This window comes from Rhinichthys klamathensis, unplaced genomic scaffold, assembly GCF_029890125.1.
Source record: "Rhinichthys klamathensis goyatoka isolate OS25496 unplaced genomic scaffold, OSU_Roscu_1.1 h1tg000281l_1, whole genome shotgun sequence".
NCBI lineage: Eukaryota > Metazoa > Chordata > Actinopteri > Cypriniformes > Leuciscidae > Rhinichthys > Rhinichthys klamathensis.
In genome coordinates this window covers 6,673,607-6,817,785 of record NW_026606800.1, presented here as the reverse complement: position 1 = coordinate 6,817,785, position 144,179 = coordinate 6,673,607, and the positions used below count along the sequence as shown (strand labels likewise).

The window sequence follows — 144,179 nt, the reverse complement described above, 5'->3', positions numbered from 1 at the left end:
CTCAGGGAAGATGATCCATGACCAACGCAACGTGCGTTTGTGCCGGATCACCTCCCTCAGATCCCTCTTCTTGCGGGAGTCGCGCCTCCTCTGCGACCTACTACTCCACGGAGGAGGCGCACGAGAGGTGACACTGGCTCTCTGGCCTTATCTAAGGTCCTCGGACCATGATAGGCCAGGCCCTCCCATCTGTCTGGGCGTGGACACGGATCTCAGCGGTATGTATGTCCTGGATACAGCTGAGCGCGCCTTCGCCTCTCTGAACTTTCCAACCACCGCCAACACGGAGGTGCCGAAAAGCTCAGAGGGCGAAACCAGCGAATCGAGGAGAAAGCCTTTCTCTTTCTTCCCGATTTCGGCCAGGTTCAACCACAAATGTCTCTCCGTGGCCAGTATCGTCGCCATCCCGGAGAGATATATATATATATATATATATATACACACATTTTTTCATTTGCGGCGCAGCTCAGTAACCGCCTCTGGGGCCCCACCCCCTGGTCGAGATCCCCCAGCAGATTGGCCTGGTGTACCTGCAACACCGCCATGATGTGCAGGCTAGCACCGGCCTGACCCGCTGACGTGTATGCTCTGCCATTCAACTGGCAGGGTTTGAGCTCTCAGTGTCGATTGTTTTCCCATCGACGCATACCCACGCTCTCCTATCCTCTCAACATCAGCGAGACTAGCCTGCTGATGTTGGTGGATACAGGCAGAGTACGGGTTCTTCCATGTCCTCTCGATCTCAGTATGAGATCGGGAAGAAATGAAAGGCTCACCTGAGCTGGTGGTTCTATGACCGGGGAAAAACCGCTCTCATCGCGAGCGATTTCTCCCCCAACGAGCAGCCACGGCAGCTGCAGCCTGTCCGCGGCGCGTTCTATAATACTACCAGCTCAGCATACACGGGGCAGGGTAGCTGAGAAGATACAGGAAAATATCTTATTATTACCACCCTCATCAGCCATCTCCTGTTTGTCCAGGAGAGCGCTTGCTGCCGGACTAAGTTTTCCTTTTTTTTTTTTTTTTTACTTCATCCAATTGCAGCTTATCGTCAGCCGCCGCATCGTCTGAGAGGATTACACCCCTCTCAAGGCGATCGGCGAGCTTCATCTGTGACATCCAGACGCTGAACCCTCTTCTCTCGAGAAGAGGGACCGGCGCGATCACAATTTGTACAGGCAGTTCCCTCGAGAACTGCCTGTGCGCGTCTTCCTTCCCAGACAGAAAAATGCACAGTTCGCGTGTGTCACCCGGCTTCAGATATCTTGAGCACGGGTCTGCACACTTCTGAAAGCATTTCATAATTACCTGATTTTCAAAGCAGTTACAGACAAAACAGTCCCTGAAGACGATGAGATGATTTGTCATGTTTGCAAGGCGCCCTTATATACTTCCAGGTCGCACGTTAATCATTCACGCTAATGATTCACGGGCTGTCGCCGGTCAATGTGATTGACGTGATTTGATAGTGATTTCAGACACCTGTCACGCCTGAGGCGTTCCCCATAACGTCGATGACGTATTGTTGAGTTCCCTTCGAAAGGGAACCTAGTTTCAACCTGAACTGCCTAAAATTCTTCTAGTTTTAGAGATTACACGTTTCGTGTTTTAGGGTAGAATATAGCATTATAGCATTTTTTCCATGTTCACCTGTGTTTGCATCCCTTCATTGATATCCAGATGTAAGTTGTAATATTATATATTATAGGCCTATATAATCATATAAAATATTTTATGATTACAATGTCTCCTCCTTCCGACTACGAAGTCTCCTTCAAGCAGTATAAGAGGCTTTCAGGATCTGTATTGTTTAAATTAAATGTTTCTGTATTAAAAAAAAGAAAAAAAAAAAAAGAACATATTTTAACGACAGCATATTTATTGAATAGTAAAACAAAGTTATTTTATTTATCAAAACCATGGTACCATGGAATATGGTACACACTTTGCTGAATTGTTTATTAAACAAGTATTAACTTAAATAGCCAAAAGCATATTACGTTAGCTAATAGCTATATTAATACTGGGGCCTTTTGTCCCTCTCGCCACCCCATATGATTCTTAAACGAGACAAACTACAAAATGTGTTGCTTCATCAATGTTCAGTAAAAAGATACCTATTTTTTTTTCTGCAATCTTACTATGGGAGTTAAAAATGGCACATTTTCTTTAAGATGTGCTTTTAGTCCCATTGTATCCTGTTTGTCATTAGTGCTGATCATGTTAATTGTGAAACACAGAGAAAATTATTTATTTTAACAAGATCATCTTCATTCATATTTTAAATTTCATTATCATTGACAAAAAAATAAAATGTTTTTGTATTTTGGTGACTAAATGACGCTGATGCAACAGAAGTGACGTGATCATGAACATAAGCAAAAAAAAAAATTGTTTCATACTGTTAAAAATTATATTTGAACGCATTGATTTTTAAATCTAAAGACGCTAATGTTCATATATATCAGGTTTGAAGAAGCAGACATTCACAGTAAGAGAAATTAAGGGAAAGTATAGCCTTATGAGCTAAAATCAATGATGCTTTCCTATTGTACTCTAAAAAAGACAGCAGATATATTTTTATATTTTTCTTTCTCTCCTGTGAACTTGAGCATAACCCGAGTCCTGCAAGTGGAAAATATATGCAAAATGCCTTTTCAGACTAAAGTAACTAAGAATGAGGAAAGACACTTTCTTGTGTAACTCTCTATTAGCAACATGTTTTGCATCTGTCAGTCAATATTATAAACCTGACAGACTTTATGAATTGACCCTATATGAATTCCTGAAAAATTGCTCTCAAGAGGGAGAATGCTTACAACAAAGTGCACATCTCCACAAACTTCATGACCAATTACGATATAATATTGAAGTTTGTGCACATCTCCACAAACTTCAAGATTATATCGTAATTGGTCATGAGCCACAAAATGAACTTAAAGTGATATATTGCCATTTTCATGGTGCAGCTCATGGACAAAGGAAAATTTAAGACTACTATTCATAAGAAACCCACATGAAAACAACCACAAATTATGACAAAAACTTTAATCTGTTGAATTCTCAGGTTACATGATAATTAACAATAATAATAAATGTCTTGGTTACATGTGTTACACTTTAAAACAGCCATAAGAATACATATCTTTCCGCTCCATGATTTTGTTTGTTTCTAAAAAGCTCATCCGACACTCCTTCTAAGATCCAGGAGAGTTACTAACTGCTATTTCGTCTTGACCTACATTTTTTTTGAAGTTCAGTGGCCAAACGACCTGAAACACCCTGTTATTAGGATAAAATCAACATCTATCCCATAGTTTGACATCTAGCACCAGAGTGACTTGATTTAACAGAGTTTAACAGAGACATTCTCTCTGTTCCACATATCTGCACAGTATGAATACTGAAATGCTACATCTAAATATTGTGAAATTAATTTTTGGTGGTACTCTAGCCTGTGTGAAATTACTTCGCAATCATACTTGTTTTTTGTCCTCTTTTATTGGAAAAGCACATGGGAAGGGAGTTTATTTTAAGAGTTGTATAGTGAATGCACATGATCCACAGTCATGATTTGTATCATAACCAGTAGGAATGATTTTCAATGCCCTTGAAATCACATAAAACACAAACAAAGTTGCAACAATTGATCTAAACAAGCTACAGTAGTAATACTTGTGAACAAAAAAAAAGGAACAAAAATACCTTGCTAATTAGGATGTGTTAATTTGAAAAGTAGCAATAATAAAATAAAATGAAAACAAGGTCAAGGGACTAAATGGTTGATTTAACAATTTACAAAACCGGTTTATAATTTACATCATATAGCTTTTGAGTTAGACATCATGCTGAGGTGTGTGCAAGAATATGCTGCATGTTAGAGAGGTTATAGCATTGACACCAGCTGTATCCAGAGAACGCTTCATTCACGCTATATGAATGCTAGCGCAAGGAGCAGCTTTTGGTGTGCAGATGAACTCCCGTCTGAGCATTCCAGAGGTTTTAAAATTGCGTGCACGTGACTGAAGCCCACAATGGAACGGAGTGAGTGCACATTTGTGTGTCCGTCACTTTGCTTCTGTAGCTGACATTAGCGAGATGTTGTAAAGGTCTAAAGGAGATCAGGCAAGTGACTATAGACCGAGTCGAGTAGCGTCTGGCTTGCTTCTTGACTCTTCACCCCGGCGATCTCGAACAAGCGGTCCAGCTTGTCCTCCGCCATCGGGATCTCCTCAATGACATGGAGCTCCTCGGGGTTGAGAATGTGCAGCATATCATCGAAGATGGGCTGCAGGTCACATGGGTCCAGACGCACCTGCCGCAGCACAGTGTCTTTTTTCTCTGAGGGACAGAAGAATCCAGCGTTGCCATTAACACAACAAATATGATCAATTAATTCAAGAAAAGTGCAAAAGATTTAATACAATATATGGTTGAACATAGAGCATCCACAAGGGGGCAATAATGTTACAATTACTACATTACCTTTCACACGTTTGGGGAAACCTGTTTAAACCTTTTCCTGAACACTTATCTAATAATTTAAACTTTAATTTAATTACTTACACTAATTTAAATGGTTAAATCACAAGAAGAATATTATATATATATATATATATATATATATTGAGAGAGAGAGAGAGAGAGGGAGAGCGAGATGAGAGATTTATCTATATAAAATAATATCTATAGAAATAATATAATCATAATAATAAAGAAATCTCTAAAACAATAAAATATTATGAATATAATATATTTGTGTTTTAGATATTTTTATGTCTGATTATATATATTATTTAAATAATATTCAATTCATTAATTTATTATGTCTTATTATTTTTAAATATATCTAATATAAAATAAAATAGCATTACATTTAATACATAATAAAAGTATCATAGCATATCAATAAAAACATTTCTTATGATTTAACCGTTTGCATATTTAAAGCGGTTAAACATATGATGCAGGAACGTAAAGCTTTCACAAGGAGGCCATTTTTACAAACTATAAGAAATTACTTTTCATCACAATAAAGATCATCAAACAACACTGAAGTATTTGAGGAAAACTGTTTACATCGTTGAGGAATTCAGGGCACTTAAATGATGTTACATTTTATTGAAATTGTATTATATTTTAATTTAAATTGTTAAATTACGAGAAACAAAATTAAATAATAATAATTCATAGAATATCAGCAGCGTTTAGCTCCAACTTGCCTCAACACACCTGCCTGAAAGTTTCTAGTATGGCTAGTAAGACCTTGAGTAGCTGGTTCAGGTGTGTTTAGTGTTTAGGGTCAGAGCTGAACTCTGCATGACAGTGGCCCTCCAGGAGCAGGATTGGACACCCCTGTTATAGATGTTTTTATACTGCCAACTCTTATTGGTGTGTTTTTCTAGCCGTGTTCCTGTTTATCCACGTGCACTTACCTTTGGTTATAAAAGAGCCCGTCCGGCTGAGGGCAGAGTCCTTGCTGGAAGTGGAGTCACAGCGCAGCAGTGGCTCGGATTCGTCGGGAAAGAATCCCTTGGTGCGCTCCATGGGGGACTGCTCCACCACCACACCGGGCGACTCTAAAGGCTTATGGCTGGGGCTCAGACAATGGCTTACATTCACAGCCGTCATTAGCTTGTTCAGGTCAACCTACGGCAAAAGAGGTGTCAGAGTACATGTTAATGACGGCGATGAGAAAATCATTCTGGCACACACATATTTGTTTAGAGATTCCTTTTCAAGCTGTTCTGAACTCACAAGTGTAGCCTGTCAGGACAAACAACGATTTCTTGGAACAACTATTATGTGAGTAATGGATTTGGAAGAATGAGGGTCTTTGCTGATAGACAGCGATGACTGTATTAATGTGTGGGCTCTACAAGTGTCTCACTATGTGCCCATGGCCGGGTCAGTACAAAGGGTTCGGCCTTCCAGACCTGGACCACCCACATGAGTCCTGTCCCTGCTGCCCTTTGCGTCATGGGAGGACAGATGAAAAAGATCAAGTACAGCCAGAAATTCACTGCCCACAAAGCACATGGCCTGTGTTACATTCACAAACCCCCCCCCCCCTGTATGAATAGTGCATTTCCTAGAATGAGTTCACAAGTCGGTACAATCCGGATTTTATTACCACAGTCTAGTACTGTTCTTTAGTCGGTATTGGATACTAAAGGCCAATATGGTCACCATTTTAGCAAACTATGAATATTGAGCTTATCCACAATTCTTTCTTTCTATCTATCTATCTATCTATCTATCTATCTATCTATCTATCTATCTATCTATCTATCTATCTATCTATCTATCTATCTATCTATCTATCTATCTATCTATCTATCTATCTATCAGCATCAAAGGCTATATTCATGGTAAAAAATAAATAAATAATAATAATACATAATAAAATTAAATAAAATATAATAAATTCACAGCATTACAATAACATTACAAAAAATACAGTAGCTTTCTTTTTAATGTTTGATAGAAATTGTAAAATTTCCATTAAAAAAACATTTAATAATGCAATTTATGCAACCATTGCCTGGTAAAGGTCAGTAAAAGATGATTAACGCTTAAAAAAACAAACTCTTTCCTTTATAACAGGGTTCTCTGGAAATCATTTGATTGTAATGTAGCAGCCGAAATCATAATCAAAAAGACTTGGCGGCCACTAAAAAAGCTGTGGTGATTTCCAGGTTGGGAAATCCTGACATAAGCTATTCAGGGAAGCGTATAATAGCCTGGGCAGGTATTCAAACTTTTGAAGTGGCAGATCCGAACTGTAGGAAAGATGGAAACCACTCCATTTCCGGGAAAGTTTCCCTTGGAATCAGCAGTGAATAATCAATGGCACGTAGAAAAGCAGACCATTACTCTGAGTGGCACACTGAGAGATCACATTTAGTCATTCATTAGTCACCCCACAGAGAGAAAAACAGCTCTGAACTCAAAGACACCACCACTAAAACCAGTAAAATGGCAACACAAGAGGCCAAGAAAGTTAAAGGGTTAGTTCACCCAAAAATGAAAATGATGTCATTAATGACTCACCCTCATGTTGTTCCAAGCCCGTCAGACCTCCGTTTATCTTCGGAACACAGTTTAAGATATTTTAGATTTAGTCCGAGAGTTTTCTGTCCCTCCATTGAAAATGTATGTACGGTATACTGTCCTTGTCCAGAAAGGAAATAAAGACATCATCAAAGTAGTCCATGTGACATCAGTGGGTTAGTTAGAATGTTTTGAAGCATCGAAAATACATTTTGGTCCAAACATAACAAAAACTATGACTTTATTAAACATTGTATTCTCTTCCGGTTCCGCGTTCACGAGTCCGCAGTGACGCTGGTGACGTGTTCTCTGGTTACTGGTTATCCGAGAACACGTCAGCAGCATCACTGCGGACAGAACCGGAAGACAATACAATGTTTAATAAAGTCATAGTTTTTGTTATTTTTGGACCAAAATGTATTTTCAATGCTTCAAAACATTCTAACTAACCCACTGATGTCACATGGACTACTTTGATGATGTCTTTATTTCCTTTCTGGACAAGGACAGGATACCGTACATACATTTTCAATGGAGGGACAGAAAACTCTCGGACTAAATCTAAAATATCTTAAACTGTGTTTCGAAGATGAACGGAGGTCTTACGGGCTTGGGACGACATGAGGGTGAGTCATTAATGACATAATTTTCATTTTTGGGTGAACTAACCGTTTAATAAATGAGTAATGCAGCATTACAGACAATTGGCATTTTCCCCCCTGTCTGATATTGTTCATGCTATTGCAAAAGTACATCAAATAATTGAGTTTTTCTGTGAAATTAGTTAAATATGACAAGTCACAGAGATGACTTCACAGGTTTTTTTTTTTGTTTTTTTGTTTTTTAGTCCATACAACTTGTATGGACTACTTTTATGATTTTTCTTCCATGGAAGAAAGAAACTCATATAATTTTGATACAACATGAGGGTGAATTTTCAAAGTGGGTGAAATATTCCTTGAGACAGTAAGAACTAAGCTGACAGATAAGTCTGCTCCACCCTGTCCCAGAAGTCATCTATTGGTGCTGAAAGGAAGGAAGTAAGTGTGCCGCAGCACATGCAAGATACAAAAATAGACATTTTTTACAAAGGAAACCAGAATGAATGTGGCAATTACAGATGCATCTCTCTGGTGTGCATTGCTGGCAAATGTTTACCCATCTACAGTATATCTAACTGCAAAAGCTTATCGCCCCCATAAACGTACAAAAAGAAAGATCAAATCTTTTTTCTTTCAAATTTGACATTTTCAATTAAACGTTTCCCCACAAAATTCTCATTACTGTAATGCAAAAGTCAAAAAGCACTACCATGATGTATACTTCACATTAATTGTAAAAATATCACAATACTGAGAATGAGCTTTTTACAGTAGTCTAGTGTGCTTGAAACTAATTACAATTAAAAATAACTTTTCTATTTTATTATATTTTAAAATGTAATTGATTGCTTGTCATGACAAAGCGACTTTTGCTCAAGAAACATTTCTTATTATTACTGATATTGAAAACAGTGGAGCCGCTTAAAGTTCCCCTATTATGCTATTTTAAAGTTTCCTAATGTTGTTGTGGAATCTCCTAGAACATGTTTACATGCATCAAAGGTAAAAAAAAACTGTTTAATTTTCTCATTAAATATTTGCACATCACCACATTTTCAATGATTCTCAAACGACTCGTCAGATGAATCAATCTCTCTAAATCCCTCCTTTCTGCGAGCTACTCTGCTCTGATTGGCCAGACAGCTCAGTCTGTTGTGATTGGCCTACTCTGCTCTGATTGGCCAGACAGCTCAGTCTGTTGTGATTGGCCTACTCTGCTCTGATTGGCCAGACAGCTCAGTCTGTTGTAATTGGTCTACCGCGTACAGCGCGCGTGCGAAAACAAAAAACGCGCATTGCCTTAACATCAGCTCTGCTTGTCCTGAGGCTTCCTACACTGTAAACTAAAAACAGTAACGAACAATGACTTCGATTTTACCATATCAATCCGAGAGCGAGTGCGATGATGAAACATTGGAAGAACTAGTCATTTAACCCGAACCTCCATCGCAATGACGACTCGAGCAGGACGTTTCTCAGTGATACGCTACTCAGTTTGAGGTACATTATGAGATGTTGAAATGGTAATTCCTCACCATCAGCATTAACAAGTGCATATCCATCAACAAACCGATTATTTTACTTGTACTTATTTATTTAAAGAGTATTTTTCTAATTTATTGCGGTGAACATGTAGGAACTGTATCAATAACCGTGCATACATTAGCCGAGCTCTACCGTGAATGACTGATGTAACATAAACGTTGGTAAAACAAATCTTGCTCCATGCTTAATCTTTCCTCAAAGTAGTGAGAACGACAGACAATCTGCATTAATAGACACAGTTTTAGGTAATAGTGTCCCACAGCTGATCAGCAGAAGTATTTCAGTAAGACGGTAATAATTAATGTGAGTTAACCAGTTAGCAGGAGACCTACACAATATAAAACTAAAAACTACGTTTTTTGAACACCATCTTTCAAGAGTAAGCGGTTTGCGAATCCTCCATTGAACTCCGAGATTTGAGAAGCAGTCGTCAGTAAAATAAAGGCAACAGCAAAAGTTTAGGATTACACTGCTGTGGTATCGTGGTAAAGATGCATTTTAACCACTGATTCTTCACATGCTCGTCCTTGGGCAGTGAAAAAAAAAACTGGTTTTACCTTCAGATTGTAGAGCACAGCTTCTTCTCGACATGATGCTATCCAGTATCCACAGGAATCAGCTGTCGGTTTGAGGTTCAAGTTTTCCCTGGTGTCTGCAAGTGCAATAAGTGGGCGGCCAATATACGAATGTTTCGTCTTGACGTCACGACGAAACGGCTTATGACTCATTTGAAAAACGATTCATTTCATTGACTCAGAGTCGACTCTTACTTTTGAAAGACAATAACTTTATATACGGTGCACTTTCAGATTTAAAACTTTGCAGGATGTTTTCATTCACTTAGAGCTATGTTACACACTACATGAAAGGTCATTTTCAAAAATCCATAATAGGGGCACATTAATATTTCTGTGGAAACCCTGATACTTTTCATATTTGATCAATTGAATGCTTCCTTGCTGAATAAAATGTATAATTTATTTAAAAATATATCCCAAACTTTTAAACAGTATATATGTACACATATCAGCATTATCTTATTGTAGAACCGACATTGTTTGTATTAGAACTGACTAGAATCTGCCCCGTTTCCATATTTAAGGTCTAGTGTCAACGACACCAACAAACGCATTATTCTGAGCATGCAGTCTACTGTTCAGACAAGTTTCATGTCGCAGGAAGAAGGATGGGCGTATACCCAAATATATTTTCTATTCACATCCAGCAGAAAAGCTGTTGGCAAACGTCTGAAACCACAACATGGGAGCCGCCAAGAACGCTGTGCCATCCCATCACCCACCAGGACACAAGCCACAGATGTGGAAAGTGTGTCACTCCCACACTGATCTTATTAACCGCAGCTAACACTGCTCCAGACTCAACAAGACCACCTACAGAACAACAGCGCATGGTCCACATAGAAAGCTTGGTATTGGGACTTTTAACATTATATATTTCAAAAATAAACAAAACTTCTTTGTTCCTTCTTTATGGCTAGGAAAAACCTGTCAAAACTTTGTCTATAAATAGTAGCACAGGACAGACTGAGTGCTGGTGAAAGTGTCTAAAAGTTCTGGGGCTGTTTGGCTGGCGTCCACGTCAAGTGGAGCACTGGGTGTGTTTATCCTCTGAGGGCCCTTATCTGAGGTTTGCTTGCATGTTGAGTACAAGTGGTATGTCTTTGTATCCTTTGTAACTCATAAAAATGCACGTCTCTCAGTTTCGTTGGAAGTAAATAACTTAGAATTTCAGAGAAATTCAGAATGAATATGAAATTAAAAAGTATAAGAGACTAAACATTTGATTACATATCGCATATTCCTTCCTTACTTTCCGGACATTTCTGGGCATCAAAGTGACCAAAGACGAACATACCTCGATCTAAACGTCCTTAACACATTTAATCTGACACTGACATCTGCCTCTTTCTTACCATGTGCAGTTCATTCACCTGACGGGAGGTTATGCGTGCTGTGGCACTGTGGAGTATGGGATACAAGTGATTTGATCTGGAAACACGTGGCTCTGATTAATGCAGCTCTTTCTAATAATGAAGTTTCACCCCCCCATTGCTTTACCATTTTCATTCAGCATTGCTAATTCAATATCAGATCTTGTAAGCATCATGTTTTTGCTCAGAGAAACAGAAAATGCCCTCACCAGGCCCATGTAATTCTCACGTTCCGTAGTTCACATCTCTTAAAGAGATGGTTCACTCCAAAAATAAAAGCCCAATCAGCATTTACTCATCCTCATGTTTTTCTCAAACTTGTATGACTTTCATTCATTTGTGGAACATAAAAGAAGATACTTTGTAGAATGTTGGTAACCAAACTGTTTTGGTTACAATTGATTGACACATTTCTCAAATGATCTTCTTTTATGTTCCACAGAAGACAGAAAGTCATACAGGTTTGAAACGACATCAGAGTAAATGATGACAGAATTTAAAACTATCCCTTTAATCCCATTTAAAACCCATTAAAAAAAATATTTCATGCAATTATGTATGCATTCATGCCACATCTGAGCTGCAATAAATATATCTAAATACAAATTCAGATCCAGCTTCTGAAAAAATAAAATAAAAATCAAGGCCATTGTAGCCTAAAGGTTTTTGAGTAATAAATTATATGTTGAATAAAAAATAAATAAATAAAATATATATATAAAATGTGTAATGTCTATTTCATGCTTTTCTCATTTAACTAAATGATGACTTTAAATTATCTTCTGGGGGTAATTTCTCAGACAAATCTGATGCGCATTTAATTTGCAATTAATTAGACTAATTAATTGGCACATAATGTATTTAATTAGATTAAAATTTGTAATTGCTCGACAGCCCTATTTATAATATTCAATGATTCTCAAAAATCTTCTTTTTTGTGGCAGTTTGCAATTTTTCTAGCAGTAAACATATAAATGAAATAAAGTTTAATAAAAAAAAAAATAAACAGGGATCTAAACAACAAGTTTGCAAATTTTGGGTAAATGAAACTAAATTTGACTGGTGTAAGCCAGTTTGGGACCAAATTTTGCTTAGTAGTTACTGATGAAAAATAAAAATATTAATTTTCATAGTTTTATAATATTCAGTGATTCAAAAATCACTTTTAAATTTTAATTTAAAGGTGAGCTACTCCTTTCAACTTTAAAACATGAGGACGAGTGATGTGAATGAATGGAGAACTGCTTTTAAAAGGTGAACAAGATGTGCTCTAAGAATGCTCTACCTTAATAGACGCAAGTTCAGTGAAAGTCAACACCCGTACTGGCAATTAGGTGATTATGAGGCGGCGTTGACAGGCAGGCATATAAACATGTCTGAGAGTTTTATCTCAGTTTAAATCCTGGTTATATCAGTGGCATCAGAATTTGTCCAAAAGCCTTATCTTCACCATCTACAGTGACCTTGAGACAAGGACAGAGTAAATAAAGTGGCTTTTTATCAAATCTGCACACAGGAAAGGCTTGAAACACTAAAATGAATGTTGATGACTGATCCTCCATCTCCGGTAGCCTGTCAGGCCTTTGTCATTAGTAATACAGCTCAATGGGATGTAGCCAGGAGTCATGAGGCACTCATGTGGCTTGTTTACCCTTCTGCACACGTATTATCCAAATAGAGTGTTATTAGACCTGGGCGAGTGTTATATAAGACTATATACACATGACAACTTGATCAATTATCGTGGCCTGACTAATACAGCAGCTTGTGGCTTGACCATGACAGGAAAAAGTTTTTGCTAATACAAACATAAAATGTAAACCATTTAATCAACTTTTTCCCCCATATTTTTTATAATATGAATAAAATATGTTTCTATAATAATAATATATATTTATATAAAATATTCAATAAAACAATAGAAATATTAATAAAATAATAGTTACTTTATTTTTTTCTCGTAGCCTAATGCCTCAGAAGATCCTATTTGCCTGTTTACACCACAAACGCCTTGGCACATATCTGATTTATATCTGATTTATTTCCACATATGAACGAGGCCTGAAACCGATCTCGAAATATCCGAATGCATGCGTTTTTTTCCTGTTTACACGGTCATAGAACACATCCGATCTGTGTCACATATGAGCAAACAATCGGAATTGGGTCACATTTAACTGACAGTGTAAACGAGGCCTTGTTCATCCTGTAATCATGGCTGACTGTAAAAAGCTCACGTCTACAATGATGTCTGTGACTGAAAATGTTTTTGCAAAAAAAAAAACCACTTCATTGTCAACCGAAAACCTAGAGATGCTCACCTGAGGATTGTCTTCCATGACACTGCGTATCTTGTCCACCACGTCAATGCGGCGTTGGCGGTGAAGGGCATTGATCAGCTTAGCCAGGTTGGCGTCACTGTCACGTATGGTCCAGTGCTGCAGGGCAGCGTACGCCCTCTCGTGATCTGCCGAGTAGCCGTTGGAAAAGGCGGCCACCTCTCGCTCGTTGGCACTGGCCAGAGACTTGTACATGTCAATCCACTGACTGCCAATCTGGGCTGCCACCAGCTTCAAGATATCAACACCTAAAGAATGAGAGCAACGGTCAATCCTATGTTCATCTACTGTATAATCTAGTTTGAACCTTATTAAGAAGTATGGTATTTCCTTCGATATATTACAGTGCAGCACAGTCTAGTGATACAGTCCAGTTAAAAATATATGCATTAAGAAACTAATACTTTTATTCAGCAAGGTTGCATTGTATTGATAAAAAACGTTAGTAAAGACATTCTTGCAAGGTTACAAAAGTTAAATATTTGTTTTACTTTCTATTTGTCACCGAATCCTGACCGTATCCAATATAAAATATAGTTATATAAATAAATAATAATTATATATATTTAACTGATTTCAACATTGATAATAATAAGAAATGTTTCTTGAGAACCAAATCAGCACATTAGAATGATTTCTGAAGGATCACGTGACACTGAAGACGATAATGATAATGATGCTGAAAATTCAGCTTTGCCATTACAGGAATAAACTACTTTTTAAAATATATGTTCAATTAGAAACAGTTATTTTAAATTGTAAAAATATTTCACAATATTACTGTATTTTTAATCAAATAAATACAGCCTTGATTATCAATAAGAGACATCTGATCAAAAACCAACCCCAAACTTTTAAACGGTAATGTAAGCATTGACTTTTGTATCTGCTGTATCCAAAACCATGAATGTGTCTTGGAAATGTAATGCAGTCAGCATGATGTGCATTTGGCGCAGTATAGTGTAGACAGACACAGTTAGCGAAAGCGAATGGCATCATACAGTGTAGAAGGGCAGCACTCTTGGGTTACAGTACACCAGCGGCTTCTGTGGGACATGCTGTCCCATGGATAAGGTCATAAGAATGACCTAGATTGATGCCCGTGTTTATAAACTTGGTGTAGTGTGACAAACAGTTGCCTCCTAGGGAATCCTTCTAAGAGTGAACCTCAGAGAAATGTGAGCGCAATCTTAATGATTTAACTTGCACGTCATGCATATATGTTGCATATTTCCACTTGATACTTATTAGTGGTGTTTGCTAACGCTCATACTTAGGGTTAGGGATCTGAATGTTCCCCAAAGTATTAAACTCCAGCAAGTACTGTAACTCATCCAGCACCATTTGTGCTATAGACATGAATGATACATCATGAATATATCCTCCACCAATATATACCTCCCCCAAATTTTGTGGGAAAATCCCATAGATTGACAATAAAGAACACGAGCCATATCAATGATACTAAACAAATACTGCTATGGATCAGAATACAATGCGTTCCAAGCTAAGGCGATCTTTTTTATGACAAGCACCACTCTGTTTTTTTTCTCCAGAAAATGTAAAAATCTAGTTGTATTTCATTGTATCTACCCGCATGATAATTATTGTGTATAAGCAGACTATTAAAAAAGTGAAAAAAATACCCATTTAGTTGTAAACGGTAAACTGTTAAATGCTGTTAAACAGCTGTAAAAAAAACACAAAAAACTTTAAAGTAATAAATGTGTCAAACAAGACAAAATAATACTTTATTATCAATAACTACATTCTATAGTTTCTGAAAAACTCTTGTTTGTCAAAGAACAAATTATAAATCATGTAACCTTTCATGAAGAAAACCCAACATTAAACAACACAGATCAATCCATGTTGAATTCGTGACTACTGAAGATGAACGTGACAGAGTTCAGCTTAACAGGATGACTGTGGGGGACAACTGCTGCTGGAAGGTATTAACACATCTATCTGTAAGCCAGATCTGTCTTATTTGGGATCCATCTGTAGCAAATTGACTGAAGCTCTCTGAGGGTTAGCGTGCCACTGACTGTACTGCGGATCTAAAAATGCCAAGGCCTGCGGGCTGCCCATCCTCTCGCCTGTCGTTTCCAGAGGTCGCTCCGGCATGACAAAGTGCTCTGTCTGAGGGATCTAGGCCGAAGTCGATAGGTTGCGTGATACTTTCCCATGTCTATGACTGTACTGCGTTATGGACTAGGTTGCCCTAGTCCTGAAGGCAACTTTTATGGAATGCTGGGAAAACATGTGCCGCCACTATCTGAATGTACAGTGTGTTTACAAATGTTTCAAGGCTGAAGGTATGAGCTTCAGTCAGCAAGTATAATGCTATTCTTAAACTCTATGTGACTATCTATATGCGCTGTAAAAAAAGTAAATAAAACAAAAATTATTGGAATGTTTTACAAGAAAATAATATTTCAGTCATTCTCCTTCAGAATTTCACATTTAATTCAATGTTAAAGCTGCATTGTGTAATATTTAGGAGGATCTGTTGACAGAAATGCAATATCATATACATAACTGTTTTCAGTGGTGTATAAAGACCTTACCTACAGTAGCCCTACATGGACAAACTACTACAGAGCGCGTTTCGTCACTATGTTGTTCGTCTTGCAAAGAAGCTAGCTAAAGTCAGCAAATAAAACACTGACACAATGATGAACAAGTAACAACAATATTCGCAATAACATCTCGTTTTACTGAATAATTAAGTAAATTTAGTTTCTTAATTTATCTTTGTAAAGAAACCTCGTCGCTTAACTGGCTCCTCTCTGCTGTCTCAGACGACGACATATTTTCCTGTCGGCCACCGTAACTTCTGTTGGTTGCAATTCGCAACCTCACCCCTAGATGCTCAAATTTACACACTGTACCTTTAAATGTCTATATGCATGCAATAATATTTGAAAAAATATTTGAAAATACATGCAGTAAAACACTGACAAGTGATGCATGTAGTCACAAAATCACCCTTTTGTGTTTAAAGGAGACGTATTTGAGACATGCGTCACGTGTAAATGGCTGCCCACTTGTGATCGACCACCCTATATGCATCATAGTAACAGCTGTCAATACAAAAGGCATTATGTGAAAGTGAGGAAACACGTTATGGATCATTTGCATGTACAAGGACAATAGCTTATCAGCCACAGCCGTTTACAACAGAACAAAGCCTTAACGTCTTCATATGAGAAATCAAATGAGGTGGCAAACCGGCTGCAACAGGTCTAGGTTGGCTGGGAAACAAAGGGATCCTCAAAGGGAGTCAGGACTTCCCCTTTTTAGTGAGTCGCCGTGGTGGCTTTGCCGGAATGTCTCACAGCAACGCAGCCATCCCATAAATCCCTGACACCTCATACACGATACCAGCCGCAGTAATTACCCACTTCCCCATCAAAACAATGATGAAGACCAGGGGAGGCTCGCTAGCAAGGGGATCCTACAAGCTTCCCCCGAGTTCCCCTGACTCTTACACAAAATGCTGGCAGAGTTAGGCTCACCCATGAAGTTCCTAATCGTCTCTTATAAAAGCCCCAGCCCACCCTGATTCTGGGCAGTGGGCTTTTATAGATAACACCTATTGCAGAGGTTGTTAAATGGGGCGTACATGCGGGTGGTTCTACGTCTTTGATCTCCGCTATGCGTGCTTTGTTATACCTCCAATGAAAGAATTCATTATTTGTACGATCGCTCCATCTTTATATATGTTTCCCATGCGGCCCTTTATGGCCATTATTTCACTAATGTAGTAAACGGACACACATGCACATGCACTTCAGGCCGCCCAATTACACACCTTGAATGCATTAGGGAAATGTTTTGTGTTGTGTTTGTGGAGGCAACCGGCTGTGTAAAGGTTACCTGTGCTTTCTAACATGATTCGAGGAGGCTCTACTATCTTTGTTTAGCGTGTAATAAATTATTTGCTCGCAGAAGTCAATAAACAACGCAATTGTTCACGTTTAAGAGTGCATGGGAGAAAAACACCACAGTAAAAATAGCGCAAATGTTGTTGTTTTTTTGTACCTGGTGGAAGTGTTTAACTTTTTCTTTTTATTTACGGTTTATCCTCATGAGCAGGTCATTGGTTTTCCCTTTCCTTGATATTCCACTGTTTTCAAGGCCAATTAACTTTTTGAATCTTGTGTTAAGGTGTGGACACATTTATAATTTTTTGGCAAATTTTAATGGGTGAAATCCAGACATTCCACGTGATTGGGAATTTCGCATATGGGCGAATGATTTCCCCATGCACATTTTGTATCAGTTTTAGTTGGTCATCCTCTGTTTTGATCAACACAAAACTGCTTGGTTTGACTTCTGTGTGAGTTGTGCTTTATACATCACTACACTATTGACGATAGACAATGGACATTTTTTGCAATGAATCATTACTACATGGTTCCTTACTGGCCTAAATTTAAAATAGCCCAGGTAAAAGTGTCTATATGATATTTCATTCCTAAGATTTTTTCAATGTTTTTTTTTTTTTTACTCATTGTATTGTTCGATCTTATCATAAATTATAACTGTGAATGCTTTAAAAGTAATAGCACACCTCTCAGCAAACCACACAATTTAAAGGGATAGTTTACCCAAAAATTGTGTCATAATTTACTCATTCACCCTCATGTTGTTCCAAACCTGTATGAGTTCCTTTCTTCTGTTGAACACAGAAGAAGATATTTTAAAGAATGTTGGTAACCAGACCGTTAACAATAGCCATTGACTTCAATAGTATTTTTTCCTACTATGGAAGTCAATGGCTACCATCGACTGTTTGATTGCCAACATTCTTTAAAATATCTATTTTTGTGTGTTCAACAGATGAAAGAAACTCAAAGGTTTGGAACAACTTGAGGCTGAGTAAGTGATGACAAAATGTTCATTTTTTGGTGTACTATCCTTTTAAAGTATCAGTCACATCTGTAGCACAAATGTGTGGAACGAGTACAGTATGAGTTACATACCCAGTACTTATGGTTAGGGGTTTGCTCAAGCATGAGTCCCTAACAGAATATACCCTGAATTCAGACACCTCTCCAGACACATAATTCAGTCCATCTTCTCATCTCCCACAAGGGCATGACCGCTGATAAACTCCTCTAACGCTAAACCACAAAGAACTGGAATAATCTGGTTCCAACTGCTCATGTTTGAAGCAGTCACACACACACAGGCAGATATCTGAGGCCAATATAAACCATTACCCATCACAACAGTCCAAGCTAACCTAGCAGCCTCTGATGCATTGTAACAACCAGGTTATGGGGCACAGAGTGTGAAATAAATAATAAAAGAGAAACCCCAGAGAAGTAAAGCAAAGGCTATCCAAGGAGCAGAACGAGAAACAGAAGGAGATCAGGTTATGATCATGTGACTGACAGAAAACGAGAGAGGTGATCTTGACATTGGCCTTGTTTGCGTAACTTTTGAAGTTCTCAATACAATATTGTGTTTTCTAGAGCAGAATAAATGGCATTAACAGCACTGGTGTGATGACAGATCCACAGATACTCTAGTGTATTGGAAATTCATTGTGGCACTTTTCATATTGCAAAGTGAGTGTCTGGCATCTGCCAAAGCATATAGATATAAACACTATTTCAAAAATCTATTTATGCCATTCAACAATCTAGTTCTAATTAAAGGTTAAATGTGTAAAGCCACTGGTCAGCCAAACAAATAGCCATGCCTCAAAATCATGCCATTGGTTGAATCATTGTTGCTATGCTGGACTGGTTGGGATTCTCAAACAAACAGAGCAATGTTTTGAAACCACAACAGTGTTTACACTTTTCTGGGAAAATCAACCTATGAATGATTAATTTATAGATTACCTGGGATAGGAGAAAGTATTTTAACATAGAAAAAATAAACACTTCACCTTTAAGTTATTTGGTTAAATAACTTTAGTATAAAGTTGAATTTAAATGAAGCAATTCAATTTTCAGATTTTAATTTTTTTTTAAAAACAAAAAAAAATCTCTACGTCTACGAACTTCTTCACACCTAGTTTGAAACAAACATACTTTGGGAAAAAAAATGTTACCTCCCATCTATTTTCTTTCTTTTTTTTTTACAATTCACCATGTCCATTAAGGGCTCTTTAATTGTATGCTTTCATGTTGTTTAGCCACACCAGACTTGGTGCGTGGTTTTAACTCACCCTGTCCATTTGAGTAGTAGATCCACCTCTCCTTGGTCTGCGCTGGAGAGCTAGGCTTCTTGTGGATGGCTTTCTCCATGATGCTACTGGGATCCTGTCTTGGACCCTTCTTCAGCACCCGCGAACTGCGCTTTACGCTGCATACCACGATCACTACCAGCACCAGCAGAAGCAGCAGGACTATCATCCAAGGCAGGTGCTCATTGATGTCAAAGTGCTTGTGCGTGCTAGGCCTCGGCGAACCCCTGCGGATAGGCCGGTAACCCAAACCTTGGGCCTTGCCCTCAGACAGAGTCTCCACAGCCTGTTGGTTGTCAAGCTGTGGGTCTCGTGATACAGAGAGCTTGTGTTGCGATTTAGGAAGGTCCTGAGTTGCAGCGATTAAGAGTCCTCCATCCTCCTCACTAGCCTTGGAGGAAGCTGTGGTTGTGGGAATGTCTTCGGTGCCGAGGGCCGTTTCTGTGCTACTTAGGGCTGGCTCGGCTACATCCTGAGTCTCTGCAGCTGGTAAAACTGCAGTACTTGCTGTGTGCAGAGTGGATCATTTAATAGCAGGCAAAAACAGAGACAGAGAGAGAATTAAATACAGACCTAAAGATGAGCTTAACCTAGACAACAAATCAGAAGGGAGAGTATCTAACACTTTAATCCAGCATCAAGCTTGCATGTGTAGAGAGCAAAGTGGAGATATGCTGCTCAAGCCAACATAATCTCACATGGATTTCTCATCTTAACTGCTCATATCTGACCCAAAAACTAGTCAATGCAAACTGAAGAATCAGAAATTGTTATCTTATGGAAATGTAAGATAAAACAGGGGGACAATACTACTGTCAATACTTCTATTTCAGTGAAACATTGTTTTTACAATTTCACATTTTTTAGTATATATTTTTACATATTATATATCGACACATTTTACACGCTACTGTTCAAAAGTTTGGGGTCAGTATACTTTCTTTTAAAATAAATAAATACTTTTATTTAGCAAGAATGCATTAAATTGATCAAAAGTGACAGTAAAGACATTTATTATGGTGCAAAAGATTCTATTTTAAAATAAATGCTGTTCTTTTGAACTTTCTATAGCTATATCAAAGGATCCTGAAACAAAGTATCATGGTTTGTATAAAAATATTAAGCAGCACAACTGTTTAAACATTGATCATAAGAAGAAATGTTTCTTGCCCTCCAAATCAGCATATTAGAATGATTTGGGAAGGATCATGTGACAAAAATAAATGCAGCAATGATAAGAATAAAGAGACCCCTTTCAAAACCATTAACAACTCTTATCAACCCTAAAACTTCTAAACAGTAGTGTCAGTGTGGGTGTAAATTAAGAGATGATAAATGATTTTGGTGCATGTATTATTAAAATAACAATATTCAGACAGTAGGCTATAGAATTAGGGCTTCAAATGCCTAGCAGACACTGAGTGGAGGATTTGATCTCAAACAGCTCAACCATACAGGTCTAAAAAAAAGTCTTCTAAAGAAACCCTGCTGATGTGGACACCATATATTCACATCACATACAACCACTGCTGTTTTTAAACACCAATTTAGGGAAGTTGATGAAGGGGTTGAGCAATCATGTTGAACAGAGGGAGCTGTTAGTAACCACCAAACCAGTGGATGAAAGCACTAGTACAACAAACACTGTCTATCTATCTAGATTTATCTAGATCTATCTATCTATCTATCTATCTATCTATCTATCTATCTATCTATCTATCTATCTATCTATCTATCTATCTATCTATCTCTCTATCTCTCTATCTCTATCTATCTCTCTATCTATCTATCTATCTATCTATCTATCTATCACTAAACACACTCTAATCAGTAAGGAATAGCTCTACATTGAGCTTTTTAACTCTCACCTCTATATGCTGACTCAGTGCTGGAAACCGTGGAAATGGAGGCCTCTCCAAGTTGGACATAGACTGAACTCACTGGGCCACACACACTATCTGTCTTCTCTGTGCCTTTAATCAGCAGCGTTAAGCCCAAAGACGCGCAATCTGAGTGAGCTTGGCACCTCAGAGCATCTGATGCCACGTCGGAGAAGGTGCCACGCTGACATGGCCGGCAGCGCACATCCTCTGTTTCACTTCCTCGCTTTCGGACGCCCCACCCCGGTGGACATAATGAGTGGTGCTGACACTTTCCACCCTGGGAGAAGCTACCTGGCGGACACATGCACAACCGATCAGTGGTGGACGTGCAGGGAGTTTTCTCAACAAAAGGGGCTTGGCAGCTTCTCTGACAGCGGTGACACTGCTGAACTCCGTTCTCACCCCGGGTGAAGGTGCCGTCCGGGCAGGGGCTGCATTCCCGTATGCTGGCCTCTGTGCAGTGGGAGGACACGTAGGTGCCTGCCGGACACTTGTCGCAAACCAGCTTGTTACCAGTGGCGGGGTCGATGTGTTGGTAGTGCCGAGGAGACAAGGGCTTCTCTGTGGTCGGGCTGGGGGTCAGTGTGTGGGTTAAGACGTCACCGACCAGCAGAAGCTAACAACAATGAAAGAACAAGAAGAAGACTGTTATGCAATGACTATACAAGCAATCGAAACACACAATATTGTCCTTTTAGCATGAATGACCATTGTGTCATCGGTTTGTATTGTAAGAAGAGTCAACAATATAATAATAAAGACCACTGGTAGTTTTTTTTCCCTCTGATGTCTGCATATTTATGTCTTTTTAACAACTACATGACAAATTTGACATTTCGGAAGAGTCGCTAATTTAAGAAAATGTGAAATGGATTATCTGACAAAATGTTTTGAGTGCACAGTTGAGTGCACGAGCCTTTTTAAGTATATTACTTTGGCCGTGAGTGCGGAAAAACGTGTTCGGTGCATGCACACTATCTAGTGGACTTTGTTTCTCAAGCGCTCAAGTCACTCGCACATGCGCATGCAAAAATTGGGCTGGATGTCCGAGGACCCTCCTGATGGCGAAAATTAAGTCACGCGGAACGCGGACGGCCGAAGTATACTTTGGGCTTAATGCATTTTTCTTTGGACCAATGATAAACTCCTTTAAATTCACTTGTGATATGGGAAGATTTTCAAAATACTTCATCCAAAGGGAATGTAGACATATTTGTTCTCCTTTTTTTAAATTTCATCGGGCCTTAACTGTAAAGTTTAGCCACTCCATGCAATGAAAAACACTAATGTGCACTGTCCCGGATGGTTGGGGAGCTTTGCTTTTGTTAATCTTTTTTTTCTTCAACTGAAGTCTTAATGTGTATTTACTTTTAACCAATAAAAATGGTAATTATTAGTACCATTGGGCTAATAATAAAGATCTGATTGACTGATTGTATCAAAATAGGGAAAAATCACCATGACAATTAACTATACCTTTTAGGTAAAGAGCATTATGAAATGTCTTAATTGATGTCATACTACAAGGTCCAGATGACCTTAAGAACTTGTGACATCAAAATGCAGTGGAATTGGATCACCATGCATGTTATCCTTAGTCTGCTATGTGAGCAGCCAGAAATGTGAGCAAGTCATAAATTCTTCTCTAAACACTGACAATAAAAGTCTGCATAACATTTACGCAGTCTGCAGCAAATCACCCATGCAAAAACATTTCAACAACATTGAACCCTGGAATGTGTTGACAGCACTCTTAACAGCCTGGTGACCTTCAAAAAATAACTTTTAATGACAAGAAGCCTGTAAACGCGGCCGCTCTTAAGTTACTTCAGCTTGAACGTGCCCCATTGAAAGCCAAATTCCGATCATAACGGTGCCCCTCTTTCCTCTGGCACATCCAGCAAAGCTGACTGCACAGCATGTGAACGGCACCTAATATTCTTTATGATGCTAGCCCACATTTTTAATTCCGCACATAAATGGGGCTTTGGCCACGACAGGCATCTTGGGCTCAGTACAAAAGTCGTCACCCAAAAATATGATGCTGGAAAGCGTGAACATCCAACACACAAGGGCCTCGCTGCATCATCAGTTTCTAAACACAAAGTTCTATTAACTGCTGATCGTGAATCCCCTGGAGTTTTATTACAGTTCCTCAACAACAGACCGCACAGAAGAAGTATAAAAGCGCAGAAGACTAATTTCCTTGCTAATACGGGGAGGGCTGAATCAAAACAAACGTGACATTAATATTCTCAAGCCAACACATACTGACATCGCTGGGAACCGCAGGACGATGCCAGACCGATTGGGCTCGGATACACGTGTTGCTCTTCGTGAGGTGATGGGGATTGTTTCAGGAGGACACACTGAACATGAATAGCGATTAAGCAAAGCTGTCCTTTCGCAGCGGCCTTAGCTCTAGAAGAGGACCAGAACAGACGAGGGTTTGAAGTAGGCCAGCGAGGGGGACAACTTCACTGATGACAGGACAATGTCTGTTCGCTTAGTGTGCTACTAAAGCAAAGAATGAGTACACTGTTGCCTCAAGTTCACAAGTTGTCTTTCAACCGGCTTGGAAAAAAGAGGAACGTACAACCTAAGATAAGAGGAACACTTTTCACGCACTCTTGCTTTCGATAGACATGATGTACAAAACAGTAAGACATGTTACAACTCCACCTTCTCATCCCACCCAAAAACAGTGTCTGGGTTAAAATGGCACTTGCATGAAACCTAATATACAGTCTTGAGCATTTTTTTGAAAGCTTATATAGATATGACTTATTATGTGAGAGTGTATTCGCATTTTCGACCGTCCATGTCTGTGTAATGTCTCAACATGTCTCGAGTACTGGCACTAGCTAGCTGTGACTTTCAAAGTGCAACTTTTAAAGACACCAGAATATCTCTTCATGCACTCATAAATTAACTTAAGAAAGAGTAATACTTAGCCTACTTTTCTCTTCTGCTGATCAGGAAACCAAATGATCAAAAGATATTAACTGCTGATCAAAGATATTGACCATGAAGCCTACTGTATCATATTTGATACATGGCCTCTGAATTATTAAGATGATTAAACTGTGCTGAAAAAACTGTAATATACACAATCTAAATGAATACATATGCCTTCTGATCATAAGCTCTAATAAAAAAACTAAGCATTTAAATATAATCTGAACAAGACATATTATTGAGAGATATAGAATGACAAGTGATAGTTATAGAGTTTAAAAAAAAACTCATTGACTTCAAAGCTATCAGAATTTCATCTCATATTACAAATAAATAAGCAACTGCAGCAAATTACATAAGTTTGCTCAGTTTGGGCCTCTGAATAATATTGAGTGTTTTTTTCCCCTCCTCAAGTGTGACTCCATATTCTCATTATATAATACTATATTACGCATAAAAGCCAGATATATTAAATATGATACGAAACAACGATTACATGTATGCAAATATTTTTTTTGTTAAAAAGTTCAATAAACTTAAATTCAAACATTTTTTTTTTCTAAATATCATTTAATACAAGGTTAAATGATTTAAAGCAGTAATTTACAGTTTACAATGCTTGATTGTTGACTCAATCTATCTATGATGCTTCTGAATGACTCATGGGGTTTCCTGACTAACCTATGAGTAAATGGACTTGGAGTTTCACTGATTACATGAGCTTGCAATCTGGGTGAATAGACTTTACATAACTGTACAATTATTTTAATTATTGAGTAATCAATGATAAACTAAATACTAAAGATATGTGGAGAGACCAAATGTAAAAGTGTCATAAAAAACACTAATCTGGGGTTACCATGGTTTTTCAGTTAATTTATCTATGGATGGACTTCAGGATAGGGTTTTTGAATGTGAATATTTGTTGATTCTCAAGACAACATAGGGTGTAAATCTACAAGAACAGGCACAGATGTGAAATCATGGGACTCCATGTGCCAGACTCTGCTCGACAAAAACAGGGCACCTGTTACACCTCCGACACATCATAACTGAAGACTGCAGAGCAAGAAAAAACACTCCCTGTCTGGAGCCATTCATGCCCATTTTATAATCGACAACAGCCAATGAGTCTGCTGGCGGCATGAATGAGCAAGGAATATTCCTGCAAATGTCAGGCCACCTGCCAAAAACATTGCATCATTTGCGTCAATGCCAATAAATACATTTTCAAAGGTGCATGGATGAACTGACAGAGAAAACTGCTAATCCTTCTGGCGTTGTGAGGCTAATAAAGTATATCAGCCCACACTGATATCAAACAACTAAATCCAGTTTTTGAAAACTGAGCTCCATTAGGGGATTTATGGTCCCCTGATAAAGACTTGCTAATGGATGAGCCAGTCTGATGTGATATACCAAATTAACCTCAACTGACTTCATACTACATGGGAATATTAAGTCATGTAAATGTTTACAATACATTAGGCATATTAAGTCATGTTAGGGTATCTTCAAAACAATAAAGCCATTGCCTATGATACAATGACATAAGTCATGCCAATGTCTTTAAAATGATAAATGGTATTCATAAAATATACAATACTAAATAAATGACATTCAAATCATGACTATATGATGTTAAGTCATGTTAAAAAAACAACTGTCACACAAATAATAGGCTACAATGACAATATTTGCCATCCAGGCTCTATTTATCTAAGCTGCATTAAACCTATGTGCGCCACAGTAACAACATCTCTAAAATAAAATTAATTAATTTATTATTTCTGTCTTCATCTTTTGTTTGGACTCCATCCTCCCTACTGTAGTATACACCAAGTGCGACACCAGGTAGGCTACATCTACTGTCCCTTTAAATAGAACAAAAGACAGAATATTCGAGAGGACAAGAGATGCATAATGCGAAAACAAAAGTATCCTTGACTTACCATCAGCGAACAAGTCATAGACATTTTCCCAGGCATCGTCCCAATGGAATCACTCTTGTTTAAATATGCCCAGGTCCACATCTGTTACTTTTCGGCTTCATAGGTGGAGCATCAGCATCTCCGCATCAACAGGACACCCACATTGTTGTGAGGTATTGTCCCTTTGCTGGCTTATTCCCTCAGTGCACAAATTTCGTCCACTGACGCCTTTTTATAGTCTGTTGCCCGGGGTGGACGGGTTTCAAGTAGTAGGGGATAAGCGCTTCGTTTTGGAAGAAGAACGCTATAATTCCCATAGCGATGATGGATGGATCTGTGGACTGAAGTCTGGCTGCTGTTTGTCCAGGTTACGGATTCTCTTCCCTGTGCCGCAAAGACGAGCTGCGGATGATGGGCGGGAACTGGCGACACACGTCACGAGCGAAACTCGCCACTGGCTCATATTCGCCGTATCACAGGCCTGATCCGAGACGGTTTCCGGGAAGATACTGGGGCTGCTGTAGTGTAAAGTGTGCAGTAGTGGACCCTACAGGGCTTTTTAGACTAAAAAGTTGTTGCACAGGTGTACCGGGCGTACCGGGTGTACCACACAAAATTAATTATTAACATTTTGGCACACATTGTGGCAAATCATTACAGTAAACTGGACAATGTGACTTTATAACTTATCCTTACTCCATTGGTCAAAATGAAATAATGTTTTGTTTTTTTTAAATGTTTTTGTTTGAAGTCGCTTATGCTCACCAAAGCTGCATTTATTTATTTGATAAAAAATAGTAGGCTACAGTAAAAACAGTTAGCCTATGTTGTGAAATATTATTAAAATTTTAATATAGCCTATTTTAAAATTAATTTTATTCCTGTGATGCAAAGCTGCATTGTCTGCATCCATTATTATTATTATTATTATTGTATTATTATTATGGCAAATTTTAACAAACATAAGATACAAAGACAGACAAACTTTCAAACAATAAACAAGTTGGTCATTCTATGGTTTGGTGCACAGTGTACATTTTGAAAACAGTTAATGAAACTGCTTAATATTTTTCTGGAAACTGTGATACATTTTTTTTTTTATTCTTTGATTAATATAAAGTTCAAGAGAACAGCATTTATTTTAAATATAAATATTTTGTAACAATATAAATGTCAACTGTCACTTTTGAGCAATTTATATGGTCCTTGCTGAATAAAAGTATTAATCTCTCCTTTTTTAAACTTTTGAAAAGTGTATCACGGTTTCCACAAAAATATGAAGCAGCACAACTGTTTTCAACAATATTATTAAATGTTTTTTGAGCAGCAAATCAGCATATCAGAATGATTTCTGAAGGATCACACACTGAAGACTGGAGTTATGATGCTGAAAATTCAGCATTGCATCACAGGAATAAATTACATTTTAATTCAAACACAATATATATATTAAAGAATAAATAAAATAATCATAATAAATTACAAGTTAAAATATAACTAAACTATATACATGCGTCCATGAATACGTATTATATAGGAATGTTTGTATGCATGGCTACACTGTCCAGTCTCATTTGCATTCTTGTTTGAAAGAAAGTGCCGCATTCAAACACTCATTGTAAAGCCTCAGACATATGCAAACAGAATGCTCTTCTGTGTCACTGGCACAAGGACAGGAGATCATTTCCAGTGTGTCTCCGTCTCAGACAGGCAGAGCTCAGAGGCCACTGGCAGATGAAGAGAGCACCATCTGGACAGGCCGACACGTGCAACTGAGTGCTAAAAGGATGAAACGGGGAAATGCTCTCACGTGCCACACAGTTTCTGCCCCGGGAAATCACTAAGTGGGTTGACTTAGATGATAGGGTAAGAGAAATGCCTCGGTCTGACTAACATTAGTGCATCCATGCTGAAATGTACAACAATATGGCTATTTGTACCACACACCACCTAGTGCTATAAACAAACAATATTCTACCAGCACTGGATTTCTTTTCCATTTTACTAGATATATTTATGTGGGCTGACACTAGATTATTTGTTACTCAGCATTTTCTGCAGAATGTAAAGGGATAAAGAGAGCATCTGTATCTCAAGTGTTCACAAAATATATCTGAAGCAACCTAATGTTTACATGCCAGTCATTAATAATTAGAACTGTAATACTCAAAATAGCTTAAATGTTATTTGTAAATATTTTATTATATTATATTATATTACTAACCTGATGGTTTGCCCTTTTCCTATCATATGCAAATGTGTAAAGTTTTTAGCATAAAACAAATCTGTTGAAGTCAATTTGAGGCTTTGTGGTGCACAAACATGAACTGTACTGTACATTCAGCAATCAATGAAGATTAATAAAGAGTTTGCTTTATATTTTTGACACATATGTACATTTCTATGTACATTTCTGAAATGCACTTTCTGTAAAGCTGCTTTGAAATATGTATTGTGAAAAGCGCTATACAAATCAATTTGAATTGAATTGAATTGAATTGAACATAGCACCATTTGATTTCATGTGAACAAATAGACATTTAAAGTCATTTGGAGAACCGAAAGTAAATAAAAGAAGAAATAAGAAGAAATACCGTTAAAATAAAAGAAAATACAGTGTCATTCCACCCTGTCTTGGTTTTGTCGATTGTTCATATTCTGCCCTCTGCTGGCAAAAAAAAAAAGGCAGTTTTGAGGACACGAGGAGAATTTCATTAACCTTATTTGATCTAATATAAAAAGTAGTTTCTACAACTGATGTTGGATTTAAGGGAGTTCTAAGACCAGGACTAGTTTTTTTTCAGTTGATATTAAGGCAGTTTAAAATTAATCTAAGTTTATAGTTAGGATAGATTGGAGATGGTTAGGAGGCAACTTCTGTTTGTGCAGGTCTACACAATTGCATGGAGTGCCCAGCAGGGAGAGACAAAAACCACAAGAATATATTCAAAGAATTGCTACCACAGAAGGTAAAATAACTAAATAAAATAATATATTACGGTTATTAAGGCCATTTGCCCTTCAGTCCTGGAATGCTGATTGTAGGTCTGAACTGTGTTTATGAGAGGATCAAATAGACACTTATAAATCTACAATTTGTGCTTTGGAACAACCCATAACGGTTTCAGTGATGTTTATGTGGGATTAGGGAAGACATGGAAAGCATGACTTCATTCTGGAGCTCCATTTCTAGTGGGAACCATTGGACCTTATGACCCCACTAAATAGATGTTTATGTGGATGGATGTAAATTGTGGGTTGACCGTTGACGCCATCTTTTGACTTTTTCTGAACATTATATTATAATATTCTGAATATTATTATTATTTTAATTCTCTACAAATGTCATTTGTATGCTTTTTTGTCATTAACCAATATTTGTGTGTGAATAATAATAATAATAATAGCAGTTCACAGAAATTCATAATTTACTGAAATGTCATATAGGCTAATATAAAAGTTTTAACAGTTCTTGATGACAGATTGCAAAGAAGGAAGCCTCTAAAAGCCCAGCACAAAATGATGGATTATTTTTCTCTTAAGTTTTTGGTTAGTTTTCTCATAAATAGCCAATTCGAACATGAAAACATAATCTGACTATTTTGCTTTATTATTTTTCTTCTTCGTTATTTTCTTTTGTTATTTAACAGTGCCAAAGCACAATGTGATCCAAACTACCATGGTTCTTTTTCCCTTCTCAATAGAAATTTAGTCTTATTTTGATGCAACTAGGCTAATCTTTCACAGTAAATGTAATTGCTTGTGGTTGGTGTGTAATCATTGAAACAAACAGAGAAGATATCATTTCAAACAAGTCATAAAAACTTAGGGAAGTACATGCTTATGGAAATTGGCTTTGATTGAGGCAATTTCAGTTTACAGTTGACAGCTTAATAGCCAAATTTAATGCAAATAATTCAGCCACAGAGAGACATTCAGCTGAGCGAAGATGAGATTTCACAGCTACTTTAAACCTACATAGGCCTACTACTCTGATAACAAAAATATAATAAGTGACAAATTGATATTCCCACTCCCAATGTAAATGTAGTGCTGATTTTTTTATTAAAATATTTCAGACATAATAAACAAATAAAATGTTTATTTTCATTGCTAATAGCCTATATTTTATGTAAAATTATTTTTCATATAGCCTACAATAAAATATTTTCCAGTTGGTTTACAAAGCTCTACATAATCGCAGAGTAGCTACATAGGCTTGTTGTACATATAAAGATATATCAATTTAATTTATATGTTGTTAAATCACTGCAAGATTTGCGTGGATATGAACATTTATGCATGAATACTCAATTTACACTGAAATGTCACACTTCAGCCTCTTGTATTCCAGCGAGGAAACCTGACTTCTCGCGGGATCCTCCCGTTGAAATATCGCGGAGGCAAATCTAAGAAAGGTGGAGACTTCGGGATAACTTCCTGCACAGTACTCTTAAGAATCATACCTCACAGTTTAACACCAGGCCGACATTTAAACCAAGTCGAATGGATTAATAGCGCAAATAAACTCGCTAACAAGCACTTCACCAACACGATTCCACGCACAAGGATTTACTGCTAGCATTCAGTCTGCTAGCTAACATCAGCTAGGACGGCAGATTGTACACATCAGATCAAGACGGTCTCGTATCGAAGGACAGTATGGGTGAGTTCAACTCGCTTCTTTTGGATCAGCTACAGTGTCACTTCGCGTTTCAGCTTCCAAGGAAACAGCGCGGACGAGTCACTTCAGCGTCATTTACAAAAATGAAACTGTATCCAAGTTGAATAAAGGAGAAATAAAAACTTATGATCAAATGAAAATTTGACTAGGCGCCAGTGTCGCAAACTGGCTAGGCTTGTCTAAACCAGTAAATTCCATTCGTTTTGCGTCATCATTAATGATCCCTGCCCTTCCACTACACTATTATTGTTTACCTTTCGGATGTAAGTAGCGTTGACTTTGTTTGATTGGTTTTAAAGCAGTTTGTAGTTGCTGTGGCTCTGTTCCAAAGAAGCCCCCTTAAAGGTGTACATAGTAATTTTTTTCAATTGATGAATACAATTTTACGTTTAGATAAATACACTGTACTTTTGACAGGTCCATTACAAAGATGTACACTCACATAAGATAAAAAAAATCCAGACCATGTCAGTTTTCAAGAAAAAGCTATTTTATTTAAGAAGAAGCGGGTCGCCCCCTTAAGGGCGCCGTCATGTTTACATCACATGACCTCCTGTGCCATTAATAGAGTAGAGTTATATACTATTATTAATAACAACAATAACTGGTGTCATTATCAAATCCAAAACCACTGGTACGATTAATAAGAATCCGCTAAATGGTAGCAGCTAACAAAAACTAATAAGAAGCACCTCCCTCTAGCAGTTAGGTAGGTATTAGGTAAACAAATATTATAGTGGAAAACGTCAGGTTACAGTACCTGTTCTGCACTGTCATGCTCTTTTGCACGACTCCGCTGGTTTGAATAAAGTGCAAATGTTATGAGTTGTCTACAAATCCTCTTTTGAGTTAGGTTCATTTCCATTTTTACTCCTCTCGATTTCAGGTTGTTGACTCCAATTAAACTTACTGTATTCTCATTAGCAGTTACTTTTATTGTACTTCTAGATTTAGTGAGGGAGTCCGTGGTGTGTTTGTTTTATTGGCTATGTTCTCCGTGAGGTGACCAAGACTTTGGCTCATGCTAGTATTGTTAGTAGCCAGAAGCGATTTGCACATTCAAAAGTACATTTTTATGACTGGTAAAAATGGCTGTTGGTCAACTTTCTTAGATCTTTCTTCATTACCCATGTTATAGTCTGAATTATGGGTTTTATGTGAAGTCAGCTCCTGGTATAACACCCTAGGGCAGAGTTTTTGATCTCGAACACACAACCTACTTAAGATACTGTAGTGGAAGAGGTGTTTGAACATGTCCCTTTTACATTTTCTGTTAGTGTTTAGCCTAGTGTGTGGAAAAGCATTGACGTTTAAAGGAAAAAAGTTCTAAGGAAATGTTTGGGTTTTTAGATGTTACATGGGGCATAATGGTCATTTGTTTTCCCAGCTGTAGGTTAGAGTAAATGTCTGGCTGGCAGGCAGGTTGCTTTCGTGGCCTTGAGTGCCGCCCCCCCCCCCCCCTCTCGTCAGTAATTCATCATGTTGTCACAAAGTTATGTAAGCGCAGGACTGGAAACTGAACCCATCAGGAAGTATGGAAGTGTGTTAGAGTATACGTGTCGTGCACTTTGCACAGGTGCAAGTGGACATCGCTTGGTCATGTCAGGTCTTGACTGCAGACAGTGCAGGCGAAATGAAAATAGGTGAATGTTTCATACTGTGGTTTCAAATGGGATCTTTAAAACTGATCTATTCTTCTTACTCTCATGTGGGAATATTGTTCACAGGTCTTGTGATTTTGTTAACAGCTAAAGTGTGGACTAATAATTTTTAGTTGATTAGCAGTGGACTTTTACTTTGTCTGTACTAAAAGTCTGTTGTAGTTTGCATATTTCTAAATGCAATGATTTTAATTGATTGATCAACTACATTCTTTTTGCCAGCAGGACACTCGTGTAGCAATGCGAATTGTATAGAATTGACTTGAGCCATTCTTGTCCAAATTCCATCAACTAATCTTTTAGGACTAACTGCACTACCGTTCAAAAGTTTGGGGTTGGTAATATTTACTTTAATGTTTTTGAAATAAGTCTCTTTTGTTCACCAAGGTTACATTTATTTGATCAAAAATACAGTTTAACAGTAATATTGCAAAAATATTATTACAAATTTAAAGACCTATGTTGTCTAGGGGTGTTGCAATATCGTTTCACAATTGTCACACGTTGATACTAGTGACAATCTGTTTTGTGTAGTTCACCCAAAATGAAAATTACTGTACGAGAGGAAAAAAATCTTTACAGAGTTTGGTGTTTTTTTTGGTGTCAGTAGTATATTAAACTACTATATAATGTTAAATATAATGTATTAGAATGCAATGGGGGAATATTTGTGGGTCATCATTATAATGCCAAATGTCTTATGTTACCAGTAAAAAATGGCCTACATTATTTTAAATGTATATCTACTCAGAGTGGAAGCACATTCGTCTAAAATAATTATGTATTTTCAGCTTCAGAATCATCAATATTTTTATTCTGGTGTGACCATTGTCCTGTGCATTGGGTTACCAGCTGCACCAAGTCCAAGTCTATTCATTTCCACCCCCAATGTAATACCAAATGTAGCATTTTAATCAACAGTTATTTTTTTGTTAACCTTTTACCTTGGAGTATCGCAATAATATTGTATCGTCGTGATATGTATCGAATCGTGACATGAGGGTATCGTTACACCCTAATGTTGACTATAACTAACTGTCTAACTTAAAATGTATTAAAAAAATTATTTGAATAGAAAGAACAGCATTTGTTTGAAATAGCCTTGATTTTTTTTGTAAAAATGTAAACGTGTTTACTGTCACTTTTGATCATTTTAATACTTCCTGAATAAAAGTATTAATTTCTTAACAGAAATCTTACTGTTGTAGTTCAGTTAAGAACCATTATGATCGATTCAGTGAGAATGATTTGTCTGATTTGAACTGATAACATCACATAAAGTTCCTCATGCACTCATTTCTTTTGCCGTGCCACTATTCAGTAGTGGTGAAGGAGACACTATCAAGAGTGCTTCAGTATGGTGTTCCTTCCACATTAGTGGAATAATTCAGATGGTAATGAACTGTTAATAATAACCAATGCTTGAAAATAATTTTGTTTAAATATTTTTATAAAACAATATAGAACCAGTTCTCCATGTATGAGAATCACTGCTCTTGACATCATGCAAAAAAACAACAACCCCAAAGCTGAAAAATGTAAAGAATGTCAGCAGCCTCTCCCTGCATGCTGACTACTGCACTAGTTATTGTGCCAAGTGATTTTGAAGAAAGGAGTCTGAAGTATGTATAATAATCTTATATTTGATTTTGTGTTTGACTGACATGCTTGAGAATCTTGGACGTGGTCTCAGACTTTGGCCCCAGTGTATTATTTTCTGAACCAAAGAAATCAAAAAGGAAGCTTCATGTTTGACTTTGAGGAGTATCAGGCTAGCTTGCAAATTGAGCCGAAATAATTGTCCTTTCAACAAAAAATAATAACTTGTTGTTTAAGGTCTTGATGCTGGTAGTTGTTGCCATATTCCACGTTATAAAAGGCCTTTATAACTTGACCTTTTCATGATTGAATGTTGGAGAAAAAAACTCTTTCTTGGAGGGCTGTAGGAACTTCCCTTCTGGTTGGTCTAAATTCTGCTTCCTCCTGTGTAAATTTCAAATCTTTAAATGAGAACTAGTTTATTCACGGTGTGTGTGTGTCAGCCAGGGTCTTCTTGATTAGCTAAGTCCAAACTGCTTGAGGGGACTATGAGGTTGAATTGAAAAGAAGTGTCCCATTAGGTGCTCTATTTCTTCCAAGCTCCAGTCACATATTGATTGTATGTGTGTGTTTTTGTTTAATGTAGTAGTTTTATTTTATTAAACCACTGACCCATTTAACGTCTGACTTCCCACTCTGGTTCACAACACACACGACTCGTCTGGCGTGCACTTCTACAGTTACCATATGCTCTAAAAAATTAGTCTGTGGATGTTGGAGGTGGTCAGCACATGGTTTTTAAAAAATACAACCTATGCACATTTCATTTACGTTCAGTATCAAGGATGTTTTCAGCAGGAATTTAGATTTAGAGATGGGAAGTCATTATTCTAATACTAATTAGTCTTGCATAATCAGACTTTTGACTATAGGTGGAAAATCTGGACCAAGAGCTTCCTATTTGTACTGACATAAATGTTAAGAAACCAACCCCAGTTTTTATTTATTTATTGAACATAGGTCGGATGAGAGGTTCAACAGACAACATTGAAAACAATTGTTAAACTAAAAAAAAAAAACAGCATGCATGCCAGCCTAAGGCAAAGACTGACTTTTAAACGTTGTAGTCAACATTTTTCATAATATAGATAGCCTTCAGTGTTTCCTCTACATTCATTCTGCCGTGGCGGGCCGCCACACCTAAAATCATCCCGCCACGGCTGCAGCTTCTCAGTGAGGTCCGATATTGTGCATACTATTGTGTTATTGTCAAGCTAAAGGCATAAAAAACATTGTAAAGCACCATAAAGTTTTCGCACTATATTCCAAGACTTCTAAAGTCATTCAATAGCATAATGTGAGGTAAAAATGAATATTTAAGTCGTTAAGTTAAAGTTAAAGTTAGTGGCCAATGGGAATATCACTCATGGGCCACGCAAAAAATAATGGGGAATGGGCCTGCCACCACGGCTGGAAAAAATCCTAGAGGAAACACTGGCCTTGTATTGAACTTACTAGGGCTGCACGAATTCGGAAAAAAACCTGACAGTGATATTTTGTTTTCTGCAATATATATTATGATATGGAAAAAAATTAAATAAATCACCAGATGACTCGAATAGCTCTGTTTGGTAAAAAAAAAAAAAATCTAGAATGATTGGGGTGATTTTGTGGGAGTGAATCTGCATAGAAAATAGGCTAATAAACAAATTACAAGCACAGATAAATACAGTAGAACAAAGATAAAAGATTTTAAAAAATGAAATAAACAGTGCTTTATGTTTTTCAGGTAAGTCTAATAGTATTAAGGAACAGAAATTGAATAGTCAAGTGTAAAATAGCACTGCGTGGTCTTCACTGTATAAATTAAATAAAATTAATATTTGTTACAGTTACAAAAGTGATTTTCTCTTTGTATTTTGTTGTTTGATTAACATTGTCACAGACAGCATCAGGAATATTAGGCTGTTGTCACTTTAAGACCGAATGCACTGATCCAATATAATGATACGCATCTGTTTTCTTTCCCAGTTGTTTACGTTCACGTAAGCCATGAGCGACTGTGTTTTAGGGCTCCCCCCAACTAAAAATGTATCTAGTCAACTAGTTGTCGTTCATTTAAGCCATTAGTCGACTAATCACACGTTTATTAATTTATTTACTTAAATATATACTGGGGGGAATACTAAACCATAATGAGCTTTTAATATATAGGCCTAATTAGGGCTGAGCGGTATGACGGTATATATTGGGACCATGCTATAAAGCTATATAACCATGAGAACCAGACCAAAAAAGTTATGTGCACATCTGTTTTGTCATTAGTAGCAGAATTAGTAGTAGTATTATGATCTTTTCAGTTAATTGTTCATCCCCCCCCCCCAAAATGCAGAATGACCAATGTCTCAAGCATCACAACCCCTAAGTTCTGTTGAAATGACAAATGCATTTTCATTCGTAGATGGTTACCACGTTTTAGTTATAATTACCTGTTAAATTTTTTTTTTTTTTAAATGCTTGATTTGACTGATGTTAAAAGTGTAGTTGTTTTGCTTTCAGATCATATCACATGTGAATGTATCGAAATGTAAAAAAGATAAGCTGATTTGGTGGATGTGCCTTTAGAGAAAAATGCACCTTTCATACAGATCACATAATCAGAGAGTATTTGTTTTTCGATTTGAATTGGTTTGTTTAAAAGTAGCCTAGACATTTCAAGCTTTTTATACATTTCTCATATCTGCGAGGCAAGTAGTCTTGCCTATATGCTGAGTTTCGGTTCATTTTTGTGACATGCTCCTCTTCAGTGCCATATGATCCTTCAGAAATCATTCTAATATGCTGATTTGATGCTTAGGAAACATTTCTTATAATTATCAATGTTGAAAATGGCTAGTTGTCTGCTTAATATTTTTGTGGATATTTTTTGGTGAATAGACAGTTCAAAAGAACAGCATTTATTTGAAATAAATTTGTTTTTGTAAGAAGTCTTTACTGTCACTTTTGATTGATTTAATGGATCCTTGCTGAATAAAAGTATTAATTATTTAATTGTATACTGACCGAAAACTTTTAAATGTAGTGCAAGTGCACTATTCCTTTAGACATGCTTTCTCATTACCTGATTCTCCTTAATTTAATTTATTTATTTTTAATGGCAAAGTCATCATTACAATTTGTAAACATCTGACCCGTAATATAAAGGAAAAGTTCGGCCAGAATTTTTTTTTTGTCATTATATACTTATTCCAAACATTTTCATGGAACTCAAATACCTGAAGATTCTTTATTACAGATGATGATAACAATGACATTTCCATTAATTCCACTATTACTTTAAGATGGCAAGAACAGTGAAAGCATTATAGTGTGTGTGTGTGTGTGTGTTTCTCAGCTCTTTGCTCCATCTATGATCTGTAACGGTTCCCATAGTTTAGACTAAACAAGGGGCCGCTTACTTAAGCTCCACCTATGGAAATTAGTTTGAGAGATAATTTCAAAGATTGTATTACTTGTTGGATCAAACTTAAGTAATTATTAAGGCCTCATTTCTTAAGTTATTTTCCAAGTTAATTTCTAGTACAGTCTTTAGTTTTTTTGTATAATTTCACTGGCCCGGCTTATTCATGCAGTTATTCACAAACTGGCAACTGTTAATAGCATTTTGAGTAAAGCTTTAAAACATTTTGGCAATAAGAAAGCAGAGAAGTAGATGACCTAATCTGTTTTCCTTTCTGAATGGCTGCAGAGGGAATAAGAGCGAATGAAAGCAGTCGTACTCTGGATTTGTGCCTTGTCTTGTCATTATGACAATTTCTGCAAAGCTCTGCTCTAGATCAGGATGCTTCGGCGGGCGAAAACAGAGAGGCTAAGTCAGCAAACTATCATTACAACATGGGATACATGAGCTACTACACAAAGCAGCCATGCTGTTTTACTGACACTTTCAGTTGACCTCATAGTCTCTGCATTTCTGTTGTATTTGCACTGACCTGCATACAAAATAAAGGATGCATGTGTCTAGTAACACACCGATGAAGCCTTTGGAGTGAGTTAATTTGGAAGTTCTTCTTTCTATTTTTCTTTCCTTTTTTGGTTTGGAAACAGACTCAAGACTAAATTAGAAGCAAAGCCATCTAACCTACAATTTAATGTGGTTTGAGTGACATATGTAACTTTGTCTTCAAAATACACCAACAAGAAGAGGATGAGACAATGACTGTGAGACAGCCAGCCTTCACAAAGTGCTAAAAACAGAGCCATCTAAGAGGAAAGATAGCAGCACATGGATTGGCATTCACTCAAAAAGGCTTGGGTTGTGTGTACTTGGTTATCTATTGTTTAAACTGTAAGTGACCTTGTGTGACCTGCCTCTTATGAGATGGTCTATTCAAGTGTAGATGAAAAATGCAGGTGAAGTTAATGCAATTTTTGAGTGATTTCACTTTTATATAGCTTCTTCAACCGACTGTTCCAACATATTGGGATTTTATTAATTCACACATTGCGAGTACTTTCCCTATCCTGAAAATGTTACTAGGGTCTGATGCCGGGATCGCATTTTGGCAGTTTGGCCATAAAATCTCCAGAATCAAAGCCCTGTGTGGATGTCAGCTTTTGATTGATCTCTACTGCAATATAATAAATAAATAAAATTGTTTATCATCTTTTTATTTTATTTTATCATTATTTTACCATGAAATTCCCATTGAGAGAGACCTGGTCAAGGTAGCAGCAAACAACAAGATTAAAATGTCACGTCATCATGATGAATACATCATGATTAAGGTTGGGAGTCGAGAGAAATTCAGAAGTTTTGGTTCCCGAAAACGGTTCTGGAGTGATGAAGTGGGCGAAGCGCTGGGAGTGGAAGTGTATCCTTCAATAGCGACGTTTTACCTCATGAATATTAATTAAGTAGCCTGTCACTTAGGAGTTCAACCAACTAACGCAGTTCAGCACTGAAAAGTCCTCGTGCTAGCCCGAATGGCACCTTAAACGCTCGCGGTCTTCTTACGAGTTCGCAAGGCCGCTTTAACTGTCGGGAAGAAGTCTGCTGTGGAGCTCGCACCAGTGCGTGCTCGGCAAAAGTGCGCATAGAGTTCCCATATTGACAGCAAAAGGGGCGTTTGCGAGCACCCTTCTGAAACCTAAAATGACAAATGGGACACTCTACATTTTTGATGGTACATTACGTTTCAGATGGTAAACATGGTGCGGAAACCACGAAATGTGCCACACCCCCTCCTGGAACTTAAGAGACTTTTACTCTAGCAAGTAATGGGAAAATGACCAGAGTGTCACAGGGCTGTTACCAGATTTATTGTGAAAGGTGTACATCGTTTTTTCCACCGTTGAGTCCATGGTTTAGGTAGGTGTTTCGGTACATGCAGCTGGATTACTATTTAAAAGTAACTAGGCTTTATGCAGAGAGAGAGTTATGTGCCTCCTGGATCTTACATGTGTGTTCAGGCATTTTCTACCCCTTCTGAGAGGTATTCTCCACTGCTGGAGATACAAGAAACCAGGAGAGGTCCCGAATTCTCCCAGAGAAAGCACTGCAGACATGTTGATTTTCCTTCAGAAAAATTGCTAAGTAATATATGTTGAATTTGTTGACATTTACCAGTCTGTTAAATCCATTTGACAGTAACTAACTAATAAACATAACAAGGATTGTTTGAGTTGAGGATTGTCCTTTGTTTTTTGTTTTTTTGCTATACTATTTTTTATTTTTTTATTAGTTATTTAATCATTTTAATGGTACCGGAATCATTAGGCGGAAATGGAAAATTTCTTAAGATTCCCAATGCTAATCATGATATACAAAATTCACAAAAAACAATATGATGGAGGGTTATCAGTAACATTACATAGGTATTATTGACATAATATTAATCCAGCGCCAGGAACTGGTTGACATTTAAACAGTAGTTGGCTGTATTGCTCCTTAATGCTGGCTGCCACCCATCACAAAATTAAAAAGAGAAAACGCAAAATAAACAAATTTAAAGATTACATTTACTAGTAGCGATATTTTATTTATTATTTTTAAATTTCTGGACATAATCCTATTGTGATTCTTCGGGCCACAATAATTGTGTAGGGAAAATCTGATATTCTGACAGCCTTAATATGATGTATTGTTCACTGTTGCAATATGTTTTTGCCATTTTTGCAATATGCCATGTTTTTAGCAGCAAGAAAACTGCTTCCTTGTCAAAACCAGATCATCTTCTTATTATTTTTAACAGCAGGGCATCTCATTTGTGATCCAATTTTCAAAACTGTTGCCAGTTACACAGCTCAACGATAACATTGACATCCAGCATTTACTCCAATAAAATAATTGTGAACATGGCATATTTCACAGATTCTTCATCATCATGTTGGCTTTAACCGGTTTATTTTGCCTCTCTCAACAGATGCTCCAGAAAGAAAACCCTCAGAATATGTGGGCTGTACAGGGTATTTCATTTGATAATTACAGCTGTAACATATTGTTTGTAGAAATACTGTGCTCAGACATAACCAGCTGAGGTAGGGATGAGTTCCTCAGACACCCTGACCTCTTCCCTGTGTTTTCCATGAGAAGTCTCTGCTATCTCTGGCATCGCTGTGTAAATAACCTCTGTCAACAGAGGTACTGTGTGCGTATGCTGCCGATCACATTCTTCTCAGACTCATGCAACTCTCACAGTCAGATTTAGGGATTTTCTTAATGCATTGTCTAACTCTGTACACTTTTTAAAGACTCTGGAAATGGCTGGGAGATGTTTGTGTCTGGGTGTCCTGGTAATGATTAGGTAGCGGAGAAAAGCACATTGCTCTGACGTCATTTTTGTTTGTCACCAAAATTTGATGGACACCATACCGCTTTGCTTGGATACGGTCATTCCTGCTGTTAATTTGCTGTTCCATTGTCCCCATTAACATACCTAGTATATTTGAGTAAAACATTATTTATAGGCTGTGCTCTGCTGGCCCGTGACCCAGCCGTTTTGAAGTTTTTGCTAAAAAAAAGAGGTCAAACAATGGTGGCTGTAAAGTGCAAGGCCTAGATTTCCACACGGTTATTTGCTGGTCTTGGTGCGGAATGTGTTTATTCAGTCTTTAAAGGTCAGAACCAACTATATTAGGACAATCTTTGAATATTGGACTAGTCAAGTTCATGTTGAGCTTTAGATTGCGCTTTAACCCCTGTGTATGGGTTAAAAATCTTAGTACGATGGTTATGGTGAAGCACAAAATTTACCCTAATTGGATTTAATACAATTAACCAGAAATCTGTGGAAAAATAAAACAATCTTTCACATTAATTTTTCACACACATTACAAAAAATAACTTGAACATATTTTTTTATAAACTAAATATTTTTGCTGAATATCTAAATACCCTCATAGGGTAACATACTGAAACACTAACATAATGAAATGTGTTAAAAAAGGTTTTCATTTTGGGTTTGTGCAGCTGCCTGAAATTTAAGTTAACCTGCAAACATTATAGTCATAATTTAAAAAAAATGTTGTACACACATTTCACAAATCATCAGTGTTGACAATTTGCAGGCATATTCTTGATCCTAAATGCAAAAAAAGAGAGAAAAAAAATCACAAAATATCAAGAAAAACATATAGGTTAACTGGTATCTCTGACAACTCAAAATCAAAATGGGTCAAATAGAGTATCAGTTCATCCCCAAATGAATGGTTCATGTAGTTCAAATAACTTTTTGACTATGGTACATGTATGGCCACTGGCCAAGATGTTCTAGAGAAATTCAACTTATGCGTTTCACAGAAAATACCAGGTCACATGGGGGTAAATGAATACATCATTTTAATTTGTGGGTGAGCTGTTCCTTTAAGGACAATCAGTACATTTGAAATTGTAAATGTACAATATCAGTTTCAGTACCGGTATACGTGTCATAAAATGCAAATATACCATTTGTTGGTCAGATAAACTATTAATTTCTTCATTTGTTTTGCTTTATCAGCTTGTAGGCCTATTTGATGTCTTTGTGTTGTTCTGTACAAGTGCTTGTTAAGTACCTTTTATGTATCCGGGCTTCTCTGGCAGCATGTCACAGATATTTTTAATCAGATGCTTGATCACAGCATGAGTTTCACGCTGACTGAAGTGTGTTCCTTTCTATGCAGTTGAGGTGGTGGTGGAGTATGACTATGAAGCCCTCCAAGAGGATGAGTTGACCCTCAGGCTTGGAGACGTGATCAGAAATGTGCGACGAATCGATGAGGATGGATGGATGGAAGGAGACCTCAATGGGAAACGAGGCCTTTTCCCGGACAACTTTGTAAAGGTAATTTTAAGAATGTATAGTATATTGGCTTTAAGTGAGGTGATAAGGAAATAATGGAGGTTAAAAAGCTTTGTGGTTAGCACAAGGCCAAAAATAAAAGTTAATAGGAAGGAAATGTTTATCTTTAGGTATGGCATTAAAAGTTTTGAATTCCGTTTGAAATCTTAGCATGTGTCATTGCATGTACAATCTCATCTTCAATTTGTGCACCTCTTAGTCTTAAGTATTGTTTTGAGTTGTTTCTGAGGCAGCTTGAGGAAACCCACATTAAAGTTGGATGTAATGGCAAATCTTGTCAAAGACAGGAAATTATTGCTTTGGTTTCCTTGTGGAGATCCTTTAGGAGGGTGTGAGGTAATCTTTCGCTCCCTGAACTGAACTTTGATCCCGGAAAGATTTGATAGTCGGCACTCAGGTGGTTTTAGGAGAGGACCATGGAAAGCGAGCAGGTAGGAGCTCATTTTAGTTTGTCTGTCAGATCGTATCTTGGGCTCGTTGTGTCTGGAAGACGTGTTACTGGTAATGTTTTGTCTTAAGGTGGTTTTCAGTTCAGTCAGTTTCTCTTAACGTGGCACTTCATTTGATTGCTCGTTTCACTGAATCACCAGACAGATCACAGATAGCACAGGATTTAAAGGGCACTTACAGGAAAAAAATAACCTAAAGAGAATTAAATAAAGTTTTTACACAAACTGCACTATTTTATTGTGTGTTCAAAGTAAATTTGTTGGGTTTTTTGTTTTTCATTTGGAACATTTATATTTTGAGTAAAGATTTTATTTTTATATTTATTCAGCCAGAATTAGTTTCCAAAGCAAGTTAGCTAATTCTAACTCCCACTCCTAGCTTAGGACGATCTGTAATTTAATATACTTAACCAGACATGATTGATATATTTTTTTATCAATGATCTACAATAGGAGTTGTTTTCTGCATGAGGGTGTTACATCATGTGCTCTAGATGCATGCATCATAAACTCTATTGAAATAAACCTAGACATCAGTAAAATAATCTCTGTAGTAGTACTTATTATTTTATTTATTTATTCAAATGTATTTAATTATTTTTTATTATAAGAAAATCAAGAGCACTAAAAAGGTTGGGAAAGCTGACCTCAAATTAGTTGAGGAGAGGGGAGTAAGAAAAAGGAATTTGTTTGTCAGCATCTCAGAGAGGAAGTTTGGAGCGGATGCAGCCTGTGGCATTCTCCATTCTGCACCGGAGCTTACAGGAAAGCTCCACACGCCTGTCTCTCCGACCCAAACCGTGTCGGAGTCCATCTGAACCCAGCTGAAAAGGCCACTGGAGAGTTTCCGTGATACTACTGTGACAGTACTATAATGCTATAATACCTTGATGTTTATTACATAGTACTGAATGATTACCATAGTAGTAATAAATAATACTTCAGGGTACTTCAAAAAATGTCATGTCCAAAAACAACATGGTATCATACCCCAAACAACATGGTAGTTCTATATTAAGTGAGTTATTTAAAGACTAAATAAAGCAGGTACAAAATTATCTGAGATTTGCATATCAAATAGGTTTAAGCAATCTAACATTTAAAAAAAAAATCTGATTGTGATTATGCATACTGTGCCACTAGGGTCACCAAATGGATTTTTTTTTTACTTTAAATTAAAAATTCTCATTTAATTTTTTGGATTTTAATTTTACAGTAAAGCTCCACAAAACACTTACTACACTACAGATACATTTCAGATATTTTTTAAATCGATTTTTTAAGAGGTTGTGGTAAAACACATGTTTATAGGTAATTCGTACTGATGATGAAATATATTATTTAAAACAACACTAACACTTGAACATTCCATTTTAATTAGGGATGTCCCGGGCCGATTAAAGGGATAGTTCAGCCAAAAATGAAAATTAATCACAATTAGCCGCTGATTTACTCACCCTGGAGCCATCCTAGGTGTATATGACATTCTTCTTTCATACTAATACAATCGGAGTTATATAAAATGTCCTGGCTCTTCTAAGCTTTATAGTGAGAGTCAATGGGTATATTTTTTGGGAAGTCCATAAAATCGCATCCATCCATGATAAAAGTGCTCGAAACGGCTCCGAGGGTTAATAAAGGCCTTCTGAAGTGAAGCGATGCATTCGTGTAAGAAAAATATCAATTTTTAAAACTTAATCGACTAAAATAACTATCTTCCAGCAGACGGCCGTACGCAAGTCAACTTATGCCAAGAGTAACACTTGATTATGTATGATGTAGGATGTAGGAGTAGCGTAAGCTTTGATGCGTCTCGCGGTTCAAACCCAAACAAACAGGGCTGGTCAACCGTGTTCGTCATTATGTTGTGCGTCAAGTTCAAATGTTACTCTTTTGGCGTAAGTCGACTTGCGTAAGGCCATGCGTGCATGCGTGCGTGCAAACCTCTAGGAAAATACAAGTATTGGCATGGGATTTCTATCGGTAGATACTCAAAATTCAATGACTTGGATTGTGGGCATAAAAAACTTTATCGGGACAGCCGTACTTTGAATTTGATTTTATTACATTTTAATTGATTAATTCAATTCAAATTAAAAGGCATTTTCAATTCAGTGCTGAATTGAATCTTAAATACACTTAAAGGGGTCATATAATGCCATTTTTGTAGAAGTTAATATGAATCTTTAGGGTCTAAATGAAAACTTTGTAATATACTTTTATTAAAAATTCTCATTAGTATTGTAAGAAAACACAAATTTTACCTGGTCAAAAACAGCTCTGTTTTCAGCACGCCGTTTCAGTGCATATGCCTTTAAATGATAATGAGCTTTGCTCAACCCCGCCCCTCTGTTCTTTGGGGCGTTTTGACACAACGCACGTGGAGTGTTGCCTTGACAACAGTTGAGGGTATATTTTGGAGAAAGAATGGCAGCGGGAGTCTCTGAGGACACATCTGTGCAACCGTATCAGTTTGAACCGGAGTCGGACCCGGAACAAGATGACGGCCCGAAGAAGTTCGACAATTAAGGCTCGAACAGGACGTTTCTGAATGGTTGGTTAACGTAATGTCACTTTGATCTCATCTATCTTTGTATGTACTGGCAGGGTAGAGTAGTGAGATACGAACGCTATGTGTTTACTGATGTATACGTACACCGTTTGTAATAACACAATAACCATAACGCGTTGTTCATTATAAACGTGGGATTATGAATTATATTGAGAACGTTGTACATAGAAAACATGCCGTAATGTACCCTGACTGAGTGTAAACCTTAGACGCATTCATTGTGAAGCGTGCAAGCGATTTGCAAAGATTAATATAAAGGTTAATAAAATTTACACTCACTTCTTTTGGAGGTGCAGCTGGAACACGAATAGTTGGTACCGAATCTTTTTTCATGAGCAGCTTCTTAGCAAAACCAGCTTTATACTGACCCTCGTTTATAAAGCAGTCTGGTGAGAAATGATTCGCACAAACATGAAAGCATTGACGTTGCTCGTGGGGAATATTCCCTTCGAAAACAAAACTCAGCCACTGCGTCTTCAGCGGACATTTATTATGGGTTTATGTGAGGATTCAGCGGTTCGGATTTAGGAACATCAAAATGGCTGCTGTGTTCGTTATTACACCCAAGAACAGAACACAACAATCGCTTAGACGCCATTCTGCTCCAGCGTATCAACAATAGCGGACTATGATGACAGCTCGCTCAGGGCGGGTCTGTGTTGAAACGCTGCTGTCAATCAACAATCGTGGGAGGGGCGTCTGATCTAGTGACGTCACAGGCTCGAACGGCTCGATTTGAGGCAGGGGAAAACATATAAGGAGATTAAAACAAAAACACTGGATGGATTTTTGTCTTTATATGATGTTTGTGTACAGGCACTGCCAACACACATTTCAGTACAATCAACTTGTAAAAGTGCATGTACCATTATATGACCCCTTTAAAGACACGAGATCTACCAGGTCAGGGATTTTTTGTTCTTGTTCATAGTATTAAGTGTTAGCCTATACTTTAGAATCCTCCTATATTCATAAATGTTTTTAGAATGATCTTGCAGAAATACCATTCATTGAGAGAGAAACACAGAGCAAGTTTCAACTAGATGAGTTGAAAACTTAGGGTGAGAGAACATGTCTGTCTGTTTTGCTGGAGATCTTATCACTCCTTTGTTTCGCTCTCTCTCTCTCCAGCTTTTTTGTGGCTGTGCTGTTTGGGAATTTACATGTGTTTGAAAAAGGTGTATGTGTAGGTGCTAGTTGGTGGTTTCTGTGAAGTTATATATGACGTGGGTGTGACTTGTGTTAAAGTGGCAAATTTTAACCTAACAAAGAGTTCATGGTAAAATCAACAGAACTTACAGGTGCTGCTTTTCTTGTTTTATAGATGCTGCATTCATTCCAGTTCAGTTTGTTCGTTCGTTCATTCATTCATTCATTCATTTTTATATATGTACACACACACGTACATATATATATATATATATATATATATATATATATATATATGTATGTGTATATAAAAAAATTCATTCATTTATTTACATACAGTACTATATATATATATATATATATATATATATATATATATATAAAAATGAATGAATGACTGAACTGGAATGAATGACTGAACTGGAATGAATGCAGCATCTATAAAACAAAAAATGCACCTGTAAGTTCTGCCATGGTAGATATATTTGCACCTCTATGAGTGACAAATATGTGTAAATACAGAGACAAATAAATGGGCTTGTTTACACCTGGTCACTTCAAGCATTGTCTCTGATCGGAGAGCTATCTGATGGTGAAAACACCAGGTGTAAATGCTACCGAAACGCTTTTGAGACGGATTTATATCCGATCGCTTAAACCACTTCAGGAGGTGGTCTGAGACGCATTCCAAACGAAACTGAAAGTGTAAATGCATCTGGTTGTTGAAACCGCGTATGTAAATTTTACTCATCCCAAAATGTAAAAAGATAAACGTGTGAGAGCGTATAACATGTCCTAGCCAGATATGACAGCGCTACTGCAACATGCATCGCAGGTTAGTCGAGTATCTCTTCAGCAAGCCGAATCGCAAACTGACACAAATTAAACTAAAAGTCACAGACGTTCAACACACAGTCATCTTTATAATGAGAGTAAATGATCTTACCAGCCGCTCTCTCCCCCATTGCGGTCTTTGAGGATATCCATCCGATCAGTAAAAACACATGAAGTGACCAGGCCCAATACTCTATGAGAAATGACTTGTTAAGGGTACATCGTCCATCAGGTTCCAAATAAACAGAAAATTACCTTTTCCTTTGTGCAGTGTTTTATTCACTGGATTATAAAAAAATATTTAATATTATAAGTATTTTCATTTATTTTCCAGGATGTTTTGATGATATATTGTGATTGTGGAATGAAATTACTTATATCATGGTGTAAGATTTTGGTCATACTACCCACATTCATACATATCAACAAAAGATATTATATTTGATTTCTTTTTTCTTTTCTTTTTTTTTAATCAGGTGAAAAAAGATGAGCCAAAGTCCAAAGAGGAGCCAAAGGAGGCTAAAGACGTGAAGGAGGCAAAGGATGATACTCCATTACAGCGGCGACCATCAAAGAATGTAGCAAGCCTGGTGCAGAGGATCAGTACCTACGGCATCCCGACCGGAGGACTCGGCTTACAACCCCATTCTCAACCCCGTGCCTCAAAAAAGAGTGCGTTTCTATTTTTATTTCAAATTTCATTTACTTAAAGATGCTGTAAACTATTTTGTTCAGAATACCACACATAAAATGTTCATACTACCTGTTTCTGTGACTGCTCTAGACTATGTAAACAGCAACAAAAAAAAAAGCCCACGCTTCATAAGATGTATCCAATCAGAAACGCTCTGTACCTGTAAATCATTTTGCACGTATTTGAGTTTGCTGACGTCGGGTTGACTGACATGTCTATGGAGGAAGGCCACATGGTCAATGTATTGGGCTGGTCTAATTCAGTCTAGTGGAAATTAACGTCATGGCTTACAGCATTTTTAATGTTAATGAGCTATTGGTGTCATTGTTTAATAGATTTTTTATCATTAATTTGTCACCGTTGGCTGATATGATTTTTATATTGTTTGCCGCATATGGTAAATTATTTCGTTACTATATGTTTTTGGTCTTTGCTTGACTGGAAGTAGAGTTTAGCACAAAAAGAGTTTAGCAGATAACAGCTTTGGCCTGTAGTGGGCAGCAATAGCTTTCCTGTTGGCTCATGAAGCCTGTTTTCATTTCCTCTGTCTGAGACTTGAGTGTACGGCTGTCTCAGATTTTAGAGGAAGTCCACTTGATCCTCTCCAGCTGCATATGAACATTATCACCGAACACAGCGAGTGTGATGCCAGCCTACATTCAAGGCTTCTGCTGAACAAATCATCTAAAACTGTGATAACAGTGGAATGTAGTTGCGCTTCCTCTCTTCCTCTGTGCAGCCAGGTATATCCCATTGTACCCTTGAGGAATTATTGAATATTTTGTTTAGTTTTTGCCCAATGCAGCTTTCATTTCGAGCTAACCGTATAGAGATAGTGTTCAGACTCTTCTAAATGGTACTGTGGTGCATTAATAGAATTAGATAGTAATACCATGATACTGAATGATGACTATGTTCACAATTACTTCAGTATAATACTCCAAAGTACACTTCTGTTCAAAAGTTTGTGTTAGTAAAAATTTTTAAAGAAATTAATACTTTTATTCAGCAAGAATGCATTAAATAAATTGATCAAAAGTGACCGTAAAGACATTTGTAATGTTACAAAAAATAAATGTCAAATAACTTTCTTTTCATCAAATGTGTCACTTTCTTAAGACTAATTCAGCAAATTGTCATTCAGACATCACAGGAACCTTTTAAAGGTCAGTTTTAAAAATATGTAGTTTTACTTGTCAAAAGTTAGCAACATATACACTACTGTTCAATGGTTTGGAGTCGGTAAGATTTTTAAAAGAAGTATCTTGTGCTCAGCAAGGCTGCATTTATTTACAGTAAAAACTAATATTGTGAAATGTCATTGCAATTCAAAATTACAAATTTTTTTTTGAATATATTCTAAAACGTAATTTATTCCTGTGATGTCAAAGCTGAATTTTCAGCAGCCATTACTCCATTATTCAGTGTCACATGATCCTTCATAAATCATTCTAATATGCTGATTTGAAAAATGTCTTATTATTATAAATGTTGAAAACAGTTGTACTGCCTAATATTTTTCTGCAAACCATTATATTTTTTTTCAAGATGATGAAAAGAAAGTTGAAAAGAACAGCATTTATTAGAACCCCCCCGCACACACACGCATAAAATTTTTTCATTATAAATGTCTTTACTGTCTTTGCATCCTCGCTTAATAAATGCATACATTTAAAAAAAAAAAATCTTACTGACTCCAAACTTTTGATTGGTAGTATAATCGTTGAATAAGTGCTCCATTTTCACAGCTAGTGACCGTTAATGTTTTTTAATTTGGCATGGAATAGACCTTAGTCAGGTTAGACACCATGTTGACTTAGCAGCACTGATGAAACAGAGCTGTGAGGAACAGACTTACAGTCTTTACAATGGCAAGCACTGTATAAAGTTCTTAGATCTTGTAATTGTCACATCTCTAAACTTTCAAAACTGATTTGTAGAGTTTTGGTCTACTGAATTTTGTTTTCTGAAAGAGGTTTCGTCAGCCGAACAGTCGGTATGTTGTTAAACAACAGTACAATTCATTGTGCGCACTGTACTTCTCCCCCTTACAGCGTTTCTCTTTAAAGGGCACATGAATCATCTCAAGGAGAGGGTGTGGTGTTTGTGTGTGACAGTGTATGTGTGCGTTCAATTTGGTTGGTTGTCACTCGTTGAGCCCTCTTCAGGTAGCTAGGGGAAATGTATCCCTTGCATGTCTACTGTTATTGGCTGAGCATGTCAGGGCAGATCCAGAGTGACTTAATGTGTTTTCATTACAGAGGCCAAGAAGCGTCAGTGCAAAGCCCTGTTTGAGTATGTGCCTCTGAATGAAGACGAGCTGGAACTGAAGGTTGGAGATATCATTGACATCACTGAGGAGGTCAGCAGCTTCTGTCTTTTGTGTATATTCTCTCTTAGTAGAAAATCACACACTGCACATGCGGTGTGAGATATGATGATACTGAAAATGTTCCTTAATTTTAATTTCTCGCAAATTGAGCATCATTTGCTTGTAATTTCATTTGCCCATTTGCTCAGCTTTTTCTCATGGGATAATAATAAAATGTAGTATATTTATAGTTTTAATAAAAGTTTCTCCCCAAACATTCTTTTATTCATTCATATCAGTGGATCTCAACCAGTGGGTTGTGAAAAAGTCAAAGGTCTATTCTGATAGGCTGGCTGATGTCTAGAATTTATTTTATTAAATGTAAACAAAGCAACGCAGGTAACCATATCATTGTGCATAGTTGGTAAATGAATAAAATAAATGGGCTTACATAGGGTAAATGCTTCACTTTAGGGCTGCACGATTTGGGAAAAAAATCTAATTGTGATTTTTCTGGTTAAAATGGCAATTTACACATTTATTACTAATGAAAATATATAATATACTATAATAATAATATACATTACTCCAGTCTTCAGTGTAACATGATCCTTTAGAAATCATTCTAAAATGCTGATTTATTATCAATGTTGGAAACAGTTGTGCTGCGTAATATTTTCTTATAACGTGTGATACTTTTTTCAGGATTCTTTGATGAATAAAAAGAAAAAAAAAAGAACAGCATTTATTTAAAATAGAAATCTTTTGCAACAATATTCAAACGTTCAAAAGCTTGGGGTCAGTAAAACTATTTTCTTTCTTTTTTTGAAAGAATTTAATAATTTTATTCAGCAAGTATGTATTAAATTGATGAGAAGTGATAGTAAAGATTTATAATGTAGAAAATATTTCTATTTTGGATAAATACTGTTCTTTTTAACTTTTTATTCAATTAATCCTGAAACAAGTATCACACATTCCAAAAAATATGAAACAGCACAACAGTTTCCAACATTGATAATTACTAAATATCAAATCAGTATATTAGAATGATTTCTGAAGGATCATGTGAGACTGAAAATTCAGCATTGCATTACAGAAATAAATTATATTTTAAAGTATATTAAAATAGAAAATCATTGTTTTAAATTGTAATAATATTTCACAGTATTACTGGTTTTTACCCTGTATTTTTTTTATCAAAAAAGCAGGCTTGATGAGCATAAGAGACTTCTTTCAAAAACATAAAATATTAGTAATGTTTCCAAACTTTTGACCAACACAGTACGTGTGTGTGTATATATATAATATATATAAGAACACCCGATTTGTTGTGCTTGTTTGTAGGACTGCACAATTAGGCCCAACAGTTTGTGCTTTTATATTAAAATTACTAATAATTATTATTATGGTTATCATTGTTGCTAAATGGAAATATTAAACAAAATAATAAATATTACTATTGTAATAAATTGCCTTTTAATAATTATGCCTCACAGTAGTAATATAACTTATGACATTCCAGGAAACCCCTAATGTGGACAAAGGCATCCGGTTATCGCTGTAGATGAATAAAAAGAAGATAGAAAGCTTTGACTGATTAATAAAGTCAATTGATAATAAAGTTATCTTTGTTTTATTTTCAGTTTTTTTTTTTACATTGTACTTTAAGCCCGACTACATTTAATGTGGGCCCATTTGCAGCAAGGATTGTTGTTTTTTGTGGTGAATTATTGGCTGCTGAGTATGAAACCAGTTCAAGAGACTTCGTAATCATTTGATACATTTTTGGGACTTTGCAGGGTGATAATAATGAATTTCAATTGAGGAATTGAACAAATTGTGCTTTAAACAATTTTGCTGCTGTGTTGGTTTGTCACTTGATGTTCAATGTAAAATCTGGGTCCTAAAGTGAAACCAGTTGAAACTCACTGTTGAAAATGAGTGTTTGACAGTTCCTGTATTAGTGCTGACTGTGAGTGATTTTTAGGTTGAGGAGGGCTGGTGGAGCGGAAGCATGAATGGGAAGTCTGGACTTTTTCCTTCCAATTTTGTCAAAGAAGTTGACTCAACTGAAGACACCGAGACCAGCGACGTTACAGAGGAGCCAGGTACCGCTCAGCTAATCCTGTGATGCATTCTCTGGGAGGACATGTCCTTACAAGAAAACACTCAATAGAAACCTTTGTTGTGTGTGTGTGTGCGTGTAGTGTTTTTGAGGTGTTTAGACCTAGTCAAGGCATCTGCAGTCAGCATAACATTTTGTTCTTGATTTTTTTTTTTTTTTTTTTTTTGAGGCAGTAGGCCAACTGAAGCCGTCTGAATGTTAGACTGTTCAATGGGGTTAGTGAGAATTTTTTTTTGAAAGAGATTAAAAAGGGGGATTAAAAATATAAACTGGGTACTATTCGACTGGTCCTGTGATCTCAACATGACCCATATGAAGAATTTTTTTATTTACTTTGTGCACCTTTGGGCAGCTCGCCCAAAAATAAAAGTGACAGTAAAAATGTCATCATTTACTTACTCTTGTTGATACAAATCCGTGTGATTCTCTTCCTTCTGTGCAACCCAAAAGGAGAAATTCTAATTGTACGGGTTGTTCTTTACCACTCAATTACAATGAATGGACACTGAGGGATTCAAAATTAAAGTATGCTTAAGCATCATAATAAAAGTCCATATGACTTGTGTATTGTATTCCAAGTTTTCTGATTTAATACAAACAGTCCGTCTGAACAAATGATTCAGGTTAGTTTTACAGTCTTGAACAGATCAGTTCAATGAAAAAATCAGACTCGTAAGAACAACTAATTAATTTTCAGGTCTAATGTCAAATTTTTTGTGAACTCATCCTTTAAATAATATCAATTATTTTATCAATGTTTACTTCACAAGTGACATAAGAACTTTGTAATGCTTGTTGTGGCAGTACTACTACTCATACAGAGGTGTGTGTTCACAGATAACACAGATGGACTGTCTAGCCCCACTTCCCCTCACCCAGGCAATGGCGTCATGGCCCAACCGAAGAAGATTATAGGCATTGGCTTTGGCGACATATTCAAAGAGGGCTCTGTAAAACTGAGAGTCTCCCAAAGAGGACCTGTAAACGAGGAAAAGAAAGAAAAAGTAAGTGTTGTCATGCGCCTGGCAAAGTATTTCCTTCCTGTAATGTTCCGATCCCAATAATTGCAGCAAAGAAAACTTTTAGTATTGCGATTTTCACGATCAAAATGGATAAAGTAGAAATAAAGCAGTCAGTCAAGTGAACATTATTTAGTAAATGGGTTTTCACTCTAATCAAAAATTATACAACAAAGACGATAAATGTAACCATTTAAAAGAAAAGACTAATGTTATGTTCTAGCTTTTGTTACGTACCTACAACCTGTGACGTCACACGGTTGGTCGGCTCTGTTGGATTAATGAAGATTATTATAGTCTCGATTCTGGTCTTTTATTTTTCTGCTTGTTACTAGTTTTGGATTGTTCAACGTATGGAGTCCTGATTGTTAAACATGTCATGATAAGAAACATTTATTTTGCGGTTTGCACAAGCTTTGATCTATGTATGTTGTGGAATGACAGATGGGTGTTTATAATGGTTGTGGTTCATTTTAATTTTTGACAGTCATTTTGTCAACATATTGTAATCCAAGTATAAATCTTGAGGAGGTGGGACTTTGTGTTTGAATGTGTATCTGGAAGGATGTGTACTGTTGTCCGTTTCAGCCGCACTTGTTCCTTTGTAATTTTTAGTAACACTTTATTTTGATGGTCCCTTTAACATTCTGTAACTTTGCAACTACATGTCAACTAACTCTCATTAGTATTGAGTATTAGTAGACTGTATGCTTAATATCTGCTGACTCTTTATTGTGATGCTCCTCCAACAGATACTCTACTGACTATAAGTAATTTTGCAAGTACATGTCAACTTATTCCAACCCGGTCCCACTTTATATTAAGTGGCTTTAAGTACTATGTACTTACACCGAAAAATAAGTACAATGTACTTATTGTGTTCAGATTGTATTGTAAAATACTTTTGCTGCTATTTAGATGTGATACTGTTAAGGTTAGGGTCAGGTGGGTGGTATGGGTAGGTTTAAGGGTAGGTTGAGGTGTAAGAGAAGGGTCAACTGTGTAATTACAAATGTAATTACATAAATGAATTACATTCTCTAATTACATGCAGGTATTTTCAAAATATAAGTACAATGTAAAAACATTGTATGTACACAATAAGTCCATTGTATCAAATTAATTAATTTCAATGTAAGTACACAGTACTTAAAGCCACTTAATATAAAGTGGGACCTTTATTTATTGTGTTTGTTACATAATTTTCCATTGACTAAATAATGCTAACTTGATTTACTGCTTCATTTCCACAAAATAGTGCCATATAAAATTATATCATTATCTTGGCATGTATGAAAATGTGTTCTGCCCATTCCCAAAGCCATAAGCAATGGAGCGTTGAAGGGTAATTACATGTCTAACTGCTATACAAGTGTTTCCAGTGATTGCTCAAGACATTACATATAGGCAGACAGTCTCATGGGGAGAGACCATCCTTTTTAGGGAATATGCCTCTATTTTTGGTCTTCATTATTTAGGGTGGCTGATTTTTGAAGCATTCTGGCATGCACTAGTTCTCTTATTATCGTTTGTGCTCTGCACAGCTCAAACTGAGAGAGGAATATCCCTGTCTGGCCTTTTGTTACATCCGCAAATAGTGAAATGCAATACACTTTTTTTTTTTTTTTTAGTTTCTAGAAGTGAAAAGTGCAATTTGTTAAAGGAATACTTAACCCTAAAATGAAAATTTCATAATTTACTCACCCTGGTGTTGTTCTAATGCCATTTGTCCTTTCTTTTTCTGGGACCACAAAAGGAGAAATTTTAAAAACATTTCCTGCTCGCACTCATCCATACAATGGCAGTAAACAGCGACCAGCATCATGCTTTAAAAAAAAATAATTAAAAGCATCACAGAATGGTCCCATGCAATATGTCGTATAATCAGGGGGTATACGATAGGGTTTGGTTATAAAAAATAAAAATAAAAGCAAAATTGAATGTATTCTATAATGAAAGTTTTGTTTATACAATGTTTTCTTCATAATATCATGCTTTTTATTTTTCCACACACATTATAAGTAGATCTATATAAATGAATATGTATAGCTCCCTTTATAGTTGAGGGTCCTTTGCATTAAAAAGTTTTTAAACTCCTAATATAAATAACGATTAGTTACATTTCTCGCTGAATTTTCTGCTTCACTTAGGAGTAATTCTATTCAGAAGATAAAATGTTTTTGAAAGAACTCTCTTATGCTAACCCAGGCTACATTTATTTGATTTTAAAAAACACAATAATACTGCAATATGGTGAAATATTGCAATGTCAAATGGCTGTTTTCTATTTTAATATATTTTAAAATATAATTTATATTTTATACATCATTACTCCAGTCTTCAGCGTCACATGATCCATCAGAAATCATTCTGATATGATGCTCAAGAAACATTTCTTTGTATTATGTTGAAAACAGTTGTAATGCATAATATATGCATAATATTTTAAATAGTGATACTTTTTCCTGGATTCTTTGATGAATTGAAAGTTCAAAGGAACAGCATTCATTTGAAATATTTTAGCCATTTATAATGTTATAAAATATTTCTGTCACTTTTGATCAATTTATTACATCATTGCTAACTACAAGTATTCTTTTTTTTTTTTTAAATCGTACTGATCCCAAACTTTTGAACGGTAGAGTGCATCATATTTAAGTTGTTAAATGCGCCACAAATGACCTTCCATGTTTTTTTTAAGTCATTTAGGTCTGTTTACAGCATTAATGCATTTAACCAATACTTCCTCTTTCCCTTTTTATCACATTTTGCATCCCATTATGTCATTTAGATTAGTTAGATCTTCTACTACGGCTATTATCAAGAGCTCAGAGGTCATTTATAACACACCATCATGTGATGTAAGGGTCAGAGGATTTACTAAATACCCTGTAGGTTTCTTATTCACTATTTGCTTACTCACAAAAAAAAAAAAAGGTTTGTGTCCTTGCGCAGGTGCACTGCAAAATTTGAGACTAAATTTGGCATGCTTTCCCATTTACTCTGTACATATGTAACAGGCAACAGTGGTTGTTGTTTACCCAGCATTCCTTTCATCCAGGCATGGCTGATCTGTCTCAGTCTGTACCTTCCAGTGTGCAACTGCATGTGTTTGTGTGGCTGCCGTGTCAGTAAATCCATATGTGGTTCTGCTTCATTTTAGCCAATTCCATCATTACCATCTGCCACAAAACCTACCCCTTTGAGCTCTCCTGAACCCCCTAAAGGAGAAAAAGAGGCAGAGAGCAAAGGAAAAGGTGAGTTCATGGGGAGGTTGACATAAAGCTGTATATGATAATCAAAATAATGATAGGAGATTTATGGAAATGGACCAGACATGAATGCCTGAATCCGACTGCAGTGATTATGACTAGTTTTCCTCCTCTTGGGAATCAGAAGCGCAAATTATAGATTGGCATACCTATCTATTTTTGAAAGTGCCTGTCCTTTACGAATATATAATGAGTTGCGAAGTGCATTTTCTTATGCATACACCATCAGATCTCAAGGGAAAGTAGGAATGCTAACAGATAGCTTTCACCAGCTATTATAGATCCCTTTGGGTGAAGTTTCTATATGCTCTGCCATTACTTTAATCATTAAATGATGTCTGTACAACACAAGCAGAACAAATAACTTGGCAACGTGGCACTTCAGGCACTCCACAGCTTTTTACAACACTATTTTTTAGTAAAGGGCCTGCTGTAGGTACATAAGACAAATCATTGTAACTCATGCCATGGGATGGGTATATTCTTTTTTTCTTCTTGTCTTTCTGTAGTAAAAGAATACTGCAAGGCCACTTTCTCCTATGAAGCAACTAACCAAGATGAGTTGGATTTAAAGGAGGGTGACACCATCCACGTACTGAGTAAGGTATGTAACAGAAAGATAAAATGTCTCCTCAACCACAGGGATCTCTAAATAAACGACACATAATCAAGGATTTTTAACGCAAAGCATCAACATTAGGAACATGGGTACATAAAAAGGGAATAAACACTTTTACTTTTAGTGTTAAGCTATCATGGAGCAGTGTAAACGAGTTTGGGCAGAAGGGCTCCACCTTTTGCAAAGACGTTCAAACCAGTTAATTCTGATCGCTTCATTTAGACCAGTTATTCTATATCATGTACTCGATTTTAGTCTGGTGTGTGAGTTAGGTTAGATTTGTGCAAACTATGCCAGAGAAGTATATTCAATGGTACATGTTAGAATTACATATTATACACTAATTATGAAGAATATTGATATCTTATGCATGGAAATCACTCTTGTTAATGATTTAAAGGAAAAGTTCACACAAAGATGAAAATAGTCTAAACCTGTATGACCTATAATGCAATTTTTGCTATTACAGAGCTCTCAGATGGGGATTCTGATGTGAAATCATTCTACAGTGATCAGAGACTAAGCGTTTTGTAGTGTTCCCCATTGTGTGTGTTTGATGCTATCTGCTGACACTTTGAAAGTTTATATGAGAATGTAGCTGTTGTATATCATACTAATGACTTCTGTTCTGTTAGAAACCTGAGGATGTTTGCTTTATTTAAGTTAAGACACATGGAGACCCGTTTCACACATTCACCCATTGTTTGTCAAAGGCCTTGAGCAGGAAGCAGATCAAAGCTGGAAAATGTTTTATACATGACCACCATCTAGTGGCAAGGGATATATCTACATTTTCCATTCATAATGATGTGTATTTAAGCTTTTAAGACATATTATTCAGAAACTGTTGCGTAGTATTTCATGAAATAATCCATTTATGTTCAGAGTGGTTGATGGTTTTGATGTTTTAGGACACAGGGGAGCCGGGCTGGTGGAGAGGAGAGATCAACGGCAGAGAGGGAGTTTTTCCAGACAACTTTGTTGCTCTGCTTCCTGAGACAGACAAAGAGGTAAATTTGCATTCATTAATGCTGTTATTTATGTCTACCTTAGGAGTCTTCATTATCTGGAAAGGAAATTGAACAACCCAGTGCAGACGTGCAATTTAAAGATTGCAGAAAGGAAAGTTATTACCTCAAAACTACCAGTTTACAGTTACGACAAATAAAATCTTCTTTTAAAATAATCTCTAATCAAAAGTTATTATTTTCTTTGTTTATACAGACACTAACATCCAAAGGCTCCTTTAAAGTATCTCCTAAACAGGAAGCAGAGGAGGTAAGCAATGCATATTATTTTGTCAGAAAATTGCTTATTGGAATACACTTATTTTTTAAATGGAAAAATATGTCAGTTTTGCCGTCCTTTCATGTATCAATTTGTTCGAGAGCATTAAGACAGATACAGTTCCTTTCAAAAGTTGGACACCTTCTCATCCTTTGTGTTTACTATAATAAAATCATTCAAAACTATAACAGAAATGGCAGTATGGGAATTATTTAGTGACTGATTATTTACTTTTCCCAAAGTTGCCACCATAAAATTACTTTATTGTTAAGACATTTATTTGTAGGCACAATCTTATACAAAACTACCGGTAAATCGAAGCATTTTACCATTGATCTCAAGATTTTTAAGATCATGAGAAGCATGAATTCGATCAATTGTGTCTTAAAGGGATAGTTCACCCAAAAATGTTTTTTGTCACCATTTACTCACCCTTATGTCAAACCTGTATGAGCTGCTTCTTTCTGCTGTTGAACACAAAAAAGAAGATATTTTAAATAATGTTGGTAACCAGACAGTTGACGGCACCCATTGACTTCCATAGTATTTTTTTTATTTTTTATTATTGAAGTCAATAGGGGCCGTCAACTGTCTGGATACCAGCATTCTTTAAAATATCTACTTTTGTGTTCAACTGAGACAGAAACTCATACAGGTTTGGAACAACTTGAGGGTAAGTAATGACAGAATTTTCATTTTGGGGTGAACTATCCCTTTTACTTCTGACTGGTAGTGTATATTGAGTGTCGTCAAATATTGAGATAATCTTTTCTAAATCTCCTATCCCCGTTTCTCAATGAATCCCCTGTACTAAACCTTTTGATCAAAGACTTTAAGAACCAAAATAAACAACAGTCCAGACAATATCCGACGATATCAAATAACACGTGCCTTTTTGTGATTCACTGTTGGGGATTTGAGCTTGAAAGAAGCATTTAAATCAATTGGAGCCACTTATCTTCACCATGTGTTTCACAAACACAGCTTCATTCTAGCTTCTGAGGTCTTTACCCCGAGGGTGCATGTTTAACCACTCTTTGGCAAACTGTGGAACAAAAGGCCCCCTTTTTATTGTGAGGAGCAGATTATTTGTTCAAAGCACCAGCTACCATCACTAGAGAACAAACAGAGTTTTGTGCGTGCAAAAGTTATGCTCTGCCACATCCATTTTCCGGAGAAATTCCGTGAATCCTCACATCCCTCCACTGACTGGGGTCATGGGTTGATATGCTCTCGGCATAATTGTTTTTCTTTCTTTTTCGAAACATTTTCATTTTCAACCTGATTGGCCTGAATGATTGTCTTTGTGCTACTGCAGTGAGAATGTGATGAGCTGAAGCTCATGTGATGGCTTGTGGAGATCAGCGAGCAGTTCATGAAGATGTGAAAGTGTTCATTCCTCCAACGGACTCTAGGCAGCCCATGATCAATCCTTTATCCTATAAGCATCCTGTCAGATGATAAGACGTGATCTCTGTATCAGGAAATAAGGGGACAAAGGGCAGTTTCTGTAAATTGTTGTTGACATATATTATAGAGCATTCAAATAAACAGTACGCAAGATGTGGTAATAGCACAATATTGGGCATTTGAATCTATTGTTATTTTATCATTTATTATTAATGCATTTATATATCATCCAAAAATATTTTATTTTTTTATGATTGAGTAGTAGTTGTCTGCATTGCCTTATATTTAAGTGACTATCATGGCAAGGCAACTCTTGGAAGAGTTTATCATGGTAACTGATATGGACAAAGTTAATGTATTTGTTGTTGGCGGGAAAGAGCTGCTACGCTGCAGCTGTTATTGCTCCTTATGCTGCTACTACTGCAGAGCAGGTACTAGGGCTGCTCGATTATGGCAAAAATCATAATCATGATTATTTTTGTCAATATTGAAATCACGATTATTTAACACGAAAGTCTTATTTCATAAGACTATCATTTTAAACGTCATTTGTCATTTTAAACGTCAGTGAAATTTCACAGTTATCGATACTTCAGCAAAAACTAATACTAGGTTAATTAATGCAAGTAAAAAGAATTCAAAACAGTTACAGAAGACAAGTAAACAGTCAGCAATAAAATAAGAACAAAGAAACTAATTACAAACAAAACCGACTAAAAATAGAGCGGAAGAAAAATACAAATTAAAGAAACAGTACTTTAGGTTTTTCACTTTCAGGAAGATGAACTTACAGTGGTATTCAGAATAAGTAATAGCCTTTGTCAAATGTAAAATAACACTGCTGTATACATTAAATATAGACGAATCCTTTATTATTTGAATTATTCATTCAAGAGCAGTGAGTGAGTCATAAATGTTGATACTGTCACTTTAATAAGAGCTGCACGGATCCGATATATTGTTACACACTCACTTACATTTACTTAAGGCATAAACAACTGTTTACAAAGATACTTACCAAAACGGCATTTCGACATATTTGTATGCGCGTGGTTCCGCCCCGTCTCGGAGCGCAAGCACAGGTGGCCTTCTAGGGAACAGCGTCTCTTTCGCGGCTTAATGCTCTTTTAATAACACTGTTTAATATCAAGCACGTCCCGCGGTTTAGCAACAGTTGACTGCATTTTACATCACTCACTTATTCGGCTGATTTGGATGTGAAAGCACACCGCTGTGAAAGAAAGGAAAGTGCACTGGACTGAATGTGGCAGCGGAACAATAATCATTGTACTTCGATTATCTTGTTTTCATAATCGTTGGATGCCGAAATTGAAATACGATTAATCGCACAGCCCTAGCAAGTACAGAGACTAGCATCTATGAAATTACCCGTAGCAGATCTATACAGGTGGAGCTGGGGAAGGCGGAGGTTTTCAGAGGAACCTTGAAAGCGCATTGCAAACTGCTACAGCAAACACTGACCAACTATTTAAATGTTGAGCAGCAAGCTCATTGGCTACAGATGCTACCAGTCTGCATGTGCCGTGTAGCTAACAATGTAATTGTCTGCAGGTTGCGTTAAGGATAGAGATGCACCGATTACAATTTTCTAGGCCGATCCCGATTCCGATTTTTCCTTGAGTTTGACCTGCCGATACCGATTTTAGCCGATTCCGATTTCACAAATATTTATTTTCTATCTTCTCTTTAATAGAACATTTTGCATAGAACATTTTTTTTGAACAGATAATCGCAATAAAATAGAACTATATAAATTACTCCTGGTGTGGGAAATTCACACACATCTAAAGTGCAGTGTTATGGAAGAACCATTTCCTTTTCACATCCAATATCCAACTAAAAAAAATTTATATTTAGCAAACTAAACTTCTGTATGAAAACAGGTAATGGCAATAAAATAATATATAAATAACAAATAAAAATAAAATAAATAAAGCCTTCCAGTATAAAGATATTTCTCTCTCTCTCTCACACACACACACACACACACACACACACACACACACACACACACACACACAGGCCTATTGCAATCACTTGTACATCAGTGGCAAGTTATATTTCTCAAACAGTTCTTCTCTCATCTGACACATGTCAAGCCAAGCTAAACAGGACAAGTGGAGTATGTGCAGGGAAATGATTGGGAAATAATAAAAACAAGTTTAAATGGGTAAATTTTCTATAAATATTTTTGTCTCTTCATTTTCTTTCTGACATAGCCTAGCCGACTTCAGTTCTTGTTAAAACACAGCAGACATGCAAATTCTGTGCATTTTGGGCACTTTTTGGATGAAATCATATCTATTTTGTCCATCAAAAGTGTGCTTTCACTTAAATTGAGCGCAGCAAAAATGGACTCGATCGGCGCCGAAACCCGCGCTTCACTGTTGCTCACGCGACGCCCCTGCTCGACGCTCACGCGCTTCTCCGGCTCCCGGTGTGAATGCACTCATTGATTAACATGCACGCCAAACAAAAACAAAAAAAACGCGCTACTCCCGCTTGCGGTGTGAAACGGCCATAATTCATGAGTTTTCCTTCATGTGTGAGTTCCGTTTGCACGTGTAATGCTGATGTTGCGCGATGTTAATCATGCGGCGCCCGAGTGCATTTGACCGGCATAAAATCGGATTATGTGAGACTGACCGGGCGGTCGCCGATCACGTGAAAATCGGCCGATTCCGGTCACCAACCGATCAATCGGTGCATCTAAGGACCAATCAGCCTTAGCCATCTAGAGTTTCATGATAGAACTTGGTATATATATTGCATAAATTGACTGGTGTACAGACATCATCCTCTGCGTTGAACTAGAAATTGATTTATTTATTTTGTATAAACAGTTTTAAACTTGACTAAACAGTTTTTTTGTTGTTGTAATTGTACATTTGAACAAAGAGTTCCCATCTGCAGGATTTGACTGCTTTTCTCTGTTTGCTGTGAGCGATTGAACATTAACCCCTCAGCCCTTGATTTCCAGGTATGTCTCTGATGTTGAGGGAGAGGAAATTGTTTTGCTTTTCTTTGGCCCCAAACATATTTCTTCGTAGATAGGGTTGGTGAGAGACGGTCTAAGTCTAATTTCTTCTAAATTGTGAGCTGTTGAGGTTGCTTGAGCTGCCTGTGACGGTAATTTAAAGGTCCCGTATTATGCCCCTTTTCACAAGATGTAAAATAAGTCTCTGATGTCCCCAGAATGTGTATGTGAAGTTTCAGCTCAAAATACCCAACAGATCATTTTTTACAGCATGTTTAAATTGTCATTTTTTGGGGCTCAGAAAAACGGGCTGTTTTAGTGTGTGCCCTTTAAATGCAAATAAGCTGCTGCTGCCGGCACAGGGGGCGGAGCTTCATGAGCTCGCGCTCAGTCTCTCAGGACAATTTCATCTCACGGAATGATGAGAATATCAGAAACTCGAGTCGGACAATAATGCCTACAGAGTCAGAGTGCTGTATAGAGATGGAACAGGTATAGTTTAGTAGTTTAATTACGGTTATTATAACGTATTTGTCATCTGCTGGTATGTATCCATTATTTATTGCCTACAAGTCTGCTGTTTCGGACCAGGTCCGAATGATGATCAAACATATACTGATGAGTTTAATAAAGTTTATTGTACATCACACCAAAGATGAAGCGTCAGTTTTACTTCAGAAAATCACCGTAAGTGCTGAGTAAACACAGTAAGTTATAAGAAGTGCTCAAGTTGAGGGAGTTGAGGGAGCATTCCTGTGGGCAGACGTTAGTCAAAAAACTGTTCTACTGACGTCATTAAAGAAGGAAGTAGAGGGATGTAGTCCAAACGGGCCGTTCGATGTAGGGGTCTTCTGTTAAATAAAATATCTCGCTTGACATTGAACTTTGAGCTTTATAATTTTACAGATATTATTATTTATACTCTAACAACAACATTACACACTAACTAAAGTTTGAAACATGGGATCACGAAGAACGGGACCTTTAACCAAACGTATTACTGTCTCACTTCACTAAGATCTTACTTCAGTGCAATAGAGTGCCGAAGTGATGACGTCACGTTGTAGGACAACTCGTAAGCTATAGCGGCGCATGGGTTCCCTCGATCGAAAAGCTATGCATTTTCCCCATAGACTTTTGGAAAATCGCAAAAAATAAGATCTGTGTTTAACAAAGAGTTGTGACCCTTACACGTTTTGTGTATCAAAATCATCTTTACAAGTTAATCCAAAATGTATACATTTTGAAGCCTATATAAAGTTTTTAAAAAACACAAGCAGACACAATAAAGTTTAAAAAACCACAAGCAGGTTATAACTGTGTGTTGTATGTCATAGATCAAAACGTGAAAATATTTAGAGGGTTTGTTCACCACAGACCTTATTTCAGGCGATTTAGCAAAAACCCATTCAAAAATCCCATAGACTTTAGAGCGAGGGAACCGAGAGTGCTAAAATGCTAACTCACTTCCGCGTTTTGGCCTACAGAGTGACGTCGTAACTTCGGCACTCTATTACTGTAGTAAATAGGCATTTAAGCTGCATCTGATTTACAGAGGTGGCATTATCTGTTTTATTTGCTCAACATTTTTCTTTAGTTTTCCCCCCCAATTTGAGCAGTGAGACGTCTCTCTTTTTAGTTAAACATAAGTGTGACTGTTAAAGTGCCCCTATTGTGTTTTTTTTAATATTACCTTTCATGCAGTGTGTAATACAGCTGTTTGTGAATGTAAAAGGACTACAGTTTTAAAGATCAAAGTGCAGGTCAAATAAAAATATATTGTCTCCTAAAAGAAAGAATCGATTCTGAACTACCGAAACAAGTCGTCAACAATTCCAGTCTAACTTCTTGTTACATACCTATGTAACAATGTAACAAATTTGCATAATGCCAGCCTATGGTGTTCTTTGACCCACCCTAGTTGTAGCTGATGCCTGGAAGGCTGTGTATTAAATGCGAAGGAAGTCTCCGGAGCTGAAATTCAGATAAAATAATGGCTGTTTCATTTCCGACATGCACTGTAACCAATCACAACAGATTCTGCTGTCTGACCAAATCAGAGCAGAGTAAAGGAGGGGTTTAGAGAGAATCTTTATACGAAATGTTTTCAGGTTCATTGAGAAATTAGGTGATGTGAAATGTATGTTATGAGAAAATTAAAGTTTTTTTTTTTTTTTTTTCTGGATGCAAAACTACAGAAGCCCTTAACCGCAACGTAAACAAAAAATAACTAAAAAAATAACAAAACAAAAAATCTAAAATTTACCAGATTGAAGTTGAAATATTTCGACTTTAATCTCGTAATTTTTTATTTTTTTATTTATCTTTTTTTAAAGATTAAAATCGAAATATATCGAGAATAAAGTTGAAATACTTCAAAAGTAAAGTCAAAATATTTTGAGATTATTTCTGTACGTAGGCTACGTGTCTTCGTGCTCGTCTAGGCAACGCCATCTGGGTCGAGATTGAGAACACTTAACAGTAACCGTACTGTCTCCCTCTTCACTGTAAATCCTTTCTGGATAAATTTTAAGTGCATCATTCTGTATCCAATCATTTGACCGTATCCCCTGATTTCCTCAGAAATAAAGCTGGCTACCTCCATCCAGTCTGAAAAGTGTTTTTGCCTGTAAAGTTTATTCCGGCGCAGTATATTTTTTAACGTCCTAAAACAAATGGTAATGCCATGTTGGTAGATTAGCACCTGTAGAATTTCCTTTTGTTGTAAACTCAGATAAAAGTAAAAAGCTAATATTATGTTTAGATCCATGTCCGAGGCAGTTCGACTTCACGCAAGCATTTCTTAAAAAAATAAAAAATAAAAAAAAACCTTCTACTGAAGGCTCTATTCTCGTAATGTTGACTATTCTCAAAATATTACGACTTTATTCTCGAAATGTTTCGACTTTAATCTAGAAATGTTTAGACTTTAATCTAGAAATGTTTAGACTTTAATCTCGAAATGTTTAGACTTCAATCTCGAAATATTTAGACTTTAATCTCGAAATGTTTAGACTTTATTCTCGAAATGTTTAGACTTTATTCTCGAAACGCCACGACTTTATTCTCGTAATTTTAGAAAAAAAAATGTTACGGATTGTTATTGTTATTTTTTACGTTGTGGTTCAGGGCTTCCGTACAAAATTTGTCATTTTTAAAATTGCATAATAGGGGCACTTTAAAGTGAGTAGGACTTAATGGAGGTTCAGTTCAAATTTAATTGTCTTTTTTTTTTTTTTTTTTTTTTTTTTACAAATTCTTGTTCATATTCTCTCTGAATTATTGGAAGGCCATGTCTTGGCCTGTGTTTTGAATCCCTCTTTATTCTTATAAACCAGATATCTATTCAGATTTTCCTTTCCCCTCATGATGATTATCCAGAACATAGTGGCATAAGCATCTTTTTGCTAGAGAGCTAGAAAGTATATATTCTGCTGTTTTTCTTTGTTTTTTGTAGACTTGTGTGACAAATGTCGTATGAAATACTTAACTTATGAACCAGAATTTTGACAATGTCAAAATAAAATCAAAATTGACCCTGTTTACTTAGTTATTACATGTTCCTGGTCTTATTGTGAACAATACATCAATTCAAGTGTGGCAGAGCAGTTGTATAATCCTCTTAATCTACATTCATGCATAAGTGAATGAACACCAGAATCATGTACATGACAGAGGTTATGAATGTTCATGCTGACCTTCTGATAAATGATACAGATCTACCGGTATGTCAGTTGCAAATGTTGATCTATGCCTGTGTTGTTGTTTGAACTTATACTGATGCTGTGATACATGTTAAGTGAGGCGATTTATTCTGGTAATCAGTGCAGCCGATTCATTGACACTGACAAGTCATCAAATCCTCCATCAAAGAGGAGGCTGGGGGATTTCCAGACTCAGCCATTTCATGTTTCAGTTCCTGCTGATTTTAGGTTGATGAGCTTTTTAAGATCCTGTTTTAGTTATGTTATGCAGAGTTATGCCGCTAGGGGTTATGTTAGCCTGACCTGTGAAGAGACTAGGGTTGGGAATCGGAAATCGATTCCAGTTCTAAAATCGGATACTTAAGGTCAGGAATCAGATATTTGTTATAAAATTTAAATTTTGATTACGCCTATCGATTCCTGTGCTCACTTTAATGTGGTTTTAAACCTTTTAAGGTTAAGAAGACGCAGAAAAAACCCTAAATTCGGCACTCGCGCTCAGTTTTCTGTGCACATCTCATATAGTGGATGGATACTGAATTGAGGTCTCTCGCTATTTCTTTGCGTTTTTTTTCCTGTCAGTGACCTTCAAGATTCAAAATATGCTAGTTGATGTCCGATTATTAGCTGCAGGCAGCTGACACGATTTGATGGGCCTTGACAGTGGTACTTAAAGGGAACATGCCAATATTTCTGCGTTGGTGCATGAGTGGATAATAACTACATCCATTAAGAAAAAACAGGGTGAATTTTCATTTCATGCTGACAGCAGCACTCAAGTATGAACTATTGTGTTTGGGTAAAACCATGTTTTCCAGCATAATTTAAGAAAGAATGATCCAAAGAGCATGTTGTGCATCAATGGAAGCAAAATCATGTGACATTCTGTCAGTTCTCATTAGCAGTCACAAATTTTCCTTTTTCACAGGCCTAAAAGTTTATATCCAGGTTTAAATTAGATTTTAAATCCCTGATTTTTAATGCATTCTCATATTTTGTTGTTTCTCCACAGAAGCCAAAGAAGCCCCCACCACCATCCAAAACCTCAGGTATGTCACATTTTTAACATACCATTTCACATCTCACTGATTGCATGAATTTGATTACATCGCTTTACTCTTCTCTTTTCATTTCAAGCTGCTGTGAGACCTCTGAGGTATAAAAAGAGCTTAAAGTGTCATCAAACGTATTCTGGTTGCTGAGATAATGCTCAATGACTCTCGCAATCATATGTGATAAGAGCCACAAAATCCCTCTGATAAGTTTAAAGCTCATTGTCTTCAAACATCTTTCGCTTGTTTTTGCCTGTCATTGACCTTTAAGATTCAAAAGATGCTAGTTAATATTCAATTATTAGCTGCAGGCAGCTGACATGATTTGATGGGCCTTGACAGTGGTACTTGAAGGGAACATGCCAATATGTCTGCATCAGTATGTGAGTGGATAAAGACTGGTGGAAGATGGCATATTGATTTGAGCTGCTTCCTCTGCGGTTTTCAGAGAAGTATGCTGGTGTATGGTGAGAAGATTAGAGGTGATGCAAGATAATTCGGCATATTTAATTATGGCATTGAACACAGAGACCATGCGTGCCCACACACTCACGGATGCATTTTGAAAATCATTATTATTAGCTTAAAGGGATAGTTCACCCAAAAATGAAAATTCTGTCATTAATTACTCACGCTCATGTCGTTCTAAACCCATAAGACATTCGTTCAGCTTCGGAACACAAATTAAGATATTTTTAATGAAATCTGAGAGCTTTCTGTCCCTCCATTGACAGCCTACCAACCCCAGAAAGGTAGTAAAGACGTCATTAAAGTAATCCTTGTGACTCCAGTGGTTTAACCTCAATTTTATGAAGCGATGTGAGTGCTTCCAACGATTATGAAAATCTGATAAATGATCATTGTGCCGCTTGCTTAAAAGCCTAAACTTAATGTCCCAATCAGTCAAATCATATAACGTAACTGTTGTAAAATGTAGTCTACTGGGGACATGCTTTATTTTAAAAAGTGTTATTAAAAGCGCATTAAAATGCGACGAGCAAAGTATTCTTGGGGTTTCAGGCCCGTGCCTAAACGGTCAAATATATACAAAATGTGTCAAAATGACTGTCTTGGCGAGTATTTACATAAAGACAGTCAGTTATAAACAACTGGGAAAGAAATCGGATGCGTTTCATCATATTAGATCCATGCATTCGGTCTTAAAGTGTAATGCAAATACGGCTGTCTGTGTCATGTATATTAAACAAAAGACAATGACAAAAACACTCACTGCTCAATAACTTTAGTAGTTTTAGATAAGAATCGATATGTTTAATTCAAACAGTGAGTCGTGTTTTAAAGTTTAACTCAGGGTTTAATTACTATTTTGACAACTGATTGTTTAATGCAATACTGTGTTTTAAATTGTACAAATGGATAAATCCATAGGCTTGTTCCAGTTTGGATATTCTCGATAGTACATCTCAAAATTGGGAAGGTTAGTGATTCAGATCGTGGATCATGATTGTTTGTTTTAAGATCGTGATATGATATCTTTGGAAGATTGCCCGCCCCTAAGGGTGAGTAATTAATGACAGAATTTTCATTTTGGATGAACTAACCCTTTAAGTTGCTTTTATCATTTTATATTGCTTGAGGATTCCTTTGTAGCCATGTCTTAGAGCGGCTGCATTACTATATTTTTATTGACACCATCACAATTTTTTTTTATATATTTATTTTTCATTTAGTGTTAACGAAATTACATTATTTACAAAGAAATTGCAAAAAAAATCTTCTTTTTTTTAAATTAATAAAATAATGAACAGTATTTTATTGAATTGATTAAATTCAATATAATGTAGTTGAATTTAATTTATTTAATTTACAGCTTTAATTTAACTCTATAAACACATTTTCTAGAAAACATTGTGTCATTTGTTTATAACATTATTTATAACGCCTGTGTCATGTAAATGAATGGCGAAACTGCATAAAAAGTTTTTTAGTTGTATACGGCCACTAAGACTGATGCATCAACTTGTAGTTGACTATGTTAGTGTCAAAATCAAATGATCTGGCAATGCAGATGTGAAGTCTGATAAGGCAGCTGTAAGTCAGTCAGTCCCTCACAGCTCTTGTCTGCCAAACATGCAAACAATAAAAGCGGATGTGCATCAAAGGAGACCGCATCATCCCAATTGCTTTATAGAAAGCTTTTGCAGAGGGTTGCAAAGATTTGGTCTGTCTTTCCAACCCACACAGGAAATGCAAGTCATAGACTGTATGTTTCCTATTCTGTTCAAGAGTCTGTCTCAGAAGTCGTTTTGTTCTTTTATCTGCAGTGTAGTACCTAAAAACATATTGTTAACTCAGGCAATATGCTTCGTTTCTCAGTCCTGAAACCTGAGGCCCCCAGTGTGGACAAGAAGCAACCGCAGCCACGGCCTGAAGATAAAGGTAAGAGAGGGTTTCGCTGCCCAGTTTCTGTTATACAACAAATTGAAATTGACCTTGCTGACTGTGATTTCAGTTTTATTCCTGTTTTAACATACCCAAAAATCACCAAGGCCCTTTTTCTTTTTATTAATTAATTTATTTGCTGAGAGCCTATTAAGAGTCTGTGTAACCTGAGGAGTGAATCATTCTTGCTTTCATGCCTTCAGACATTTCACTTGTTTCATACCCAATCTTCACTGCAGACAAGCAGTCACACAATGCAACTAGATTGCTAAAGCATAAGCTGTCTATGTGCACTGCAAGAACCCAACATCACGACACTTACAATGGAGACGTCTTTGTTGATTTTGATAATTGATTTGTTTTGAATAGTTTAATTATTTGGATTATTATTTTAAACATTACCATTCAAAAGTTTGGGGTCAGTATATTTTTATTAGAAAAAAATATATACTTTTATTCAGCAAGGATTCATTAAATTGATCAAAAGTGGCATTAAAGTAATTTCTAATATTACCAACAAAAAAAAAACCTATTTCAGGATTTTTTCAAACTTTCTATTTATCAGTCTGGGTGAGCATAAAGAACATAACGACTGTCAGTGGCTGTCAGTGTATTTATCGGTGTGGTGTTACTACTCTTTTATATTTAGATCAGGTTTTAGAATTATATTGTTATCATTATGATGAAACAGCGTTTTTGAACGAATCTCCTGAATGGATGATTCAATGACAAATAAAACAATTTAACAGTCAGTTGTCGCCACTTACTTTTGTTACGATGAAATTGATGTGAATTACTTTCAAAAGGTTGCTATGAAATTTGCTATAAATTGCTCTATTTTGATCTAAGTAGACATCAGTGTTTATAGAAACTTTTAGCCAGTACTTCTATGATAATCTGAATTATTGTAATAGAGAAATAACAATACTGTGTGATTGAAAAAGACTGTTTGTGAAGCTGTTTTATACAGTTCGCTGCTCTCCCTGGCTCGGCGGTAGCAACAACGCATATTTGAATGTTCTGGCACAGTGACAGGTGAATCGTTGCAACATGCGCCACTGCCAAATTGTTGTATCAATTGCTTTAATGAGCTCATTGTTTCTGCCTAAATGAATACATGATATTGGCTAACTGTATGATTTGTTTTTTATGATGATCATAGAACTGTTTTTGACACATGGACATTATTTTGACACAGTCACCTCAAAACGATATATATTGTGAAAAGCTCTATACAAATAAATCGAATTGAATTGAATTTAGGGATAAGATCGTGTGAGTGTTAGAATCGAGATTGTGATCTTTTAACGTTTAATCATGCAGCTCTATCATATATAAGCAAAATGGGCTTATACCTGAAATATACCCAGATATTGAAAATGAATAATAGAGATTAAATGGAAAGCTAATGAAATGGAATAAAGTTGAAGCAGGAAATCTGTATCGAGACCATCACTATTTGCATTGAAATTTGCATCATCAAAGTCATCTAGTGTGTGCACTCTGAATACTGTTAATGAAGTACTTTGTATAACTGTTGACTTTGTAGGAAAACTGTCATGCACTTTGAGGATGTCTGAGGATCTGCTGTTGTGTTTGCCTCAAGGGCTTCCTGCCGAGTACTTTCTATTCATATGAATGTATATCTGATTAACTCTGTGGTGTTTGAAAGCTGGACTCTTATTTAGACCAAGTGTTACAAATTGAACGATAGACTGAATGTGAATATCGGAAAGTGTGATTACATGAAAAAATGCATCGATTTGAGAAGATAGAAGCAGATCGATGTGGTGAAAACATCCTGCCGAAATCTCCCCTGACCTACTTTGAGACATATATGTCAGTGTGTACGCTCATGAAAGTTCCTCGTGTCATTAGGAGAAGTTCAGTACATTACATGCATTACACCACTACTTACAGTAAATAAGTGGCTTCTGCTCTCATGGGTTTCTGCTGATTTTTGCGATTGTGTGCCAAGAATCAATAGACATAAAATTAATATGTTGAGAGTTATATGAAATGCTCAAACCAGTTGGGGGGGCTAATCATATTGCTGAATTAATCTTATAGTAATATCCTGCATTTAGATAATTAAATCTCTTAGCTATCAGAAGCTTATAAAAGACATACATGAATTAATAATCCAAATTAGAACAATGATTAGGTAGACATTTATTGTCTCAAAACATATATATATATTTTTGTCATTTGTGTCTTTAAAGTTGTCAAGCCCTTGCCAGAGAAACCAGCCAAACCTGCTGGCCCCACCGTCCCCCCGAAAAAGCCTGTGCCTCCAAGCAAGGGACTGCTGCGTCCTTCCATCCACACAAAACGACCTGACTTGCCTCTCACTCCATCACCAGCCGCCAAGCAAGTGTTGGTGTCACAAGCTTTATCATAATGCATTTTATTTTATTTCAGAAGATTCCCTGGTGTTAAAAAGTATATTCAAATTATTATATTAATATTTGTATTATATCAAATATTGAATTATAATTTGTCCCAAGGATAAAAATATTAATTTGAAATATATAATTAAAGCCAAATATTTATTATTATTATTAACCCAAATATTATAATAAATTATTATTTATATTTCTAAATGCATTTTACATGTATGCATGTATTTATATTTGAAAATGAGTATTTTCATATTAACATGAACATGTTACTCTCAGCTTGTTGCAATGCATTGTGAGATTTTTTTCTTCTTCAAGATTCTCAAGATATCTGCGCGCTTGTTTCTCTGGCGCATAAGGTCTATATGGCAACATAGCTTTGCATTTAGAGTGTGACTGTGATGCCTCTTAAACCCCACAGGCACAATGGAGAAGTTCCCCTCACACGAACAAAGTCAGAGGCCGAACCTGTACCAATCAAGCCAAAATCCACTGTTGTGGACAGCGGCGAGAAGAATTCAGAAACGGGTAAGCTGTTCTTTGCTGGTTTTGATATTCAATGATAACATGGCTCATTCAGTGTGGGTTTTTTTTTTTTTTTCTCAGCTCAGTGGGTTTTTTGCTGTGGTGTTGTGGGTGAATCCGAGCTCTGTTTGTGGATAAGCACTGTGGATCACTTTCTGGGAGCAGAATTATTCCTCTTGCACAGAAAGAGCAGGTTGCTCAGCCTCAAAGGAGCATGGGAAGAGTCCTGCTGTCATGTTCTAAATCCTCAGTAATCTCCATGATTTCATGCCCTACTTCTATCCATTTGTCACCCCATCTTGTGCTTAATATTGCACCAGCCACTTTTTCAAAGATTTTAGTTAAAAAAAAAAAAGTTCATGTTAAAAATGACCTGTGACGCTTCAAAATGTTCATAAAGAGATCGTAAATCTAATCAGATCGTAAATCTAATCCATATGAATTGAGCGGTTTAGTCCAAATTTACTGAAGAGGCTCGATCGCTTTATATGATGAACAAAACCCTTGAGAACATCATTCCATGGGATTTTGAAGAGACTTTGGGTGTCATCTTTACATTGTTGTTTTGGTGATTGTTTTAAGGATATCTTTAGAAGTCTTTAGTAAGTTATTTCTCAAGGTTTACCATGTTTTGAATCTTGGAATGCTTTGTCTATGCTTTGTGAAAATCGCAAATTAATTAACTCTGAATTATTTCCTGAGCTGGAGATGATAGTCTTTTCGGCTGTTAAAAGATATCGGCTGTAAAAAAGAATATTTCATATCATTATATTGCTTATTTTTTTAGGAATCTTAGTTAGAGGTACATTTGAGACATTTGAGAAACTATTATAATCACTGCAGAGTAATCAAAATTTGTTTAATTGGCTGATTAGTGCAACTAATCTCTCGGCTCAAGCTTATTCTGATAACAAGTTTCAATTAAGGCTAGCTGTCTGTATAAAATTAGTTCTTTGGCATTAATTTGTAATACTGTGATGAAGACAAAGTTAAACGTCTTCCAGTGTGCCACTGTATTTAAAGACTTATTTATCTAAGGCACCATATTTTGCTTGGAAAATGAGTAAAAATTGCTTCAAAGTAGGCAATTGATGAAAAGGAAACAATGAGAAAGATGATTACATCGAAAAGAAATTACGTTTGAGCAGATTCACTGTTTTGGGATAAAAGCTTCTTTTTTTCTAAAAGGTTGACCAAAGTAGCACCAAAGTTGGTGTAATCACATCTTCACGAAAGGTCATGAGCATTTCAATGCAGCAGACCTTCAGAAAGAGAAAATCAGAAAGTCAGGTTATGGCTGATGGGATAAAATTGTTAAGTAGGTAATGGTGGGCATATAAAATCCATCAGGTAAATTTTAAGTGCCAGATTTCAAGATATCAAACTGACAGCTAAACCAAGATGATCGATTGAAAAATTTTCAAACATGACACAGTCTTTATATACCCATCACTTAGTCATGATTGTAATTTCCTGCTCTGTTGGGTTTTGACCTAGACGGGGTGTAAACTTACTTTATTACCTCATATGACTTTTAAATTGGCTCCAAACTCATTTTTTGGCTCAAATATAACTTCTAAATTATAATTCAGCTTAGATGGATCGTGTTTGACCTTTGTGACTGAAGACTGTTCTCATGTTTGAAGTAAATATTTTATGTGTCTTATTCCCATAGCTAATCTCATGAGTTTTGATGATGTCTCCTCTACCTCGGAGAAGTTAACCCACCCTACCGCACAGCGACCAAAGATGCCTGGGAGAAGACCGCCTGCTCACAGAGGCCAATCGGTGAGTAGAAGCTTGAGCCCTGGTCTCTCAGTAATATACTAATGCAAAAGTCATCGAAAATGACACAAAAAGTATTATTTTTTTAAGCAAAACATTTTAATTATAACATTTCATTAAGACGTTATTTTATTTAGCACATTCATTAAGTACCATGCTTCCACTTCGAGATAACATTTTAATTAAAATTGATGTCATTTGTATTATTTTATTAAGAAAAATCATTAAATGCCATTTTTGATAGAAGAAAAACACAAAATAATTATTTATATCAACCAAGCAGCATCCATAGCAGTTTTATAATTTTCAATAAATACACTTGGTTCACAGAATTGTTGTGCTAGTTTGTGTTAGGAATTTTTATTTTTTTTGAGTTCAATAATTGTCATGGGTGAAATCACAGATGTCCCACAATCTCAAACCAGTATCTGCTAAATCTCTTTATACTACCATAAGCACTAACATTTGTTTTTAAATTTATACATCTATTTTGAGCAGTTTTTGCGATGTGAAGGGTGGCATAGAGAAGGGATCATGCAGTTCTCTAGTCTGGATCAAAAAAAGCTTTACCAATGAAAGCCCAGATGGGATGCTTGTCAAGTATAGCACTATTTGCACTTTGCTCTTCACATGTTTTTCTAAAACGCTCTGTAATGTCTTACAGCCGAGCAAGGAGATTGGCGAGAAAGCTGAGAAAACCGAGGAAGTGGATGAAGTTGACCCTGTGCTTTCCGCACAGAATTCGCTTAAGGTAAATCAGGAATATATAGTACACAAAAAAAGAAGATTCTGTAAATGATATACATGTTTAGAATGACATGAGGGCAAATAAACAAGGGCAGAATTTTTCATTTTTGGGTGAACTATCCCTTTAATGCAAGAATCTTATGTGCCTTTCTGTAATATCTGAGTCGAGTAATTGAATAGCTAACCAAAAGATCGGGCCTGATTATCTGTGGCTCCTTGAGAATAATACATCCCATGAAATTACGTTCTCAAGGGTTTGTGAACAATCAACAACTCTGATACGATCTCGACTGAATGTCTGGCTCTTCTTTTTCAATGAGGTTTCAGCCCTGAGGACTTGGTATTTTAGTATGTAGTGTTCTTTACATTAAGCTTATGTAAAGTGGACTGAAACACTGTCTGGTTTCACACAGATGGTTCTCATATTTGGTCATTCAGTCAAAATCTCTGTCAAAAAAGAGAACTATTTATTGTACGGCAGTCGTGATTGGGTGTCTGGTAGTTTTTGGAGTGATAAAAAAACCCCTAATAAAATAATATTGAAATTAATTTTGGCAAATAATGTGGTTGTAGTTTGATCAGTGATATGTTTTGTCATTATTGCTGCTTTTTAGATATAAAAGCTAAAAGAAATGTAATTGAAACCGCAGCTTTTATGTTCAGCAGGGTGTGCACAACTGGCACTAATTTGCCATTTATCTGCTAAACTAATCCATATGAATTAATCCAAATTTACTGAAGAGGCTCGATCGCTTTATATGATGAACATATAAAGAGCCAGACATTCAGTCGAGATCGTATCACAGTTGTTGATTGTTCACAAACCCTTGAGAACGTAATTTCATGGGATGTATTATTCTCAAGGAGCCACAGATAATCAGGCCAGATCTTTTGGTTAGCTATTCAATTACACAATTCAGATATATAACTTTTTTTCACATATAAACATTGATCAGTGAACACAAACAGAAGCTCAATCAAACCTGCTTGACATGCGAGAACGAACCTCATTGATTCTTGCGGAAGCTCAAACTGCGTAAAACGAATTATACTTGAGCTCCCTGTTACCACAACTGGTGTGTGAGTTGATGAATATATGTGAATAAAATGAAATCTGTTCATCAATTATGCTGTGATGTTGAAAAAATTGACATGAAATCACTTGCAGTATTGGTATCAGTGATACTGGCATTAATTAATAAAAAGATAGGCCTACCATTTAATAAATATTTCAAATGTATATGTTGGAGGTTAAATGTGAAATAATTACAATATAAAAATGTATCAACTTTAATGATAGTTGCAATTAATCACGATTAATTACAGATAAATGTGCGATTCAGTTTTTTTTTTTTATTGTTTGACAGCACTTACTTAACTTAAACTTAACAAATCCAAAACTTTTTGATCAATGGGAATTATAAGCGAATCAAACTTTGGACACATGAACTCAGACCACCTTCTGAGTTTGTGTGGCCTTTTTCTTGTGGTTTATTAATATCAAAGTTTTAGCAATTTCATTACATTTAAAGTGGAGTAGTGATTAATGTTCCTCCTAATCAGGGGTTTCTAGCAATTATGAAAATGACATCAGCCTCTCAGCTGGAAACACCTCAGCTTGTTGGTTCAAAGTCACCTGCCGTTGTGTAAAGTTCTCAAATCAAGTGAAATCATTCTTAGTTCAGAAATTTTAACAGATAAAAGATAAGGGTATTTCAGTATAAGGACGTAACAGTTGTATTGTTTGAAATGGAAATGCGTACACCACTAAACACGCATATAAGCATTTATAAAAAATGTGATTATTTTACTATTGATGATACACTTTTTGTTTTTCTTGCAGACGTCCGTCTCATCGCCCTTACCATCTACAGCACCTAAAGCAATTTCATCCACCCATTTTACGCCTGAGCCCAGACCAAAACCTGACAAGGAAGAGGAGAAAGGGTCTGAACTAGATGACCTAAAGGCTCAGATGAAGGAGCTAATGCTGTCTGTAGAGTTACTAAAGACACAACAGACGTAAGTATTAGTTTTTTTCATGCTGCTTGGTTTCTCGTATTCTCTACTGGTCGAGTAATGTCTATAATGCACAAAAGCTGTTCATTCACATTTAAAATTTCATCTACGTTACATTTATTCATTTTGCATTATGCTTTTATACAAAGCACCTTCATCAAAGTGATTCATCTTAAGGAGGCAATAACTCCAGAAATGCTAGCAATGCAAGTATCAAAAAAGTATCACTTGTCCAGATAAGTACTAGGTAAAACAGGAAGGGATACAAGAAGTAGTGAAAACTTAGAAGAAGATAAGTGCTCTCAGAAGAGATGAGTTTTCAGCTGTTTGAAAATTGTCAGGGATTCCGCTGTCTGGATAGGGTTGGGAAGATCATTCCGTCTCAGTGAAGATAAAGTACATAGAAATCACCCGCGACCTTAATGTTTAGAACCTCTGTTTTCTTTTGTAATTCTGTAACCTCTATCATAACTTTGCAGGAGAGAGCTCAACGAACTCCGAAAAGAGCTGGACGATGAGCGACTCAAGCGGGTGGCCCTGCAGGTAAAGCGATCTTTAAATCAGAATTTCTCTTTATGGCTTGTCCGATTCTGTTAGTTTGATGTGAATGGATGTCAAAAGTGCGGTTTCTGAGGGCAATGAAACGTAGGCGGGATACCTTGAGTTTGCCTCCACACTCAGCAGGGTGAACACAAAGGGTCTGACTCGGCTCTGAATCTCATGCTGAGTGTTTCTTCCACTTACTGACCACAAAATGAACTATACTGAATCAGAATTCCACCTCTACTAGCCACCAAGGGGTACGGCATCAAATTAGGACAAGTTATCGATTGTGGCAAGAGGTGATTTAAAATGTTATATACCTCTTCGTCGCTGAAAAACGCTACTTTTCAGGAAATGGAAAAAACACTTAGTTTTACAATTAAACACCTTGTTGTCAAAGCTGATATTGTGGCTTTGTAAATAGACAGACACTTGCATGTGTCATTATATTATGTAAGGGATAATTGACTCCGGGCTGTTGAATTGTTTGAAAAATAATGCACACCCGAGGTGGTAATGTGACCAGTGATATATGACGGGAATAGCAGCGTTATAAATAACCTCCGTTACAACGCCGTTAGCGTTACTGTCAATAAAATGTGCCGTTACTATAATTGAGCTCACTGAAGCGGTTTTCATCCGATCGCGCTCTCTCTCCGCCATAGGACCTGCAAAGTTTTTTCTCTGGTGTGTGTTTTTATGAGACGCCGGACTGGACAAAAGCGACGCGAACGCCGCGAGCGTGTTCGACAGTGCGCGAGAGAGACCGACTGTGTCCGAGAGCGCGCTCGACAGTGCGCGAGAAAGGAGTGTGCCCGAGCATAATATAGTTTGTTTTTAAATAAATTACACATTTCAACATTAGGATAATCTCTGTAGCCTATTGGTAGGCTATCATCTGCAACGTTTTAATTAGTTAACATGGTTATAAAATAAAACTAACCTGTTATACTGTAACTAAAATAACTTGCAGGGAACATTCCCAGAAAACATATTTGTTTGACCAGTTGTGAACACGTGCGGCAAACACGACTAGAATTTGGCTTAAATAACGTCTGATGATGACGTCCTCTGTAGGTTATAAAAATAAAACCCCAAAATATTATATTTTATTATTATTATGTATGTTGGTACATTGGTCAGTATTATATTGAGAGCACTTTTTGTTAAACTGTTTACTTTTGTGAGGAAGAAAATACTTTGAGTTTTATAAAAAAATTTTGCACTACAAAGAGTGTATGTGTATGTATATTTTTTTTATTACTATTTATTTATTTTTGGTACATTTCTTAAGAATCATCATTTATTTTTAGACTTATTTGTTGGCCAGTTGTGGTCTGTGCAATAAATATGAAAAGTTCTAAACCATATTGTGTTTAGTTGTTCCACTATAGTAATGATAATATTTTAATATTTAAGTTAATAGGTGTCTCTCACATTGTCCCACAGCAACATTAAAATAGTGTAGATTAGTCTACAATGTTTTATAATAATGTGTTCTATTTAGTGTCCATTTCATTCATTTAACATAATAATATTGGGGGATAATTAGTTACTTTTGTAATGATGTAACTCAGTTACTAACTCAGTTACTTTTTGTGAGAAGTAACTAGTAACTATAACTAATTACTTTTTTAAAGTAACTTACCCAACACTGAATGTGACCATGAAGCGGAGTGGCCGTTACACGTCGGGTGTGCAGTATTTTCTAATAATCCAACAGTCAATACATTATTCTGCTTATACTATGGTTACTACGCCTCAAAACATTGTTCAGATTATGTATTTCAAGACTTTTGTCAGGTTTCTGTCATTAAAACGCTTTTGAAAAAGCCTTGTTGCTAATTTCAAAACGTCATTTTAAAGCTAGTAACTAATACTTGAGCCACTGATGGCAGACTAATGCAGTTATGAGAGAGAGAGATTTTGTTTTTTGCTTGGTGAATGAAAACTACTGAACAATTTGAATTTAAATTAATTTGAAAGTAACCAAAGACATGGGCAAGCTTTCATTATTTTCTTTAGAAAATGTAAAATTTTAGTTCTTCAAAATTGACATGTTTGCAATTCATTGAGCTTTTTATAAGATCATTGTAAGAGATGCTTTGTAAAATGTAAAATATTCTGTAGCAATCTGTTTGCTTAATATGCAATGTTAGACATTTTGGTAACACTTTACAATAAGGTTCATTTATTAAACATTAGTTAATGTATTAACTAACATGAACTAACCATGAGCAATACATTTGTTACTGTTTTTGTTCATCTTTGTTAACGTTAGTTAATACAAATCCAGCTGTTCATAGTTTGTTCATGTTAGTTCACAGTGCATTAACTAATGTTAACAAGATTTTAATAAAGTATTAGTAAATGTTGAAATTAACATTAACAAAGATTAACAAATGCTGAAGAAGTATTGTTCATTCTTAGTTAATGTTAACTAATGTAGTTAACTAATGAACCTTATTGTAAAGCGTTACCGACATTTTATAAAATGATTAAAAAAAAGTTCTGATAAAGTAATCTACTATTGAAGTGTGACACTTTATTCAAGTTACCTTAACTGAAACAGCCTTTGAACAAGCTACCGACTTTAAAAGGAAGACTACTTTGTTTAACGCATCAGTCAACAAAATTATTTTGGAAAAGAAGTAATCTGGACTTTTTTTCTGCTGGTAAAATGTTTTTTTATAGATATTTTGTGTTGGACTTTGTTACATTCATGTTCACCTTGCTGTTAAAGGTAGGGTATGGGATTTGCAAAACGGCCGGCAGATTTTGAAAATGCACAACTCAAAAGGTCCTACCTTCTTTCCTCCAACGCTGGCCCTGACTCCACCCATTCGAAGAACATGGACGCACAATCATTCTCCAAATGGAAGCAACTTGCACTTACTCTCTCTCTCTCTGTACCGGGGCGACTTGCACTTACTGTGACTGGGTCACGAGCTTTGAGTATGCGCACGAAGGGGACACATGGGGGAGGGGGGTATGGTACGACCGTTTGATTGACGCACTTTACTGTCCAATGATTCTAAGTGGTCTTGGAAATGATTGGCTGGAGTTTTTCAAGTCCTGGCCGTTCCACAGATGATTAAATTGCTTAATTTTCATTTCAGTGCTTCTAGGGTTGCAAAATTCTGGGAATTTTCAAAGATGGAAACTTTCCATGGGATTTAATGGGAATTTATGGGAATAAACAGGAATAAAGTGGGAATTTTCAAAGTTGAGGGTTGGCTCTTCATAGGGAACTTAAATATAGTTGAGGAAAGTATATTTTAGCATAATCTTGACTAAAACAAACAGATGTCATTCAAATACACTTGAATATCCATGCCATTCCTCAATCACATGCACATAGAACACTGCTTACTGCATAGTTATTGAGACCACACCCCCTACTGGCACTGTGCATGCCTATATCACATAGGGGTGTAACAATACATCGATATGGATCGATGCATCGATCAAACGTCTAACGATACGATGCATCGATACCACACCTAAAATATCGATGTACGGTACCTTTATTTTGACACACTCCACATCCTCACGTTACTTTTCTCCGCTGAAATAGACGCCTGACAAGATTGACTGAACCCTTTGTCACAAAAGCCGGTATTTTCCACTGTCATCTCGAGACTCGAGTTCATGTTTCACAGCAGAAACAACAAGCCCCGAAAAGTCTGTTTTAGCAAATCAGTGCGCAGTATTCAGGTCAGGTGACAAGGCTGCTTGTCACTTTGAAAAGACGCGCTAGCTGAGAGGAGTTTCGTCAAAGCTGACTAAAAGTGATCGAGGATGGATTTCAGCGAACTTGATGAACCCGTGATATCTTCTTCGGGGCGTAAAAGTAAAATAAAAGCTGAAACTTTGTCACGGAAGCTTGCTAAAACAGCACGTTTAGTGGTGAGTGAAAAGCTCTCTGTATCGCGTGTACGTTAATCACAACAACAAAGTTTGACAGGCGTCTGTCAGCTGAGGAGATTAACGTTACAAAGATTAACTTAACCAAGTGTTTTATTATGTATCATAGCAAATACTTGGCTTTGTTTAACTCTAAAACATGAAATGTGGAGTTATCTGCTTTTGCCACACAATAAAATATATAAATCCTTTCAATGAACTTTAATATAACAGAATAGTTCAAAAACAGATAACTTCGTTCTTGTTCATTTTCATATATCATGTTTTTTTTTTTTACTTGTAACAAACAACTTGTAAATGTCCCAATTGGGAGAGGGTGTGCAATTTTAAAAGAGTTTAAATAAACTTTCTTGTTATATATTTTTGGATGTATTGTGAGTTAATAAACGTAACTGGTTGTGTACACTTGGCACATAATATCTAAATATCGATTAATCGATCGATATAGCCCTGAATCGAATCGAATCGTAATCGAATCGTAGAATTGTTTGAGGTATCGGCAAATATCGTATCGCTGGCTGAGAGAATCGATATCGTATCGTATCGTGATTAACTGTCCGATTTACACCCCTAATATCACATGTACAGAAGCCCAAAGCACAAGACTATTGAAGGCACACATTTGAGCCTGTGGACTAAACAAAGTGAAGTAAGTTTTGATGATATTATGGGGAAATATATTTATTAAATGTTTAAATTGCAAATATCACAAACAAATGTATTCATCTAGTAGCAATGCTGACAAGTTAGATGCTAAGCTAGCATAACTTTATTTACCACATAAGGCAGATGCTAGCTACCTCAAGTGGCTGTTTTTCTCTGCCTCCTGCAATGTTTTCAAGCTCATTCCAGTTGTTTAGCTAGCCTTACTATTTATGTATTTGTTCATGCCATTGCATTAGTATTCTTACTAGGGTTGGGCCGATGGACAATATCATCGTCCATCGTGATGTTTAGCCAACATTTTGGATATTTCCTAAATTCCCCAGCTTAACTTCCCATGGAAATTTACCGGAAACGTTCCGTCCCTTTGCAACCCTAAGTGCTTCTAACTCAGTGGCTGTAAGTGGGTTAGGAATAGGATTTCAAGTGATTTTGAAAAAATGGTCAAAAAAGAAAATCACACACCCCACCTTTAAACATCAACTAATTTATGACACAACGCTTCCCCACCATTGACAAACTTTTCCGGCAATCCATGTTTTCACTTTTATATGGTAGGCTGCACTATTTTGCATCTTCTGAAATAGTACAGAATCTTCGGATCAAAACACAGGTGAAGAAAAAGCAGAAACAAGCGATAGAAGCATTGCTTACGCACATGTAAGCTAACGCGATCATCAAATATTAAACGGCATATAAATTATAACTGCCTAACGTTACAGAATGAAATGTCGACCCAGGACAGGACGAGGTATAGGACTTTGCAAGCTTTGAATACAACAACATTGTGGCGAGCAGGACGAGGCCGAGGGACGTGAGAGAACGGCGCGAGGCCGGTGGTGTGAGTGGTAATGAATGACACCTGTGAGACGCACCGGTCTCGCATCTCTCACTGTCGTCGCTCCTCCTTTATGCTTCCGCTCCTCCGTGAGAGATGCGAGACCAGTGCGGTGCGTCTCACAGGTGTCATTCATTATCACTCACGCCACCAGCCTCGCGCCGCTCTCACGTCCCTCGGCCTTGTCCTGCTCGCCACATACGTATTCTGGGTACATAAAAGTTTTGTGAAAATGATCAAAAATGCTTGTGCTGAAACGCTGGTGGGAAAAGAGTTAAAACAGGTTTATAATGCAAACAACACTTCACCATGTTAAAGTGTTTGTGTGCTTATTTCCAGATGGAGATAGATAAAGTGAAGAAGCTTGTACAATCAACATGAAATCTGGCTCCCTGAACTGGACTGATGGCTCCGCTGTCACGTCACGAGTGGAAAGCGACCTCCAGATGGAGGGACGATATCATTCACGTCATCATTACACTCACTGACTTACTCCACAAATTGTAAGATTCACATATTTGCACATGAGGTTTTTTTCTAGGTTTAGAAAAGTGTAATTATGACAGATGTATATGGTTGTTTTCCTCTCTTTTTTTCTTTTTTGCCAACAAAAAATGATCGAGGCCTTACTTTACTACTGTGCTGGATATGTACTCTGGGCACTTATTGAAAAGTGCAGCAGATTATGCATTTAATACTACTGAGTCTGTATAAATGTTGGGGGATTATCTTGTTTCCTTGTTTTTTTATGACGGGTTAGTTTTTAAAGAAAACTATCGTGATCTCAGCAATATTCTGTCTATATTAGCCTCATTAGATGATTATCAAATGTATGGCGTACTCTTGGTTCCTTAGTGATGATGTATTCTGTTGTTTCAAAAGGGAGAAGATTTCTGTTTGTGTTTTCTCTAACATTCCTATCCAGGGTAACACTATCGTGCCTGTTAAGATTTTTACAAGTGTTAATACTGGGAGCTCTCATACAATATAAATATATATAAATATATATGTGTATACTTAGATCTACGGCATGATATATTTTTATGGTCTACTGATTGACTGGGATTGTGTGTTTTGGTTTAAAACACCCAACACAAGAAAATGTGGCTTCGACAAGCGGTGCCATTTCACCATACGAATGGCAGAAATCGATTTAGCAATTTAGGCTTCAGTTTAATGGCATAGAATACCGGTGGTTTTGTTCTGCAATTACGCCCCCTTGCAAAAAATCCATTTGGCTTTTTTTGGCATAAACCTCTCTGACTGCTGTTTCTACATGGATGGTTGGCTAGTTAAAACATCTGGCATGATGAAATATAGATGTTGAGCAATGAACACCTCAGGTTATAGGCTGGTGGTTGGCACAGAGGGAATGAGTGGCTCTCTGAGGAGTATGTTTTTGTATTAACAACTGTGCAGTTGAAGTAAGTACTGCTGACCAAAATGGATCTTTTAGTCAATTGGTTCCGATTCTAGAATTATGCAGTCAATAAAACACACTCAGGTACACTGGAGTGTGCCCATTCCTCAGACCTCTTAACCCTTAAGCTGAAAATACATTTTTAAAAGCATTCCTGAGCAGGGATTGTTTGTTTGTCTCTGTGTGGGAGTTGCTGATACAGTAGGATGACAGGTTGATCTCTAAAGCAATAAACAGACAAATCTTTTTGGTTTCCATTCCTTCATGTTTAATGATGTTCATGTTCTGATGCTCCAACTTTACAGGATCTCCCATGAAAGTACGTGGAAAATTAGTCATCTATGTTGTCTGAAATTGGGTAGAACACATTCCATTTTATTCTTTTATTTCTTAAGATCTGTTGTGCACATACAACATCTATCAAAATGATCTTGTTTACATGATTTAAAACTGAATTGCATGAGCTGAGGTTTTTTTTCCCCAAATGAAATAAATATCATGTTTATTAACTGAGATTGTTGTGATTTATTTAGTTATTCAAGTTTTTTTTTTTTGTATTATAGTTTTTTTTTCTCCAGAAATATCTGAAATTGTTTTCTTTTTGGGGTCAGTAAGATTTTTTTGTTCAAGATTTTAAAGAAAAAGTCTCTTATTCCTATACCAAGGCTGCTTTATTTAATCAGAAATAAATAGTAATATTATTACAATTTAAAATAACTGTTTTGTATTGTAAAATGTTTGTTTTTCCTGTGAATTTCAGCATCTCAGTGTCACATGATCCTTCAGAAATCATTCTAATGTGCTGATTTTCTGCTCAAGAAACATTTCTTATCATCAGTGGTGTGTGTGTGACAATTACACTTGAGATGATTTTAGAAAACTACGTGAAATGAAAGCATATTTTAATTTCAATAAATAAAAGTGCAATTTTGTTAGAATTAATTCTATATAGCCCTCATTGATTAATAATGGTGGTATATAAGGACATACAAATTGGATGAGAATTCACTTAAGGAATTTAAATGTTTTACTAAAAGAATGATGATTAAAATTCACATCTCACGCAGTGCCAATTAATCTTTCCCCTTTAGAAGATCTACAAATCCATTCTTAATGTCTGGAGGTCATATGTATACAGCCTTTTAGCTCTCGTACTGACAAGTGTTAATTCAATCGGAGAACGAGGGCATTTTGAGATGTTTTAATAATTATAGACTTTAACAATTTACAAAAGGCAGGAAACTTGGAAAGTCTCCAATCAGCAGAGCTGGATTCAGAGTCAGACAGCTCCATACGCAGAGCCAGGCTGTGAGAGAGACACTTTTCCATCTGCTGAGCTGCTCAGAGCCGGTGTACATCTTCTTCAGTCTGTGTTTCCACCACAGATCCATCCCATCCATTACTGATCTTGTGTAACAAAGCCAGTCAGATGCCAAGATCACGTTTAATCACGTGTTTTTGTCAGGTCTACAATATGCCCCCTTCAAAAGCTGCAGCTATTCAGACACCTGTACTAGCACTATTATTTATGAGACTACAGGCACGCTTTTTTGCCAAAAAAAAAATTGACAGCCCTGTAATATAACTCCTGCCACCACAGTAATGCACACAATTTGTGAGAATGTGAACTCATTCTTTGTGCCTTTAGCAACTAAAATCTACTTATTGCCTTAAAGAAACAACTTTTGAAATATTATTAATTTAATAATTGATGCAGCCTCCTGACACTGGATCAGTGAAGCTACACCAGTTACTGTAATTTGATTGGGAACATTAACTTAATTGATGCAACTTCACAACTATGTAGAAATTAACATTATAATTAGCTTTTCAATGAATGATATGATATTATAATGTAATACAATAAGAATAATGCAAAAGTTTGTAGTCAGTAAAATTGTTTTATTATTATTATCCACCAAGGATGTATAACATTTACAAAAGTGACAAAAGATTACAAAACAAATTCAAAAATATATTATTAAAAAAATATTTTTATAACAACAAATACATGCTGTATGTTCTTTTGAACAGCATATGCATCAAATAATCCTGAAAAATGTATTATAGTTTCCACAAAAAAAATATTTTCCACATTGATAATAATAATAATACATGTTTATTGAGCTCCAAATCTTAGAATGATTTCTGAAGGATCATTGGCCATTCATATCGTATGTAACAGTTTATTTTTTTTTTTTCATTCCAAGGTCCTCAGAATGACGCAAAGAAATGAATTTTGCCGCAATGATGTTCTCAGAACATTCAGAAAAATTGTAGTTTCATTAAGTCAGCTGACAGCTCATGACTGAGTCTTGTCATTCTCATAGAGTTGTTTTGTGCTCTTTCCTAGAAAGCTTTCTTCAACCAAACTCATGACTATCAATGGGGTCCATTAAGTTGTGTGGTAATGTGCAACCCTTTTTTAAATTCTATGGTCAAGGTCACATCCATAGTGATGGATTCAGCTGTTTTTAGTTGTTTTTTGTTGTTGTTTTTGTGACTGGCACCCTTAACCAGTCACAATTTAACAGTCTCAGAAACAGGAACATTTGATTACATTATTGGATTTTCAAATTATGTTGTTAATAACAAGTGAAGGTTGCTGATAGATATGGGAGATGGTTGTGTACTACATTGGAATTAAGCTCATCCATTATTCATTATTCATTATGCTTGACTACACACTTGCTACACAAGTGTCTGATCATACATCACAGCTCTCCTGTCAGTAAACTAAAATGAACCCTTTCTGGGGCAGTGAACACTGCAAAAGCTGGGTGCACAGTTACAAAACGTTTTTAAACGTGACGTGTAGGCAAGTAACCCATACTCGGAATTTGAGCAATCCATCTGTCGGACAATTCAGGGTAAGATTCGAAAAGGATTTAGACTCAAATCAGAATTTCATGTCCACTTATTTTTTTATTTGGTGAGTAGCATGAAATAAAAGGAATAATGCACAGTACCGGTAGTCATTATTGTGAAATTATTGCACCCTCAAAGTGCTTCAGTCACAATTGACGATAAACACAGTGATTTGTACCATTGAAATCTTTTGAAAGTCCTTAATCCACAGTCACTAAGAGAAACCATGTCAGAAATGGCCCTTATATACCTGATTCACAGCAGCGCCATCTTTGATTTCTAATGGGAATGAAAGCGAGGCTGTGAGGAATACATCTCTTCAGTGGCTTATACTGTTTATACTGTTTTTGGATTGTTCTGCTGATGAAAATCAAGCGTAGTGTCGGTTCTGGCAGGTCACGCTCGCATCAGCTGACTCTCAGCTGATCCACGTCTACCTATAGGAATACGACGCCTATCGCTGTCTGTATACATAAGCTCCTTCAGTATTATCAGCAGCTCTTGCGTTTCTCAGGAGTTCATACCCCAGGTTTAGGACCCCAGGAAGAATAGCTTTTAGCTTATGCTGAAGCTAATGGGGATCCAAATAAAACAAACAATACCCTCCTCCCTCCCCAGCTCCTCCTCTCGCCCAGTCAGGATTTGGCATTCTGATTCCCCTTGAATCTGAATAAATTCTCGAATTATGTTGTATTTTAAAATCTCGAATTAATGATATCTGCAATACATTCATGTTGGTTCTGTTCTGTTTACCCTAAGGGTTATTGCTGCTCTCCCTGCTCTTATCCATGCTAGGCTGCATGGATACGCAGGGAGTTCTCGCCCAGAACGGAACCATCCCGCCAATCCAAACTGTATGCTAATTGTCAATCGTATTTGACGATATTGGTCCTGAAAGAACACTGCAAAAATATATTTCCAAGAAATTTCAGTAGATAAAAAATTCCAGACAACATAAGCAGTGGAAAATTATAAGTGATATAGGAGCTTTTTACATCTTTTGCCATTGAAAACTAGTCTATCCCTCACAGCCACTTGTCATGGATGCTCTGAAGAAGCTCTATAGATAACCTGATAATGAAATACAACGTGGCTTGAGGTTTTGGTCTTCTGAAAATGTAATGTTTGAAAAGAAATTCTTTGTCTGTGCCTGAAAGGTTACTGCTCTTTTGTTTAAAACAATAGCATCAGTTCCTTTTCATATGGTCTTGCTTATTAACCCCCCACACTTGGGTTAGAAATTAAATAGCAAGCACAAGTTTTTCATCCACAGACTCTCAAATGTTTTGCCAGATGGACTGCGGTGCTGACCTTGAAGATTATTGTCCTGCATTTTTTCAGTCTGCATCTCTTTTAATAGTGGAGAACACAATACGCTAAAGCAAGCACATACAGATGCAGTATAATAACAGCATCAACCTATGACCTCTTGCTTATTCCATAAAATGATTCAATGCTGGCCATTATGCCTGGTGATTTGAACAATAATTAGTTATTTGCAATGACTTTTAAAATGAACATTTGATGGCATATGGAAATTGCCAGTTTATATTTTATAACAAGATGCCAGGTAGGTGCAGTACAATATGTAATATCTAAAATGCCTTATTGTTTTTACCCACAGAGATTGTTGTATGGTTATCTTGTTCTTTGGCTGGTTGTTTATGTCGTATTTCTCATTTATGCAACTTGGGTTTCAGGGTTTTATCCATATCAGTTAATTATTTTGGCGAGGATTCCTTATTACATGCATTTTAAATTGGAAGATAAGTGACTATTCAACACAGTCCAAAGTCTGAGACCACTAGACTTTTCTAAATTAATTAAGTTTTTCTAATACAAATTATATTATCAGCATAACAGCATAATTTGGTTTGTCCTACTTTTAATTTAATGGAAGAAAGAACATCTGACCGTCTGTACAAAATAATTAGTTTATTTTTTCTTCATGTTACACCATAACTTTACTTTGTTTGAAAAAAAATTCAACAGTTCTGTTTTGATTTCATTACAAAGAATGTGTTTTTGTGTTCTACACTTTTTAATAGTCACTGATTAAATGGAATCATGCGTAATAGTGCATTAGTCCTACTATATTTTCAAGCCTACATACAGTATGAAATGATATCTCTGTGTTTCATCCATTAGTGAAGAAAGTCAAGTTTAAAAGAGCGTTAAAGAGTGAATCTCTTTTATCCCCATTAAGGAAATTGTTGTGATTTTCATATTTTTGTGGAGAAATGCTACAGGTCTGCTCTTTATTCTGCCTTTTCACATGTCATGACATTTCAGCCAACTACTTCCAAAGACTGTAAATATATGTGTGAATCTGCTAATGCATTTCTCTGATGTGCTGCCAACAGTTTTTTGGCTTTCTAAGCCACTATTAAAGGTGCAAATGGACCTTGTTCCACATAAAGCACTCTGTCCTCTGGCTCTGACATTTTAAAATTAGTTGCACCAAACTTTAAATTGCATTTCACTAACACAATGTGTTTGGATAAATGAACGTGAATTGTGAAGCAAATGCATGCTTTCAAATAATACAGTAAAGAGGCTGGGGCTAGTTGTCACATGTTTCAGTGTATGATAAACACTGATATATCTATTCACTGATATAGATAAACACTGATTGCAGATATCAGCTGTAGATGTTTTTGTGTTTCCTGTCATCTCAGCTTTTCAATTTAATACGCCAGATGTGGCTAGCAGCACAAGCAGGAAGTAGAGTTTGTGTAAATTCACTCATTTCAACGGTGAGATGTCAAGCGTCTAAGTTTGACTTGATGACCAGGTTCATGTATTTGTATGAAGGACAGGGTAGAAGGGAGAGAGATTACACAGACATACACTCACCAGCCACTTTATTAGGTACCCCATGCTAGTAACGGGTTGGACCCCCTTTTGCCTTCAGAACTGCCTCAATTCTTCGTGGCATAGATTCAACAAGGTGCTGGAAGCATTCCTCAGGGAGTTTGGTCCATATTGACATGATGGCATCACACAGTTGCCGCAGATTTGTCGGCTGCACATCCATGATGCCAATCTCCCGTTCCACCACATCCCAAAGATGCTCTATTGGGTTGAGATCTGGTGACTGTGGAGGCCATTTTAGTACAGTGAACTCATTGTCATGTTCAAGAAACCAATTTGAAATGATTAAAGCTTTGTGACATGGTGGAAGTAGCCATCAGAGGATGGGTACATGGTGGCCATAAAGGGATGGACATGGTCAGAAACAATGCTCAGGTAGGCCGTGGCATTTAAACGATGCCCAATTGGCACTAAGGGGCCTAAAGTGTGCCAGGAAAACATCCCCCACACCATTACACCACCACCACCAGCCTGCACAGTGGTAACAAGGCATGATGGTTCCATGTTCTCATTCTGTTTACGCCAAATTCTGACTCTAACATCTGAATGTCTCAACAGAAATCGAGACTCATCAGACCAGGCAACATTTTTCCAGTCTTCAACTGTTCAATTTTGGTGAGCTCTTGCAAATTGTAGCCTCTTTTTCCTATTTGTAGTGGAGATGAGTGGTACCCGGTGGAGTCTTCTGCTGTTGTAGCCCATCCGCCTCAAGGTTGTGCGTGTTGTGGCTTCACAAATGCTTTGCTGCATACCTCGGTTGTAACGAGTGGTTATTTCAGTCACTGTTGCCCTTCTATCAGCTCGAACCAGTCTGGCCATTCTCCTCTGACCTCTGGCATCAACAAGGCATTTCCGCCCACAGAACTGCCGCTCACTGGATGTTTTTTCTTTTTCGGACCATTCTCTGTAAACCCTAGAGATGGTTGTGCGTGAAAATCCCAGTAGATTAGCAGTTTCTGAAATACTCAGACCAGCCCTTCTGGCACCAACAATCATGCCACGTTCAAAGTCACTCAAATCAACTTTCTTCCCCATACTGATGCTTGGTTTGAACTGCAGGAGATTGTCTTGACCATGTCTACATGCCTAAATGCACTGAGTTGCCGCCATGTGATTGGCTGCTTAGAAATTAAGTGTTAACGAGCAGTTGGACAGGTGTACCTAATAAAGTGGCCGGTGAGTGTATATCAGTTGGTAAAATTGATTACATTTTTACAGGTTCTCTTCATTGAAGCAGGTTGAAATCTGAGCATGGGGATCTAGGTAGTCAAGTCAATCAATTTGATTTCATACAGAATTTTAAACAGGCCTCCAAACTAAAAATCCAACAAACCCAAACAAACTAAACAAAGTAAAATGGAACAAAAACCAATTTAAGCATGGTCTTACATAAAGAGACAGTTATGTTCAATGTACTTTCATTTTTCCTCTTCTCCAGGTTTACTAAATCCACATTTGTCATCAGCTCTAAATAAAACTCTGATGTATATTCAGTCCAGATGTGTGTCCCCTTCACAGACATTACGAAGTGAATTTGATCTTTATCGAACGATCGATCGATCAATCAATCAATCAAATTATCTATCTATCTATCTATCTATCTATCTATCTATCTATCTATCTATCTATCTATCTATCTATCTATCTATCTAGGCCTATCTATCTATCTATCTATCTATCTATCTATCTATCTATCTATCTATCTATCTATCTATCTATCTATCTATCTATCTATCTATCTATCTATCTATCTATCTATCTATATCTGTTTGTCTGTCTGTCTGTCTATTGTCTGTTTGACATTATCTATCTATCTATCTATCTATCTATCTATCTATCTATCTATCTATCTATCTATCTATCTATCAGACAGATCTATTATGTCAGACAGCATTTGATTTCACTTATACAGAACGTTGTGCTCCTCCACGTTTACCTTTAGTTTTGGTAAAAGTTCATCCACTCATCCTCTTCCTTTAAACTACAGTATAGCATGCAGATTATGGCTTTAGATGGTTGTGCATGCTGACAGATGACGGCTGTTTCTCTGAAGTTAAATTTCGGCCCCACCAAGTAAGGCAAAAGATCTCAGTAAGCTGTTAAATTTTGCATCCCAGCTGCGACAAGGAATTTTCATCCAGATCATCAAAACAATCAGTCATCCGATCATCAGACCTCTGAAGAGGGGAATATCAACATCTTTCTCTGATAATGCATGTATGCATGCATGCGTTCTGTCTTTCTGATCTTCTCCCTATATTTCCATCTTTTCATTGCTGTTCATGTAATACTGCCTTCCTTATAAAACCATCAGCCAATTATAATGCAAATTAACTCATATAATGACATACATTGCTTTAATTTATGCATGTAAGTGAGAGACAATAACTTAAACGCACTAAGTGCCAAAGATGTTTTTCGAATCCTCTCAGCCTGTAGCCACTGAATCAACTTACATAACTGGATGTGAAGCCATTACCCTAATCCTATGAAACTGCATTGCTTATATTAACTGAATTTTTGGGCTTTCTTCTAAACTTAATGGGTTTGTGGCTGTCAGGAAGCAAATAAAAACAATAATATACATTTTATAGCCTATTTATATTTTGTACATTTAACATTTATAACATATCAATTTCAATTAGATTCAATTTCGGGCTCATGCCAGGATGTGTGCTTTAAAGAGTATGAAAATGAATGAGAGGAGTGAAAAGGCTGGGTATTTGAGTATGTGTGGAGTTGTTTCCCCTCTGAGATATAACTAGATAAAAGAGGCTTTTATCTACATATGTATATAATTATTTCATATAAAATGTGCATGCATTAGCATTAATTTTTAGACTTTCATCAGTGGAAAAGCTCTCCTAGAAAAAAAACATTTCAGTCCTTTCTAACAGTTGAAAATTAATCATTGTGCATGGACCAGAAACGTAAAAAAGTCAGTTTATTTGGAGACAGCAGAGAGAAAAACATGTTTTTATTGGCTCTAAGATAATTTTTGGCTGAACATGGAAAAAGAGCAAAGGTTGTGTGAATTTATAAGTCTAACTAAAATAGGAACGGCAGCAACTGACCGATGCTTGCGTAAATGAAAGGACTCTGCATCTGTGACCTGCATCCCCTGAGCATGTGCAGAAATATGCATCATTTCACAGTGTGCAGCCAAGTGTTGTTTCCGTTTTATCAGCAGCTGGACGGACATGAAGTTTCAGTGATGCAGAATATTGTGTGATTAAAGGGATATACACTCAGGATAAAATAAACAAATAAATAAATATTTTTAAAAAAAACTCCTCTTAATTTTTTTTTTTACTTATTTTTTTCCAGAAAATTTCTAAACAAGTTTCACAGACATTTGACAAACAGAAACAGAATAATGAGTCCCTGAACAGAGCTTAGGCCCTGTTTACACCTGCTATTAAGATGCGTTTTGGTCGATCCGATCACAAGTGGACAATGCTAAATATAGGCCTAGGTGTGAACTAGGCTAAGTGGTTTTGAGCTTGTCCACTTTCGACCACTTCGAGGTAGTCGAAAACGCATTTGACAGGATTGCTTTCGTAGACGCTCATGTGGTCGAATGTGTTCGAACAGCCACAAAAGACCGCCTACTCTCCGCCTACTGACCTAATGCAAAACATTATGGGAAGCACGCTAGCCAGACGGGATTTAGGCTAAACTTTGCTGGCTGGGGACCCAAGTTTGGTTTGAAGACGAGAAACGCACCAAGCACAATGTTCTCTCACCATTCCTGATTTCTAACACCACTCTCTTTATTTGGCGTAGACTAGAGCATAACTAAGCCTCTGCTCTCCATGTGTTTTTGCATTATTATGCTGAGTTTAGTTCACTCAAAAACAGTGCATATGAGTTTATTATGACTTTGAGGACTGTTTAAACTTAAATAGTGTTTAATTTCCATTAAAATGACTTCTTGTTGATTTAATTTCAACCACTTGCTTCAAATCAAAATGCAATTTAATTTCTGTTAGGCTTAAATCTGGTCTGAGCTTGCTAGGCTGTGGCTATAGAATTACAATTTCACTAACACAGAGTTAGAATTAAACTAACATTAGAATTTTTTTCAACTTTAAATTCTAATTTAAATTGTAATATTTTAAATTGTATATTACTATTGTAATACAATATGTCATTGTTTTTTAAATATAACTTTGTTTTAAAATATAAGGGATATTAGACCATATTACAATGAATTAATGGCAAGTAGCCTAGTTTAAAAACAACAACAAATTAATATTCAATTATTTTAGGGTTCTCCAATTATTGCTTACACATTGTTATTGTAATTAATTATATTAATTTATTGGAAATGTAATGATTACATTAATGAAATTAATATTATGATTATGGACACTGTAAAGTATTATTGGTGTCCACTGTCCATCCTTAGCATGATTTACGTGTGTGTTATTACCACATGATTGCTTGATTGACAGATCTATCACATGAAGGGGCGGAGCTTTGCCGAATAGAACTGTCCGTTATGGATTTCTGAGGCGACGCGACAGTTACTTTGACCAGTCACTCTCCATCTGAATAATCTGAGCGCAGAGAGAGAGAGAGAGAGAGAGAGAGAGAGAGAGAGAGAGAGAGAGAGAGAGAGAGAGAGAGAGAGAGAGAGCGCACCTCAAGCGTTTAGTAACAGACGGAAACAACACGGTGCAGTCTGTGGTTTACAAACGTGGATTATGGAGAAGTTGGCAACTCAGTTTTAAGATCATTTCAAGACGGGAGAAAAGTGCTCAAATCCCTCGGGATGGTTGAAGAATCACAGCAAGGTAAGCATTTGTTTTTCAGTAAACATCATTATGAGCGTTTTCCGTGGGTTTGTTACTAGTCTACGTTGCGTCCACATGTTGCGTCTGTTGTAGTTTATTTATTTGCTTACAATCGTGTGTAGGTGAGGACTGAATAATGTTGTGAAACAAAATCCCTAAACAATTTTAAAAGTTGCAGATGAATCCTTAGCATTGTTGTTAAAATAACACCATGTTTATTTTGTATTTATTTTTCAAATTAGCTATACAGTCTCATGTACAATGCCACGTTTAATAGGGTTCTTCGTTGTAATTTCAGCTGAATTGGCCAATAAATAGTGCATGTTTATCAATTAAGGAGAATTATACAAACCTGATTGGATGACTGACAGCTTTGGTTTGGTAACAGATGGATCCCCAGACATTCTGTTTTGAGATGCTCAATACAATACATTGCATTACAATTAGTTTTAAATATATTTTGGGGAAAGACATCGATATTAAATGAACAACATCTGTTAACAATGGCTCAATGTTCTTGAAATATTCTCTATTTCAACTTTGATAAGAGCATTAGATGTTTGACGTGCTGCCAGACGGACTAGCCATTGCATCAGACAGATGTGCACTGCTATAGCAACCCACTCTGATTACTGCAACAAAGGAATGGTTATCCTTCTTTTAGCAAGTCACACTTCTCTTGTTAGGTCATTTCACATTCTTTTTTTAAAATGAATGGATCTCAAAAACTGACTACAGCATTGAAATGATTGTTGCAGCGGCAGGGTCTATTTTTAGAAATTGCATTATTTAGATAACCTAACTGGGGGAGGAGATTGATGGTTTAGTAACACATTTTCACAACTGGAGTATGAAGTGGCAGGATGCAGCATCATCTCTGATCTCACGGGAGATGAATTCAAAAGCTGTGTGTCACCAGAGTATAGTGAATGCTCATTAAGTTAAGCCTACTGTTTGTTATCCATAAATCCACTAGAAGCGTTAAAGTGACTAACAGTGTGTTGATTGGAAACTCAATTCTTTACTGTGTCCTTTTGAGCATATTTTCAGTTTGTTTTAGATGACTGATTCAGTGTCTTCAGTAAAAAGGTTTGTTTTGAAGGCTTTGACAGGTATTCTTTGTCACTCTGCCAAGTAATATCATTCTTTTGATTTGACTTCACCATTCTGGAAAAACAATCCATATATTTGAAGTAAGTACCGGACTTACAAAATATGGCTATACAATCAAATGTACCTTCACTGCACTGGGAAGCAGTTATTGTGAAGTGTGTCTCTTGTAATCGGTTCTGCTTTTCTCCTAAAATGCCTGGTGGGAAAGGTCTTCTCTACAAAAGCGATTGTGTTCAGACGTAGCCTACTTCTCCAAATGTAAAATGTAAAATGTAAATGTATTGACACTTGTCTTTGATTTGTTTATTCCCAAAATTAAGATTTTTGCAATGTTAAATACAATGCTAAAAAAAAATCAATATCTCAAGGACAGCCCTGAAGTCTATGGGGACTTTAGTAGTGAATGTGTGTTCATGTATACACACACATATATTATGTAAACAAAAACCTTTATGTTAGATGTGATTAATCGCGATTAATCAATTTCACAGCACTAAAATAAATATAATAAAACTGTAAAATGCCAAACCAAATAATATATCTTTAAAATAACTTTTTTTTTTTCTGGACAATTGTCATCCTCCTCCATCTAGATCAGTGGTCTTGTCTGATTTTCTTGACGACCCAGATTTCTGCAGTTACTGCAAATCTTTGATTTGATTCATGTTTTTTTATTTTTTATTTTTTTACAATTATCATTGGAACTGACAAATAAATGTCTGTACTGAAACCCCTGCTGTTATCAAGTTCAAGTCAAGTCAACTTTATTGTCAATCAAACCATGCAACAGTACATTACGCAGCAGACAGAAATTGCGTTTCTCCCATACTCCAATGTGCAATATTAAAACAAAAATTTTAACACATACTAAACATAGGCAAGGCAAGGCAATGTGCAATATTAAAACAATGTGCAATACTCCAATGTGCAATATTAAAACAAAATTTTTAACACATACTAAACATAGACTAAACATACGGCTAAACATAGGACACCACTAAACAAGTGCAAGGGAGCTGGAGTAGTCGCTGCCGTATAGGGCGCCGCCATTCAATAGAATGCCGCCGCCAACAGAATGCTTCTGTTATAGTATCATTCTGAAGTGATTTACTGTGACAACTTATTGAAAATGTGTAAGTTATGCATGTGACTGTCAAATTTTAATTTTCATGTTGTGATATTTGCTGACATTTTTTTCATGGTATACACAACACATTATCACAATATTGAAATAAGTTGCAAAAAAAGTGTTGTCATACTATAACAGGTTTAATGACTTCTTATAACAAAAATATCTGAATATTTAAATGCAATAATACAATACACAAAAAGTGTATAAAGTAAACAAATGTTTCAAACAGATGAAAGTGTAAAGAATCATAAAGAACAATATAACCCTTTACAATAAGATATCATTAGTTAACATCAGCTAATAATGCATTAACTAACATTAACAATGAACATGATAACGTTAGTAAAAAATGCAACTGATCATTGCTAGTTAATGTTAGCTCAGGTTTTGATTTGAATAATGTATTATTAATGCAGAAACTAACATTAACTAAGATTAATAAATGCTTTAGAAGTATTTGTCATTGTCAGTTTATGTCAACTAATGAATTAACTAATGTTTATTAATGGAGCCTTATTGTAAAGTGTTACTGAAGAATAATAAAGAATCAAAACATTTCCAAATTCAATTTTGTAGTCCTAAATAGCCTATTAAGTCTTAAAGTATTGAGTGTTGGGCTTGTTTGCATCAGAGTGCACGTGCCTCTTTGACGTAGCATACAGCGGTGTAGTGCATTTTAACTATTGATGGACCAATATTCTTCAAATGCATTCTAAAAATCGGGATAATTCGTAATAAATAACTATTCACAGTTTTTTAAAGTGTCCACGATAACAGTACTGTGCATTATCGTGATATATTGTATTACCGTATATCAGCACATCATGTCTAGTGTGTAAGTAGGACAGATGGAGGTGCACAAACACAAAATCACCATTTATTCCAGAACTATGTCCTATTAAATGACTTGAAAAGGAAAGAGAAGCTTTAGCTAAATCGTTAATTATAAGCATTAACACAAGCATCAGTTACAGCATTGCTCTGTAATATCTCTGTAAATGTATAGAACCTATCTATGGTAGTGAGACGTGTCTGATGTGGCACTAAATTGCACATCGTTAGACAACCTGTCATCAACCCTTGAAAATCGCTCAAGTTCCTACTGAGGACCTGCTGAAAATGACATGCTAGCAGGTCTGACTCATTTCTTAGCTCTATGCCATTGTTTCACCTCTATCTCAAAGGCATCAGGCTTTTGAAGAATCATTTATGTGTTTATTTGAAATCTTCCTGCTCTGTTGTCTTTCATTCTTTTCCTTCCACAAGAACATTTTGCATGGCAGTGCGCAGAGACTCACCATGTATTGATTACAGATATTAATCTGTATTAATCTGAGTGTCGTCACATCCAGTAGCCGATAAAAGATGAGAGAGTTTGTAGAGCTTAGTCTGAAGCATCAGAACATTGGCAGGAGGTTTTTGAATCGTAAAGCTGTTGGATGTGACTGACTGCCCTCCAGCTTGTCTTAAACTGAGTTCAAATACTTTTCTGTTTAAGCCTTTAATTGATTTATTTTTTATTCCGCAGGAAAGTAATCACACTCCTCAGTAAGGCCCTAATGGAGAATGACACCTCCATCCCCTCGGGCTACGTCCCACATTACCTTCTTCGAGGGGATCCCTTCGCCTCCAAGCTGTCCAAGGAGGCAGACATAGTGGCGGCGTTCTACATCCTTATCATTGGTAAGTGTACAATGTGGACGATCATGTGGAAGAGTTCTTTGCAAGCATCATGTGAATTGTCATTGATAAAATCAGTGATAACTTTGAATTCAAATATTTAAATTAAGTTGTTTAAATTAAATCAAGTTCCAGAATGTCTGTTATTGTACTTGCGCTGCAGTTCAAAAGTTTGGGATCGGTACGATTTTTAATGTTTTTAAAATAAGTCTCTTATGCTCACCAAAGCTGCAATCATTTGATAAAAAAAAAAAAAAAGTAATATTATGAAATATTATTACAATTTAAAGTAACTGTTTTCTATTTTAATATATTTTAAAATTTAATTTATTCCTGTGATGCAAAGCTGAATTTTCAGCAACATTACTTCAGTCTTCAGTGTCACATGATCCTTCAGAAATCATTCTTATATGCTTATTTGCTCAAGAAACGTTTATTATTATTATTATCAATGTTGAAAACAGTTATGTACATTTTTTTTCAGGATTCTTTGATGAATAGAAAGTTCAAGACAACAGCATTTTTTCTGAAATAGAAAGCTTTTTGTAAGTTTTACAAAAGTTTTAGGTCAGCAATACTTTTATTCAGCAAGAATGCATTAAATTGATCAAAAGTTACAGTAAAGACATTTATAAGGTTACAAAAGATATTTAAAATAAATGAAATAGTTCTTTCTATTCATCAAAGAATCCTGAAAAAAAGCAATTGTCCACAACTGTTTTCAACATTGCTAATAATTATGAATGTTTTTTTGCGTATCAAATAAGCATATTAGAATGATTTCTGAAGGATCATGTGACACTGAAGACTAGAGTAATGATGCTGAAAATGCAGCTTTGCATCACAGGAATAAATTATATTTAAAAACATATTCAAATAGAAAACAGTTATTTTAAGTTATTTTAATACAGTCAGATTTATTGTCTTAATTTTGCCTGCACATCTAAGAGCTTTGCATAAGAACCAATTTGAACTTTGTGTATGTCGGTAAGGCCTACACATTGCTAATGAACAGTCTTGGGAGTAGACTAGATACAACTAGACACTGACTTAATAATCTTTAAAGCAATGGGTGAACCAAACCCTGATTGTTGATTATGAATGATGCACAAAGACTAACATAATTGAATATGGATTTAAGGAGACCATGTTTTTGTATGTGTGCACCAGAGAAACAATTCTGCTTTGTTTTCTTTATGAATTGATGGTTTTCACTTGACCATTCACAGAGAAACCTAGACAAAAAAAAAAAAAAACTCATTATTGCGTATTTTAATGAGAATCTTGTATGTTTTTGCACCTCTAACTCTCAAATATTTATTATTCCCCTTATTGTCCAGCAAGTCAAGTGTATCTGAAGAATGAATGCCTAGCCTACATATTTATTTTACCGATGATATGATGCATGCTCTTTTATTTAAAACTCCATATATTACCATATCAGCTTATTTGTTTTGTTTGTGGTGTGTTAATGTGCTCTGAGGTTATGAAAATCAGAGTGATAATCCGATCAGATTTAGCAAGTGTGAACGGCAAAAATCACGTGAAATGCATAACCCATACTCGGAATCAGTCCTCTGCATTTAACCCATCCAAGTTAGTGTATACACATTAGGAGCAGTGAGTAGTGAAAACACACTTCAAACGGTGAACACACACACCCGGAGCAGTGGGCAGCCATCTTTGCTGTGGCGCCCGGGGAGCGATTGGGGGTTAGGTGCCTTGCTCATTTCCAGGTTACCAGTTTGACTTTCTAACCATTATGCCACGACTGCCCCAGCATACCAGCCTCCTATGTTTCTGCCGTTGCCTCAGAAGACGCAGTAGTCCAACACGGCAAGTAGACAACATCTGTATTGCAAACCCTTACATGTTGAGGTTGATGTTTTTTGGCGCATACCTACCAATGCAACGTCTTTGCCTTAAAAACCAATGCAGATATTCCGGGAAACGAAAAAGTGGCATGGGACACAAATCGGATCTGATCAGTTGCGATACATAACGTGGACAGTCAATAATTTAGATCAAATTCCAATTGGATAGACAAATAATTGGATTTGGACTGACAGTGTGAACGTAACCAAAGTAGTAACCGTAGTAGCTAGTGTATTCGGGGACCCGGTGCAGGTTGCTATTGTGGTTGAAATCTCAGGGGGGACCCCCGAAAGCTGTAGCTTCTCTAGCGACAGCCCTGGTTATGAATGTAGGATTTGCTTTCTTGTATTTAATTCCTCCTAAATGAAATGTTAATGAAGCAGAAGGCTAAACAACTTGTTGAATTTATAAGCAAGAACCAAAAAGTGACTCGCATAAAAACCTGCTTTCCCCTTAATGTGCAAAGCCTGACAGATACCGTATTGCCATGCTGTTGTCACTGAGGATGACATGTTCAATCCACTCATGCTGTCATTGAGATGACATCCTCTGTCATATAGAAGAGTTTGTGTTGAGCGGTGTCATCTAGTGCATTTTAATAGAACTAATATATGACATATTGGGGATACTGTGGCTCCTCTGTAAATTTTTCAGGTCAGTTGCTCTGTAGGCACATGTATAAGTATTGGTTACCTTACCAGAAAAATCCTTTGAATATTTAGACCACCATCGCAGCAGAAAAAAAATTGTTTTAGGTTATTAAACGCTTTTCATGAAAATATAAACAGTGTAATAAAAAAAAAAATGAAACTCAAAATAATTAATGAAACTGTAATGTAAAATTTACAAGGCTGCATATTCTTTTGGACTTATATTAAATATCTCTCCAAACCAGGATGAACATTTTTAACATTTTGTCCATTTTTTAATTGTTTGTAATACCGACATGACCTCTCCAAGAGAATGCTAGCTATGTCTGTTCTGCATAGTATTGCATTTTGTTTTTAGAAATAATGCAGATGTTTTGCCAAGTGGATGTGTCTTTGCAATACGCTTTTGAAAAATATAATTAGAAAATTATTTTTTGCTCAGCACAACATTATTTATTACATCAGTAACTATGTTATCAAGGAGATGCTCAAAAGGATGTTTCCTCTTTCATGGGAACATTGTGTCTCATTTGACCTGAAAGATCTTTGTTTCAATCAAAAGACTGAATCAATAGTTCTTCCTCACTGCAATTTACAAGTCTGTTCTCCTCCACTCATGTTAAGGGAACAGTCTGAAGGTGTTTCATAAACATTTAATCTCAAACACATACAAATCAACAAATGTCACGACTGCAGTTACAGTATGCTCAGATCAGTTTTTAGTTCACATTTGGTATATAACAACAACAGTGTTTTCATTTATGGATGGACTGTCTCTTTAAGAACTAAAACTGGAGAAACAATGTATCTGTTAGTAATATTAATGTGCGTGATCCGTTCACATTGATTCATGATCATATGAGAGTGAAAGAGTTCATTGAATAGTCACATGAAATAAAGTGTCTTTGAAATGGTGCATCAGTCAGCTGACGCAACAGGCCAGAATTTTAAATTATGTGGAGCACACAATGATCTCCGCTTTGGAAATCTGATGTTCAAAATGCATTCATGGACATTATGAATCGAACATACTGTAAGATTTATGAGTAATTAATGTTTTATGTAATCAAAATTTATGACACTTTCAATATTTGCAGCATATAATCTAGGTCATAAAGAGGAAAAACGAATAACACGAGTGGAATCTTTGTGTCGTTTGAATGTATGTGGCTGTAACCAGGAAGACTAATTTTCACACTGCTCTTTCATTATGGTGACCTTTTTTCATCCTTTCACTGAGAAATGGGATATCCAGTAACCTTTGACTCGTATTAGTTCTCTACAAAAAACAGAAATGTTATAACAGGAGTCTTAATGTGCTGTCTTTGTATTTCAACAAATACACAACCCCAACACCTGGGTGGACACAAATAGATGCAAAGGACTCAATATAATGGAAAGGATAAGGAAGCCTTCATTAAGGTCCAAGACTTTCTTGAGGCACTTTTAAAAACAGCATCGGGTCAAACACACAGTATTACTGTTTGTCTTATGTTTTAACAGGTATCTTGTCAGCCACTGGAAATGGTTATGTCATATACCAGACCGCCAAACGCAAGACCAAGTTAAAGCCGCCAGAATTCATGACGCTGAATCTAGCTTTATTCGACTTTGGCATATCGGGTAAGTTTAAATGACTTGATATCATGCTGCTGATGTTATCTTCATCTGTCAGATTATGTATTATACAGCCAATCTGAAAGGATCTCTCTGTTGTAAGCTATACACGATTTCTTTTGGTTGTGTGTTTATAATATACAGCTTTCAGTGTATAGTTTAGCATTATATTTGGAGTCGAGTAAGTTTATTCAGCTCTTATGACACTGTCTTTCTGGTTTATTTATGTGCTGTTGTTGAAATGCACTTGTATAAATCATGCAGAAAGGCCCTGAGGTTACAAAAGAGAACAAAAGATCAAATTCCTGCAATGATGACCTGGAAAGAATCTCTTTTCCTTCATCTTCCTTTGACATGATTTTTTCTCTTACTTTAGTGTTCAGTGCATAACATGAACGCAATCAAAGTTAGCATCTTTTGTTACACTATATAACCTACTGTAGCTATACAGTATACCTAAGCACTTAAGCCTAGTAGAAAATGCACATTTCACTAAATTATTTTCACCAAACATGAAATTAAAGTAGGCTACATGCGTTACAATTTGTGTAAAATATCATTAGTTTCAAACAATACATTGTTACAGTAAATCAATTATGATTACTCTGTTTAGATCGAAGTTTTGATTTTAAACAGCTAACAGAAAACACACGACAAGACTGCTGAAATGTCCAGCGACGCCCCTGAGATTTTCAACAAAGATTTCCTCTCCTTAAACGAATTTGTATCCATATTTGTACTCTAGCCCCACCTAGTGGATGTTTAGTGTGGCTGCCTCGGAGCAGCAGTGACGGTTGAGGCCCCTGATAATAATTAGAATCTTAAAGGGATAGTTCACCCCGAAAATGAAAATTGTATCATCATTTACTCACCCTCATGTTGTTCCAAATCTGCTGGAGTTTCTTTTTTCTGTTGAACACAAAATGTGATATTACAAAGATACAAAGATATTTTAAAGAATGTTGGTAACCAGACAGCTGACGGCATTGACTTCAATAGTATTTTTTTTTCCTACTATGGAAGTCAGTGGGTACTGTCAACAAAATTTTCATTTTAGGGTGAGTACTGCTTACAGGCCAGTATATTTTTACTTATATAAAGAGCTCACTTTCTAAGATTTACAGAACAAATGACTGCCTGTGTAGCTCACAAAGTTCATTCCAGTTAATTAAATGTGGAGTGTGTCATTTTTGAGCTACTGACAAAAATACCTGTTTTCAAATAAGTTTCCCCGGACAAGTTTCTCTCTGCCTTATATTGCTTTGTGGAGGGTTCTGCCCCAAAATCATGGCAGTAATGCGGTTTCGGGACGCTCAAACAAATGTTAAATTATTATTCAGTTTGTTTGAGTCTACAAATGGCTTACTTATAGTTGTTTCTGCATATTATTCGGCATAGGAGAAAGTAATTTAACCACGAACAACAGGGACAAGAGAATTGATCAAATATGATTTATCATTTTAAAGGCTTGAGAATCACCCTTGTCAGTCAAAATGTTTACAGTAAGTTCAGCATTGGTAGCATTTTGGATACAAATTATATTTTGTTTTCAGTGTACCATCAGGAGTTCAAATTGATTTAGCTCCGTCCAAAATGCCATTCTCGTCTTGTCGCCTATTAGCCAGGATGGCGTCGCTGGATTTGAGCATAATGAAGCTTTTGTTTTCTGGGAGTCATGCACATGGCTGACTGCTTTAGTGCGTCACATTTACGCAGACCTTGGGTCAGTGTGCTTTCTGGCTTCTCTTCCTCTGGGTTTGTTCATATGAAGAACACATATAGGTCTGCCGTGAGTCTTTAGTCTGCATCTCTGAAATGGCTACCGTCAACTGTTTGGTTACTCATATTCTTTCAAATATTTTCTTTTGTGTTCAGCAGAAGAAAGAAATTCGTTAACACTTTACTTAAAGCCTTTATAGATAATGCATTAGAAAAGTATTTTATGCCTTATAATGCATGGTGTGGCGTTTTCGAGATGCCGAGAGCTTCACGTCCGCGACTAACTTAGACTTGACAGAGCTTCACGAGTCACGACTTGACAGGGACTTGACATGACTTGACACGCTCTTGCATGTACTTTATTAGACAGGTGAGCAAATGTACATAAAACAAATCAATGTTAAATAGCTCATCATGATGAAATGTTAGAATATGGTCAGTATGTTATTCTAATGTTGATCTAGCTTACTCTAGTCTCATATAGCAAACAAACTAACACATAGAATAACATTATAACTTTCAACACACTCAAATGCTGTAGTGTTACGTTAGACCAAATGAAACAGCGCTGCGTTACCTCACAAGTTACATTTTTCAAATAAACTGACCTGTGTGAGTAGTAATTCAGAACTTGCAGGTAGTTCGGTAGAATTAAATTCCTTAATATCCTTACCTGTGGCGCTGATATCTATCTCTTATTAGCAATCGCGACCTGCTTCATACCACCGTCATGTTAAAAAACATGAATGTTTTCACTCATCCATAAACATCATTAGATACATCAGCATGACAGCAAGTCCCATCATTCCGCTTATCACTGCGTCATCAACCTACGCCTTTGTAATTGTAAGAGGTTAGCGACCCCTAGCGGTGAATTATTATTATTCTTTTTTTTACATATTGTAGCTTTAAACCACAGCAAACAAACAGTTTCAGATGTAACAAGGAATCTGTGGATATTATAATGCATTTTAACTTTGGTTATAATTACTTAATGAAAAGATATAATGCATTACACAGCTTTTCATTAAGTTAATTTACACCATACATTATGCATACCTTAAATGGTTAGTTGACCCAAAAATGAAAATTCTGTCTGTAATTACTTACCCTCATGTCGTTCCAACCCCGTAAGACTTTGGTTCATCTTCGGAACACAAATTAAGATATTTTGGATTAAATCTGAGAGCCGGCTCACTCCTTCATAGGCTGCTAGGTAATTGCATCTGCCGGCCCAGAAAAGTTAGTAAAAACATTGTTAAAATAGTCCAAGTGACTACAGTGGCTCAACCATAAGTTTATCAAATGATGAGAATACTTTTTGTGTGCAAAAAAAAAATAATAATAATAACAACTTTATTCAATATTCATTTTCTTCTGTGTGGGCCTCTGACGTGAGTTCACGAGAGCGCCACGACGCATGCGCGAGAACTGAGAAGATGAGAAGGGCTGGCAGGTTTCAATTACAATAGAAGCCTATGGAGGAGTGAGACAGCTCTCAGATTTAAACAAAAATATCTGAATTTGTGTTCCGAAGATGAACGAAAGATGAACAACATGAGGGTGAGTAATTACTGACAAAATTAACATTTTTGTGTGAACTAACCCTTTAATAATGCATTACATAAAAGCTTTAAGTAAAGTGTTACGAGAAATTTATATAGGTTTGGATCAATTTGAGGGTGAATAAATGATGACAGAATTTTAATTTTTGGGTGAACTATCCCACATGCAAAGTTTAGTTAAGATCACAGTGATCCAAAACCTGGATACTGCCGATTCTCAGGCAGTTTTGGTTGTTCCCTCTGTATAAAATCCCAGCTAACAAAAATATGTTCTAAGGATGTGTGCCAACGTTCCCATTAAGTTGTGAAAAATGTGTTTCTGAATGTTCTCAGAACGTTCATAACGTGTTTTTTTTTTTTAAGTTTTAATTTTTGTTGTTGTTGTTGGTTATGTGAATATTGGAGAAAACATTCATTGTAATGTTTTCTCTATTGTATCATTCATTACTGGAACGTTACTTTTGAATGTTCTCTGATCCGTCTGAAAAAGTAATAAGTAGTAACATTGAAAAAACAGTAGACTAAAGACTAACTAATATGTTTCAGAAAATGTTCCATGAATGATGTACAAGTAACGTTCTTTGTGCTAATGTTTTGATAAAGTTATTAAATACCAGATAACTTTGAACAACAATTCTATTATTGTTACTGGAAGAATGTTCATAAATATTAGAGAAACTTACCAGAATTTTAGCCAAAGTTCTGAGAACGTTCCTGGGAATGCCATCTGAGAGCATATGTTCTTTTGTCTCAAGTCTTGTTTGACATAAGGTTCTTTTTATGTTTTTGGTCAGTCACTGGAAAGCCGTTCTTCATAGTGTCGAGTTTTTCGCACCGCTGGCTGTTCGGATGGCAGGGCTGCCGCTACTATGGCTGGGCCGGCTTTTTCTTCGGATGCGGAAGTCTCATTACCATGACGATTGTCAGCTTAGACCGATACTTGAAAATCTGCCATTTAAGATATGGTAATTAAGTCTATCTATCTATCTATCTATCTATCTATCTATCTATCTATCTATCTATCTATCTATCTATCTATCTATCTATCTATCTATCTATCTATCTATCTATCTATCTATCTATCTATCTATCTATCTATCTCTAGTTCTATATATCTATCTATCTATCTATCTATCTATCTATCTATCTATATATCTACAGTATCTATCTATCTCTAGTTCTATCTATCTATCTATCTATCTATCTATCTATCTATCTATCTATCTATCTATCTATCTATCTATCTATCTACAGTATCTATCTATCTCTAGTTCTATCTATCTATCTATCTATCTATCTATCTATCTATCTATCTATCTATCTACAGTATCTATCTATCTATCTATCTATCTATCTATCTATCTATCTATCTATCTATCTATCTCTAGTTCTATCTATCTATCTATCTATCTATCTATCTATCTATCTATCTATCTATCTATCTATCTGTCTGTCTGTCTGTCTGTCTGTCTGTCTGTCTGTCTGTCTGTCTGTCTGTCTGTCTGTCTGTCTGTCTATCTATCTATCTATCTATCTATCTATCTATCTATCTATCTATCTATCTATCTATCTATCTATCTCTAGTTCTGTTTATCTATCTATCTCTCTATCTGTCTGTCTGACTAACATGAATTTACTTGGCCATCAGGTACATGGTTCAAACGACATCATGCCTTTCTCTGTCTGGTTTTCACATGGTTCTACGCTGCCTTCTGGGCCACCATGCCAGTGGTGGGCTGGGGAAACTACGCACCTGAGCCATTTGGTACGTCTTGCACACTGGACTGGTGGCTGGCCCAGGCCTCTGTGTCTGGCCAGAGCTTTGTTATGTGCATGCTCTTCTTCTGCCTCATCTTCCCCACTGGCGTCATCGTCTTCTCCTATGTCATGATCATCTTCAAGGTGAAAGCCTCAGCCAAAGAAGTCTCTCATTTTGACACACAGAATAAGAACAAGCACAACCTGGAGATGAAGTTGACTAAGGTTTGTGTGTTTTATTACAGTTTTTCTCAGTCGCTTTGGTGCATTTTTTCGAATCATCCTCGACATTTGTAAAACAGTAAGTGCATTTCTCAAAACAATTTGTACAAATTGCAAAACACCATGGATTACCTGCAAAAACCAGTCTCTTGCTCAAAATCCTTAGTTCATCTCTCAAAAGTAAACATCTGTGTCAATGAACATGTCAGTGCCATCAGAATGACAAGTCCTTGTGTCATTGTGTACGGATAAGACAGTCAAATTGCTTAGTCATGTTGTCAATATTACTGTGTACTCTGGGGGATGTTCTGATGTAAACTATGGCAACAGTTTGGATGACAGTTACTGTATTGAAATGTACAAATCTGCGCTTCTTCTGTATGACTATTGCACAGAGAACTTTTTAATACATTTTGAGCAACACGGCATTAGCAACTGATAATGTAGGAAACCGCAGACAATTGTACATAATCAATTACATGAATGTACCAAAGCAATCGCAACTTGTTCAAAAGAATGAGAAACCGCTTTTATGGTGTGCACAAGTGACTAGATGATTTGGAGGTTGAACAAGTAGTTTTGAGAATTTCATTTCTGATCTGAGAAATGCACCAAAGCGACTGAGAAAAACTGTAATCAGAAATGCTATGTGAAAATGCCATGTCATATTTCATGTGGTTTTGTTTGCATTCTCCAGGTGGCGATGTTGATCTGCGCAGGGTTTTTAATAGCTTGGATCCCTTACGCTGTGGTATCAGTGGTGTCTGCTTTTGGAGATCCTGATTCAGTGCCTATCCCAATCTCTGTTGTGCCAACTTTGCTGGCCAAGTCCTCTGCCATGTACAATCCAATCATATATCAAGTCATTGACTGTAAGAAGAACTGTGCCAAACCGTTCTGCTTCCAAGCTTGGAGTAAAAGGAAACATTACAAGACTTCAAGGTATGTGCACCCTTCAAATTCTAGAGGAATAAGGGATTAATTGGCTTTTGATCTCTTTCTCTCTCTCTCTTACACACACACACACACACACACACACACACACACACACACACACACACATATATATATATATATATATATATATATATATATATATATATATATATATAATATACAACTGAAGTGTGTTCAGTTTATGATATACTTGGGTACATTGTCTATAAAGACTCTTAAATTCCTCCTCTGTGCTTTATCATCATATTATGGATCAAATGCAGTATGCAAATGCATGTCCCACTGTGGGTGGATGTTTTTGCTGCAATGCCGGATCTTGCTGTCTATCTTGTTCCGTTAGCGTTGTGTTAAAACACTATTTTTAAGATAGTTAAAAACAATCGAGACGCATGCGCTTTGCTCTGTTCAAGGGGTCAAGGTTTAGCTGGTTAGCATACTCAAATCTGTTCAAAAGTTGCCTTATATTCTTATGAAATAATTTTTATCAAGCGACGTATTGCTTATCTTTTATTATAGTTTAGTAGAGTTGTTAGTGTGCAGCAAGAATGTGATACATTTACAGTACATGTGTGTTATCATTCTTCGTCAGAATTTTGTCCGAATTTTTGTCTCTTTTTGTTCTTTAGACGTCTATTGGAAAGATTGTTGACACAAAGCCCTGGCATGATTTAATTAGCCTGAACGTAACAAAAAACAACTGATTGACTGAAGACTATTGAATGCGGCTGTCTTGTTTTTCCCAGGTTCTACTCCATCTCTGCCTCCCTGAAAAAGAGACCAGCCAATGAGGTTCCGACTGAGATATGAGCAAATGACAGGAACCCACAATGGACCTGTGATAGGACATTGGGCAATTTGTTATTGTGCAATTTAGACATCAACAATTCACACCCACCTACTGTAACTTTGCTCTTGTATACTACTGCCGTCAGCTTCACAAACCCAAGCAAACACAACTCCTTTTAATTTGATCTTTCTGTGTATAAAATAATTAAGTATGATGTATTTTTATACATATATATTTTTTGGTTATTTATTTTATATTCCAGCATTCACAGTACCAACACGTTTAAAACAACCTGCTTAAAGTCTTATATGACATCACTTTTTAACAAATAGTAGTCTGTGTTCAGTCTATTTAGTGTCTCATTTAGCAGTCACATTTAGTGTTTGTACAGTAAGTAAACATATAATTAAAAACTGGTTACACATACACACATCTATACAGCAGCATGGTCACAGATAAACAACAATGTATACACACACAAAATGAGTGCATCTTTACTGTTATTTTTTTTTAAAGCAAATTGAATAGACACTAATGCATTAATTGAGGCTATTGAATTTCTTTTTTTATATTATAATATACTTAGCATGATAGTTTTGGGCCATGTGCAATGATTATATATTAGACATTACAATGAAGCCGTCTTTTACATGGAAAGGTGTCTCCCAAAGTCTATGGTCTTGAGAATTATTATTATTGTTATTTTTATTTATTTATTTTGTACTCAATTTACATCCAATGTCATTTTAACTTTATGTATTTAATATGGTAGCCTTTTGCATGTTATCAGCCTTCAGACAGCCCCTAAACTGTTAAAGGCTAGGGAAGAAAGTGCACAGTTGGTAAAGATAAGTTGATTATAGTGTGCATACAAGTTTTCCCCAAATTGTACATGTTTTGTGGAAGTTGGACGATAATTAACAGGACGATAATTAATAGATAATGCTAAAGCAAGCTGGGTTTATAAAATCTTAGACATTTCTTTTTAAATATCTGAGACTTACAGTATTTAAAAAAAAATTGCTCCTAGATGACCTATGAAAATACACTGTACAATGCTAGTGCTTTTTTTTATCAGAAAGAAGCTTGTTAATACTCAAAACATAATGCTTGCACAATTAAAGCTAAATATTATTGAATATAATAAATAGTTTACACTTATTTTGATGGAGGTCACAGTTTTACTTGAATGGCAACCAGTTAGATTGTTGTAACTGGATGTTTGGTTATACTGTACAATAGAAACATTATCGCTGTAGTATTGAAAACAAAATAAACAAAACAAAAATCTTGGAAGACAAAAACAATTAGCAGAATGATGGTATAATGAAATGATGATATAATGAAAGTGGACTTTGATTTAAAATTGCTAAAAACACTAAATAAATAGCTTTTTTGTTTTCCGCAAGAAAAAAAAAATGCTTTGAACCCCAATTGTGTGAGTAGCCTAAATGAAGACAGCAATGTTTTGAATGAAAGACTCTTTATTGCACTATATAAGCTCAGACATATGCTTGCAAATGTCTTCACCTTTAGCGTGAATGAATGTTGTTGTGGTGTGCTGGATCTCATCAACAAAGCTAGAATAAAGTTGGGATCTCCTCCTTGGGTTTAGGGTTAGGTTTCAATGAATGACCAGAGATTCCCCATTTTGATCTCCTGAGCCCCTGACAACGTGTCCAACGGTACTTAAAATCCTTGCAGTCTGTTGGTAGCTGATCCTCATGGCGTTGGAGTTCAACGCGTTTTTTTTTCAGCAGTTTGATTTAATGCCCACATCTTTTATCTGATGCTTTCATGCAGTTGTGACAGAGAGCAGGAAGTGGAGAATGCACTGGATGCCTCACTGCCTGCCTTCTGTTGTCCTTGTCATAATGCAGTTTACGGCACGCAGGAGCCAGAATAACAACATAGTCTCTCACCAGACAAAACGCTAAAATCCCCTTCCCCCCCAATGATAGCTTTAAAAGCACACCTCTCACGGTCTGTTTAAATTAGTTTTTCTAACTTGAAATGAATGCCTTTTCATATATGCTTCACATGCTTTAATCAGCTTGATGAATGATGTAATAATGTACTGTACAGAATGTGGTTTGAACGATTAGCACATTGAACCTGAAGTGAAAAGTAATGAAACCAAAGGTAAACCAATCATGTTTTGTTTAGGCAGAATGGGTACGCTATCATTCTTCATCAGATCTGACAGGCTTGTCAGTGAATAGGATTGATGAAACCTAACAAAAAAGTCTTTTCAAAAGACTGAAATTATTGAAATCCCCATTAAACTAAGGAATATACCATTCTACTATAAATAACATTTTTCTTTACTTATCCAACCTAAGAAAATGGTTTTCACTAATGGTCCCAGAAAGCACTTAGATGCAACCAGAAAATGCCTTGTCATGTGAACTGATGTAAAATGGGGCGACTAAAGTGTTCTAAATGTGATCTGAGAGGCAAATAAAGCTGGCAGATTGAGGGATACTTACCAAAGACAAACAAATTTAACAAACGTGGAACACAATATGTGCATATCTTCTATACTATTTTAGGGCTTCGTTATCATTGTTCTGATGCATTCAGCTTCAAAATGCCATTGCATTAATCAGCTGATAAAATTGATCCAGGACTCTGAGGATATCAGCATTTTTGTCGCAGATGTCTTTGTTACATAAGTTGAAGACTGCACCTTGATTACATAAAAGAAGCAAATATATACTGTAAGAAATTAAGTAAATTACCATCAACTTTCTTAGGACAAATATTCCATGTAAACTGAAATAATCAAATCATATCAGATAACATAAGAGATTCATTATAGAGTAATGGAGAAAATAGAAGTGCAGAATACATGCTGATTAATTATTTAGCTTTATTTTGTTCTCTTCCATATTATTTTAAACTCTAATATTATTTTTACTCTAAAGATCATTAGCAATATGGTAAACAGGGTTTTAATATTTCATTTCCAAAGGATTGTTTCTCTGTTACTATACGTTGATTTTACTGTAAACCTGCAATGGATGTCATCTATTGATTATTACATGTCACCAAATTAAATTAGTTAGAAATCTGCATATCGTGCTCATCAGATGTTGTCATTGTGTGTTGACACGATCATTTTAAATATAACTTAAAGGGATAGTTCACCCCCAAAAAACTAAAATTATGTCAGTATTTACTCATGCTATCCTAAACCTCAAAGTCAGGTTTGGAACGATATGAGGATGAGTGAATGTTGACAGAATTTAAATTTTCTCGCTATCCTTTAAGTTTACAACTGCCATAACATTACATTTAAACAGTTAACAAAGTAATAATTATTGGCTGAATTTACTGTATGCTATGAATTAATTTGTGTATTCTCTGTATCCATGTAAAAACAATTAATGTCAAAATACCATCTACAATAACGATCAAAAAACACTGAATAAAGTTGTTGATGTTACATACAAACAGTGAAAAAGACTGTGTTCTACATACTGATTCTCAGTTATTCATAGTTTTCATGTGATGTCACTACCTTTTAGGAATGCCCACCTGCAGGGCAAAAGCAATGGAGGCTTTCCTTTTATTGCCTGCCAGTTAGGCCCATTTTTTTTCAGCCCGTTCTCATCCCAAGGCGTCATATACTGACGCTTTTGCCAATGCGTATACATCCAACGCACATGGCACCCTTTAGCGTCAAAATGAGACGCAGATATATATGGGCCAGAAGGCGCCTCCTAGTGGTCTAACCCTAACCCTACCCCAGACCTAAACCTACCCATAACCGAAGCGTGTTATAATGACGCTAAAGGGTGCCATGTGCGTTGGATGTAGACACTTTGGCAAATGGTATATGACGCCTTGGGATGAGAATGCTTTGTTTTTTATACCAGGTTTGAACTAAGTATTAATGTAGCAAGGCGTGATATTAAGACCAAAAGACCAGAAAATCAAAAAACAAAACTAGAAATCCATTATTTAGGATAAGTGATGGCAAATCAAGAAGCCTACATAGGGGACATTTTAGGGTACTGCTGTTTTAGTTGAGTGTAGCCTACTAACAAACAACGCATTCGTCATTCAATTCTGTGTAGGTAGGCTATGTGAATGACTGTGGGGTGGGGGCACAATATGATGTGCGTGAGTTGAACTCCACACACGCCGTGATTTTTAGATTGAGCGGGCAGAGAATGGGCTGAGAACCGGGAGATTCAGTTCAACACAACAGACATGCTGAGCTGATGAGATCACAGCTGCGTAGCGTGCTACCCACGCGCGAGCACATTCCCACCTCCCTGCTACAATCAAATAGACCGTTCTCACGACTTGATGGGAATCACAATTAGCATTAAAACTCCTTTCACGGTTGCAGTCATTCACTCTTAGAACGGTATGTTCATAAATAATATATTCAGCTTTTTACATAACAGCTTTTATACGATGCAATAATGGATTCGAAAAAGGTATCGATAGACATACTAAATTACTCAGCGGTAGCGTCACAGTTTTATAAATAATGTCGCTGTGTAACAAAACTATTAGCATTGAGAAACGCCATATTTTTCTTGACAATATGCCAGCAATAAAGAAGTGTGTGTAACATGACTCATTTGAATCAGTTCTTTTCAACCTGAATCATTAGTGTGAGTTTGAATCGATCTGATCGGTTTCAACCTAGGCTAAATGACTCACTCAAATGAACAGTAACGTTTGGGAGGTTCTTCCAAAGTGGACATACCGGTAGATTTCTTCTTATCTGAGGTAATGTGACACTTTTTTTTTCTTCGACAAAGACACTTAACAAACAAATGGAAATATCTATATTTTTTTATTTTAATAAACGCATCAAAGTAGAGATCAAAGTAGGCTATCTTATTTCGAAAATAGGCCTAAGTATAGCTTGTAGCTGCTTTGCTAGCTATTTTTTGGGTAACACTTTATTTTGATGGTCGTTTTTTAACATTATGTTTACTATAATTTTGCATGATAACTTTCAGTAGACTGGCTGCTTACTAACTCTTTATTGTGATGCTCCCCCAACATATATATTCTGACTAAGTAGCCTAACTTTGCAAGTATGTCAACTCTCATTACTCTACTAATGTAGGTGCAACGTTACTTATAGCCAACAGAATGTGTAAATGGACCATCTTTTTAAAAAAGTATTATTATAGTTATAGCTTGCCCAAAACTACACACTTTTAACTTTCCAAATCCCAGTTTAGACATATGCTAAATATGCTACACCTCCCAGGCGAGGCTTGTATGAACATAGCAGAAAGGTTTGGAGACATGTCTCTGTGGACATGTCCCTCAGGGATGGAGAGAGAAGATCAACCTGTCTGTCTGTACTTTTATGTCTCTTAGCACGTGTTATACTTTATCTCTGGACTTACCCTCTCAATCAAACCCACATCATACAGGGGAGCGCAGAGCAGGCAAGGCAGCTCTGATGGGACCCCAGAATAATTATGTTTTCTACTGGTACTGAGTAGGCCTACTGGTAATCTCATCCTTATCAGCAGCATCTGTCAAATGCAATGCAATTGGCCAAAATGCAGAAAATCAACAGACATTGTGAATACAACAATTAAAGATGAAGTTTAATGTGATCACGTACAGTAGGTGAAAAGTATTGACAAAGGGACATATGTTTTTGGTATTTAGTGTATCAAGGGTTTAAAGTTTGGCTGATTCGCATGAGCCAGTTAGTACCTGCTGGTAGAGTCTGTAACTACAGAATCAGTGCCCAAAAAAATCTTTATTTATTGATTTATTTTGTATATACATTTACAAAAGTGGCCATGTTTTATGAGGAAATATATTTGCAAGCAACATACATTTCAATTATTTCATTATAGATGTTTTACCAGTGCCTGACAGTTGTATTTAAATATTTATATACTATTCAAATGTTTGTGGTCAGAAAGATTTTTTTGTAGAAGCCTTTTATGCTCACCAATGCTACATTTGTTTAATCACAAATACATAAAAAGTATAGGCTACATAAACAGTAATAATGTGAAATATTACCACCATTCTTTTGTAATATATTTTAAAATGTAATTTTAACTTATGTCTGTGATGGCAAAGCTGAATTTTCAGCATCATTACTCCAGTCTTCAGTGTCACACGATCCTTCAGAAATCATTCTAATATACTGATTTGGTGCTCAAGTAATTCAGTCAGTTATATAGAGTAGTTAAAGTAATTAGGCTCAAAAAAGTTTTAAAATCAATTTTACGTCATGTCCTTACAGTGGAGCAAATGAGATGACCGAGAATGCTAACAGAATACTTTCTCCATTGAGAAATGGTCTCAAAGACCGCCTTGTGTAAAATAATGTAGGTGACATGCATGCAAAGGGACAGAGTGGCATCACTCTCTATTCATATAAATCTTATCAGAGGACATATCTTAATAATTAATAGAATCTATAAAGACAGAAACCGTTACATTATGGATGACACTAACGAAATGAGTTTGATTCACACTAATGGTAAATACTAGGATTCTCATTCATCATTCTGTGTCACCAGAGAAGAAAGATGCTAATTTTGTGCCAGAGAGAAAGATGCTCGATCCACCCACCCGGTAAACATTAGGTTCCCAGTCATAATGCCATGAAGTTTCATAGACAAAGGCTTTAATGAAAAAATCCATATTTCCATGTTTCCATATAAAAATGTACATCAGCATAATATTTATAGCTTCAACATAGCAGGCAGTAAAAAATAGTTTACAATGAAAATATTCAGAGCATTCAAATGCATACCTCTTATAAATTCAGACTTAAAGACATTCCTTTAAATTATCGTTTTACTATGGTTTCTATTTTTGGCTGATCGATTCAGTTCCTGTTACTCGCTACTTTGAATTGTGACGAAACTCAAATGAAAGTGGAGCATGTCACAAACTGAACACCATATTAATGGAAGACTTATTAATTTAATGCTATGGTCACTTCTACCGCTGTGTGGTCTGTAACACAATAAAACAAAGTCATTGCATTAGAATGGAATCTAAAACGTCATGTTTTTTAAGTCTGACACAGGCTATCCACTTCACAGTGAATTAAAAAAATTCAAGACACCCAACAAGTGTACAACTGCACAAACAGACATCAATCTTGCAGTTCACTCATTGTTCTTTCTTTCTTTCTCACATTTGATCTGCATTCTTGCATTAGAGACTTAAGCTTTGGGCCTGTTTCCAGGGCTATTCACACTCTTTGAACAAAGCACAGAATAATCAAGTAAGAAAGAATACAGAATCATTGCAGATAGGTTATGTATATGCAGCAGTTAATTGAATTATGCACTTGAGCTGCTGAGAGCAAAGCAGTGAGAAATAAGAAAGGAGAAAATGAGGCTACATGAACACAAAATTAGATTCACACAAGTAAACACAGACTAGGAATTACATAACAGGGGTTTTAGGCCACACAACCATGACATTGTCTCGCCTTAAGCCATTGTAAGCATCACAGTTTCATTACTGATGTGTTGTTCTTTAGAAATGGGTTTGCCACTATCATCGGACTCAGAATCAAACCGTTCCGTTTACATTACACCAATGGCTTCACTCCAGTTGCAATGCAAGCAAAAGTAAACTTTGTATGAGCATCACAGTGTTATACACAAGCATAGGAACTAAACCATCATGCTTTAGAACTAATGTGTTAATAAAAAAGGACATAGAGAGCATCTTTGCATACATAGTACCTTAACCGTAATTTCCCATGTGGTAAAGCAGATGTTGCTCATCTTAGTGCCCTTTTAAAAATGTTCACTCTGTACAGCTATTTATCCTAAAAATCTCACTTAGTTTGTGTCTTTGAGAGGACCCTTAAGAATCAAATGCAGTAGACTACGATGTTTACTACTGTAATTCCATTACACGTCCCTATTTTGTTTCGTATATTTGGGCACATAAATGGATTTGACTAAATGCATTAACTCGTGCTGATTATGTCAATAGATTTGTATTAAGGATTTACTGCTGTGTGTTGCGGATGACATACTGTTTTTTCTTTAAGAGCTCACATAGAACAGATACTAAACGGACAACAATGAACTAAGCCTCGCAGATTACTTTGTTTAAAAACACTGACCTTAAATCATACAGAATATTAGGTAGTCTCATATTGTAATTTACTGTTTAGGTACGAACTAATTGCATTAGACGAACCACTGAAAATCGACAATAACTTTTATGTTGTGCAAGCTGCTTATAAAGATTTACTGTGGGCAATACCACAAATAGTCACAAGTGGACACATTCAAATATATTTAGCTCTTTGAAATAACTCATTTTATGAGCCTGTGGGTCTTGGATTGTAAAAGCTTTGATATGAGGTACAATCCATGGCAGTCTAATTCTTGTCTAATTTTGTTTCAACAAAGTTGATGAGCACTTGCATAACAATCACACAGTCTTCAATTAGTGCTTATTAGCTTAAACACAAAAGAAGTAAATGCCGGCAAAATTACCAAACATAAAGAACGGAATCTTAAACACAGTTATTCTGCATTGTCAAGTATCATTTTTCCTAATAGTAAACGCCAAGTCAGATTAATGACAACAAGTCACTTCTAATTAGCCTTTTTTTTTGTTTAAAATCTTTTACAACTTGCCATCCCATTTATTATTATTATGGTTTTACTGTAAAAACAACACTGTAGAGTTAATACAGATACAGCAGTGAACAACTATGAGCTCACTATAAGAAGAGAAAGAAATCCACAGAAACTGCCTTCTTGTTGTTGGCTTATACAACACAAGACATGAATGTTTTGGGCTCATTTTGTGAATCGAGGTCACAAATTCTGTAACCTCTCGTAAAATCAAAGTTCTTAACTGTGAAGAGCTTGTTATATCAGGACACCTGCACATTCAACATGGTACAACTGATGTCTAAGTGATTTGTTTTGTATAGCCTGGCTAGAAACAAACCAGAGATGGATAAGTGTATAATATGTGTCATATGGCCAGGATCCAAAGTTAACTTCTTGCTGCTGCACTTGTACATTTTCTCAATTCATTTGCCAGCCATAAATCATTGTCATGAAACCATATTTCACATTATATTAATTTGATGAAATAATGAATTATCATTATTTTATTGTAAATTTGTTGCAATCAGTGCAGGTTATTGTACAGTCTCGCAGTGAAACATAACTGCTCACAAATACATAAAGTTGAATCATTCTTTTTCCCCCTCATTTTTTTTTTCATTTGGTGACTTTTGGTAACACATTTGGTAATGTGACGAATATTTCATATACAAGTAAAACAATACAATGTACATTTGTACAAGTACTTTGTTCTAGTAACTGATACAAATCATCTAAGCCATTTTTACCTGCATTTGAAAAAGAATATTGATATAGACCCTTTTGCAAGCTTAAGGTCAGAATTGCATTGTGGAAAGTGTAATTAAAAAAGTGTTAATTTTGGACCCTGGCAGAGGCTAAACGTATGCATCAGAGGGGAAACAACAACATACAGTTTTGCGCTTTTTGTCACATTATTGCTCTGTAGTATGAGTGACCTGATCATGGAGAACAACACTACATGCTGGTGTGTGCTAAAAAGCTGTCCGATATCCAGTGTTTTATCATCACCTTGAATTCACAATATCATCTGAAAGATGTTTGTTCTGTATCAGAAAGGTCCCACTGTGTATTGCGGTGATTTTTGTTTGTTGTTTTTTTTGTCCTTGGCAATGTAAAATACAGTTGAAATTACACACGACAGAAATGATCTGTATTCTGAATAGCAAACTCTCATGATAAAACGGTGACTAATTAGGACAAACATACAGTGTTCTGTGTATGCTTAGGGTCACCTGTGTGAAAGAATATGCTTGTTATTAAATTTAAATGTGCTTCTTTTTTTTAACCTAATCTCCTGACTAAATAATTTGAGCTGACCTGTAAGTTTTGTAGAGTGAAATTGGCTTTACATATTAGACAAAGTATCTGTTTTTGTTTGTTGTTTGACCTCTGGTTTTGCATTTGAAGAAAATAGGGTGCAGCAAATGCGTACCCTGTAATGGAAATGATTAATAAATCATTTATATAAGTTTCGCAATGATTCACAGTCTTAGCTCATGAAATCTAAAATAACATGCTAGTTGACAAAATGATTGGAGCCCAAAAGTGCATATTTGATTTATGGCCCTCAGAATCTGTAGCTGCATGCCTGAAGTCTGTGGTTTCACTGAAAACGGTGGTGACTTTGTGTTGACTTTGATTTGTGGGCCACTTTGATGTTAAATAAAGCAGATAATAAGAATGTCAACTAAGTGATTTATGGCCTGATCCAAGAACATGCATCACAACAAAAAGAACAATATGCAGATTTTCATCTATACAGTCTTAACTCTAGAGATATGACCAGCAGTTTAGTAGACGTAATATACACGCAGTTGGGTTACATAATTGGAACTTAATTAAGTGTCCTGAATTGTCAACAGAGTTATTTGGCGTTTTAATAGCTTTATCAATATATTTAGCAAAGTTCCTACAAACTCTCTATCTATGACTATATATCTTGCATTATAATTAAGATTTCTATTTAACATTCAGTTTTGGCCACCTATAAAGAAATGGATTATGCCACACAGTCAGGAGATACGTTGTCACCTGCAAAATTACATTGACTTTTTCATATAGGCTTTATAATTAACAACAAAAGATCAAACATATTGTAGTGTGACAACAAGAACAGACTTGTGAGGATGCAATAACGTTCCATATGTTATTACTGGCCTACTAAGTTTAGAATTTATTTTATTTTATTCTTTTTTTGTTCTTTATTGCTTTTTATAATAACATGACTTGTATTTAAAAAAAAACTGTTTTCACCTCTTATTTCTTTAAAAAATTAGAAAATTTTATACATTTATTTTACAATTCATCATTTTCCCACTGGCTTAAAGCACACCAGAAAATAAAATCAAAACTGTAAAACATACATTTCTGAAGATGGTATCAAGTATGCATTAAAACAAAGAGTTCCCTCCAGCAACTACAGCTCTCAAAAAGTCAGGGGGGAAAAATTACTCACACAAACCAAATACATGCATGCATACATACATTACATGCATACACAGTCATTTTGGGAAGTATATGATTTTTCATCATTTTCATTATGCATCTCTTGCCTTCCTATATTTAATTTTCATGCCCCCTTCCAACACAAATGACAAAATATGGGGATGCCATCGATATTAGACCCCAAGTACATAAAGGTTTCATTGACTAATGTTTATGAAACCTGCTGGGTTTGGAATGTTGCATCTAACACAGTGGCCATCAACTTGAGTGTCCAATACCTGTGACATTTAAACAGTCAATGAAAACATAGGATCATCAATGTACATTAAGCGTTTTGTGGTGACATTAGTTTCGTGGACTTTTCTAATGCTTCTGTAGCAAACTTTTTGGTCCATGTATCTCAACCTCTCAATTAAACTTGAAACCTTCCCCGACGAGAGGCCTTCTGCCTTTGGAATGACTCTACAATGAATCCAGTTGTTTGACTGGATCAGTAAGGCTCTGGCTACCACATACATGTTGCACAGTTTGATGATTATGAAATGTGTACAATAAACACAGCAGGACTAAAGCTAGCTGAATTTTAACATCAACATTTTTGGGGGTTAAATTCCACATTTTTTGGCAGGCAGTCTATCTTGAGGCATACATTGCAATGACTGAACTACTGTAGAATCAATTTGAATCTATATCTGGACCAATGGAAACATGGCAAGGAAGAGAACAGTTTGTTGTAGCATGAGATAAGGATATCACTACTTTGATTACACCTTTACACTGTTGATTAGGACAATCAGAGTTTGATAAAATATTTATACTAAATATTTGTAATCTGTGATTATTGGAACATTAACTAATAGGCTTCCGGGATGCAAGCGGTGGGGGAAATGAGTCTTGCAAAAAGCAAACAGCTGCTGATTTTTGCCTCCATAAATTTTCAAATTAAAGGGATAGTTCACCCAACAATGAACCTTCTGTCAGCATTTACTCACCCTCGTGTCGTTCCAAACCTCTATGAATTCGTTTATCTGTGGAACACACTGAACAGCCTGTTATTTTGGACCCCATTGTCTTTCATTGTATGGGCAAAAACATTCTTCAAAATATTGTGTGTGTTTGTGTGTGTGTGTGTTAAGAACGGAAGTCCAACAGGTTTGGAACGACGAGAGTTAATGATGACGGAATTTTCATTTTTGGGTGAACCAAAATGTACCCTTTAATGTTTAAATTTTCTACATTACCTTTTGTGTTGCTTCATAATGCCATATAAGGTTTAAATGGTGCTTTATGTCTAATAAATATATTTGTTATGTAAAAATTCCCCACAGATCAAAACTGAGACTACTTTGCTAATAGCCTACATAACATTGCCTGATGCAAGAGAGCCAATACTTGAAACATTAGAGACATACTAATTTCCACCAGAATGTACCTTGATAGCTTTATGTGATTTGTGCATGATATTTCTTCAACGTGAACACAGTGTATATCATCTGCACTGCTCATCCCTGCAAACACACACAAATACAGACGAAACACATGCTACACTTAAAAACTATATCTACCCTTGTTTTTTTACACATACTGAATCTTTTTAGATGACAGCCATCAGTGAATCTGGCTAATGTGCAAAATAACAGTACAGAAAGCAACAGTAAGGAAAACCTTCTAATCTCTTTGTCATTGCGCAGTTTAACTACACAAACCGGTTCATGGCCAGATTTGTAGTTAATGTAACAAGCAAACACACAAGCAAGTAATCAAACAGACCATAGCAATGCAGCTTTAAGACATGCTACAAGTCTATTTTCTCATGAATGAGCCGCTTGGGTGTTTTGGAAAATCTTTTTTAAATGGCATATGCAGTTTAATATTATGCAAACATTTTAGTGATTCATACACACGCTACACCTTCAGACGCCGTTTGTTTACTCAGAAGAGTAGAACAAATTACAGTCTGAATATCAGCTAAATGTCAAATTTGACAAATGTACTTTCACTGAACATTTAAAGGAGAAAAACACCTTTCCAGTCCTCAATAACTCATTCTATTGGCCATTAATGCTTTGCTCGGAGGATATTTTCTAGGTATAAGGTGGGACGTCTCGGGGATCGAGTCTAAATAACTGCTACCAGAGAAATTGCAAACACACTGTTAGATTTGCTACAGGACATTTCTGATAAATGCATGCCAAGTGTTATTTGTAGGAGAGTGTTGCATAATTTGATGGAAGCTGAAAACCACTACTTCCGTTTGCTACTATTTTTCACATAGTTATTTTTAAACAGAGTTGGTCTTGATTAATTATGTAAGCACAAGGCTGGAGGAATGTGAGATGCATAACAGTTAAAAAAAAAAAAAGATTCATGTTGGTGCTAAATAAGAGCAAATGTACCTGGTTGTGATATCTACTCTTACAAAACAAACAAATACCCTTGGGAATACCACTAGAGATCCAACCTGCATATAGATTCATGCTAACATTTTTGGAGGCCTTCAGTTTTGGTCTTCTGAATTTGTTATTGTATACAGACAACCTTTTTGCTCAAACCTTTCATGTTAACGTAAGCTAGCAGCTGCAGATGCTATACACTGTTCTGGACGAAGGGTGCACAAGACATGAGTGAGAAGGATTTTTTTTTACTCTGGACAGCATTGTTGTTGATAGCTGGGGTCGCAAGGGTCACCCCAGGAGCAAGAGTGCCGGACCCGGCCACCTCTGGACCTGTGAAGTGCTGCCTGACGTCGCCCCCTAGTGGACGGGAGCTGATTTCTTATCACTTACGCTCACACACGTCTTTCAATCAAACACTGGTCACATGATCTGGGTTTTCCCTGACTTCAATGCACTCTATTTCCTCTCTCTCCCTCTCCCTCTCTCTTTCCCGCTCTTTCCGTTTGGCCCGTTTCTTTTTCTTGTGCCGCTTCTTCGAGGGTGGAAAGAATGTCAAAAACACCGGTAGGATGACAAAACAGTGCAGCACTGTGCAGCCGGCTGTGAGAAGGGAGCACTTGAACAGTGTATAGGTCAGATTAGAAGGCACAAAGAGAAGAGGCATTATCCCAATTACAAAACAAGAGGCGTTCTGCAAAATGGCGGCCCCATGCTCCTCTAAAGAGATCTTGATGCACTGAGTCCGTGTGTGCTCAGTGGCCAGTACGAACGTGTAGAGGTGGGGGGCACAGTGATCCATGGCAAAGTTGAGAGTATAAATAAGGCACAGGATAGAGATGCTGTCCATGTCTACATTCCAGAGCGTCATGAGACCCAAGACGCCCAGTTCCACTGAGGTGACGGTCAAGATCAACCAGAAGTTCCCCAGTGGGTTAATGACCAGGAAGAAGGTGAGGATGAGAATAGTGAGCACACTGAAACCCGACGTCAGGATGGGGGAGATGATGGAGGAACTGTAGCGGTCCATGAACACGAACGTTGGGTTGAAAACGATGAACTTGATGCTGTTTATAAGGGAGAGAGGTCGAAGTCTCTCCAGCAACTCCACGACTTCCTCCCTGGTTTTCTCGGTCGTCCTGGCCACCAAGTACATCTTGGATGCGATGATGTCATACTCATCTCCGTTTTTAGAGAAAATGATGTCGTCCACAAAGTGTTGATATTCTGGGCTCCTCAGAAAAGAAGTCTTGAGGATGTTAATGAAATCACTTTTGGTTGATGCGCTGACATTCACGACCCTCAGATAGTGAAAGTAATTATCGATCCATGAAATCTTATTAAAGCCCTGGCCTAATGTCTTGAGGTGCTCCTGCACTGTGGAGTTCCAATACTCAATGGGTTCGTAGATGTAAAACCCAATCACCGGACTGTAGTTGCTGAAGTATTTCTGTTGAGTCAGGGCGAATGACACACTGGGCGAATTACTAGCTAACAGATTAATTATATTGGAGCCATCGCTGATTTGTAAACATCCCATGAACGAAAAGGAGGCGTAAATCAGGTAGAGGATAACCACAAATGGCTTGACATAGGTGTTGGTAATCCATTCTGTGTAATGCTCCCTCAGGAAATGCTGAATGAAGTGGTTCTGGTACGGTACACTGTCGTGGTGTGTAGACAGGTCGTGGCCGTCACTCATCATGGTCTTAAACCAGGTGGGCTGGCGGTCCAGATACTCCACAGAGGGGATCTTGCAGCAGAAGACGCTGTGATAGCGGTTTTGCTCCAGCTGTCCGGCAAACACCAGGCAGGAGCCATAGAACGAGAACACGTAGAAGTAGTTCACCAGGATTGCTACACACATGCTCTGACAAAAGACCTTCACAGATTCAATGTTGGTGAAAGGACTGGCACCCATGCCGAAGGTGATAATATAGAGCGAGCTGGTCATGGTGTAGCACACCATCACGTCAGCGAACGCATCTGCCACCCTCTCCTTGAAGGGCAAACTCTCTCTGGTTCTTCTCCAGCCTGCCAGAAGCTCAAACACACCCTTTGTTCCATGTCCTGAAAGAAAAAGAAGCAGCAATTTATAATTTGATGCATGGAAAATTCACAGAGAATACTTGATTACACAGCAACGTCAGCATAAATATAATCTACAAAAAATATACAACACGAGTAGTGAAACACCGATTTATCAGCCAGGGTGATTAATTGCCCAATTTCTTATTATCGGCATTGGTTGAAAACTGCCCACTTGGCTGATTAACAGAAGTGATAGTTGTGTCAGTTCCTAAATCTAATAACAGCATGTGTCAGCAGACAATTTACTTTTTTGTTTGTTTACATTTTTCAGTGAATTTTAATAATTCTAATTAATATATAAGTTCTTATAATAATTAAATTATTAAAATAAATATATCCATTCTAGGTTGGCCCATGATATTTATTTGGCCAGCTATGCCATGTCATGTCACAAGAAGGGAGAAATATAGGAAAAAACACTTAATTTTTAACTTATCCTTTTGTTTTAACACTGTTTTTTTATCATTGCATTAAAATGTACAGAATATAAGTGAATTTAATTAACAAAATGTAAATTTTGATATATACTATGATATAAATATAATATAGTTGGATGTATGCAGCATTTATTTTCGGCCTACATCTCTCGAACAAGTTTGATTTTTGGCCTTTCCCATTAAATCATTTGGGCACTTCTGACGTGTGTGTGTGAGTGTGTGTGTGTATATATATATATATATATGCATCTATGAGTGCTCATTTATTTCCACCAATTCTGTGCATGATTTTGACATGATTAAATTGTATTTTAGGTAACACTTTACAATAAGGTTCATTAGTTGATATATATATATAGGTTGGATTTGTTAACATTAGTTAATGCTCTGTGAACTAACATGAACAAACAATGAACAGCTGGATTTTTATTAACTAACATTAACAAAGATTAATAAATACTGTAACAAATGTATTGCTTATTGTTAGTTCATGTTAGTTAATACATTAACTAATGGTTACTAATGAAGCTTATTGTAAAGTGTTACCGTATTTTATACAGTGGAGGCCAAGCTAGTTTTAGATTACTAGTGAAAACACTTCTATCTTGTATTTTTCTTTATTAATAAAAATCATTGCAAATGACATTACAATTTGAGTAAAATGTTCACACAAATCTATCTAGAGTAAACAAACAGTGCAGAATCTTAACTTTTTCTTATTAATTTTTAGTTGTTTCTTTGTTTAAAAAAATAAATAAAACATTTAATTAAAAAAAATCTAAATCTAAAATTTATATTCTATATTAGAATTTGAATCCCAGGTTTTCAAAGTGCCCTCAGAATTTTGGACCTCATTGTATCAGTTTTCTTTTCAGCCATTGGCATGGTCATCGGCCATTGAAAAACACATAATGGTCAACCACTAAATGTGCATTATGGAATAATAAACCTTTCATGATAGTTATAAGATGAGCATTAATTCAATTACTCTTCTACCATCCACCTATAGGATCACTCAAGCTCCATACATCAGATCTAGTGTGTGTGTGTGTGTGTGTGTGTGTGTGTGCACACTGTCACCTTTGACCATATTAATACATTTGACTTTCATCCACTAAATATTTCACTCAACATCAAGGACATCACGGCCTGTCTCTACACACTCTGTCGCTGTCACAAACACTACTCTCTTACCTCTTTCTCCAAAATCATAAATTTTCATTGAGCTGACAGACATGGAGGAAAATCTAATTGACCATAAAGGATTACGCCAACATAATGAGTCAGATGGACTGTCTTTCCTTGCTTTTAGTTTTATTAAGGGGCAGAAGAAGTCCATTAGTCTGTGAATTCATCTGCAAGATGTGGAGGTTACATGGTGGACTGGTGGTAACCTGGTGGCTGCATGTTCAATAACATGTACTCAAAAAAGGAGTTCTGACTTCCGACATCACTTGCTTTTTATCATCAAGTACACTTAAGCTAGACACTTAGCTTTAGGTTGCTCTGAAAGGGCTGTCTCTGCAATAACAGGAAGCTGCTCTGAATGTAAAGCAGCTGCTAAATGGCAATTACTAAACATAAAGTTTGGTAGAAATGAAACATTCAGACATCTGAGCGTGGACATGGGTCACTACTTGCCAAATTATATAGATCAACAAAACAATTGCACGAGGAATTTAGTTAGTGATTAGTTGCCAGCCATCTCATAAAAACACCATCACTGCTTGAGCAGTTGTTTCGCATTCTCCAATTAAAAAGATTAATTCAATTCATGAAGTGAGTGCCATTTATTATTTTCAAAACCTGCAAAGAATTCTGCAAAGAAAGTTTCACTTAATCTTTGGTAATGGAAATGGAATCTAATTGATCTAATTTAAGTAGGCCTACTTTTTATTCAGTATCAAATAAATGCAGTTACAAATGACAGATCAAATTGCATCAGAATGCATAGGCAATGTAAACACTGAACTCCACAATGTTTTCTGCAAAAAAAATAAGCATGACTTTCCACATTATTTTTTTTAATTAATCTTGCATATGAAACAAATATTTTGCCACTGGACTGTCACAGAAGTCCTTTCTCATAATGTTTTAAAAAAAAATGAGTTTCACTCATGGAATATTTCATAAATGTTGATATGAGTTAAAATACATCTCTGGTTTGGTGCCAGTGAAGTGGTACTTGAGCCTTACTGATGAGCTGTAAGCACTTATCATAACATTCTTTATTATTAATAACAACAAAAACACAAAGATGATAGTTTTACTTGGCATTAGCATTCTACTGTTCTGAGTCTGGATGTCATCACCTTCCAAATGAGAAGTACTAGAATGGTAATTCTACATGGAATACAAAATTCCTCCTTATCAGAATGACATGGCGATTTCTTCAGTGTGTGCCGTGCAATGAATCACCACAATATAAATGGAGTGCCATCAGGCTGCTGGTCAAGGGCAGTAAGAAAATGTGCTCGGTTCTAAAAGTCTCTGATGAAACAGGACAAAGAGACAAAACATGACTAAACAACTCCACATCTGCTAAGATCAGTGTTTTTGAGTCTTTTTTTGCAGTTTTACACAGCCTAACAACCCCATCAGAGAAGCTTACCTTCATACACCAAAGCAGGAAAAAATACTCTATCATTTACCATTAACGTTTCGATTATTCAAATAGCCTGATCCACTTCTTAAAGTAAAAGAAAAGAGTTAAGCTGTCAATTACAAAGAAAAAAGATGGTGTTTTTTAATTCTTATGATCTTTTGGTAACTTTAATATTTCCTCATTTCTGTTTTATAGGTTTAGGGGCCGTTTACACAACACCATTTTCAACTAAAAACTTTTTATGCGTTTTGGCCGTTTATTTACACAACAATGCCATTTTGAGGGCCTGAAAATCCAAACTTTTGAAAACCGATACAGTTATCGTCTCCATGTAAACTAAAAAAAATGCGAATTTGTGAAAACAGTGACGTCAATATATTAAAGATGAATACACTACCCAAAATAATTTATTATTTCCAAAATATCCCTTTGCCCCCCACTACCTCATTTTTTACCATTCTACGAAGAATTTTTATCCAGTTCATTTGGAATAATAAACACCCAAGAGTCCGGACATCTTTGCTTTACCTATCATACGATAGGGGAGGATTGAAGCTCCCAAATATTCAATTCTACTATTGGGCATCACAGTTAAGAGCGATAATGTTTCATTTTTCTGCAAGTGCTCCTCCTAAATGGCTAGAAATAGAAAATTTATTTGTGAAATCGAAGATTCCTTTTAACTTGTATCTTTATTCAGCCAATATAAAAATATTACAGAAAAATCTTAGTGGAATATCTTTTAATCCAATAGTACTGAACATGATTAATGTCTGGGGGAAAGTACGAATTCATCTAAAGGAAAAAGAGTCTTTATCTGTGTTTAGCCCAATATGGGGAAATGATAATTTTATACCTGGTCGAAGGGATTTAGGCTTTCGACTCTGGGCTCAGAATGGTGTGAGGAAAGTTAAGGATCTATACAAAGAGGGCGTTCTAATGTCATTTACTGATATTACTGACAAGTTCAAAATCCCTAAAAAACATTATTATAAATATTTGCAAATTAGGAATTTTATACGTACTGCCCGGGGGCAAGGACTTGCTGAGCCAGAGCTAACTAATCTGGAGAAATGTGTATCTAAACCAAGCCTTGGTGGAGGACACATATCTTGTTTATACAACATGTTATTGTTAGGTTCTCAGGAGTCATCTACATCCAGACTTGCCATGTGGGAACAGGACCTTGGATTGAAGATAGATAAGGAAAAATGGGAGCAAACATGTGCAAAAGCCCAAATACAGACAATTAACAGCAGACTAAAACTGTTACAGTACAATTGGCTTATGCGTACCTATATAACTCCGGTGAAACTAAACAAAATTTATAGCAACATACCAGATACCTGTTTTAAATGTAACAGTGCAAAAGGCACATTAATTCATTGTATGTGGGAATGTGATAAAATAAAAGCTTTTTGGAAAGAAATTAATAATATGATATGGCATATAGTCTCAGTTAGATTGCCACTGGATCCGGGGCTTTTCATCATTGGTATTCATCCTGATAACTGGAAAATTAATAAGGACACTCAAGTATTGATTGACATGTGTATTCTACATGCCAAACGGCTCATCGCCATTTATTGGAAAAAGATAGAAAGGCCTACTATAACTCGATGGTTAAGAGAAATATCTTCATGCATTGCAGTGGAAAAGATAACATATATTCTTAAGGGTAAAGAAGACCAATTTAAGAGGATTTGGAGTCCCTTTTTATTATTTATTGAGCATGGGGATATGAACAATATAATAGAGGAGGAACAAAATGCTTGATTAGGTATTATATCCATTTTAAAATATATTTTAATTTGCACTAACCCTATTTTATTTTATTTCTCTTATCTGTGACTATTATTGATTGCAGTGTATTGTTTACTCTGACTTCCAAAGTACATACTTCATTATCCAATGTTGGTTTGTGCTATTGCACTTTTCATGTAATCCGAGCCCCGGTGTTTGTTTGTTTGTTTTTTTTGTTTTGTTTTTGTACATTATATGTGATGTTACAGACATGTGATGTACATTGTTGTGTAAGTGTTTAAGAAAAGGCAATAAAAAAAGTATTACAAAAAAAAAAACAGTGACGTCATGCGCATGCGTATTAAGTGTTCAGTCTATACGCGCGTAGTTTTTCTTTACAAAGTGACATCGCCAACTACTGGCCTGGGATGCATAATACAGCGTTTTTTATTGTTTTCACAGATCCATGTGAACAGGGATCGTTTTGACAACGTTGTCGTCTGTACACGAAAAATGCAAAGGAAAAACCCTTCCGTTTAGTACATCATTGTCATGTAAACGTACATCTTCCCAAGTTCCCCCTGCGGAGGCTCAGAATCACTGAGGTAGGGATTTGCTTTAACAAATATGAGAAAAATGTTCACCATTATAAAATGTATGCTGTTGCTTTATTTTTTTCACCTTTGAAGAAGGAATTCATTCTTTCTCCATCTTTGTGATGGTATGCAAAAGCTTACTCCTAAAATAGCATCTACTGTATGTCAGTGATTCAAACAAGCTCTGTCAAAAGGGGTCCATCCATTCAAGGGTGTAGATTAAATCGTGGCCACTAGAGGAGCGCGTACCAAATCAACATCTTGAAACAAGATTGACACGTTTTGCCGCAGCAGCAGCGGCAAACGTTGAGTGCAGCAACAGAAAGCACAAAGCCATGAGATGACACGAGGGAGGCCTGCTCCTGCCAGTTATAAATCACATGCATAGTAAGACAGACAATATTGAGGTATTTCAAATAAAACCATTTCCACAACATCTGATGATTTTAGTTGACCAGCACTTGCCTAATATGGTAACGGGGACCATGAATGCTCCTGAACATAGAGGGGGGAGTGACCCATTATTGTCCCTGACATACAAACTTCAACATTATCATACTGTATATTATTCACATACAACAGTGAGGACATCTAGGAGTGAACTTACTAAACGGGTGCAATATTTTTATACACAGTATTTAAGTGCAAATACTTTTTCACTCCATCTGCAATCCATCTTCAGATGGAAAATGCTCAAATTAAGTAACTGTCTTCTTGTAACCTTTCTATGCAAATTATGTTTTGTTTTGTTTTTTCAGTGTATTACAAAAGTAGATTCAGATCCCAGTGTTGTAAACAGGATTGTGGAAAAAGCATCCTACAAACCTAAAACTCAGAACTGGCCTGCAAAAGGAGGAATTGCACTGCGGAAAATTGCGTTGGGTTTGTGTGTTACAGGATTTGCATAATTCCTTTAGTGAATCGGGCACTGAAACAATACAGACAGCGTGCGCAAATAAACAGTGGGTGCAATTCATTCGTAGCGAATTCCTTTCCTTCAGAGTTTTTCCCAAGCTACTTTGAGAGAACACCTGGGGAACTAAACCGAAATGTTCCCTGCACGTCTCACAAGGGGTACGGTATAGGAAATAAAGGGCTGTTCCTCATGTCTCTGGGTGCTGGTGGACAGGTACAACATTCCACATAGCTAAAGAGGGCAGTTTGTCACAGGCCTCCTGTGGACAGTTCTAGCCGGCACCGGCTGGAGGAAAGCTACTCTGAAGCCGTGGCTTCAATATAAAGAGCTGCATCACCTCTCTCGCTGCAATGCAGTGAGTCATTAAACAAAATTACTGCTTTAAAACTTCAGCACCAGAGCAGCTGCAAACACATCCATCACTTGCAGGAAAACACCCTACGGATGGACCCTTCGTACACCTCCAATAAAGCATGTCCAGTTGTGACAGAAGATGGGAAAAATATTACACAGATTTCCATACTGTGTCAGTATTTCTGAGCTGCAGTGACAAGACACGTACAATAGACTATATATCCTCTGAACAGCTATTCTGGAAGTAGTGAAGTATTTTTTGTACATTTATTTATTTCCAAATGGTATTACCATGGTGTCACAAAGTATATTGTAGTACCAAATATCATGTTACAGTAATTTGGAAGTCATTTATTTCTCAAAAATTTAAAGGAGAAGCTTCTCAAATGCTTTAAGGTAAGTTTTGTTGTGGAAACAAAAAACATACAGAAATTTGTCATTTTACAGGTCAAACGGCTTCATTTTGTCTCATGACATTATCAGTATGACGGCAGTACTGCTCATTCAAAAAATAAAAATAAAACATGCTGAAAACGTTGGATTACAAAAGTGCCCAAAATTAGCATCTCGTTTGACAGTGAACATGTCCTTATCTTAACACGGCACACATCACAGCACACCGTTAATCCCGCTGCTAAGGATTAGGTGTGCAATTTGCACAAAACTCAACACAACAGTGCCAAAGTAGAGAGCTGGGCACTTTGCAGAGCCAGTCAAACGATTGCAGTCAGAAGATGGAGAGAATGGTGTGACACTTCTGTCGTTGTATTGAATGGCTGCTGCTTTTTGTGGCACCCCACACATCTGCTGCATCTGCAGCTGCTAATGAAAAGGCTTGTGCAACTGCACTGCCTGTAAATCAGCAGATGGCTTGAGTTACTCACACGTAATTTCATTGGAGTGGACCTCATCAGTCTTGCTGTTGACTCTATGAACCATCATTTAGCTGTGTTTGGCAATGGATAAGTTTCAATGTATAACCTAAGATTTTCAAGATGGAAATTTAACAGAATTATAGTAAAATACTCTACAATTAAAAAGTCTGGGGTCGTTAAGTCTCTTATGCTCACCAATGCTGCATCTATTTGATTAAAAATATACAGTAATACTGTGAGATATTGTTACAATTTAAAATAACTGTTTTGATATATTTTAAAGTTTTGATAATTCTTTGATGAATAGAAAGTTCAAACGATCAGCATATTTGACATTTTTACTGTCACTTATGAAAACAACAACATTTAAACAGTACTGTAAATGCATTCTGTTAGGCGACAATGAGTTATTTTTAATCTTTTCATCAAATATTAAATCAGACATGATCAATAGACCTATAAATAAGACCGAAGAAACTGCCCTAAGGTCTCTTAAGCTGAACATAAAGAAGAACAAATCTAAAAATATCCAAGAGAAAGTACAAAGTATTCACATATGAAAAAGGATGTCCAATAAAAGTAGACCAGTAAAAAGTTTGGGCTTTATATCCATTGTGAATGAATAGTTAAAACCTTCAGATCTTTCTTTTGGCCTACTTTTCTGCTGAGATGCCAAATGAACTGAACAAAACGCCCTGGATTTATTGTGCTATGTGGGCCACACCATTTCAAAATTTACAGAAATGTTATCAGTTTTGCACAAAATAATGAGGCTACATTGATATAAAAAAAGACAGTGAACTACAGCATACAGTAGTAGTTCTATTTTAAACAATATATCAGTCCTAAATGGAAAGCAGCAATCATGGAAATGGTTGAATAGCTCATGTTCTCCCTTTAACGCCACTCAGTTTCTATATGCCGTGGCTTCAGTTACAAAACTCATGGGAGTATACCTTACAATCTGACAGTATTTCATGTCATTGTAAAACATGCCACTGTCAGCATACGTCAGTGTGTTCAAGGCCTTCTACGGAAGATCTATTTCAACTGCACTCCCACACTAAAAACAGCACTTTTCCTTTTAGTGGTATAGCAGCATAAAAATGACAGTAAAAATATTGTCAAGTTCAAACAGCTTTAATCCAAAGCACTCTTGCATTTTTAATGCAAATTATTTCACTTGAAGCAAGCCACTAAATGAAAAAAAATCCATTCCTGTAATTTCCAATCTTGCATAATTTTTTCAATCAGAAAAAAAACCCCTGTGAAACATTAATCATACAACTGAAAGAGAAAAGGACTGGAATATTAATGACAAACGGAGGGAGGCAGAAGAATGACGTCTGTTACTATTTCTATTTCACGCACTGATTCAGTAGTGGCACATCATGCCTGAACAAACTGAAAATTTTCTCTTGGCTTATGATGTCCAACAAACCTTTCTCACCCTGATTCTTCCTCCTGACAATGGTAAATTATCCAGCCACAGGCTTAATGGCATGTAATATGTGACGCTTGAAGACATTTGTGATAAGTAGTTCATTGGTAATAGCCCTAATCTCTTCCCAACGACTTGCTCTTGCCTTCTAGCACTAAGGAAAATCAATGGCATTCAACATGGTCAGTTTTCAATCTACTAACACCCCATCATCTACATTTTCCAGAGGGAGACAGCAAAGGTCTGCTGTAAATGTTGGTGGTTGTACATGTTTGTTTCTGGAATGGTGACTGAGACGGGATTGGGCTTCCCAGGCACAGTGAATGTGTGTTAGCCATGACCAGGCACAATCATGCTTGTGTGGAGAGATTTGCAAGGAGATGGTCCAGATCCCAGGGCACATGCTGTTCCACAGTCTGTGGCCCTAAATGAGCTCGATCAATAGAACTGACATGCTGGGGAGTGACTACGCCACTGTGCGTGCACACACACACACACACACACACATTTACAATATGGCTCATGACAGATAATATGCACCTTTAAACCACATTTAACTACATTACATGCTTATATGCTACTAGTAGCTTACTCAGATTTTTTTTTTAAACAGCTGCTTGTTGCTTTTCCACTAACAAGTTAGTTTTTTAACGAGTAGCGTGTGGATGACAAAATGTCAGAGTTCCCTATCGAGAACGTCCACTTCGTATTGCGTAGCTATACACAGTGGGAAAACTCCTTTTCTCGAGAATACTGAAGCCATTATTTTAAAACGCAGTGCAGCTGCACAGCGAGCACAGAGCAGAGCGTCTAGCTAGCTCATTGGCTGTGCTGCAGCAACTGCACGAACCTATGGCGAGATGGCTGAGACGCGCGAACCAACCCAGGGCGTGTCAGAACCCGCCAGAATGGGCGTGGCTTATGCCTATATAAGCAGACCATTTCGCCATATTATCAGATTTAATCTCCTTCAGCGAAGAACACCTTTTTTCGCTGACCTTCGACCCTTCACCGTCGACGAGCCTTTGCAGCAGAACGAGCGACCTCATCAGCGGACATGGCACCTTCAACTCAGTGCCGCCTTCCTCTGAATCGCCGTTAACCTGTGGCCATCCGGAGAAAGACGCCTTATATCCTTTCTGCTTACTTTGTGTGTTCGCTGTCGCGACAATCTAGAAGCTTAAAAAGAAAGAGCAAATTTCACAAACGGGTTGTTGCAAATGCCGCGTTCCGGATGTACTTCATGCAGAGCCCCTCTGCATGAAGCTGACAGACACAGCGAGTGCGCCCCATGCCTGGGACTCGCCCACGCAGAGACTGCACTCAACAAGGACGGCTGCCCGCACTGCGAGAGCCTGCCCATCTCCATCTTGCGCTCGCAGCTAGCTCTCCTCTTGGACAGCGACCCGCCCCTCGCGCTCCCCCTGCTTCCTGCCCTCGAGCCACGGCGGATGAAGCGACGGGGCCAAAGGAGGCCTGAACCTAGTGAGCCCGCACCAGCCCAGTTCCCGCGTGCCTCACTCTCTCCTCGCGAGACCCCCTCACCTGTGCTCTTCTCACCCAACCAAGCAGGTATAAACATGGGACTGGTCTCGAGGAGGAAAGTGGTTTCAACAGATGCCTCCAACCTGGGTTGGGGGGCACTGTGCGAGGGCATATCAACTGCCTCGAAATGAGAGCAGTTCATTTAGCCCTGAACACCTTCTGCCCAGATCTGGCGGGACACCATGTCCTGGTCTGTACGGACTACATGTCAGTGGCGTCCTATATAAATCGCCAGGCCAGCCTCAGATCGGCCAGCCTGGACGCTATGGCCAGACTCCTCCTCCTTTGGGCACATGCCAACCTGCGCTCAACTGGCCAAGCCGCCCCCTTTATGCGTTCCCTCCAGTCTCGATGCTCCCGCAGGTCATCGAGCGGATCAGGGAGAGCAAGTGCTCAGTCCTCCTCATAGCCCCCTTCTGAAGATCCAAAACTTGGTTCCCAGACCTGGCAAAGCTGCTGAGCGCAGCTCCCTCGCCCATACCGCTAAGGAAGGACCTCCTCATGCAGGTGAACGGGACAATCGGGCACCCCAGCCCAGATATGTGGGCCCTACATGTATGGCCCCTCAATGGGTACCCAGGGACCTCCCAGAAGGAGTCCAAAATACCATGATTGAAGCTAGAGCACCGTCTACCAGACGCCTCTATGCTCTCAAGTGGTCAGCATTTACAAGCTGGTGTGCAGAGTGAGACGTAGACCCACACGTATGTGAAGTACCTCTAGACATTCGTCAGGAGCTGCTGGACGTGGCCAGTAGGGCTGTCAACTTTAGTCGTTTAGTCGACTAATCAATCGATGCCGTCTTGGTCGACTGACATTCTTATTGGTCGACCAGTTGCATTTTTTTTTTTTTTTTTTTTTTACCAATAGAAAGACATTTTCAATTATTTACTCCTTGATATTTATTCCTTTATAAGCAGTTATATATTACTGTATTATAAATATAATTAGCCTATGGTTTATCCCCAACTTTAAATGCTTTAATTTAGGCTATTTTGTAACAGCACCACAGTTTAGCGCACACACGTAGGACACTCGATTCGCACCTGTGGCTGGCTGCGCTGCTGCTTCGTGCTCAGTAAGAGATATACCGTAGTTTAGCTGTATTCATTCAGTTAGAACGCTACTTGTTTCGGTTTTTATACACTAGGCCTATATGTTTTTATCTCGATGCGGCGTGGACGCACTTGGAAAAAAAAAGTGCGCGTCGCTTCCATCATGAGCACGCGCCTACATTTGAAATCGAACTTGAGCGCGCAAAAGACGTGAGCAGTCCCTTTAACGGCTTTATCATGCTGACTCAATAGATTCTTGATATGTTTTTGTTTTTATTTGTACACTTGACGCATTTGAAAATAGCCTAAATAATGTAACAAAACGAAAATAAACCTATATGCGGTCCTACTACAGACTATTATTATTAGGATTGTTTTTTAGGCTCTTTAATTGTTTTTTTTTGTGTGTTTATTTTAAAACTCCTAGATCGGCTGGACAAAAGTTAACCCATAGCTTTGAAAGTAAAGAAGAATACAGCCTGTATAAACGAGAGCTTTTGTTAGGATTTTTCATTGTGGCAGATAGCAGTTATATTTTTTGTAGCGTGTGGTGTGGTCAGGTGCGCGATTGTGACTATCACTATACATAGGACAGAGCTCCTCACTTTTTGCAGTTCACTTAAAATCACTTAATTTTCAAAGAATTGTATTATTATTATAGTTTTATGTATTTGTGATGTTTTTTCGTCGTTGTTTTATAAATGCTCTTTGACAATTGTTAAAAATGTTCAATCAAAACATCGCGTCTTTTTTTTTTTTTTTTTTGTCGACTAATCATTGCGCAGGACAAGACTTTGGTCGACTAAGGATTTCTTTGGTTGACTACAGCCCTAGTGGATAGGACCCCTCCACGCTCAAAGTATATGTGGCAGCCATGGCGTTTTTTCACGCCCCTGTGGCCGGCCATTCATTGGGGAAAAGCGACCTGGTCATTCGTTTCCTCAAGGGGGCCAGAAGGCTCAACCCTCCTCGGCCCCTCTCTGTGCCCGTCTGGGGCCTATCTACGGTCCTCAGGGCCCTTAAAGGTCCCCCGTTTGAGCCACTCCAGATGGCTGACCTTAAACCGCTTTCAGTCAAAACCGCACTCCTGTTAGTGCTGGCGTCGGTTAAAAGAGTAAGCGAGCTACAAGCGCTTTCCATAAGCACTGCATGTCTTGAGTTTGGGCCTGACGACTCCAGAGTCGTGCTCAGACCAAGACATGGCTATGTTCCCAAGGTGCTCTCAACCCCGTTCAGAACCCAGGTGATATCATTATCAGCTCTTCCCCCTTCGGAAGATGATAATAACTTGAATCTGGTCTGCCCCGTTAGGGCTCTCAGAATCTATCTGGAGCGCTCCGCCACATTTAGACAATCGGAGCAGCTCTTTGTGTGTTTTGGTGTCCGCACTAAAGGTCTGCCTGTCACGAAACAGAGACTATCTAGATTGATAGTAGACGCTATCTCTCTAGCCTACACCTCCATCGGCCTTCAATGCCCCATAGATGTTAAAGCTCATTCTACTAGAGGCACGGCCTCCTCATGTGCTTGGTCCAGTGGTGTACCAATCGAAGACATATGTGGGGCGGCATGTTGGTCCACACCGTTCACATTTGTAAGATTTTACAAACTAGAAGTCCCTGCTCTGCAGGCAAGGGTTTCTAGGGCTCAGAGTCTCTGACACATTGTTTCTTAATAAGGGGTCCAACTTTGTCCGGCCCTGGGGGGAATTTTGACTTTCAAACTTTATTGTTGACCGCGGGCCACTTAGCCCCAGGTAAATGGTTCAGGGGGAAGTCGCCAGCCAATAGCACGGCATTTTAAACTGGGTTCACACTGCGTATAGCAACGCAATACGAAGTGGATGTTCTCGAAAGGGAACGTACTCAGTTACTAACGTAACCTCGGTTCCCTGAGAGTAGGGAACGAGTATTGCATAGCCTGCCAAAATGACACAAATAAAAGGGAACGAGAATTGCATAGCCTGCCGTGCTATTATGCTATTAGGCTCAAGTGCTGTCGCTTCAGTCGCTTTAACCTTATTATATGGCGAAATGGTCTGCTTATATAGAGTACGTTCTTTTACATCTAGTCATCTTTGTCCTTATTTTGACTAAATCTGCTCTTTGATTTGTTCTTTTATTTGTGTTATTATCTTTCATCTTTTTTCTTTTATAACTGATCTAATTTCTTATGCTTATCAATTCTCTATCATAACTTTTAACTATTTTAGTTCAATTACATAAAAATATGTGCTAATTTGGATATAAGAAGTCAATCTAAAGATGCAGCAATGGGTTTTTTTTGTTGTTAAAATTTGAAAGATTTAGCATGTTGTATCTTACTCAATAGGTTAAACATTTGTAAATGAGTTGCTAAAATTGCATTTAAGGAGAGAATAACAACTAAACCAGTCTTTGTCCACTTAATTTCAATGATGTGAAGACATGAGAAATAAATCAGCATTTGCACCAATGGTCTGTTGGAAGAAAAAAAAAGTCAATGGGGCCCATCAACTGTTTGGTCACCAACATTCTTTAAAATACTGTATATCTTCTTTTGTGTTCAATAGAAGAAAGAAATTAATACAGGTTTGGAACGACTTGATGGTGAGTAAATGATGACAGAATTTTCATTTTTGAGTAACCTATCCCTGTTTCTGGCTTCATCTTTCTTTTTCTTTTATGCATTTTCATTTCTTTGCTGTCAACATGACTCGCTAACCACATGAACTTCTCGCATCTGTTCAGTTTCAGAACGTTCAGCAGAGCAGAAGATCAGACTATTTTTGGAGAGGGTGAAGGGGACCACAGATTGAAATATTAAAACTACTTGCACGATTTGTGGATTTTCTTTCTGATATAAAACGCTTTAATAATTATACTAATTATACTATAATAATTATATAACCCTTTTTTGGCTGCCTGAAGATTCTTTAAAAATTATCCTTTTGTGGCATATGAAAAGACAACAGTGTGAGTAAATAATGACAGAAATTTTCATTTTTTGTGTGTGAAAAATCCTATCCCTTTCAGTTAAATATATTTAATTGTATTTTGAAATATCTAAAATAACTATGCTAGTATAAGAACTAGCCTTATAATTTCTATGATTTTTATGATCAAGGCTCATCATGCAGTACGTAAACAGTAACAGAAAACCGCTTTACTGTACGTACACTGAGATCAGGAGGTGAGTGAGTACTTTGACATTGATTTCCTATCCTGTCATTTGTCCCAGCAGAACAAAGCATCCGCCGCTAAGATGTGTGGCAGGAAGCAAGTCTATAAATAGGCCCTTGCTGTATGCGTCTGAATAAAAATAACCTCTAAACTTAAAGTGAAGGTATAGCGCACTCCATTCATTGTCTCAGACAACAGTGTCACACAATGTTTTCTGCAGAGCATCCATCTTCTGCCAAGTCCTTTAAAAGGGACAGTTCACCCTAAAATGAAGATTCTGTCATTTTTTACGCACCCTTATGTGTTTTTTTTTTTGTGGTATTTTTGTCCCGTCAAAGATAAAGGACTTTGGTAACACTTTAATTATTTATAATACAATATAAAAGTATTTTTAATGCATTAATTGTGCCTTGTAATGCACCTTATAATGCGTTGTATGGTCTCAAGATTAATTGTTATCGCAGTTTTAATACATTATAATAATTAATTATCTATTCATTGTTACACCTTTAGAAAGTATAATGCGTTAAAACACATAACAAACCAACAATTTAAAATGTAACAAGGAATCTGCAAAAAAATATATAATGCATTTTAGTTTTGGTTACAATTATTTATGAAAAGATATATAATGCATTATAATGTACATTATGAATACCTTTATAATGGAGTATACATAAAGTAAAGTGTTACCAGAATTTTTTATTTAGCTCACAGTGACCATGTCTGTCTAAAAAGTACCAAAGGACACCATAAAACTAGTCCAAACGACTTATATTCCAAGACATACTTTCAATTTGTGTGAGGAACAGGCCACAGTTTCATTCCAGTATCATCCACAAACTTGAATCCATTGTCACTTCGCCAACCAAACAGAGCCACCCCGGGGACCTCGCAGCACATTGTGATGTGCCGTGTAGAGTGTCAACATTCATCTTCACCGACGGGACAAAATCTATTTCTCCAGATTGTCCTTCCTGTGAAGCTCAAATGCAAAGCATAGTAAATCACAGGTCCTCTGGTACTCTGCAAAGAGCTCAAAATCCAGTGGTCAGGGAACAATTAATCTTCCACGCTGGGCTAGCTTTACAATAAGACTGAGCATCTGAGGGGTCCAGATCATTAGGGACACCGTAAATGGCTGGCTGAAACTTAAGAGGTCAGTATACAGAACAGCACCGAGCATTATTACCTTTGATTCACAAGCTCCACAAGGACATTCATGATCATAAAATCCTAAAGTACAGTCAGTCTCTCTACTGACAATGTTGCCTTCTTCTTCAATTGGGAAGCCACATGTAATTGTTGGTTGATTATTCTATTGCGCTGCTACAATAACCAACCCCATCGCAGAGAATAAGAAGAAGCTGTAAGCGGTTATTCTCCGCAGGTTGTAATTGTGCTTTTGTACCCTGTATATCCTTGTTTTGAGAGAATCATGATTCTACCTCCATGGGAGAAAACGAATTGACATACTTTAAATCCGAAGCTAATTAGTTCCACTCAGTTGCGGGTTGTGACAGTCGTCACCTAAGGGCATCTAATGCAACCTAGACAGGTGTAAAATCTAAGGGTGTTTTTAACACCTGCGAGATGTGTTGAGTTTGGAGTTCGTTAAATTTCCAAGTTTGTTTTAGCTTGCTAGATTGTATTCCCAGGGGTCCACAAAAATAACACAGCAGAAAGAACATAGCACTGTTGGAAATTAATGACTGTTCCTTATTCTCCCCAAATGCATGAACAATAGAAAGAAAATGATCTAATTCTGCAGATTAAAATGTTCCTTTAGATTCACATTGCAATAATTGGTGCAATGACAATTTACATTATTAATACTGGATTAAGTTTTAGTCAAGAATATGTATTATGGAGGAGACCAGATTTTACATTGGTCATCAAGTCACCAAGAAAATTATACAAAAATAAACAAAATATCATAAAAATCAAATATTGAAATCAATGTATTTTTCTATATTATTCTTCATCTCTCTGCTTATCTACTTATTTTTCTGTGACTCTCGGCAGGCTACACAGTTACCTGACTGTATGTGAGTCAGTGAATCATTCACTGAGCCGAATCAGATTTTCATTCGAAACTCTGGTTTGATCAAGAAAAAGACGACTGAATGAGTCAATGAATCATTCAATAAACAGTTAAGTTGAAAAATGCCAATCCATTTTAGGGACGAAAGAGTCACTGAATCATTCGCTCATCATTTAAAACACTGATTCATTTAGGAACTAAACACCACTACTGTGTGTTCTTCAGAGATGTTTGATTTCGTTGGAGCTATTTCCATTGGCAAAGCAAAAATACGAGCAATACTGTTTTTAAAATGTAAGTTATTCAAAAATAACTGAACAGTTGAACGGATAAAAGCATCACACTCGCAATCGTACTGTTAAACTGAATATTAACACTTTCTGTAGAAACACACATTAGAACACTGGCGCAAGTCATCCACAGACCTACGTATATTGCAGTATGCTGGTTTTACCTTGCAAAGCTTTGTTTATGGTTTCGTGAATGAGGGTTTTTTTTTGTCATCAGCCTGATTTGGCTAGGTGGCTTAACCCAGTTACATGAATATGTAAACCCCACATAATTTGATTGGATGCACGATATGTGACGTCAACAACAAACTATATGTGGAAAGTGTTCTCTCTGTTTCATTTTGCTATCCTAACCAAACACAATTACAGATAGTTGCATATTGTTACTTACATAGCATTGCTTTTTTATTGGTTTCGTTTTTTCTGTTGATGAACCACTAGGTGAGAAATGATAGCTTTAGTGTAAGTTCTACCAGGAAGACTCTAATGCCACGTCATTCATT

General features: G+C 36.7%; 4 protein-coding genes across 6 annotated transcripts in view; 2 read left to right on the top strand and 2 right to left on the bottom strand.

The window, feature by feature from the left end:
• Positions 1–3,031: 3,031 nt before the first annotated feature.
• tnfrsf21 (tumor necrosis factor receptor superfamily, member 21) lies at positions 3,032–26,863 on the bottom strand. Its single transcript, XM_056269173.1, has 6 exons — positions 26,492–26,863; positions 21,567–22,197; positions 19,681–20,205; positions 13,473–13,738; positions 5,436–5,649; positions 3,032–4,341 (listed from the first exon to the last, which is right to left on the bottom strand). The coding sequence occupies exons 1-6, from the start codon at positions 26,570–26,572 to the stop codon at positions 4,112–4,114; spliced, it is 1,947 nt and encodes a 648-aa protein (XP_056125148.1). The 5' UTR covers positions 26,573–26,863; the 3' UTR covers positions 3,032–4,111.
• A 4,014-nt stretch (positions 26,864–30,877) lies between these two features.
• Positions 30,878–85,269, top strand: cd2ap (CD2-associated protein). Of its 3 annotated transcripts, none has more exons than XM_056269311.1 (19): positions 30,878–31,136; positions 42,518–42,678; positions 48,177–48,372; positions 50,656–50,756; positions 52,696–52,816; positions 53,671–53,837; positions 57,016–57,109; positions 57,634–57,728; positions 58,655–58,753; positions 58,968–59,021; positions 68,155–68,191; positions 70,532–70,594; positions 72,820–72,967; positions 73,418–73,524; positions 75,197–75,309; positions 75,971–76,057; positions 77,897–78,075; positions 78,552–78,615; positions 84,383–85,269. In XM_056269311.1, the coding sequence occupies exons 1-19, from the start codon at positions 31,133–31,135 to the stop codon at positions 84,422–84,424; spliced, it is 1,932 nt and encodes a 643-aa protein (XP_056125286.1). In that variant the 5' UTR covers positions 30,878–31,132; the 3' UTR covers positions 84,425–85,269. The 3 variants fall into 3 exon arrangements, with proteins under 3 accessions (XP_056125286.1, XP_056125287.1, XP_056125285.1); XM_056269312.1 differs by lacking the exon at positions 58,655–58,753 and adding an exon at positions 58,797–58,865 and having other exon boundaries at positions 30,879–31,136; positions 72,820–72,973; XM_056269310.1 differs by having other exon boundaries at positions 30,879–31,136; positions 72,820–72,973.
• A 10,586-nt stretch (positions 85,270–95,855) lies between these two features.
• opn5 (opsin 5) lies at positions 95,856–111,424 on the top strand. Its single transcript, XM_056269314.1, has 7 exons — positions 95,856–96,004; positions 99,778–99,932; positions 103,958–104,077; positions 108,150–108,320; positions 109,004–109,338; positions 110,033–110,277; positions 111,036–111,424. Exons 2-7 carry the CDS (start codon positions 99,809–99,811, stop codon positions 111,097–111,099), a joined length of 1,059 nt encoding a protein of 352 aa, XP_056125289.1. The 5' UTR covers positions 95,856–96,004; positions 99,778–99,808; the 3' UTR covers positions 111,100–111,424.
• Positions 111,425–123,748: 12,324 nt separating this feature from the next.
• Positions 123,749–144,179, bottom strand: part of ptchd4 (patched domain containing 4) — a 24,804-nt gene continuing 4,373 nt past the window's right edge. The window contains exon 3 of the mRNA XM_056269307.1: positions 123,749–126,593. Within this exon, the coding sequence (XP_056125282.1) occupies positions 124,936–126,593 (1,658 nt within the window). The 3' untranslated portion in view covers positions 123,749–124,935. The remainder of the gene's footprint in view (positions 126,594–144,179) is intronic.

Coding starts and splice junctions, on each gene's coding strand:
- tnfrsf21 (XM_056269173.1), bottom strand. CDS start 26,572: ATGTGGACCTGGGCATATTTAAACAAGAGTGATTCCATTGGGACGATG. Junction 22,198..26,491: donor CTATGACTTGTTCGCTGATG/GTAAGTCAAGGA, acceptor CATTGTTGTTAG/CTTCTGCTGGTCGGTGACGT. Junction 13,739..19,680: donor CTACTACTCAAATGGACAGG/GTGAGTTAAAAC, acceptor CTCATTCTTTAG/GTGTTGATATCTTGAAGCTG.
- cd2ap (XM_056269310.1), top strand. Junction 48,373..50,655: donor ACCCCGTGCCTCAAAAAAGA/GTGCGTTTCTAT, acceptor TTTTCATTACAG/AGGCCAAGAAGCGTCAGTGC. Junction 57,729..58,654: donor CCATCCACGTACTGAGTAAG/GTATGTAACAGA, acceptor TTGATGTTTTAG/GACACAGGGGAGCCGGGCTG.
- opn5 (XM_056269314.1), top strand. CDS start 99,809: ATGGAGAATGACACCTCCATCCCCTCGGGCTACGTCCCACATTACCTT. Junction 109,339..110,032: donor TGGAGATGAAGTTGACTAAG/GTTTGTGTGTTT, acceptor TGCATTCTCCAG/GTGGCGATGTTGATCTGCGC. Junction 110,278..111,035: donor AAACATTACAAGACTTCAAG/GTATGTGCACCC, acceptor TGTTTTTCCCAG/GTTCTACTCCATCTCTGCCT.